The sequence below is a fragment of the Mixophyes fleayi genome, chromosome 4 (assembly GCF_038048845.1).
Source record: "Mixophyes fleayi isolate aMixFle1 chromosome 4, aMixFle1.hap1, whole genome shotgun sequence".
Taxonomy (NCBI): domain Eukaryota; kingdom Metazoa; phylum Chordata; class Amphibia; order Anura; family Limnodynastidae; genus Mixophyes; species Mixophyes fleayi.
In genome coordinates, this window is record NC_134405.1 from 141828368 (window position 1) to 141972546 (window position 144179).

Genomic DNA, 144179 nt, shown 5'->3' on the forward strand with positions numbered 1-144179 from the left:
AAGATGCACTGTCCCACCCTTGTTTTATTCAATGTTGCATGATCAGAGTGCATGACTGATGATACAATGCTGGGTGATGGCCTTTCTAAATGAATCCCTTAAATTACCTATTTGCATAAGGTTGCAGTATATAAATTTAATAATTGTTATTTTTAGCTCAGGTTCATCAAATGGAACTCATACACTATATATTTTAGATTAAAATGCAGCAAAAGTTATATTGTAAAATGCTTAATAAGAAACGTTAATTTGATAGTAAAACAAGGGATTCCCCTGAAATGATTCACATTCAATGTCACATATGCCTGCCTGAAGAAAAATGAAAATGTAATCTACTCTCGGCCCAAAATATATTTCTATTTAAAAAACACACAAATACTCTTAGCATAGAGTTAAATACTTTTGACGTCCACCTGTTATAGTAACTCAATATAGGGGTTGCTACACAGGAGCACCATGATAGCAGCCTATAAACAGTTAGATATCACCTGCAGCTCTTCCTCTCTAATATGATCAGGATGTCCTAGTGTGATAACACACAAAAAGCAGGCGTGTATATTCTATGCAGTACATAGGTTGCAGGGTCAAACGCAGGATTTCTAGAGAGGGGTTTCCAAGCCATGCCACCAGTGGACATGACCAGCATGCATGGGGCATGTTTATAATTTTAGACAGTGCTGGGCTGCTCTCCAACTCTTCCTATCCCCATCATATACACAGGCAATTCCTATCCCCATCATATCCACGGGGAAAGCCAACTCAAGCATACAGAGCCCTAGACTGGGAGGGGAGTTTTCAGGCTCCAGGAACCCCTGCCCCCCCACGGTTCGCTCCTGGGCTGTATACAAAGGAATAACACTGGGTATACAAAAATATAAGATGGCATGTAATCTACATAGAAACAATCTCTGCAGTAGTTAATTTGATGATGTCATTAGATATACAATGTAAATCATAAAGTGTTAGCTAAAGAAGCTAATTATGATGAAGAAAATATTAGCTTAACCATTTTTTGCTTATGAGATATATTGCAAGCAGACATGAAGTTACAGAATGTTATTCTGAAAATACAGTAGTAAACATTGTTGATTATAGCTGGAAACATGTTTTAGATGCAACTGAATGTAAGTTCAGTAAATAACGCATTTTGGACACATATCAAAGGTTGAAAATAAGATTACTAGCACGTAATAGGGTAGATTACCACTGATAATAGTGTTAGCCTTTTAGCCTTCTTAACTCAAATTGCACACAGCTGAATGAGGCATAATAGCCAATAGTATATACAAAGTTAATAAACCATAAAAGAAGTGCAATGTAACACCAGACGATACATGCAATTACATAGTTCTTTAGTCATAATTCCGAGTCATTTTTAAAGCCAGTAATAAAATGTACAGCCACAGACAATATGTTACCCATAACCCTTTATACACCACTTTTGGTTCAAGAAAATATTACTTGGTAATTCACTGGCTATATTCATAATTGCTTATAATTTAGTTTGCCTTCATTGACATAAATATCAACCTTTTTAATGACTGTAGTAGATTTATGTATAATTATTGAATCAATTTAACATTGTCATGTTTTAGAGATGTTCGAGCCAATTGTAAAGGAATACGGAATATGTTAGCGCTATATAAATAAATGATGATGATGATGATGATGATACTGACATTTTACACCCAGTGTCTAGGGTTCGCAGATCACACAGCTAAGGACAATAGGGAAGATACAACAGTATATTTATAAAACAATATAATAAAACAATGTAATATGGAAATTCAACTACACATAAACAACACTTATCAATTGCATGGTATGAGCCCAACCCCTTAGTTTGGACCCTTACCCATACAGTCGATGGTCTGGTTAAGTTCGGGGTGATACATTTACAATACTTCCCAAGAAATACTACTGGTCCACTTCACAGAAGCATCAATTGCACTGGTGATGTTGAGTACTTCTTGCTGATCCTGGTCACTGGCCACATTACCCACTACCTGGTAGGGGCCTTACACCCAGTTTCTCTACTTTTGTAGACTCACTAGTCAATCAAATACACAGGTTCTCCCAATGGAGAGGACAGTTCAGGATATCCACACAGCAAAGTAGTAAATCAATAGCACGATAGCACCATGACATGATCAGAACTTGTTGAAGGGTAGACCTCAACACTAGTTCCCAAAGTTCAGCCACCACAGAGCCTTCCAATTCCTTCTTTTAAAGAGATACAATTTCCCAAGATGTGGCGCTCCACCTGGGGTGGGTACCAGATATCTTGAATACCCCTGATTGGGTAAATGCACAAAGGGGCTGACCGGGTGTTGCTTTTCATTACCTGTGCTTTCCTCTAACCCCTGCTGGGTAGGCATCTGGATGTCTGCTAATGTACTTTATAGAACAATAGGCAGTTCATTATGGTAATAAAGTCTCCCAGATGTAATGATTTTCCAATGGTAATGAAGTGTCAGAGGTACCCAGCTTTCTGTTTGGGAGACAAGGAGAGGGTATGTGGGGGAGGCAAGGTGCTGTAATATTTCAAACATCCAGTGCAGGAGCCTGATAGATTTATTTAGGACCCATCTGGCTACATTTAAGAGCTAAATAATATGATTATCTTATACATTGATAATCAAAACAATAACCAACGTTACAACATCACAGTAGATTAATTTCCTCATGTACAATATCATTGAATGACATCTGCATATCCATTCTGTTCTTGTAATACAAAAATTCCATTGATAATAAAGTTCAAGGGATGGGTTTCTTAGTACGCTTGGCTTGCTCAGCCTGAGTTTTGTACGGAACCCTGAGTACATCTCAATTGTAATTTTAATTACAAGCTTTATTCCATATGCTTCTTCCCAAAGTGCAATAGGTCCAGTATAGGGGGTAATGATCACCAAGATCATGATGAAGAGGTCCAACCATGACCCAATGCTCCCTAATGGTTTATACACATCCAAAAGGGGAAAGAATATTGGAGAATTGCCCATGTCCTGCACGGGGCAACAAATTATAAAAATCAAATGCACCAATGTGCAGTGTATTTAACTGCATGGAGATGTCCAAAACATACTGAATCCAAATTGCAGGGAGATGAATGTTCATGGTTGTCTGTGCTGAAGAGGACATCTCCATCTCATCACATATATCCCTTTAGAAGGGTCTCATGTTTGTATTATAACAGTTGTTTACCACTTACAACGTGGTATGTTTTAATTGCATTAATTCAAAGTATCTGCTTGCTATTTATTTTACTGTGTTACAATATTGCTATTAATTCAGACAAAGGCTATTTTTATCTGTGTTAATAAATTTATAAGCGTAAATAAGCTGTGATGAATCTTTGCAAACTATAATGCAACCAACCACTATCATTGCAGGGTCCATAAAGCTAATCCTCATATGCCACCAAGTAGGTTGAAAGGTTAAACAATTTATTATAAAAAAAATAGTAATTGTGTCAGGTTAGATTGCAGTGGAGTGTTTAATAATCTCTATACTCTGTAGTTGGCTTGCTGGAGCTGTGGTCCTCATATCATATTTATCTTGCTTTTGCAGGGGGGACTCTATGCTTCTTTCTCTATTGAGATTTAACGTCAAATAGATGTCACTAATAGCTAGGCATCTTCAAATATTGTCACCAAGTAATTTGTAACATTAAATATATGACATAGAATGATACTTAATTCAAAACAGATGTCAATTTATATCTCGCTGTAGATATTGGTCACACTAAGTGATAGTTATCACTGAGTGATGGTCCGTCAATTATACTGTAATATACAAGGTTATAAATTGTTCCAACTACATTAATGTATTACATTGTTACAGCTTTGCAGAAATACATTGATAGCCTATATTCATTGCGTTGTGCATTACACACAATTAAATGGGCTCTTTCTTTTTGTACTTAATTTTTTAATTACATAATCCCAAATATACATTTTATTCATCTCTCTTAAAGGAGAATTGTGTAACAGAAATATTTACAGTATAACAGCAATATATATATTTTTGGCAGGCTATAGAGCTCTACTTCAGTTGAAAGACAGGGAGTCAGTATTGATTGTAATGATCTTAAGATACACTCTGGCTTTCAAAGCTGCTTTTTGTTGTTATTGAAAATGTCAACTCCCTGAAACTGCAATATGGCTGGTTCCAGTCATTCTGCTGTCTGAGGCTGGCGTCCAACAGCTCCACTTACACTAACATACCAACATAATAGAAGGGAACATGTATTATTAAAGCAATATTTGAGAGGACAGCGAGCCCCATTTCCAGGAATGTCCTTACTAAGCCCATGACTCTTTATACTTTACCTATAAGCTGCTTGATCACCAGAAGAGACATTTTAATACAACAATTATCTAATTTTCTAAAGTGCACCCCTGCGGTCTTCTAATCAAAATGGGCTGTCCTTTAAAAAAAAAAAAAACATGTCTCATAAAACCATTCAGCAACAGAACAGAAAAGTGCATATTAAATGTAAATGAAATGTAAATGCTTACTGATTACCTACAGCTAGTTTTTTTATGCTTTTAATAAATGTCCATAGTAATCTACAAGAATACATGTGCGACTAATCTCTGCAAGGTCTGCATTTTACTCACAGAACTAAAGGACATAAGATAAAATGCTTGCACCAAGGAATTTTTGGTAGATGTGTTTTTTTTTTAATTCTTGTAACATAGTCGTATATAAATGAGAATCATCACTGACAATCTCTATGTTAAAATCTCACTTTGGTCTAATATCTGAATAGTGCACGATCCTAAGGCCAGCAAGACTCTTTCGGACTTTTTCGACTTAAGGCTGTAGTCTGCACCTTGTTCTGTATTTGTCACAAGTATATGTGGCACCAAAATTACTGCAATGTCAGATAATGATCATATGACAATTAATATAATCAATATCATATATTGCAGAAAATGTGGTCGATATCCACCATCTTCTGATAGCACGTCTTCCGACAGCACTATCAAGCACAAGTGAAGCTGAAAGGCATCTGGCCACCCGACTAAAAAACTGAATGGCCAAAACTCATCACCTGTGTGTTATAATTCTTGGGGCTAGATTTACTAAGCTGCGGGTTTGAAAAAGTGGGGATGTTGCCTATAGCAACCAATCAGATCTCAGCTTTCATTTATTTAGTACTATCTGCAAAATGACAGCTAGAATCTGATTGGTTGCTATAGGCAACATCCCCACTTTTTCAAACCCGCAGCTTAGTAAATCTAGCCCTTAGTGTGAACTCCAGATGAGGCAGAAGAGTTTTAGTATAATATTTATTAAAGCAAATATACAAGGAAGCTAATAGGTGCAGCAACTCTGTCCAAGCAATGATCTGTTTCAGAAATTGCAAGTTAATCCATAGTAGCAACAACTGTTTAAGGATATGCAGAGTTAACCACAGTATAAAGTAGCAAGTCAACCAGGTTTGAGCCATGGATGCAGGGAGTGATTAATGGTACAGCCTATAGCAACACAGATTTAAGGTTGGGTCTAATGTCAGTTGTGGCCTGTGTGGAGATGGTACTGGAGAACACAGAACAAGCAGAGGCCAGATCAAGCTGCAGATCTGGATAGTGGAACACAGTGAGCACAGATAAGTCCAATGGAGCAGACAGCAGACACCACAAACCTGAGGCTGGGAAGTGGAATTGCAGACATAAGGCAAAGGCAAATACCAGGCAAAGGGGCGATCCAGGAAGCGATATGTATAGTCGGAATCACAGGGAAAAGGGTCAACCCAGGCAGCAATCAGGGATGGTCAAGTCACAGGCAGAGGTCAAACCGAAGTAACAAACTGGAGGAGGTTACTCACAAGTATAGCAGACAAACAGCAGCAGACAGGAACAAATAATGAACTGAAATGAACACTGACTGACAGGTATATAAGCATTGGAACAGATGCAGGCACTTATCAGGGAAGGAGATTAACTCCTTCAGACGAGGTGGAATATTCAAGGGCAAACCACCAGAACCAGCCTCGGACTGGCCTGCCGGCCAGCCGGGCTATATACCGGTAGGCCCGGGCGCAATTAAGCCCCGCCCTCTCCGATGTTGGGGCAGAGCTTGCAGGGAGCACCTAATTGATGGTCCCGGACGTCTGCGGCGGCAGTGTAACAAACACACTACCGCATAGGTGCAGAGAGCTGTGTCTGGACTCTCTGCACCTGCGCGGTAGTGTGTTTTACACTTCAGCAGGGGAGGAGGAGTTGTTTGCCTGTCGCGGCCGCCCAGAGGAGCAGCATGCCGGAGTATCTCACAGGTAAGACACTCATTGCCAGACAGCCTGGTTTTTGATTTTTTTAAAACACAAAATGGCAGAGAAGTCCCATATATAATGTGTGTGTGAATTGGGGACACTTGCGTGGCATACCATTGGGGCACTACTGTGTGGCATACCATTGGGGCATTACTGTGTGGCATAATATTGGGGCATTACTGTGTGGCATACCATTGGGGCACTACTGTGTGGCATAATATTGGGGCATTACTGTGAGGCATAATATTGGGGCACTACTGTGTGGCATACCATTGGGGCACTACTGTGTGGCATACCATTCGGGCACTACTGTGTGGCATAATATTGGGGCATTACTGTGTGGCATAATATTGGGGCACTACTGTGTGGCATACCATCGGGGCACTACTGTGTGGCATACCATTGGGGCACTACTGTGTGGCATACCATTGGGGCATTACTGCATGGCATACCATTGGGGCACTACTGTGTGACATACCATTGGGGCATTACTGTGTGGCATAATATTGGGGCATTACTGTGTGGCATACCATTGGGGCACTACTGTGTGGCATAATATTGGGGCATTACTGTGTGGCATAATATTGGGGCACTACTGTGTGGCATACCATTGGGGCACTACTGTGTGGCATACCATTCGGGCACTACTGTGTGGCATAATATTGGAGCATTACTGTGTGGCATAATATTGGGGCACTACTGTGTGGCATACCATTGGGGCACTACTGTGTGGCATACCATTGGAGCACTACTGTGTGGCATAATATTGGGGCACTACTGTGTGGCATAATATTGGGGCACTACTGTGTGGCAGAGTGTGGGGAGGAGGGCTATCTATTAAATGTGAATATTAATTATTTAATGCTATGAATGGTCGTGGGAAATGGATGTTTTAAACTTACATGCTATTAATTTATTGCTGGGGCTGTTTGGAGGGAGGGTAATAGGTTTATTTATCACATGTGAGCACTATTACTTTAATGTTGAGGCTGGAGAGAGGCCTAATTATTATATGTGGGTGCTGTTGATTTAATGGCAGGGATGGTTGGCGTTTCTAAATGTCCCATTTATTTTTTCCAAATAGAGCCCTCAACATTGCAGGATCCAGACAAGCCGCAACTAAAGAAACCAGCAGCCACAGGTGGTAAAAGTGACAACAACAGGTAGGACAGTCTGTCAAATGTTCTGAGTCTAGTGCAGGCTTGGCTAACCTGTGGTACTCCAGATGTTGTGAAACTACAAGTCCCAGCATACCCTTACAGCAATAAGCTGCCATATATTGGCAAAGCATGCTGGGGCTTGTAGTTTCACAACACCTGGAGTGTCACAGGTTAGCCAACCCTGATCTAGTGGGACAATCCTGCTTTTTGGTGACTGTTCTGCCCAAACTAAGGGGCAGGTCAACACTGTGTATTCTTTATACACACTGCATTTTTTATATACTACACTAAGGTGCTAGCTGTCCTTCGTGGATTGACCACTCCCCCTCTAGTGTCTGGTCCCGCCTCTATGATGACTGACCACACCCCCTCTGGTGGGCCCCTAGTGTTGCAGTCCCCCGATGGGCCCTTCATGCCCCAGTCCGACACTGACCAGAACCACTGGTAGTACTGAGGTACTGCAGGCACATACAAGATAAAGCAGTATTCTAACACTGTAAAAAATAAAGGATGATATTGTTGCTCAACTGTCTGGCTGAATTGTCACACTTTTTCACTGAGAATATCACTGACTGGCATTTGCGCTACTAACCTGAGAGGCGCGGAGTCTAACACACCACCGGTGTTCACCAGGGACCCCCGCAAGGAGGTTTGGGCTTTGCTGCGTGTGATGTGCAGGTCGCGGTTCTCCCAGGAAGTCACCAGTGCAGCGAATGGAGGGTAGTCAGACAGGCCGAGTCGAAACCAAGGAAGCGAGGTACCACGAAGAGCAGACAAGAGTAGTCAGGGATGGTCCAAAGGTCAGTACCAGTGCCGACAGCGAAGTACAAGGGAAATCCGGAGGAGAGGTCAAACAAGCCAAGGAGTCAATACACAGGAGATCAGGAACAGTAATATAAACTAAATGCTGGAGCTGGGTAGAACCAATACTCTGGCACCCAAATGGTGCCAGAGTGAAGTTTAAATAGCGGCAGACAGGAAGCCCTGGGAGAGGAGGTTCCGGCGATCAGTCTCAGCTGATCGCCGGGAAGCGTCTGGGTTGCTTAGATCGTTTAACTTATCTTTTGCTTTTGACATGTATTTGCTCATTTTCTTCGCTTTTTTCTCCCCTCTATCTTCCTGTACCAATGTTCCACCCTCCTGCTAACCCCAGACTCCTCTAGCTCTGTCCCTTCTCTTTGTCCTCTATGTCCCTCTGTCTCTTCTCATTTCTCGTCCCTGCTCTTCTGCTACCTCTCTTCTCCCTCTCTGCCCCCTTTCTGTCCTCCCACTCACTCTTGCTTTGCCCCATCACACCCATCCCTCCAAACCTTAACTCCTGCCTTATACACTCCCCCATTAGTCCCCCTCACTTCTTTTCCTTCTGGTACCCTCTTCTCTGACCTGTCTCCTCCTGCCCTTGCTCCCTTCATGTTGCTCCATCCTCTACAGTTCCCTCATCCCCCTCTACTCTCCCCTGACAAGCTCATCACTAATTCCTCCCCCTCTCACACAGTAGTTACCCTCTCTACCCACCCCTCAATATTCTGTCCCTTGAGGACCTCCCTATTCTCTATCTCATCCCATCCCCCCTTTCTCCCTGCTCACCCCTGGAAACCAGCATCTCCAACAGCCTCACCCACATGTCTCCTCTTTTCTCCCTCCCTCTCTCCTATGCTCCCTGGAATTCTATATCAGTGTGCAGCAAACTGGCCTCCAACTATAATCTCTTCACCCCTTCCTCTCCTCCCACTCACTCCTTGACCCACTTCAATCTAGCTTCCTTCCTTTCACTCCATGGAAACAACCCTCACTAATGATCTTCTCACTTCTACATAAAGGGTCATGTCTCTGTTCTTATTCTTGACCCCACTGCTGTCTTGGACCATTTTCACCACTTGCAAGCTCTCAGTTACATTGTCCTCAGTGACACTGTCCTCTTCTGCTTTACCGTCGACCTTACCAACCGCTCCTTTTTTGTCTCCACACCTGACACCTCCCCCTTCTTACCTTCACTGTCAGAGTACCCAAGGATCCATTTTTGGCCCCCTGCTCTCACTCTACACTTTCTTCCATCACCTTGGTGATGTCATCATCTCCTTTGGCCTCCAAAATCACCTGTGTGCTTATGATGGCCAAATTTATCTATTCTCCCTTGACATCTCCCCTTTCCTCTTCTCTCGTGTCTTCTGCTTTCTTTTGGTCATCTCATTTTGGATGGCCCAGCACTTCCTGAAACAATATGTTTGAAATCATTGTCTTCCCCCTCCAGAGTCCCCCCACCTTTCCTCTTTTCACAATCTGTTGAAAGCATCCCACTCTTTTCTGTCTCTCAAGTCCTCAGTTCGGGAATTATCCAAGACCCTTCCCTCTTTTTCACTCTTCATATTAAGTCCCTGTCAAAATCCTGCTGTTTCTACCTCTGGAATATCTTCAGGATCCAGTACTTTCACCATGGAAACAACCAAAATTCTAATTCACTCACCCATAATCTCTCTGCTAGATACTGTAACTTCCTCCACTCTGACCTTCCTGACTCATCTCTCTTCAGTCTATTATTTTCCTCTCTTGTAGCTCTGCTGACTCTCTCTGCCAGTCAGTACACTGGCTCCTCAACTCTTACAGAATCCCATTCAAACTCCTCACCTACAAGGCTGTCAGCCACGCTTCTCCCTTCATTATCTGCTACCTCATTTCTACTATCACTCCCTCCTCTCTGCCAATGATAGTGGCCTTCACACTCACATATGTAGGATTTTGCCTGTGCTGCTACCCACCTCTGAAATACATTCACATGACCTATTAGATTAGCCTCTAGTCTCCAAGGCTTCAAACGTGCCCTTAAAACAAATTTTATAATTTAAGCCTATCAATCCCACCCCAACTTCTCTGCCTTTGCTACCACATCTATCCCTACTCTGTGCCACCCTATAAATTGATTTGAGCAATTTCCAGTTCTTTACATGGACAGTGATGTCACAGTAACTCAAGTGACTGCAGTCATCAACACACTATCCTAAAGATGTAGGAGGCGTATGGCTGGATCATTTATAAATAACTTATTTGTGGCTGGATCATGTAGAAATAATTTATTGTAGAAATGTATTTCAATTAGTGGTGCAGGCACCAGTGTATATAATTGCAAATGCACTTATTGTGTTACATTGGGATGTGTTTTGTATGGAAATGTCTTGCTTGGAGTTTTGTAACTTTGCTAGAGGAAATCTCCAATTAGGTATATGTGGGAAAGGAGTCTGTTTTGCTGATAACAGAAAATGCTAAGTAAGTCTATTCAATGTGAGTGACCAACACTTGAATACACAACAGGAAATCCTTACCTGTGTGCAGGTCTTGTTAGAAAGACAGGAAACCTAGCAATGTACACAGCATGTGATGTAAGATATCACAGATAAGTGTAAATTTTGTTAAGTATAAAATGCATTTTAAATCTATGTTTAAAGAACATCTCACATCCTGATGTTAATCTTTGAATGAAATATTGCAGTCTGTGCAAAGCTATATTATCAGGGGGCTGGCTTACCACCTGCCAAGACTAGTCCCTAAAACTGTATAAAAAGAGAGCCTTTGTACACTAATATGTATTATTATTGTTTCTTCTGACCTCTTGATCACTGGTACCTTCAACCAGTGTGAACTGTCCTTGTCAGGATTACTGGAGCTAAACATCACTTGCTTCAAAGACCTGCTTGACAACTTCTCCCATGCTGAAATTCCTGTGACCTACAGATTAGACCCAACTCTAATACGTTTCTGAGGTTTGGACCCAGCTTTCTGCCCACTACCCAGTAGCTCTGGCCAGTGCTATAGGCCAGGGGGATCTATCCACAGCAACCCTCATCCATAGGAAGAGGTCAGGGGTACCAACCCAGGTACACCAGCAATGGGATACACTAGCAGTTACCCAGAAGGAACGCGGTACTGGATGCCGTTAAGGAGTCCCGTAGCGGCATCATTGTAAGCCCCTCCTACTGCAGTTAGAGGGCACACTTGGAATAAAGAAAGGAAACTGTAGCATAGTAATCCCAGCCGGTTCCCAGCAACAGCAGACAGGGTGGCATAGGCGGTCCATCTTGTCACAAGGCCTTTCAACTGTGACCTTTTAAACTAAATTCAAATGCTTTCTCTCACAGGATTCCCTTGAGCAAGCTACAAACACAAAATTGGCAACAATGCCAGTTTGAGTTTAAATCTGTGTACCCTATAAATATCTATTAAATAAAGCTCTTTAGACAACACTCTTTTCATTAGCCACACTCATAAGGGTGCACTTAAGGTTAGGCACCTAACTGACAGCATTCACTTCACTAACAAGTGCGTTAACTCTAAATACAACCCAGACTGAACAATCTCCTGTACAGAGTGTGTGACAGCCTCTTGCCAATATACATTCAAAAAACAACTGTATCTCACCATAAAGTATTCCCAATCGCTTTAGAGGATTAATTGAGTACCATAGCAGCTTAGTATGACCTTATTCTTTACGCAAGGTAAAAATGAAGCACAAGCTGTTATGTTTGATCGGGCATGAAATAAAGCAATGAAAACCTATGTACTGTAAATATTCAAAAACTTCAAACTATTATAAGCATATGTTAAATCAATCAGTTGCAATTCAGTGATCCATGATATGAAAAAAATGGAAACGTAATGTTTCCTCTAAAAAATAAGGGCGCTGTCTTTCAGTCGCAACCTAATTGGTCCTATTGTTTACTTCAAATTTCTTATATGGCTCTACCGTAATTAACCACAACAGAAGATCACTGCAAAGTGGTTTAGAAGAAACTGCACCAAATCTATCAATCCAGAAAATTACATCTGGAATAGATTATAGATTTAATGTAATTTGTTCACTGGTTGTGTGCACCACAGAGCAAATTTTATTATGAGTATTGATTCTGTTGAAAGTTTTGTCACAAAAATCAGTCAAATAATAACAGGCCAGCAAAATAAATATACGACGAAGGAATGCTCAGTCTTTTGCCCAGAGTGCTAACAATTACCATGCATCTAAAAATCATTCCCTGATTGCAAAGTAAGTGGTAGATCCAGTCCATTAGACTAAAGGCCTGTGTGTTTTAAAGAGTCTGCATTAACCTTCTATTGAAGTCTATTGAGTATGTGATGCCATATGCCTCGGAGGAGAGTGTGAAATGCCGTTTAGGCAGGGGAACTCTTATAATCAGAGGCTGCCTGAGATCTAATTGATTTTTGTTTCCTCGCTGCTTGAGGAACTGATTAAACTGAATTATGGATCATTCTCATCATATGCTGGGTTACAGTGTGACTTGTATATTGTGTGACTTATTGTTATTATACCCCTCTGCTATAAAAGATTTTCTTTGTGGAGTTAGCCAGATGGAATTGGTATGTATTAAGTACACATAATCACTGATTGCACCTCTGTGCTCTGAGATTATTTTAAGGTTTATTATTATGAGATTGATAAAACACTTTATAAATCAGGGTTATACATATACTGATAGCAAGGAACTGGTTGCAAGGATTGTTATTTTACTTTATGGTGCTGCTATTGATTTCTTTTTGAATGTTGAACTGCTGTGAACGCTGCTGAATTCGAATGTTTTAATCACATTCATATAATGAATAATTGCTTTTGCCAATGTCTCTGTAATATCCCCTTGCAGTCACGAGAAATAAAACATGGCTTAAAGAGATTCCTCAGGCAAGAAACTCTGTCTGTTTAAATGCTACAGAAAAGTAAAACAGTGGAATAGATTTTAGTGCATTGATCTAGCATTAGTGGTGAAGTAAATTCAGAAATGCAGTCAATGCTATTTAAAGGAAAACTATTCAACTTTAATTCTATTGCAGCTTTAGCACACAGAGCAGCACGGCTCTGCATAAGGTTGCTTGCGTGTACCTAATTACGAGCTCAGTCACATATTTCAAGCCATGCATTAATTTTTCCTGTAGTAAATGGTAACGTCTTCTTTAGTGTTCATTGAGGGCACGCCGAACAAGATCACCTAGATAAACTGTACCTAATTTTTTCACAATAACAGGGGACCAGAAGGTCCCTATACGCCAGTGAATGCAAGTGCATGCAATTTGAACGCATATGACACAAACTGCCTACGACTTGAAGGGCGGAATGGGGAGGGAAGGGGCGGTGGAACTTAGCCTCTCCAGCTAACATGATGGAAGGAAAAAATAAGTTTATATAAATAAAGTTTTTACATCATATCAGTAGATTTCATTATATACATCAGTCATTTCACATGTGAAATGCATATTTTTTTTGTGTCATATATGTATATGTGGGGTCATGTGGAGAAAATATTACACCAAATGATTTGACAATATGCATAAAGGGCAAACTTCATATCTTTGGCTTGATGGCAATTTTACCTATTTATAACTTTGTATTTTCCAAGGTGATCCCTTGGAGAATAACATAGTACTCTTGAATACATAGCCAGATTATCTAATAGGCTGAGTATGTTGCAGTCTAGGGTGCTAACCCATGTCGGGGTTGTCGTTGAAAAATTTACAGCCTCATTTGTAAAAAGGCAGGTAGAGTTTTAGAAAACAGGCATATTTAGATTGTTGATGGGGGTGTTAAGATTGATTTAGTCACAACATTACAGTGATTTTAATAATTAATGCATGTATTGTGATAAAAACCTGGGGGGATTGTTGTGCAGTTGGGGAGGTATCTCGCCAATATCGATGTGCCCCACACCTTGCACCAATTGGTCATCTATGTAGGCCAATGCTATGATCTAAGGACCACCTCCTGTCCTGAGATGTCTATAGTGGTTTCTCAGTTTGTCCTTAAATCTTCTTTAAAGTCTTGTCACCTGTGTGACTTTGGGATCAACCCCAGCGGAAGAACCCCTCTTCTCAGTGGAAGAGCCTGCTCTTCTTTGCCAGCAAGAGGAAATCTGCATAGCTCCACCCCCTTGAAGAAGATCACTCACCAGAAAAGCTTTTCAAGCCTTTCTGCCACAAGAAGAAGAGCCAGGAAGATGGCTTCAGCTGTTGCAGCTCCTGCCTCCACTCCTGCTCCTTAGGAAGAAGTGAGGAAAGACCCCCTGCACCAAATCCTCTCCCTGAGGGTGGGACCTCTTCCTCCACTGCCCCAGCTGCTTCCAGACAAGGGAAGTCCAGCCAGGATACCTCCCAGAGAACTCCCACCCTGTAACCCTGGATGAGGCAGACAGTCGTCCTGAAGCTGAAGGAAGTTGATGAAAGGGTCCCAAATCTGATGGCTGAGACATTTCGGAAGAAGATGGTCCTTGAACAAAGCTTCTCGAAGGCTGAAACCCTCAACATTCAGATCTACATCAAGGGGATCTTCTACATCACCTTTGCCTCCATAGCGATCTGCAAGAGATACTGGGAGGCGGTGAAGTCAGCAAGACCGGAATCCCCATTTATACGATTTGTGGGGAACTGCCCCATCCAGAGACAGGAAAGAAGAGTGATGGTCTCCAAGAGGAATCCTCACACCACTGGCAAGGATATCGCTACCTTCCTGAGCTGCTTCTGCTCCATGGTCAAGGACCCCTCCAAGATGGATGCCAATGGTTTCTGGACAGGCAAGTGGTCCATCATTATCAGGCTGAGGAAAAATGACACTGCAACGGATGGTCTCCAGCACCTGCCAGCATGTTTTGCCCTGGGCGGCTCTGCCGGCCTTCTCCACTACGCAGATCAGCCAAGGAACTGCAGGAAGTGCGTGGAAGCTGACCACAGAGAAGCTGCAATGTTTCAGCCTGCAGGAACTGCAGAGTGGCAGGGCACGAGACCAAGGATTGTCCAAGGAAGACATCTTGCAATCCCTGCGGGTTGGCCAGCCACATCTACAGGGACCATCCCCAGAGGGCCAGAACCTACGCTGCAGCTGCTGGAAAAGGCCTGCTGGAAAGTGGACCTGCTCCTGCACTGCAGCGCAAGCCAGCACAGAAGAAGCAACAGAAGCCCCTACCGCAGCCACGAGTAGGTAAGAAACATCCCATCTCTTCTCTCCCCACCCCCCTGCCTACCTCCGTCCCCACTCCTTCCTCCACTGCTCCGTTGTGACAGTATCTTCCTCCCTTCCTGCTGTCACAACTCCCCCACCCTCCCCAACCCGCTCCCGTCCTCTTCCCACCTTCACACCTCCACCAGTTGCAACCATCCCCCCTCTCTCCTGTGCAATAGTACTAACCCCCTCCGTTACTGCAGCACTCTCCCTCTCCCTGGAAGATTTTCCCCCTCTTGTGTCCGCTGCAGGAAAGGAGAGCAAATTGAGGAGGAAAAGGAAAGAGCTTGACAGCCCAGCTGCCGACTCCAAAACTTCCAAGAACCGGCGGTTGAGTTTAGAGAGAACCTCCTTCCACAGAGGAGGCCCTGGAAGAGATGGTAGAGTAGCTCGCAGCTCAAGATTCTGAAATGGAGGAGGAGTTGGATGTGGACGAATTCCTCAAGCTGCGCGACATCTCCTTTTTAATCAGCTTGAAGATAGAGGTCTGCTCCCAACCCAACATGGAGTCACGGGCTGGTCGCACCAAGTCCCACTAGACAAGGATGGTAACTGATGTACTGTATGTGCAAACTCCCCCCCTCCAACTAATGTATAATTTTTCTCTTTTTACCATTAATGTGAGGAGTGTTAAGGATAAGATTAGACGTCAGTCTGTGTTTACCTTTCTTGATAGTCGGAAATGTAATGTTTATTTTATCTAGCTCTTATAGACATCTGGGTAGGCAGTGGTCTCATGTGCCCTCCTATTGGTCTGGGGTGAGTGACTGTAAGTCTGCGGGGTAGCAATACTTATCAGGGGAAGCCTCTTCACACTGGATTCCGTTCAGGAGTTTGTCTGTGGCAGATTGCTTATCATAGACGGCTCTTGGGTGGGTGACCCTATCAGGCTAATCTGTGTGTATGCATCCCCTGGTAAGAATGAGCGTTTGGAGCTTTTCCAGACCATGTGGGCCCAGCTCACGTCCACCAGGGCGATAGTGATGGCTGGGGATTTTAACTGTCCTATAGAGGAAGGAGGACGTAGTACTAATAGCACTGCTAAACTTGATGTTTCTTCTAGGTTGCTGCAGGATCTCCGAAGCATCCGAAGCATCTTTGCAGTTAAATTACACTTGGAGCCGCGCTGATGGCTCAGTGCGCTCCCAGATTGACTTTGGGTTTACCTCCAGAGCAGTAAGGCAGAACAGGCATGTCATGGTTCCCTGCTTCTTCTCGGACCATAGGGCCATTCTTTCCGATGGGGTTCTGGGTCTTGGTTTTCCTCCCGGCCCAGGCTCCTGGAAATTGAATTGTGCTCTGCTGAAGAGGGAGAATGTGTTGGAGGAGCTGAGGGATGCCTACATCACTTGGAAAAATTATAAATTGTACTTTGATTGCATGTCTAACGAATATGTCAAGGTCAAGATTTGCAGTTTCTTTCAGGCTAAGGTAAGACAACAGGCGTGTGAGAGGAAGAGAAACTTCAGGAGGCTGCAACATCAGCTGCAGTCCCTGTTGAATCTCCAACTTTGCGGCTGGGACATGAAGGATGATTTGGTGGAGGCCAAGGTTTGCCTGAAAAGGCACTTCGAGGAGGAGTCCAGGCACGTCATCTTCCGTTCCAAGATGGAGAACCTGGAAAATGGCGAGGAATATAACTCTTTCTTTTTCAGAAAATTCCACCCCGGCCACACACCCCTGACTGAGCTGCGGCACGATACTGGCATTCCCAGAAAGGGGAAAGAGGGTGTCAAATGTGTCGTCACAGACTACTACAGCAACCACTACTTCCCCAAGACCATCGACACTGATGCTTTTGAATCGTTTCTGTCAGGTATCACTAACAATTTTGATCCTGCAGGTAAAGAAGCCATGGACACCCCCCTGATGTTGGGGAATCTGCACACTGCCGCTAGATCCTTTAGGCCGGGTAGGACCCTGCGGAGCTCTATGTAGCGCTGTGGGACCTCATTGGCCTGGACCTGCTAGAGCTGTACGAGGAGATGGTGGTTGGGCGCAGAATGCCTCCTAGTCTGAGAGAGGGACTGATCCTGTATAAGTACAAGGCGAGAGATATGACCTAAAAAATTGGTGGCCCTTCTCTCTCCTGAACGTGGACTACAAGATCCTCGCCAAGGTTCTAGCGAACAGGCTAAAGGTTGTCATTGGGCAGATTGTTCATCCGGATCAGACTTGTGTCATTCCCGGTCGCAGGATTGCAGACAGCCTTGCACTGCTGAGGGACATGGTCCATTACATCAAAGATCGCCATGCACACATGGCTCTGGTCAGTCTTGATCAGGAGAAGGCCTTTGATCGTGTTTCTCATGATTATATGCATAGGGTTTTGTGCAGGTTTGGATTGGGTGATATGTTTTGTTCCTATGTTAACCTGATGTACCTTGACATCCACAGCTCGGTGTTGGTGAACGGCTGGAAGACTGACCCCTTTTCCGCAATGTCTGGGGTCAGACAAGGCTGCCCTCTTTCACCTCTCCTTTTTATTTATTGTATAGAGCTCTTCACGATGTGCATCAGGCAAAATCCAGAGATAAGAGGCATCACCGCACTGGGACCAGACCAACTAGAGGCCAAGTGTTCACTCTACATGGACGACGTCACTGTCTTCTGCACTGACCAGCGTTTGGTGACAGTACTCGTCCAGACCTGTGAGAACTTTGGCCAAGATTCAGGGACAAAGGTCAACTGCGGGAAGTCAGAGGCGATGCTCTTTTGGCAGTGGCACCTATCATCCCCTGCTGCATTCCCCTTCACAATCAAGTTGGACTTCATCAAAATTCTTGGAGCTTGGTTTGGTGGAGAGGAGGCGGCCCTGCAGTGTTGGGAAGAGAGACTGGCAACAGTCAGGCAGAAAGTTACCTTGTGGAACCTCAGAGACCTTACCATCTAAGGGAAAGCACTGGTATTGCGCAAGGAGATTCTTCCCGTTCTGCAGTACACAGCCCAAGCTTGGCCACCTTTTGCTGTCATCTGCAAGACCATCATGAAGACAGTCTTCAACTTCATCTGGGGCTCCAAAATGAACAGAGTGAAGCGATCAGTTATGTACAAGGAGCCCCTCAAAGGTGGGAAAGGTATCCCAGATATCCCCACCATGCTGCGAGTCTTCTTCGTTTGCAACTGCATCCGCAGAACTCATATTGAAAAGAACATTTGCTCTGCTGGAAAGTCCATGTCTTGCTTTTTCCTCCTGCCTCTATGGAGAACCCTTGGTTGGGACAAGTAGGACAACTAGACTACACCTTGGTTTTACCTGGATGTTGGACAACTTGTGAGGGAGCACCATCTGGAGGGACTTAAAACAGACTTGTGGAAGCCAAAAACTGTCCACAAGCTCATCAGAGCGAAAGACATTATGGAATCTGTTCCAGGGCTCCCTGTTGCTACAGCCAAACAAGTGTAGGAGAATGTGGCCTCTAAGAGGCTGACTAATAGATACAAAGGTATTGCATGGATGGCTATCCAGGAAGGTCTGCCTCTCAGGACATTCATACACTCCTGAAACCTGTGCAGATATGTTCACTGCCCCTTTTGTATAACCAGAAGGGAAACAGCACAGCATATTTTTGGGGACTGCCCCTCTGCACAGGCTCTGTTGGATGCCTTGGAACATGAACTTAAGGACAATGTACCCAGGACTTGCTTTTCATACCATTCAGTATTTTATGGATTATTTCCTCGGACCCACTCCATTGGAGCAATTCAGGAAGCCTGTCGCCTTATGAACTACTTTAAAGACGCTATGTGGCTTGCCAGGAATTGCCTCATTTTGAAAAGGGAGAAGATGACTATCTAGGACCTCGCAGGCTAATTCACAGCCTGCTAATTATTATTATTATTATTATCTTTCATTTATAACACCCTTGACAGTCCTGAGGAAGAGGAAGATGATTGATTGCTGTCTCCCTCTTGTCTTGCTCCCCCATGTGTGTCTTTTATCATTAAAACCTTTGGCTTGTATTTCCCCTCTCTTATCCCCTCCAACCCATTATCCTATCACTGTTTGTAGTGTTGTTGAATGTCATGCCTTATTTATTCACCTTTCCCATATTTGTTTCTGTCCTCAATAAAGGATCACCACTAAACAGTAGAACTACTGCTGGATGCCACTAGATGTACTCTGACCTTGGACACTGGATGCACTTGACATTTAAACCATGGACAGCTTGTGGGTAGATCCACCCTCCCCTTCCTTTCCATGCCATGCATGCTGGGGGATGTAGCTTGAGCACTCTGGGCTGAGCCAGCTCTGTCACAGAAGTTCAGCTCCTCATATAGCTAGCCAGTGAGCTCCGGGACCAGGGGTTACATATGCTATGCTCTTAGTTGTCTGTTGTCTCATCCAACATCACAGGGCTGGCAACATGTAGCAATTTCTGTCAATAGAGTGAGGTGCCATTTATCTACGGTATATTTTCTCTACAAAATCAGTTGTATGAACAAAACATTTTGGGATAGATAATATCATTCATTTTGTACACCTCTATAAATCTCAATAACTCTTACGCTCATGGAATCTCCTAGACACCCAAGGGATCAGACAATTCTCCCGAAGAAGCCATACCTGCAGCAATGTGGGCAGCAACTATGATGACTATTTGCTTCCTGATGCCTCTGTCACTCAGGAGAATATAGCAGTGCAGATTTATTTCTGCTGTATAAAATAATCATAAAAAGCCATAATAAAAGGATGAATGAATTGACCAAACTATCAGATCTAGTAAATAGGCATTTCATTCTGAAATCATGAGAATAGTGTCAGTCTTTACTTTAAAAATGGAAATTTAGCTGTTTGTTTTTTTTTATAAAAAAATGTCAAAATGTTGATTTTTATAGAGTTTTCCTTTTAATAAATTTGGAGATTTGAAACCCACCATGTAAATCTCCTACAGATAGCTATTTTAACTGTGATTTTAGTCAATCTCCATTTACTAGATTTCCCCTCAGTGTTTACTGAGGTGGATGGGTCATGATGACATGATTCTACGGCCCACTTGATGTGAATGACATCATCATGGCCTGCCCATCTATTCTTTTGCTGTCTCACGTCCATATCTCCTCAAAGGTAGGGAAGGTAGGCATGTATGTTATAAAGTAGCTAATTTGGTACACAAAATTTAGAGTAGTGCCAGAATATACATTTTATAAAGATCAGTTGTTTCAAATAAATGTAATACCACAGAAAATCCAAAAGTAATATATATATAAAAAACATTTCGATGATCCCACGACCAGCAAATCGCAAAATCGTTCATGCCAAGACTTTCGAAGAAGGCACAGCTGACAGACAGCTGGTAGAGGCTGAGAGAATGGAAAGGAGAGACACAAGGAGCGCACTGAGGACACAAGAGGATTGGATGAAGAACAGCTGACAGAATTAAAGAGTTCATACGATAAAGAGGATAGAAGTCACTGTCAGAATAAAGTAGATTAAGTGATTACAATAATAAGAAAGTGTGGGAGAATAGTGAGGAATAGGAAAGAAAAGTAAAATTATTGGAGAATATAAAGGATGACATTAAGGAGGATAAAAGAGCTAGAGTGGCAAAGCAAGTGACGATAGATAAGTGAAACACAAGACTCTATAAAAACAAAGAATATACTGAAGAAATATACTAGTTAAATAGAGGAAGACAAATTATATGTAACATCTGCTCACACGCCCTTTCTGTAGTAGCAAGGAGGTGGTGACGCGTGAATGTATGTGTCTTCTCTTTCTTACGTTTGACCTTCTGGCAGTGTTTCCACCTGAATCCTCACTGGGTTTCGGGAAGATAGGCGGATTCCACCCAAGGATCGATTCAGGAAAATCCCTCCCCGCACCAAACTGACCCTAACACCTTAAAGTAGGCACAATTAATTGGGTGCTGAAACCACTTGGTGCATTTTTTAAAATAAAAACCAAAATTGTCAATCAGTTCCTTTTTATAGCAAAAATAGAAATACAGATATAAAATGTAACATCTTGGCAGCAATGGAACAATATAATGGACACAGGTTTAAATATGCAATAAACACAGTGACAATTGAGTTAGAATAGCAATTCTTGTGAATTTCTAGGCAGAAATATAATGCAAGATAATGTAAGCGGTACCTCTGGAGCATTCACCTTAAACTGCTCCCTTAAAGTATAAACAGTACAGTATGTAAATATGACTCTAGGCTTGAATCAGATTCAAACTTAAATAACATATCAGCAACAATACTCTAAGAAATGATTCATGTATCCCCTGCAGTCACACACCTTGAATGACAACCTCTTTCAGTCGTGTACAGTACATGAAGATATTGAAGTCCAATAAGAATAAAAATACTTGAAACATAGGAATTCTTTAGTGACACAGCACTCCGGTGATTGGAGCAGTAGTACAGTTCAATTTAACATGGACATTCCTACAAGCATCATTTAACTTCCTCCTTGAAATATAGACTAATAAAATATCTAATATAGATATGCTCTATATTTTTCATGGAGTTAAATATAGTTAATTTTTTAATTAGTAGTAAATAGATAAGCTAAGAGATAAGCTAATAAAGTAATCAAAGCTATAGTTTGATATCAGAGTGTTATTTATTGGGTAAAATAACACTTGCTTGTCAGAGCAAGTGAAAGTAGGCCAGGTCAGGATAGGAGAGAAAAGCAGGGAACACTCACGTTAGGGGTATAAGCTGATTAATTTAAAAATATAATAGAATAGTTGTTCTCCAAAGCAAAAAAAAATTAACGAAAAAATTAGTATGGGTTTAATCTTGAGTGTATTAGCCAATCAGGCCTTGGCAGCTGACAACACCTTGGCCCTGAACAGTAGCCAACATTCCCAGGGCATTGGGTATATGCCTAACCCCACCAAAGATATATCTAACAAAACAAAATTATGGGTAGCAGTAATATATATTACATATATATTTATTAAGCAACAACAGCGTTAATACCACGTGAATAGTGAAATAACTAACCAGAGACAATTATAAAATAACATATCGTAGGCTGCTTCTTGAAATTAGGCACCTGAAGCCTAAAATACAAAACAAAAAACAGAAGTACCACACAGTGTACTACACCTTAATATTAATAGTGATATATAAATGTGATGGCTAACTGCATACCAAAAACCAAATTATTAATGGTTTATCTGATGCATGAACAGAAAGACTCTAACTCTTCAATTTTCCATGTTATAAGAATGGATTCAAGACAGGAACTAGAACTCCAGAAAGAGTAATATAGAGAAATATGTTCTCTATAGATATCCAATAAATAGAGACTTATAAGTACATGCATACCATATCAAACTTTCTTCTGGTCCATATAATCAAATCAATAAGACTGACAATAAACATTACAAAAGTTTTAATAATCGTAAAAAAGGTACAAAATCAGAATTCCAAATGTCCATACATTAAGACAATAACAATGAAGCTTATCTGAACTCCTCAAACAGCAATGATATTCTGGTAAAGGAGACACTTCTGGCCAGAAAGAAGATCCCAATCTCAGCTGTGAGGAATAAGAATTCCAATGCACATTTCGTCAGAATTACTTTATCAAAAGGTATTTAATAGCACTCAAAAATAGTTTTTTAAATAGTTCCATGTCTCCAAAGAACGCCAATCAGCACACCATCAATTGTCGAACCTTCCGGTATGTCCACACTTAAGCCTTTACAGTGCTATCATTTTCCTCCACAAACCATAGGGGCGCATCATGTCACTTCCTATTGAAGCATGGAAGGACATAATACATTCATGAGTAAAAAACAATATTCACTAAAGACCTATCTTAACTACAACTACACAGTATCTAACTGAGTCACTCAAAAAAATCATTAGAGTACAATGCGATCACATTTATGCATCTAATGTGGACGCCATTTTTATGGTGGTTTGTGCCCATAACCACGACAAGACGTTCATAAAGAATACCATACAGTCAATTATAACATACAAAAAATAATAACATACAAATAATTAATAATTGTCTAAAATACAAAAATACTGCTCATAAAAAAGTTAGCATAAAATGCACACATTTTTAAACAAAGATGTACATACCCCATTTTTTGGTGGTTTTTAGCCCATATGTATAGACGCCATTTTGTTGGTGGTTTTTAGCCCATATGGGTAACATTAATTTTATACAGCCAATAACTACCAAAAGTATATAAAAATCATTACTTATTTCATCCAAAAATATATATAAAAATACATAGAAAAAGACCAGTGTATTAAAAATGAACTACATGTAATAGAAATTATAAAAAAAGATTAAATTAAATAAATATCTGTATAGGAAAATGGCGAAAACAGACAATATATTAACAACCTTATAATTATGATCAATTAATAAAAGGTGTTATTTTGATTACTTCATTGAATCTCAAAGGTGCCAAAGTGCTCAGTTTATAGATCCAATACAACTCTCTACAAATCTCTACTCTTGTGCCCAAAACCACATGGTCGATAGCTTTAAATCTCAAACTTCTAGGATGCACTTTATAAAATTGTCTTGAAATGGAGTGTAATTCAAATCTATTCTTAATGAACCTTGCATGTTCTTGTATATGCAGTTTAAGGGCCCTCTTAGTTTTTCCATTATATTTTAAATGGCATGGACACACCAATAAATACACTACTGAAGTTTTATAAAAAATCATTAGCTTCTGGATCTTAAATTTATTAGTATTAAAAGAATCTGAGGAGGTCTTATTGGAAGTATCCACTAATATACGAACACTACAAATTGAATATTTGAAGAATCCATTAGTAGGCTTCGCTAGAAAAGTCTCATTCTTGTTATCCCTTATATTATTCAACACACTTGGGGGTAAATGTATGAACCTCCGGATTATTCAACTCCGGCGAGTTCAGCGTCTTCAGTGCTGAAAATTTAAAGCGGCGCTGCCTTGTAAAGGGAAGTCTCCCTTTACAAGGCAGCGCGGCTTTAAATTTAAGCGCTCAAGATGCTGAAGTCGCCGGAGTTGAAGAATCTGGAGGTTCATACATTTACCCCTTGGTGTTAAAAGTGTTCTCAATTCTTTGTTCTCTTGAATATAATATCAGGTTTCTTTGAAACCACAGAGTCTAATATAGGGTACATGCAAATAATGTTCCAATTTTTATGCAGTATATGTTTAATCCTTTTCTGACCTTTGTCATATTCTGTGAGAAATTGAATCAATATATATATATATATATAGCATACCACTACACAAAAGGCCTTGCACCTTCCTACACTGTACGGGGCTGGTGCCCGGCTACTACATGAGCCTGATGCCTTGCTACCACATGGGCCTGGTGCCCAGTTAACTGTGGGCCTTGTGCCCTACAATAACTATGGGTCTTATACCCAACCTAACTGTAGGGCCTTCTGCCCTGCCTAAATGCAAGTGCCTTGTGCCCTGTGAACTAAGGGCCTGGTGCCCTGAGACTAACTAAGGGCCTTATGACCTTATAACTATGGGCCGTGTGCCCTATCATTAACTAAAGGGGCCTGGTGCCCACTTAAAGGGCCTGCAGCTCTACTAGACTACTGGGCCCAGCTAAACCAAAGGGGCCGCATGCTCCAATAAACCTACCGACCCCTAACTGTGCTGGGCCTTGTGCTCACTACATGTCCCACAGGCCTTATGGCCGAATGGCCCACGGGTCTTGTGCACTTCCTAAGAATAGTAATTATACTTACCTGCTCCGTGCAGGATACTCAACTTGCCCTAGTGTCTTTGGGTCTTCTAGACGCTCCAGCTGGCGGCGCCTCTTCGGCGTGTTGGTCACCACTGTCTTCTGGGCGACGGCGCTCTAAGCCCTTGCAAGGGCTCCCGACCATTGTTATCTTCTTAGTTTGATCTCGGTGTCTTCCTTCTTTCTGGCGAAATGCTTCTTCCAACGTCTTCTGGGCCGCTACCTTCTTCTTGAGTCAGGATAGCTCTTAGCCGTTACAAGGCCGATGTCTTCCTCTTGTTTTCTTCTGGACATCCCCTGAAGTCCTCTTTTCAGGGCTCCGTCGCTGAACTGAGTTGGCTTGTATAGCCGCTGGCGAGCAGATGTCTCGTCTTTGCTCGATGGTGTGGCGAGCCTTGATTGGCTCAGAGCGGTGACAAAGATTCAAACAGCTGAAGGGGAGCAATGATTGGCTCCCTTTTCCCGGCCTCTAATTGGCCAACAGAGGAAGCTGAGCCCTGATTGACTCAGCTGCCCACTGTTACCGGCATCTGTAGGAAAAAGGATTGGAACTCACCGCTGCTGGATCCCAGGAACGGTGAATCTTCTTCCTTCTTCATATTTTCTCTTTGGTTCATCTCTCCACTTCTTCTTTCTCCATCACTTTTATCTTCGTCCTTTTCATGGGCACCTCGGCAGGGCACATCCTCACAGTTTGTATAAGGTACCTGTCACATGGGGATTTTAGAACGCTGCGCTTTTTTACCAAGAAAAGAATGCTGTACTGGAACTCGTGCAGTTACACAAAATAGGGAAAGGAAAAGTCAGTTTCCCAGAGACAGCTTTTCAGCTGGCAAATACTGAATTGACAACGGTGATGATCTTAAAAGCCTGTGTGCCACTAGCATTAATCTAGAACTATACACATAAAAATCATGTTTTTCAAAACTGACTGCAGAGACTGTACATATTGCCCACATCATAGACAGTAATAGTTTTATTGCAATGTATATTTTGTCTATGACTCATGCATTTTAGATTCTGATATATAGGCTTCCTTCTGTGAGTCCAGCACACATTGGGGATACAGATGAATGGATTCTATGAGTCATCATCTTTTAAGAGAATTTAACATTTAACATATAATTGTATACTACAAATATGTCACTGTATTGCTATGATTCAAAAACGTGACAACACTACAAATGGGAAGGAAATTCAGTACACAAATAGCCAGCCTTCATTTGCAAAGCAAAGAGTTCATTTTGCATCAGAACTAAATGTTACAACATATCAGAGTTACAGTGACATTGTGAACCCTACAAGTGATCACTAGAGCCTTGATTTATTTTTACTTCACACTTGCATAGGGAAATGACTGCAGTAACTTGTATGCTTTCAAAGCTACCTTTAAGTCACACTTATGGGCACAGGTTTCAGCCTGCGCAGAATATAGCCATTTGCACCCCAGCAGCTGTGTTGAGAGCTGTAGTGTTATCTGTTTACTGTATTGTGCTATTATATCATATACTGTCTTGTTGTTTTCCCTCTGAACTGTACTGCGGACCTCATGTGACACTCTATAAATAAAGACTATTAATAATAATAATAATAATAATAATAATAATCATAACAAGATAGACTGAGTAAAATATCAGTGTTGTTTTTGACAAGCATTGATTAATTGCTTACTGTGTGTAGAACTTTGTAAATATCACAAATATGTCGGCAAAAGTTTGTGCAATTCTGAAAGTGAGACTATTGAATCTGTTCAATAAGTCTTCAAATCTAATTGAGTAACAGAGTACCTATCAGTGAACATCATCTCAGATTAAGTAGTTAGTACAACTTTAATTCAACTAAATGTACTACAACTCTCACTTCACTAATTTGGGTTATTCTTTCACTATTTATCTTTCTGCCCCTGTCACATGCAGCCCTGCCCTTATTAACACCATCACAAGAATGCACATGTCATAGCCTCTAACAAGATCAGCATTCTCGGCTCCTGAAATACTCAGTATTGCTGTAATCTGATTGGCCACACTTTCCTCAGCACAAGGTAGAAACAGGAAGATTCATAACAAAAAGGTGCATTGATCCTAATAAAACACAATTACAATAAAATATTAAAGTGAAATGAAGTTTTAATGATAGCCATCAGCTATAGATGGACTTTGTAATGATGTGTGCTAATTACCAGAGACTAAAGAGCAGAGCAGTGGCTAAGTCTGTGTGACTTGTGCCATCACCCAGGAATCAAGGTTGGGGAGGCCATTGGCACTGGTGTGGGATACATTTTTTTTTTAAGAGAGGTGCTGGCAAAAGTTAATAGAGTCAGCATTTGCTTTAGAGGCTTATTAGTGGCTTATTTGGTCAAGAGGAGCCAGGATTTTGTATTCTATGGTGTTTAATACAGACCCTGACAGGCTCAACTCCCTGGTTTGCAGTCTGCTCCCGTTCCCCACTTGTACTATGACAGAGCTATAGCAGTAAGTGCCATTGACAGATAGGACAATTTCATTTATATTTTAAAAAAAATGTAGACAATTTATTTTGCTGCTTTCTTTATGGGCCAGATTTTGGAGAGGGTATTTCTGTGGGTGAGGTATGTTGTCAGGATATGGTTGTGGGTGAGAAGTATTTTAGTGGGTGAGGTAAGATGCCAGGGAGTGGCGGTCAGTGATGGTTATGCCAGTCAGTGAGGTAGGGTGTCACAGAGTGATAGGTGGTGTGGGATGGTGCCAGGGAGTGGAGATGAGTGAAATGTATTTTAGTTGGTGAGGGATGGTGTCTGTGACTAATAGTGGGTGAGAGGTATTTCGGTGAACGGGTGGTGTATTTGGTGAGAAGTAAGTGTGGTCGGTGTGGTAGTATATTACAGTCTGCTTCATGAGACAGTATTTGTCTGTGATCTTGCTCTTAGTTCCTCCACACATGCTCTATTTATAAGTGAAGACATTCTGGGCATCACAGAACTACAGAATAAATACAGCAAAAGCTGTCACCTTAATGTAATTTGCCTAAACGCGGGTTGTGTCCTAACCCTACAAACATTTCAGCCTTTAACATGATGACATATATATGAAAGCAGGGTGGGCTAGCTTTACATTTTGTAATATATGTCAATTAAATATTACAACCTATTGCATTATATATTAACAGACCCATACATAGGTGTTGTGCCACAACCAAAGGTGCTTAGGTGATTATGGCATGTTTCAGTTATACATAGTTTTCATACCAGCTATATCGTATATAGGGATGCGGGAATGACGAATCCTACGATCAACCAATCCCCATAACAGGTGGTTCTCTTTATAATTAGGGAATGATTGGTCCAACTTGATGCCAATCATTGTTATATTGAATCTAATATGCCTATTGGCAATTGGAATCAAACGTCATGAAAGAGGCGAGTTCCCCGCAGAGTATTAAAAACCTGTCAGATGCACTGACTCTTTGGCCTTGAAAAAGCTTAACGAAACGCGCGTCGGCGTTGCGCTGTGAGCACCCTTTCCAAAGATTATCAGATACTTGGCACTATTCAGAGGCTCCTTAAACCCAAAGCTAGCGGATGTTACAAACTCACCTGTCCCCGTTCCAGCGCCACGATCTCTCTCTTCCGGGTCTCGGCAGTGCTGTCACATGACAACACAGGACGGGGAATTCAAAACTGCAAACTATGAAAACCCTGCTCTGACACCTGGGCAGCGTCAGAGCAACTTCCTCTGTTCCCTGACTTGGTGTTTTCAGTGTGGATTCCTTGTGTACCAGACCTGCTTTGCTGACTTCCAGGCTTCTCTGCTCCAGTGTACCAGACCCAGGCTTGCTGACCACGTATTAATCTCTGCTCCAGTGTACCAGACCCAGGCTTGCTGACCACGTATATATCTCCGCTCCAGTGTACCATACCCAGGCTTGCTGACCACGTTTATATCTCCGCTCCAGTGTACCAGACCCAGGCTTGCAGACCGCGTATATATCTCCGCTCCAGTGTACCAGACCCAGGCTTGTTGTACCACGCATTATCTGTATCCAGTGGACCAGACCTCGGCTATCCTGACCACGGAGTGGTTCATACTTACTTTCTAGTTCCAGTGTGATCGTGAGCTACCTCCTACATCCTTACCTCTAGAGGCATACCAGTGGACCGCAACCTGCGATCCTCCACAGCGATGCCCATCCCGCCTTGCGGCGGTTCTTGGTGAACACCAGGGGGTTCGTTAGACTCCACACCACCGGCCGGCCAGCGTTGATCTAGAGTAAGGCAAGTACTCCATATTTTATTCCCTACATTACTGCATTGTTGCACATGTTACATAACTGTTACAGCGGAGCATAGATAGGTAGTCAGCAAAGCACTCCCCGTAAATCATCTCGTGGTCATTATGCAATCAAGCTCCTTCTTTCCATAGTTAAGCGGAGCATAAATAGGCAGTTAGCAATTTATGTTCTTATTGCTTGAATACTAGATCAGACTGCATTTGTTCATAAACTATCGGTGTCTAATACCTCTTTATATTGAGAGGTGATAAAGTTACATCATTAGAGAGATGTGGGAGTACCTATGCCATCTTATATTATTTTAGATTTGACTATGACATCTCTGTAGGGGAGATACCTACTTGTTATTTTCAAACGTGATGCCTTACAGACTCTAAATTTTATAATCTATGCATATTGTTATATGAAACCCACTACATGGGGATCTTTATTTATTTGATTATAGATTTCTGGAATAGGAGTGCATCCAGCATATTTTATTTTCACCTTACACTTTTGCACTTTGATACCACTACATTTCGCTAATCTACTATATTTTTTTATTTTATTTTATTTTATCTGACTAATAAAAGTTAAGTTTTAGACCTTGAGTAAGTTTGATCCTATAACTCTGGTGAGCTGCAGTGCATCTCTCAAAACTCAACCTTTTTTTTTTTTTCTTTTTTATATACAGTCTCTGTTTCTTGCAGTTATGAGATAGCACCCCCAATATCTTTATTAGGAGAAAATCTTAAGATTATTACTCCAGGGGAAGCTCCCAGTTATCTGTGTGACGGAACCTTTCTAAGTATGTTTCAATTATACAGCAGAGATTCTCTACTTCAATTGAAAACTGCCAATTCAAGACAGCCTAGATACAGCAGTTGCAGCAATTTTACATCAGCTGAATTGTATACAATTCTATCTTGATTTGGTGGGCCTGGTCTTGATTTGCTTGATTTGAGGTAGTGGTACTGACTGTTTTTTTGTGCCCACTGGCTAGTGGCTAAAACACCTATTGATCATTGTGAGAATTGCTACCTCCTTTACATTTCAAAATTTTCACAGTTTTGCAGTAATCTATTGTGCTATATTGAACCGTTATTTGTTGTTCTCTTTTCCAGTACATCCTTTTGTTTGTTCTGTTCATAATAATGTAAATTAAAAATGCTGAAACAAAAATACGGACCCAAAATGTGGCTAAGAGAAGTCATCGACTAACATGTATCAAACTCAAATGGGTGAAGATTATTGTTATTATCCTTTATATGGCACCAGAAGATTTCTGCAGCGTCGTACAAAATGCAAACAGTAGACCATATAGGGTACAACAGTAGAGAACCAAGCGAGTAAAACCATGACTGCAATAGCTCTAAGCATAGCAAGTACAGTGACGTGGAGGAGAAGAATAGTATTGAAACAGAAGGTAAGAGGGCCCTGCTTGTAAGAGCTTACATACTAAAGAGAGGGCAAACATATAGCAGGAAAAAGAGGAGTCAGTGAAGAGGATCAAGTGCAAGAGATGCGTGAACAGGGAAGAAGGAGATGAGGAGAACAAGCATGGAGAAGGTTAGGTGAATGGCTGGTAGGCTTTGAGGAACAGATGGGTTTTGAGTGACGGTCTGAAGGTGCTCAAATTAGGGAACAGATGAATGGAGCGAGGAAGGTGCTTCCAGTTGATGAGGGCAGTCCAGGAAAAATCTTAAATTCTAGTGTGGGATGAGGTGATCAGTGCAGAGGAGAGGTGACGGTCATTGGACAAGAGCAGGAAACAGGCAGGACTGTGAATGGAGAGGAGGTTAGAGATATAAGGGGCTCTGGAGTGGGAGAAGGCCTTGTAGGGAAGTGTGAGGAGTTTGAAGAGGATTCTGTAGGGGAAAGGCAGAGAGGGGAGGCAGAGGAAGAGCAGCGTGAAAGGAATATAAGTCTTGCAACCGCGTTGAGTATAGAGTAAAGATTGACGAGGTGGGAGTGGGGGAGGCCGGTGAGGAGATGTTTTCAGAAGTACATGTAGCCAATGTGAGTAAATAAGGAATCAATAGTAATGCTGAAATTAGCCTCACAAGTTCCATGGAACAAGCTGATTTATATACTGGTGGAATTAATTGATTTAAGAGCAACCTCTCACCACACTTACAAACAGCAGCACCTGAAACTCAAAGCATCATAATGTCCTCATGCAGTATCCCTGTTGACCGTGTGACACAAACTCAGAAACACGAATAACAGCATTTGGTTAAATAAACAAAAAATATATTTATTGGTGGCTCTAATGAACATAAACCATGCAACATCTGAAAGTTTTCAGTTGCTCAATTCTGAAGATCTAGTCCAAGATTCCGATTATGAGATAAGATAATGGTTATGTTGAAAGGGGGGTAGAGCATGAAAGGGCAACAGACTTTACTTAGATTTGGATAAAGACATAAAATGCAGATGTTGTAAATAGGGTGGTGATGATAATAATTGAACTAATCTATTCTTAATTTATTATCACTAAACCTAACATCCTCTCCTGTTCCCCCAACATACTGTGCTTCTTCATTCTCTCCTTAACCAATAATGGTGTGAGGACTATGATATTATTACTGCCTGTATGTTGTTTGCCACAAGTCAAGATGACTAATGATTATAGCCTAATTATAATAATTATAAAAATAATATGTTAATGGTATCATTTTATCTGAAATGATTAACTATATAAAAAGTAGCATAAATTCCTTGGGCCAGAAAGAACCACATGGTTAATACAGTTCATCATATGTTCCTTATGGGAAACATAACAGATTAAAGGATTACATTTCATAATAATGACTGTGAGGACTCCTGTATAAATGTGTAACCTGTGAAAGTAACAAAATATCAAGAATTATTTAGCAAGGTCACATAAGGGGGAGAAGAAGGAAGAAAAAGACTTCAAAAGCAGTGAAATATGATGAAAGCTGTCAGTTTTTGAGATCAGTCTGCAAGTGAGAAATTGTCCAAACCTTTTAGATGGCAGATTGTGAAAGAGTATGTGAGTGTAGTTCTTTTGTTTCTGTGTTTTATTTCTGCTTTAGTTTAAGAAACTGTTTCTGTCTGTCAAATTGTTATGACTATTTTTATTCAATGTTTTGCCTTTGTTTTCTTAAATAATTCCCATGTCAGATATAGTTTACATTTTATAACGCTACATGTATTCAGGGAATTGGTTGGTGCTTGTTTGGCTTATAGTAACGATAACACTAGGTTGTGAATACATTTTGTGATAAGCCAGGGAGTAACTAAAGACTCCCTAAGAGTATCAAAAATCCCTAGCGCACTGTTATAACCAGCAAAAGAGCTGCTATTTATACTTGTACAAAAAAAATGCAGAAATCTCAGTTGCTCACTTTTGCAAATGCATGGAAAGCCACCCGCCCTGTCAAGATGCTTCAACCAGTAGTGTGGTCCTAACGCTAAAAAGTGAGAGTCCCAATTTTTGGACCATAAATATATCATAGTTGCCTACTCTCTCAGAATGTCCGGGAGACTCTCGAATTCCTGGGAGAACAGGCAAACCTCCCGATTACTATCCATGTGTTTAGTTGGGTGGCGGGGGGCTTATGACATGATTTGCGCATCATAGTGACTCTGTCCCCTGTTAAAATAGGCTTAGAAAGGTTGTGTGAAGTTAGGGGGTGGGGACACAATGACGCACCATTCACTGAGCCCCGCCCCCACCCCCCCCCTGATCTCCCCCATAACAACCTGCCAAAGTTGGCAAGTATGACATATATGTGTTTTTAAATTGAGAACTAACTTTTCAAGTGGTACCCCAACTTCCTCCAAATGGCAATACAGCACCAGCACTCCCCTATCAGCTACCAATGCCAAACATGCCTCTCAAACAAACAAAACATAAGTGGAAGTTGCTCAATTTATAGGCTCATAGCAGGTGCTTGAAAGGGTGGGGTTATCCTGGAAGAAACAAACACAGAGAAAAATCCCCCAGCACACTGCTATAGCCAGCAAAGGAGCTGCTATTTCTGTTTGTACATAAAAATGCAGAAATTAATCAGTTATTTACTCCTAGGTGGGTTTTTTTCTGATTAACTCTTTCACACACATGTCACAGAAGCCCAAGTGAATGAAAAGGCAATATCAGTGTTTTCTACGCCTAGTCCTCAGGGAGCCCTAACAGTGCAGGTTTTCCAGGTCACAAGGGAAATAATTATACCACCTGTGGATCTTTTAAATGTGTCAGTCAGTAATGATTACATCTGTGCTCCAGCAAGGACATAAGGAAAACATGCACTGTTATCAGTCCCTGAGGCTGGATTTGGGAAGTCAGAGCTAGACTTTAAATTAGTCATTGCATTTCTGTTTTTCATAAGTCAGAGTCAAGCAATAGTGTCAGTAATGACATCTTGATTGTTAGATATAGAATCAGCTGAGAAAATCATTGTTGATGCAATTGAATGATGTCATAGAAAAAGAAAGCAAAAAATAATGTTTTCCCAAGGTATAGCAACCAATTCCAAATCAATAGCATATATCATCTCACATATCTTATTTTACAGCCCCCTGCTCAATAATTCTGTCATAAATGTGCCAATAGGAGAATGAGGGGGTGGATTTTATTGTGAGAAATGTCTTTTTGTTTCTACAATGTAAGTAAAAAAAATCTTGCAGCCTTTTTCTATTTCTTTACATTAATTCCAACTTGTGACAGGTGAGTTTCTAGGTGTCCCATGGCTGCTATTGCTGTAAGGATTTGTTTTTAAAAGCTGCACGCAGGTAAGCTTCAACCCAAATAAAATGTATGGGCCTGAGTCATTAAGGAGAGCAAAGCATAAAAAAGGAGTAACATTTGCACCTGGGCAAAACCATGTTGCATTGGAGGGGAGGTAAATTTAAAATGTGGGGACAGATTTATAGTTGGGGTAGAGCATGTCCTAGATCCACTTTAAATTTCAGTATAGTAATAAAGCTATTAAGTATTTGTGTGCTAGATGAAAAAACAGCCAGTATTTAACCTGTGTAAAATAATAAACTCATTTGCACCCCTTGTATTGTAACATGGTTTGTCCCAGAGATCATTTACTCCTTTTTTGCCTTAATGACTCAGGCCCTATAACATTTGATCATGTTAGGACTGGTCAGATGGGGAAGACTTTGGCATGAGTTGGTCATAGAAATATGTATACACATTTGCCTAATAACAGATGGCATTGTAAATAATTGCATAAGTGTGAAGCATGCCTTGAACATACGTTTCTGGCAAAGTGAAGTTAAGTTTAAATTTAAGATTTATAAAATGTGAAGCACTTTTTCATTATTATGCTTTATAATCCACACACATAACATCATTCTACTGTACTTTTTGTTAATGTGCCAAACAGGTGTTTTTACAACAAGTACTAGCACAGCACGAGAAGGTGTTGCATTTGCAGATACAGATGCATGAAAAGGGTAAGAACGTGATATCCCGCTAAAGCGGGATATCCCTTTAAGATATTCTGGCATAGCTGGCAGCCATGTTTATATCATTTGGAGTTACAAACTATAGTTCCCATAATGCTTCAGGGCTTTGGAGGGAAAGTGCTGAACTGCAGGAAGAAGGAGTTTTAGCTTTTCTGACTGGAAAAGCAGAGTAAGAGACTGAGAGAACTGGAAAATATAAGATAAAGGGGCCTATTTATCAAAGGTTTTCCCCTGAAAACATCAGTTTTCGGGGATTAAACGCTAAATGGCTAATTATGATTGTAGCATCGCAGCTTTGGATCTCTTATAATTTTTCTGAGCACTCCCCATAACAGTGTCTGGGGAGTGCTCAGTAATGCTATATAACAATGAACAAAATTAACTTTTCAATCATGTTAATTTACGCCAGCTCAAGCTGGCGTACATTAACAAATTTGAAAAGTTTCACTGCCAACAGCTCTGCTCCGAAGAGCAGAGCTGGACAGCGCATGTGTGGAGGGATCATGTGATCCCTCCCAGTCACATGACCCACCATCTTGTAGTCCAGATCTCTGTGCGCATGCCCGAGCTTTTCGGTTGGCGCATGCGCACAGGGATTCAAAGCAAGCCGGAAACCACATCGCAGAGGAACACAAGTAAAGAGCCCATAAAAAGTAAGTGTAAGACTTTACAGGAACAGCTGTTTTTCGGAACAACTGTTCTCATTTTGATTTTTTAATAAATTTGAGATATCTTTCAATCCTCATCTATGCAATGAGGATTGTAAAGTATCTATCATAATATGCGGTGCTACATAAATAGGCCCCATAGTAAGAAGAACCTACAGCTAGGACAGAAGTTAGATTTATGACAGGGTAAGCAGTCTATCTAGAAGCTGTATGCAAACTGGCCCTCAGTATAAAGACTTAAGAGAGTACTCACCTGAACCCCTTCACACTCCATGCTTTAAAATAAACTAAAGACAAATATTCGTAAGCCTTGATTAACCAGTTCAGGACTTGGTTCACTTGTCCACCTAATTGACTTCACAGTAACATTACTATAAAAAGCAATTTTGACAGAAAGCAACTGCATCTTTTTTACAGATCATCCATTATTTGTGCATAATTCTTCAGAGGGGTCCCCAACATTTAAATGTTGGAGAGTGCTATTTGATTGCCTAGTAAAATAAGGCCTTTATTGATAGACAGAGTTTAATGTATACATATATCTGCTGCATTGTTGATGTCATTGTGAATGCCTATTGTACCATTGGTGCTTTGTTTATAATTGCATGTAGTTTAGTACTTTGAATTGTATATTTGAATGTCATTTAAATAAAGAGCTACATTTATTGCCAATCCTATAGCCAGGACAAACTTTAGAGTCTGCAGGCTTTTAAATAAAACTATAGCCGTTAAGCCCAATAGTGATGCTCAGATGTCCCTTTATTTGTCCTTTAGCCTCTTTTTGGAATCTATTTTTTTTAAATTCATCTATACTTCATACAATAATAGTATTGTGATTTGTTTCCACATTTCAATATTGACAGCTGAAGTCATTTGTTTTTTTACTCTTTAAGACCATTATTGGTCAATTTTCAGAACCTTTTCAGCAGGTATTTGTACTTCATTCTTTTTGAAATTTGGTTGTCATTATGATTTTTCACCAACTTGTGGAATGGTGCAGGGCATAAAAGTTTTGGTGCCTGGCCTAGAAGTCCTGCTGCCTATCTTCTGCCATAAAGAAGCAACTTTTCAAACAGCTCATTTCTTATAGAGATGCTCGGGCTCTGTTTCTTGAAAACCAAGCCCACCCGAACATTGGAGATCCGAGTCCCGAGCCGAGCTGGGTCAGTACTTTTGTGGGCACTCAGAACTGAAAACAAGGCAAAACGTCATCATTTCGTCATCGGGTCTCACAAGTTTTGGATTCTATAAGTACATGCCTCCAGCGCCATTTCACAGAGAGGCACAGAAGGGGTAGCAGGGTTGTTGGCAGTCTACTGAGTTATAGCTCACGCAGAAAAAGGAGAGGTGTCAGTGTTTTTCAAAATCTGCAGTCACATTGTACTGTGTTATTATAGCTTATACAGAAACAGGAGAGGTGCCAGTATTGTTGGCAGGTCTACAGTCTACGTGCCATTACAAACTGTCATTGCTGAAATAGAAATAATAGGGCTGTCACTGTACTTCAAAATCTGCAGTCACATTGTACTGTGTTATGCCAATGTACAGTTTACGTGCCATTGCTCCATTGCAAATTGTCATTGCTGAAATAGAAATAATAGGGTTGTCAGTGTTCTAAAAAATCTCCAGTCACATTGTACTATGTTGTTATAGCTCACACAGAAACAGGAGAGGTGCCGGTGTTGTTGCCAGTCTACTGTTTATGTGCCATTGGTCATTGTCAGTGCTGAAATAGAAATAATAGGGCTGTCAGTGTTGTTAAAAATCTGCAGTCACATTCTACTTTGCCATAGCTCACCCAGAAATAGGAGAGGTGGCAGTATTCTTGTCACTCTCCAGTCTTCAGTCACATTGTTCTTGTCACTCTGCAGTCTCAGTCATGATGATACTAATCCCTCTACATAATGTGCTAAAGCCTATGTTCAAGTACATAGTGGTTTTAAGTCAGGGAAACAAAAATGTAATAAAAAAAGATTGCACCTTTTTAAAGAAAAAAAACACCTCTCTTACAAAGGTGAAAGTTTACTGTAGAAAAACATAAAATTGCCAAAATGCCATTTAACCCAAAATATTAACAAGCATACCAGCATCAGCTAGCTCCCTTCTCTCAGCTAGATCCGAGCACCTGCAATATACGCAGCAGGGCCAATCGCAGGATTTGAGGAGGGGGTTTCCACGGTACACCACCAGTGGGCGTGACCAGAATGCATTGGGGTGTGGCTATAATTTTAGACAGTGCTAGGTAGTTCTCCAACTCTTCCAAACCCCCTTTAAATACATGAGTAATGCTGCGTGCACTACTGTTAGGAGCATGCAGCTCCTCGTTCATGAGCAGAGCAGTGTGAAGTGGGATATACCTCCCAACTGTCCCTGTAGTTGGGACAAAGTCCTGAAAGAGTGGGTCAGTCTCCAAACTCAGGACTGCCCCACCAGAATCAGGACAGTTGGCAGACTGTCCTGCTCTCGCCTACCTGTTCTTCCTGCTTTCAATACTTGTTGCTGCTGCTCGTGTCCTAAGCTCAGTTGTGCTTGTCTGGATCCTGGATTGTTGGGCCCTTGTTTGGAAACAGAATAGGTACATGAGATATAGAAATATCAGCAATGAGTGAACACAGTAGGCCTACCTGCCTCTATGCAGTCCGATATTAAATCAAAACAACTCATGATTTATTATTAGTGCCCCTTTCTTGTAACCAGCCCAACTGCAAAATAATGTATTCACCTTTAATAAAAAGACCTATTTCCCCCAAACAAACCCAACATTAATTGTAATCACATTTATTAAATAAACCTATTTCCAACCATACATTAAATAACTTGCATTAAGTTTTAAGAAATAGCAGTGCTTTTTCCAAAAATCAGCCACACATTTAATTAATAGATCCCAAACCACCCCAACATTAAATGAATCATCCCACCCTACATTAATAAGTCTGCACCAACCCCACAATTAAATTAAATTGCCCCACCATCACCACACAAACAAAATAACACCCATTAATTAGACACTACCTACCTCACACATTACATTGCCACAAGCCCCTTGTGCCATCACATACACTACATTGGCACTAGCCCCGTGCCATCACACACACACTACATTGCCACAAGCCCTGTGCCATCACACACACACATTACGTTGTCACAAGCCCCATTCCATCACACACACACTATATTTCCACAAGCCCCCTGTGCCATCACACACATTACACTGCCACAAGCCCCCGTCTTAACACACAGACACACATTGACATCAAAACACACACACACCACAGACATCACCACTTCTCACTTACCTTTAGGTGCACTTCTGCTGCATCCCTCCTCACTGCTCAGACAGGAAGTGAAGTGAGCGCTTCCTGTCTGAGGCCAAGCAGCATCAGGCAGCCTCACGATTGGCTGCCTGTTGCTGCCACTGAACACCAATGATTTGATTGTCACCCACCCCCCCCTCCGCACGCTGGCCCCTTCCCCCTTCCCCCGCCCGAGCCGGGTTGAAAAAAAAGAAAGTGTAAGCCATACCAGGCAGGACACGGGTTACCAGAGACTAGGAACCCCCCCTGTGTGCGCCCCTGCACTGTCATCATCCTCACCCTCATCAGTGTGTACATCATCAATACTAATTCATCCCCGCTGAAATTCCCCATTACAGAAGTCTCTGTACTTAGATGTAATTGCAGGTAATGACCTTTCCCATGGAATTTGTAGTTTATTTTATGAGAGAGTTGTCATGATTTTTGGGCAATTCATTTAGACCAGACCAAATGTCAAAATGTTGTGTTGACTCAGCTCTGTGTCTCTTGGGAAAGTTACGTTTTTTCCTAGCAGAAGTAGTCAAAGAAACTGAGGGAGGAGGAGTCGTTGTGTCATGTACCACTTGATCTGTCAGCTTGCTGACCAGGAGCTCATTGCATCTCTTGAGATCTGGGTTAGCTGGAAAGAAAGAGAGGACATAGCTCTTAAACCTAGGTTCATGCACAGTTGCCAAAATGTAGTGATCCGATTTCAAGATTTGATAACTCTCGGATCCTGGCGAAGCGAAAGAAGTACTTGATCTACAAGTCCTACATAGTTAGTGGAATTGCATAGTCTCCTCCTTCAATTTCTCTAGCTGCTTTTCTAAAAGTCTCATTAGGGGAATCACTTGACCCAACAGCATCTCCTGCATGCTGTCTGTGACTTCTGTAATGGTGAATTCCAGCGCTCGTCGCCATGTATTAGCTGTAGAATTACCACAGTTACTCAAGGAACGTGTGGAGCGATCAAATGTAGCATAATTGATTTCATGATCCAAGGACAATTCCATCTTGCACCACTTTCTTCACTGACACTGCTGTGTGGCAATGTTTCCTAGATGTGCTTGGAACTGCCGTGTGTTTGAGTCATTGCTATGTCGCTTAACATCCAGCCAGGTCGCTGCAGTCTATGTTTGAAAGTGTATGAAAATAATATTGTGACCGGTGAGATGGTTCAAATTGACTGCAAATGACTTGAAATTAGTGTTATTGAGGTTAATAATAATGTAGGGGTAAAAAAGGCAAAATTATGTGATTTTAGCTAAAAAAAAAGGCATTTTGGAAAAAAATATGGATCCAAAACCAAAACCTGCAAGAGTGGTTTTACCAAAACCAAAACACGAAGTTAATCCAGACCCAAAACCAAAACCAGAACACGGGGGTCAGTGAACATCTCTACTCATGATGCACATAATCCGATCACAGTGTTACCTCATTTTGGACTGGAAAACAAAATTAAACATGAGAAAGAAAATTCTCAAAAGAGGAATTATTTCTGCTGGTAAACTATAGAGGATGCTATATTATTCCTGACAACATCAATGCAGATAAAACAATCAAAAAGAAGACAATGTGGAGAGTCAGGTGTAAAATACTAAAAGTAATATCTTTTGAACAATCCATTTACAAGCCATTCGGAAAATTAGTTTGGAAATAGCAGGGGGTATTCAAGTCACACTTCAGTATTAACTGATGATGATTGATTTCTAATCATGCATTTAAATTTTATTAGAAATCATGTAATTTGTTAATGTGTAATGATGACATTAACAAAAATGAACTAATATTACAACATAACATATAGCCAGTGGTGATCATTGTATGGGGTTCTAGTTGTATTTTACAGAACTTTGCATGCAAATTCAAACAATTTTATTCATATGAAAGAAAAATGAAACTGCACATAGTTTACATTTTCTCTTACACAATACACGTACAGTATGCAATGTTAGTTTTCAAACAATAATATATGAGCATTTTATTTTCTGATGTCATATGTGTTTTGTTGCAAAAAGCAGTTGGTACCTGTCCAGGAAGAACAAGGTACAATTCATCTTCGAGCGCAAACGATCTTTACTACAGCCTACGATTTCAGGGATGGAAAGGGGAGAGAAATGACCGTATGTACGTAGACAATTTAGATTAAGGGCATGCCAAGCTCAAGCTCACGTAGCAGCGTCACTTGCACCAGCTACAGTTCTGGTGTAAGTGCCAATTACTAGTGACGGCGGCTGTGCATGTATGCTAGAACATGTGAACATTCAGGAGCAGGGCCGGACTGGGACTAAAAATCAGCCCTGCCATCTAAAGCACACAGGCCCACCTCTGTTGATGATCAGGAAAAAAATGTGTGCTGCAGCGCAGTGGCGGTGCCGCCAAGGGCGTAGCTACATTATGTTGGGGGCGTGGTCAAAATGGTGCATTGCTACATACATTATAATAAAACATTACATTTATCAGACCCTCCCCATCCACATTACGCCACCCTCCAGATACATTATGACACCCCCAGCCCACTGTACTTATCTATGCTTCTGATGCTGCTGACATTCCTGTAGAGTGAGCAGGCAAGCTCTTAGTCTCATGAGATTAATAAATCTCGTGAGACTTAGAGCTCCTCGGCTTGCTCTGCAGGCTGTGTCCTGGGCGGGACTGGGAGCACAGATTCCTCCTGCTTACCAGAACTGGATTAAGGCTCGGGGGGCCCGGGCACTTAAGTCATGGGGGCTCCTATAATGTAATTTGGCTATTAGACAAATTTTTGACAAATACACAGGCAATACTGTGTGCACTACTGTTAGGTGCACGCAGTTCTGCCTTAACAAGCAGTACAGTGTAAAGCAGGACATATCTCCCAACTGTCAGACCAAATCCTGACTAAGTGGGTCAGTCACCCACCAAATTCAAAACAGTTGGCAGACTGTCCTGGTCTCTCCTATCTGTCTTGTCATGGTCACCACTTGTGGCTGCTGGTGTCCTTTAGATCAGTTGCTGCTTGTCTGGATCCTGTAATGTTGGATGCCCTATTTGGAGAAAAAAATGAGTACATGAAATTTAGCCCTGGTGTTAAATCAATATAGCATCCGCGTTTTAAAATTAGGCCTCACTGCAGCCACTCATTAAAATACTAGTATTCACACTTGATAAATACATCTATTTTCCTCCAACTAGCCCTGACATTAAATAGCATTCCCATTTAATAAATAAAACTATTTCCCTCTCTCCAAACAACCCCAGCAAGAAATTAAATAGCATTTAAGTTTAATAAATATATCCATTACCTACAACCACCCCAGGCATTAAATAACTCATAATCACATTTAATAAATAGACCTCATTTTCCACAAACAGCCCCACATTCAATTAATAGCTCCCAAACCACCCCAGCATTAAATTAAAAATCCAATCACCCTATCTTAAATTGATAGGCCCCACCATTAAATTGCCCCTCCATCCCCCCACAAATTGAATAGCACCCAATAATTAGCCCCTACCTGCAATTCATCATTAGATTAACCAGCCTACCTCCCACATTATATTAAGACCCCCCCATCCACACATTATAGTCATACACCGACCCCCCCCACACACATTATAGTCATACACCGCCCCCCACACACACATTATAGTCATATGCCGGCCCCCACACACACATTATAGTCATACGCCGGCCCCCACACACACACATTATGGTCATACGCCGGCCCCCACACACACACATTATGGTCATACGCTGGCCCCCACACACATACAATAGTCATACCCTGTCACACACAAAACATACTATAGTTACACTGTCACACACATACACACTATGCTCATACCCTGCCAAACACATACACACTATAATCATACCCTGTCACACACACACACACACACACACACACACACATACACACTATAATCATACCCTGTCACACACACACACATACTATAATTATACTGTTACACACATACACACTATAATCATACCGTGTCACACACACACATACTATAGATACACTGTCACACACATACTTTAGATACCCTGGCAATCACATACTTTAGATACCCTGGCAACCACATGCTTTAGATACCCTGGCAACCACATACTTTATGTACCCTGGCACCGACATACTTTAGGTACCCTGGCACCCACATACTTTAGGTACCCTGGCACCCACATACTTTAGGAACCCTGGCACCCACATACTTTAGATACCCTGGCAACCACATACTTTAGATACCCTGGCACCCACATACTTTAGGTACCCTGGCACCCACATACTTTAGATACCCTGGCACCCACATACTTTAGGTACCCTGGCACCCACATACTTTAGATACCCTGGCACCCACATACTTTAGGTACCCTGGCACCCACATACTTTAGATACCCTGGCACCTATCACATACTTTAGATACCCTGGCACCTATCACATACTTTAGGTACCCTGGCACCCACATACTTTAGGTACCCTGGCACCCACATACTTTAGGTACCCTGGCACCCACATACTTTAGATACCCTGGCACCCACATACTTTAGGTACCCTGGCACCCACATACTTTAGATACCCTGGCACCTATCACATACTTTAGGTACCCTGGCACCCACATACTTTAGGTACCCTGGCACCCACATACTTTAGATACCCTGGCACCTATCACATACTTTAGATACCCTGGCACCTATCACATACTTTAGGTACCCTGGCACCCACATACTTTAGGTACCCTGGCACCCACATACTTTAGATACCCTGGCACCTATCACATACTTTAGGTACCCTGGCACCCACATACTTTAGATACCCTGGCACCCACATACTTTAGGTACCCTGGCACCCACATACTTTAGATACCCCGGCACTCACATACTTTAGATACCCTGGCAACCACATACTTTAGATACCCTGGCAACCACATACTTTAGATACCCTGGCACTCACATACTTTAGATATTCTGGCACACAAACTGCCCCCCCCCCCCCCCCCCGCCTTACCTTGTTCGCCTTGCGGCGCTGTGTAGTCTCATCTATCACATGGGACGGCACCTATCACATGGTGCGCGTCCCGTACGACATATCGCCAGATCCATTCATAGAAGAGGAGGGGAGAAGAGGACGCGCGGCCACCAGGAAGTAAGTGTAGAGCCGGCCCCATTTCTCAGCGCACAGACTGTCATGCAAGAATTCCGGCATGACAGTCTGTGCGCTGAGCAGTGGGGCCGGCTAGCTGGCAACCGGCGCCTTGGCGTGGCAGGATGGCTTAAACATACATTTGCAAATGTGTGCAACAAAGACTTTTGCATTTTTATCTACAGTAGAAATGGCAGATCTGTTGCTGGCTATAGCAGTGTGCTGGGGAAAAAAATGTTGTGTGTATGTTCCTTGCAGGAGAACCCCACCCTTTCAGCACCTGTTATGGCCTATAAATTGATTTGAGCAGCTTCCACTTTTGTATTTGTCTGAGAGGCATGTTGGTGTCAGTAGCTGAGGGGGAGTGCTGACATTGGATTGCTATTTGGAGGCTTCTGGGGTACCTCTTTGGTAAGTTAGCTCTCAATTTAAAAACACATATGTATGGCCCAAATATAGGGACTCTCATTGTTTAGAGTAGGACCATCCTATATGCAAAAGCGCCTTGGCGTGGCAGGATGGCTTAAACATACATTTGCAAATGTGTGCAACAAAGACTTTTGCATTTTTATCTACAGTAGAAATGGCAGATCTGTTGCTGGCTATAGCAGTGTGCTGGGGAAAAAAATGTTGTGTGTATGTTCCTTGCAGGAGAACCCCACCCTTTCAGCACCTGTTATGGCCTATAAATTGATTTGAGCAGCTTCCACTTTTGTATTTGTCTGAGAGGCATGTTGGTGTCAGTAGCTGAGGGGGAGTGCTGACATTGGATTGCTATTTGGAGGCTTCTGGGGTACCTCTTTGGTAAGTTAGCTCTCAATTTAAAAACACATATGTATGGCCCAAATATAGGGACTCTCATTGTTTAGAGTAGGACCATCCTATATGCAAAAGCGCCTTGGCGTGGCAGGATGGCTTAAACATACATTTGCAAATGTGTGCAACAAAGACTTTTGCATTTTTATCTACAGTAGAAATGGCAGATCTGTTGCTGGCTATAGCAGTGTGCTGGGGAAAAAAATGTGTGTATGTTCCTTGCAGGAGAACCCCACCCTTTCAGCACCTGTTATGGCCTATAAATTGATTTGAGCAGCTTCCACTTTTGTATTTGTCTGAGAGGCATGTTGGTGTCAGTAGCTGAGGGGGAGTGCTGACATTGGATTGCTATTTGGAGGCTTCTGGGGTACCTCTTTGGTAAGTTAGCTCTCAATTTAAAAACACATATGTATGGCCCAAATATAGGGACTCTCATTGTTTAGAGTAGGACCATCCTATATGCAAAAGCGCCTTGGCGTGGCAGGATGGCTTAAACATACATTTGCAAATGTGTGCAACAAAGACTTTTGCATTTTTATCTACAGTAGAAATGGCAGATCTGTTGCTGGCTATAGCAGTGTGCTGGGGAAAAAAATGTTGTGTGTATGTTCCTTGCAGGAGAACCCCACCCTTTCAGCACCTGTTATGGCCTATAAATTGATTTGAACAGCTTCCACTTTTGTATTTGTCTGAGAGGCATGTTGGTGTCAGTAGCTGAGGGGGAGTGCTGACATTGGATTGCTATTTGGAGGCTTCTGGGGTACCTCTTTGGTAAGTTAGCTCTCAATTTAAAAACACATATGTATGGCCCAAATATAGGGACTCTCATTGTTTAGAGTAGGACCATCCTATATGCAAAAGCGCCTTGGCGTGGCAGGATGGCTTAAACATACATTTGCAAATGTGTGCAACAAAGACTTTTGCATTTTTATCTACAGTAGAAATGGCAGATCTGTTGCTGGCTATAGCAGTGTGCTGGGGAAAAAAATGTTGTGTGTATGTTCCTTGCAGGAGAACCCCACCCTTTCAGCACCTGTTATAGCCTATAAATTGATTTGAGCAGCTTCCACTTTTGTATTTGTCTGAGAGGCATGTTGGTGTCAGTAGCTGAGGGGGAGTGCTGACATTGGATTGCTATTTGGAGGCTTCTGGGGTACCTCTTTGGTAAGTTAGCTCTCAATTTAAAAACACATATGTATGGCCCAAATATAGGGACTCTCATTGTTTAGAGTAGGACCATCCTATATGCAAAAGCGCCTTGGCGTGGCAGGATGGCTTAAACATACATTTGCAAATGTGTGCAACAAAGACTTTTGCATTTTTATCTACAGTAGAAATGGCAGATCTGTTGCTGGCTATAGCAGTGTGCTGGGGAAAAAAATGTTGTGTGTATGTTCCTTGCAGGAGAACCCCACCCTTTCAGCACCTGTTATGGCCTATAAATTGATTTGAGCAGCTTCCACTTTTGTATTTGTCTGAGAGGCATGTTGGTGTCAGTAGCTGAGGGGGAGTGCTGACATTGGATTGCTATTTGGAGGCTTCTGGGGTACCTCTTTGGTAAGTTAGCTCTCAATTTAAAAACACATATGTATGGCCCAAATATAGGGACTCTCATTGTTTAGAGTAGGACCATCCTATATGCAAAAGCGCCTTGGCGTGGCAGGATGGCTTAAACATACATTTGCAAATGTGTGCAACAAAGACTTTTGCATTTTTATCTACAGTAGAAATGGCAGATCTGTTGCTGGCTATAGCAGTGTGCTGGGGAAAAAAATGTTGTGTGTATGTTCCTTGCAGGAGAACCCCACCCTTTCAGCACCTGTTATGGCCTATAAATTGATTTGAGCAGCCTCCACTTTTGTATTTGTCTGAGAGGCATGTTGGTGTCAGTAGCTGAGGGGGAGTGCTGACATTGGATTGCTATTTGGAGGCTTCTGGGGTACCTCTTTGGTAAGTTAGCTCTCAATTTAAAAACACATATGTATGGCCCAAATATAGGGACTCTCATTGTTTAGAGTAGGACCATCCTATATGCAAAAGCGGCTTGGCGTGGCAGGATGGCTTAAACATACATTTGCAAATGTGTGCAACAAAGACTTTTGCATTTTTATCTACAGTAGAAATGGCAGATCTGTTGCTGGCTATAGCAGTGTGCTGGGGAAAAAAATGTTGTGTGTATGTTCCTTGCAGGAGAACCCCACCCTTTCAGCACCTGTTATGGCCTATAAATTGATTTGAGCAGCTTCCACTTTTGTATTTGTCTGAGAGGCATGTTGGTGTCAGTAGCTGAGGGGGAGTGCTGACATTGGATTGCTATTTGGAGGCTTCTGGGGTACCTCTTTGGTAAGTTAGCTCTCAATTTAAAAACACATATGTATGGCCCAAATATAGGGACTCTCATTGTTTAGAGTAGGACCATCCTATATGCAAAAGCGCCTTGGCGTGGCAGGATGGCTTAAACATACATTTGCAAATGTGTGCAACAAAGACTTTTGCATTTTTATCTACAGTAGAAATGGCAGATCTGTTGCTGGCTATAGCAGTGTGCTGGGGAAAAAAATGTTGTGTGTATGTTCCTTGCAGGAGAACCCCACCCTTTCAGCACCTGTTATGGCCTATAAATTGATTTGAGCAGCTTCCACTTTTGTAACCGGCCCATCTGGCCATCGGCCCTTCTGGCATTTGCCAGAAGTGCCAGATGGCCAGTCCATTCCTGTTCAGGAGGAACTGTAAAAATTTATTTTATGTACAGTAGACATTCATAACATCCTAATACATGTATTTTACACGGGAAACTGTAAGTAAACAAACTTTTTCATTTTTTTATATTTTGTCATTAATGACTATATTTTTAACAGGTAACATTAATTGTTTTTTTTTTTCTTCTGTGCACTCTTTTGGGACTTTATATTCCACATATGCATTAGATATATCCTGCAGTGTGTTGTCTGCTAGAGTGGACCTAGGGCCTGATTCATTAAGGAAAGTTAAGCAAAAGTAAGTAAGGCAAAACCATGTTGCATTGGAGGGGGTGGTAACTTTAAAATGTGATGGCAGATTTGTATTTGGGGTAGGGCATGTCCTAGATCAACTTTAAATTTCAGTGTACAAATAAGCTATCAAGTATTTGTGTGCTACATGAAAAAACAGTCAGTATTTTCCTTATGTGCAAAATAATAAACTAATTTGCATCCCTTGCATTGCTACCTGGTTTTTTCCAGAAAACTGAGTAAGAAAACGTACTCACTTTTTTGCTTAACTTTCCTTAATGAATCATGCCCCTAGACCCATATTCACCAACAGACGTATCTTCAGATATGCTCCTTGTTGAATGCGGACGTGTGTATGCCCAATATATGAACTTTTTTTAAAAAAAAATAGGATAATGCGTTCGTTCTGCATTCCTTGATGAATCAGGCCCTATATTTTCTAATACACCTACACTTTTAAAACAGTGTTAGAACAAAACATGATATTACATTACATACAGTATATTGTATACTAAATCCTTTGCATCTTCTCATACACACGTATGGAAGACAGTGACATTATATGATTTTTCTGTATAAGTCTTTAATTTTTATAATTTAAGGGGAAACATCTGAACTCTTTTAGGGCAATAGACAGATTAGGAACTTTGTTAGGTAATGATTAGCTGCATGGGCTAGCATCAGGACTAGGATTAAACCTTGATATGGTTCAAATTTTGAGCTTACTAGGGTTAAAGCCTGGCCTAATGTTATGAGCAGGGGTGGAATGTCTGGGCACCATAGCATAATTGTGACATAGCCCTCACAATTATGTCATATACATCAGTACCGTTCAGGTCAGCACCGCTTTCAGAAAACAGAGTCCGAGCATCTCATATATATATATGAGATGCTCGGGCTCGGTCTATATATAGTTATTTGTTCCTCATTATTTTCCAAATAATACAACTGCCTGGATAAATTTGTTATGAAACCTTATTAAGTTTCTACTTTAAGACACATTTTTTCTTCAGGGTTCGGGCTCCCTGTGTTGCTGGCCACAACAGAGTCACATGGATAAAGAGTTATGTTAGCAACAGCTTATAGTTAGAATTTCTTTTTTACTTTTTAGATGTATTTTTTAATTTTACTTTGGTATCATGTATTTAGCATAGATATTACATTTTTTAAACCTATTTACAGATTATCTTTTCTTAATAGACATTTTACTATCGGTTAGAAAGATAAGCAAAGCCGGAATCAACATTTAAGATAAGCAAATACACTCAAAGCAATTTTCACCACATGTTATATCACACAACTGGATTTATATATATATATATATATATATATATATATATATATATATATATATATTTAAAACAAACTGTGAAAGCACAATTTCAGTGGCAGAACCGGAAGGGGAATGGTCAGATGCATGTAGTCATTGTACAGTAAGGGCGTTCCAAGCAACATTGTCCGATTCAAGCTTTGGGCATCTAAAAGGTGATGTTCTAACTTACCACTTGCACCAACTACATGTCCAATTACTAGTGATGATGGCTGGGTATGCATCTGGTGGGTCCCACTGCTTTAAGGCTCAACTCACGCCCAGGGCCGTATTAACCATAGGGCTAACTGGGCTACAGCCCAGGGGCCTATGGCATCCAGGGGGCCTTTGAAAGTGCTCAGCAGCAGTATTGATCAGTCGGGAGCGCCCCCGGCGCGATCAGTGCTGCTGAGCACTTTCACTGCGGTCCTTCTCCGGCGCGCTGTAGTCTCCTTACTGAGGAGATCTCGTGAGTCTCACTCTCACGAGATCTCCTCAGTAAAGAGCATACAGCGCGCCGGAGAAGGAGGTAAGTGCCGGGGGGTGGGAGGGGTTGGGGAAGCGGGGGCGTGGGCAGCTCAGATCATGGGGGGGGCCCCTTACAGGGAAATGGAGGCCCCCTTAGCCCAGGGGCCTCCATTCCCTTAATCCGGCCCTGCTCACGCCACACACACACATACACACACAGATACACATGGAGAGCGGTGCCAAGATAGTAGTACACAATACAAACAAAATCATATAATAAATGATTAGATAAAGAATTATTTAGAAAGTTCTTGACCTGGTGGAACAGGACCCAGGATGAATAGGAGAATTGGGTACAGGTGTTTGGTTTGTTAATATGAAAGTTAAACCAAGAACAATAATTCTAAGTCCTAAAAGAACTCTTTTGCCAATAAACCAAGTGGGTGCCCCGGACACGCCCCTGTTCCTTCCTTGCGCTGGCTGTCGGCTTAAGCATAACGTTCACTATTCCTGCTAGTGAAAGGGAAGGCATTGTAGCTTGGCTCTCAGTCACTAGCAGAGAAGAAGCATTTAATGATAGCCCCCTCCATGGTTGCCGTCAGACATAGAGCAGTGTCAGTTGAGAATCTAAAAGGGGTTTGGTCTGTGGCATTCTAGTATGTAGTGAGCCAGTAGAGCAGGAAGTTTAGGCTATTTGTGAGGGAGTGTTGCCTGAATGTGCCACCAGCAATAAGTACACGGGTGATAATTAGACACTTCTCAGTGACTGTGCTGTGTTTGTGAACTGGGCTTACTGGTGAGTACAGAGGTCTCCTATCACTTGTACAGTGCATTATTAATGTATACAAAAAGGATCGCTGATCACTATAATGTGATGCTTTATTATTATACATAAGTGCATTTCATTATAATGTATTACCAGAACTATGATGTATTCCCTACAGTACATTGCAGCTAACATATAGTGCATTATACTATGTGCACTAGCAGTATTTACTATATATATTTATATAGTGGCCCAAGATGCACAGTAGTCACCATATCCTCTGCAGACTGACCACGCCCATTCAATGGTCCTGGTGGGCCCATTCATGCCTAGTCCGACACTGGTATGCATACTAGAACATGTTTGCTATCAAGAGCAACTGTGAAAATGTATTTTATGTACAGATTCAATGTATAAAAAACACTATCAGCGCTCCAAAAGAAGCAGCCAATCAAATTCTAATTTGGTGATACACACATCCAAAAAATCTAACAAAATAAAAAGAGGTTTTTTTAGAGTTGATTCAGCACTACTTTTACCTCAAAGTGCAGTAAAAGTGATTTTACAAATTGATATGTACTTGTTATAATATATGTTGAAATTTTCATTCATAAACAATATGTACAAGAATCTTCAATCATAAATTCATAATTCCCACAAAAAACAAAATATAGTGCACTTTGAGCACTGAATCGATTCTAAAAAAAACCTTTAGCATTTTATGTACAGTAGACATTAATTGCATCCTAATAAATGTATTTCATGTAAAAAATATAAATACTTTTTTTCATCTTTAATATTTTTGTCCTTAATAAATATGGGCCTGATTTGTTAAGGAAAGTTAAGCAAAATTAAGCAAGTAAGGCAAAACCATGTTGCATTGGAAGGAGAGATAAATTTAAAATGTGATAGCAGATTTATAGTAGGGGTAGGGCATGTCCTACAAATAAGCTATAAGTATTTGTGTGCTACACGAAAAAACATCCAGTATTTTTATTATGTGCAAAATAATAAACTCATTTCCACCCCTTGCATTGCAACATGGTTTTGTCCAGAAAACTTACTCAATTTTTTGTTTAACTTTCCTTAACTGAATCAGGCCCTATATTATTAACAGGTGACATAAATTGAATAGTATTTTTTTTTTGTGTGTTTTTTTTTGGGACTTCATATAGCACATATATTGGACATATCCTGCAGTGTCCCATTAGAGCAGAGCCAATCTAGATCCGTATTCATCACCAGACGTATCTTCACATCTGCTTGTTGAATACGGATTAGTGTTTACCCGCTGCTCCGTGTTAAAAAAAACCACACATTTTGTCCGTTTTGCGTTTGGTAATCTTTTGCTAGATGAGTGACTCTAGACATACTGTTACAAGGTCAATGTGTACCTCTCCATTCTTCTGCCTGAAACAGAAACTAAAAAGGCACCCTTGTTGTCTCTTATATAAATGTATATAGTATCTATGTAATGTATGTAGCATAGACCATAACATACAAATATTGTCCTTTTTAAGTATTATTAGATTTACCAACAGTATTTTTGACTTTCTTCAGCAAGTCAATTTGCATTTTTAATGACTCCCAATATTTTTCTGCCTCTCAAATACTACTACCTAAATGAGGTATATTTGCTTCAATAGAGACACACCCCTATCAGGTGCGGGCTGGGAGAGGCGTGGCCGGGGGGCACACAGGCGGCCGCATCACATGAAAAGGGATGCGGCCGCGTCATTGATGATGCGGCCGCATCCCCTGTCATGTGATGCAGCCGCCTGTGCGCTGCGCGGCCGCATCTGATGTCATCAGATGCGGCCGCGGTAGAAAGTATTGTATTTCGCATCCGGGGGATGGCCGGCCAGCCTACCCCCCGGCCCTAATAGCAACCTGACAGAGCGGCCCGGGGGGGCGCTGCCCCCCTGCCCCCCGGGCCAGCCCGCCCCTGACCCCTATACATCGTGACCTCACTAATACATACCCAGTGCTTTACTCTCCTTATGAAAGATAGCTAGTATTGATTTTAATTTACACATTTGTTACAGTCAATCTCTGGGACCAAGGTGAAAGAAATGTTACTCATCAAATGATTTAAGACAATTCTTAATATTATGTACCTGTCTAGGTAACAATGTGATTTCTAAGAGCAAGATTCACTGCCATTTATTTTGCAAACTGCATATAAACTTATTTAGTTTGTACCAATGTGAAGAGATGATCATATTGGAAATAAGTATAGGAGTCAGCAAGTTCCCAGTAGGGGAGGACAGGGGCCCCGAGAGGGGGGAAGGGGGTACAAATTACCGGGTCCGTCTCCCCAAAGATGATAGTTTAAAAAAAACAAAAAAAATTGTTTTCTTTTTGTCCAGCCGCTGGAGCACACACCCCCGAGAGGGGTGGGGGTGTTAAAGGGGAGGTAGAGAGCGAGCTGATGGCTGTCTACAGCTCCCAATCCCCGGACAGTGTTTGACATCACAAATTGTCCCATCAGACTGCACAGCATGTAGGAGGAGTTCTAGTTCCTCTTAGGTAAGTATGTGTCCAGTGGGAGTGTATGCTGTGTCTGGGGGGGTGTATACTGTGTCTGGGGGGGCGGTGTGATGTGTCTGCGGGTGGTGTGTGAAATGTTATGTATTATTATAATGCATTTGTTATTTACTTCATGATCTGGGTTTACTTTATTTTCCATATTTCATGTATCTATACATTTTCCAATCAGGTCCCAACATTCAAGGATCCATACAAGAATCCAGTACCAGATTGTGAAAGCCCCAAATTCCTCTTGGCGGCCCTGGTGGAGTATTGATAACTTTTGGCATACAAGCAAACACAAGCAAATTAGCAGGCTTTCTATGAGCATGCCTGAAAGAAAAATGGGCCTCTGGTTTTACATGGTCAATGGAAGATATGAAAATTGTTATGTCAAAGAGCTGTAATCAAATATAACACTTACCAACCCCGTATGACTGCTATTCAATGTAGGGACTATTCTAGTGACTGCTATATAATAGAGACAGCATTCTAGTGAACAATATACAATGCACAGTACACTCTAGTAACCTCTATATAATAAAAGAGGGAATTCTAGAAATATCTATACAATGCAGAAAACATTCTATATTAGCCAGGTGACCGCACAGTGCAATGCTTCGCCTGTAAGCCCAGAGGCAGACAGAGGATGCTCACAAGTCATTCTCATTGTATTTAAAACACATTTAGAGTGACCTGGGAGCATAATCTCTCATTCACCGGGCGCCGCACTGTACGGCCACAGAGAGCCCAGATGACCCATTGATCCCAGGCCAGCCTGTCCCTCTCTGCCAGTGACCATGTTTTGAAAGACATTGTTTGGTTACTATTGAAATGAAAAATATTGTTTACTTGTTCTTTAATATTTAAATCATATCCTTTAAAATGCAGCCCTTCAGGCACCAGGATCTGTATATATGGTCATGGGCTATAACCCAAATCTTCTAATGAACATGCTCCAGAGAGCAGAGGTGTAGACTGATAACAAGAAGGTGTATACATATAGATAAACTAAGGTTTAGCTGTTGGAACATTTCACCCAAATACAGCCTTTGACAAAGATGTTCCAATGTGAGACTTTTACTTTTTAATTTTATTGTGAATTATGCAAAGCTTATATCTAAGTACTGTTTGGGTTAATTGTACTGTACATCTGCACTTGTAGATATTGGGGCTCATGTAGAGTTGGGTGTACATTTTTGTGAAACATACGAATTTCAGTACTTTGCATACACCCTAATCCAGATTTTTGCTTATCTTTCCCATGAGGGGGGCCGGTGCAGCAAAATATGACGATGATGCTGACCATTCGCAGCACTAGCTGGCTGCTTCTGCTTGACGGATTGTGGGTTGACGTCTGCAGCTGATAACTGTTAAAACATTGGTGTTACGGATTTATTATCAAGTCAAGTACGTCTATTTCCAATAGTTATTTGTCATTTATGTTAGGAATACATAGCCAAGAAGTATGAGGTTGTGTTGCGATAGAAAATGGTTTATTGAAACTCGACAGCATTAAGGAAAAAACGAGTCACAGTACTGTTCTTGTATTAATGATATGCAGGATAATATGGAGATACACGGAGTAGCAGAAAATCTCTGGCAGTAGACAGTCACTGGTAATGCAGAATTATCTCTAACACTGATTCAGAATAGTAGTGTCTGGTATAAATGATTATCATTTGAAGTAGATATGCAGACAAGGGCCTAGACTTCCTCACTGTGGAAAGAAGAAATGCTGAAGTACTCTTGTATGTAACTGTAGCTACCTGTGAGTTGTGTGCTGCAGATGGAGGAAGTGTTCGTAATCCAAGCCCAGCAGTCTTACTGAGCGATTACTCCTGACTGACTGTCCGTCTATTCAGTAGGCGGACTAGCCAAAGTGTAACTCATTGGATCTGGGACTTGGTGCAGAGTAGTCATGATGCTCTTAATGTGTTTTTTAACAATATTTAATTTGTAAGTGCAACTGTCACGAGCCGCGGCGGTACTCACAGCCGCTGCGGCTCGCTTCCTGCCTGCCCCAGTGTCCCGGCCATCACCATGACGACCGGGATGTCACTTCCCTCCAACTCCCGACCGTTGCCGAGGCAATGGCCGGACGCCCTGTAGTGTAGCGCCGCGTCCCGGCAACAGGGGACAGCCGGCGCGTGTGCAGAGGGACCTAATAGCCTCCTGGCTATTAGGCTGTAATTATTTTATTAGTAAGCACATGGGAGTAAGTTGCAGAGCTAGGCTCTGATTGGCTCACCTGTACATTTAAGGCAGTGAGGTCTGCAGCCTCACTGCCGGTTATATCTTCTGCTCTCCAGTCTGTTGACCTGCTTGTTCCTGTTCCTGTCTACTGAACTTCTGCTGAACTCCCGTGTATGACCCTTGGCTTGAAATTGGACTTCGCTTGTGTATCCTGTGACCCTGACCTCTGGCCTGTTTACCGTTTCTGCTATCTGCTTGTGACCCCTGACCCCGGCTTGTTAAATGGAATTGCTACCTGCTGCCGGCCCTTGACCTCTGCGTGGACCTCACTCCGCTTGCCTGGGTTCTCCCCAGCTGGTACACACTTCACGACCCTCTGTCAGTCTGCAGCCCAGTCTGTCCCCACCACCAGGGGCTCCAGTGAACACCTAATTGGCAGAGTAGATTTCGGGTTGTGTTGTGCCGGCTGGAGGGGTTCCTAACAGCAACATGAAATTACATATTAAGAAATGCAAATACTAGATTGCTGTGATTAAAAATTTTGAGCAAAAGACCTTTTCTTGCAAAATTCCATGATAAACCTGTTTTAATGCAAGTAGAAAACAATTGTGCAAAGTTTTTGATAATGGTCAGATATTGCATGCTGCATACAGATCGTGCTTATTTGTGATTTAAATTGCTTCTGAAGGTGCCCTCGTCCAAATTCTAGATACAAACATTTTACCCCCACTAACTGAATATCTCTCCCTCTCCTTCTCTTTCTCCCTCCTTTGACATATATGACATCATACATTTGTGATAACTATAACATCACAATGTACACAATCAAGAAAAAATATTTTTTTGCCTAGCCATTTGCCATTATGCCCATTATTAGGATTGTCATTCCATGTGCGGCTCTGGCTGAGCAGAGCAGTGAAGCTGCTGGAGCATACCTAAATATTGAAACCTCTGCACTCTGTAGCTCTGACTCACCAGGGCCAGATGCAGCCATCTCTCCAAGATCCTGCTGTGATCTCTCTATCAAGAATGACCACCATGTACTGTAATGTGATGTATTAATCTCCCTTAGTGTGCTATCTTGTTTTTGCTGTAAGTCAAGTATCTGTAGTTGTTGTACCTGCAGTTGCTGCAGGGAAGTTATATCTTCTCAGTTGATTCATGCTTCGCCTCCCTTCAGCCATGTCTTCTAGTATCTCATCCGGCAGCTATTAAGTAGTTGATGGCGTTATTGATGGTGAGAAGATTGCATTTGTGGTTCTGTTTTGTTGATGGCCCTCGAGAGACAGGGTTGGTCCTCATCTATTTAAATCTGAGACAATGATCAACTTTTTGGATTATTGTTTATCTTTATTTTTATTCAAAACAAACATAGCCAACACTATGTATTATATTGAATACTATTATATTATTATTATAATAATATAACATTATTATCTATATTATATTATTTGCTAGACAGCATAGTACATACTACTGAACAGAATATGCAAAGACAATATGCTGATCATTCTAGAGACCTAAATGTCAAATTGTATGCAATTATTCCTAATTCAAAAGATGACATTACACCCCCACACATCTGCTACAAAAAAGAGCTCAGCCAGGATCATCTGTAGCCAGGTTCTCCATCAATAGCAAAGGCCAGGTACATGAACAAGTCTAATAATCTGAAAATGCAATGCAATTTTTTTCTTTCTTTTTTTTTTAGAATTTCATATATATTTTTTTTATATTTAAATAAAAAAACAAACAAGCTTACATACATTTACAGTAAACATACTGTGAAAAGAAGCACTGGGGTAATTATTGATGGGAGGTATATACTGTATGTCACAAGTTTATGCCCTAGGTGTTTTAAAACCCCAGTGAGATTGTTCATGTTTTAGGAAAAAGCTTCACAAATATATTTTCGGCTGCAGGATGAGCCTGTGTAGGGTCCCTGGGTTTATGAATGGAGAGAAAAGGGTGGCCTCCATTCATTAGGCCCAATTTCAGGCCTTACAACTTGCCAGACATTTTGCTGGATAATCAGGAGTTGCACCTGTGAGGTGCAGTTAAAAGGCTGTGAGGCTGTTCCCTCAGTCTTTCACTGCCTGGGGAACAGGTCAGAGACCTGCTGAGAGACACTGTTACATGTAACTTCTGTGCTTTGTGTGAGTAACATTAGGCGTTTCCACCCTAGAGAAGGAGTTGATTATGTTAGTTAGCGCCAGACAGGCTAGGATTTGTGTTTAATAAAACTAGCTATTGCTACTTGTCAGGAAGCACTGTATTGGTCTGCTATTAATTTTATGCTGCATGAGAAGTGCTGTTGTTTACCCTAGCTTGATCTTTGAAGCTTGCAAAATTTTGAGAAAGAGTAGGGTGTATACTTAAGACAAGTAATAGTGATGATTTACAGAACCATTCTTTGCTGCATGATGAAAAATGGGTCAAGTGTCTTATAAATATAAATATGTTAGGCTGGCAAGGTAAATGTCAGGCATAAAACATAGATTATAACACGCAAGACCCATAATGTTAGGAGGAACGGACTGACGAGGTGGTATTGGACAAGAAGACAGGTGTAAATCATTTTGACAATGAATGGCTTCTGGGCTGTGTGCTGATGGTGGCTTATCAGTAGAGATGGTCACTGACCCCCGTGTTTTGGTTTTAGATTCGGTTTTGGATCTGGATTACCGTAGTGTTTTAGTTTTGGTTTTGCAAAACCGCCATTGCGTGTTTTGGTTTTGGTTTTGTTTGGTTTTGTTTTGCTATTTTGTTGGAAAATCAATGTTTTTGGGCCTAAAATAACCCAATTTAGTGCTCTAACTGTTTTAGAGATAAGTAATCTAATTGTAGAGGTAATAAATCATCCAAAAAACAGTTTAATTCTTCGTTGGTAGGCCTTCATTTATTCTACACACAAAACTGATTGTCTACCTCTCCATCTATGCATATTGGCAATGCAGCCATCGTCTTTGGATGTATATTACACCCTACACTAATAGTTAAATATGTAAAGAAATGGAAAAAGGCAGTTTGCTTTCTGTCTCTATAGGCCCCCCTTCACTTGTTTAAAAAACAGTAAAAATTCAGCCGCTATAGACTGTACAATATTAATTGAAATGGACAAAGCCAGTTTGGTTTCTGCCTCTATAGGCCCCCCTCCACTTGTCGAAAATACAAAAAAATTCAGCTGTTATAGACTGTACAATATTAATTGACATGGAGAAAGCCAGTTTGGTTTCTGTCTCTCTAGGCTCCCCTCCACTTGTATAAAATACAAAACAATTCAGCCATTATAGACTGTACAATATTAAGAGAAATGGACAAAGGCAGTTTGGGGTCACTCTGTCTATGACACCCTACCCTTAAGGAGAAATGGCCCAAACAGCAGCCTTTCAAGACGGTACGTGATATGGAAATGCCACAAGTCTCTTTCCTCTTTGGGGGTAGATTGCACCCTACACTTCCATAGAAAGTTTTAAAAAGATGTTATCTTCATCATCTTCAGCTTCATCCTCACCCTCATCAGTGTGTACGTCATCATCACAGACTATCAATTTATCGCCGCTTGAATCCGCCATTAGAGAACAGTCAGTGCTTGGATGTCTTGGATGGTGAAGGCCTTCCTCGTGGAAGATGTAGTTCATTTTTACAAACATCATTTTCTCCACATTTTTGGGAAGTAACCTTCTACGGCGATCACTGACTAAGTTCCCTGCTGTGTTGAACACTCGTTCAGAGTACACACTGGAGGGTGGGCAGCTTAGGTATTGCAAAGAAAGTTTGGACATGGGTTTCCAAATGGCCTGCTTTTCTTCCCAGTAAGGAAAGGGACTGTCTGACATTTCCATATCAACTACCTCTTGATAGTAATCCTCCACCATCCTTTGCATGTTTATACTCGTATTGGATGGAGTTATGGGCAAAGTGACACATTTTTTTGAAAAATCCTTCAAACCAGCCCAGATGTTAAATTGTTCTGGTCTGCCCCCTGCGTCTCCCCTCCTTCTTTTTTGGAGATTTAATTTTTTACGAGCAGCAGCAGCTTGAGAAAGTGAAGGAGGACACGTTGTCAAGCCGAGGCCCAGTTCAGCGGACAACTTGCTGAGCAATAGCTCCTTGCAAAAGTTAACATCTCGCTCATTTACAAGTAAAGACTCAATGTAGGTTTTAAACCTTGGATCAAGCACAGTGGCCAAAACGTACTGATCCGAGTTCAAGATCTTAATAACTCGAGGATCATTGTGAAGCGAATTAAGTACTTGATCGACAAGGCCAACATACTTTGCTGAATTGCTTGCTTTCAGCTCCTTCTTCATTTTCTCAAGCTGCTCTTCCAATAGTCTAATTAAAGGAATGACTTGGCTCAAACTAGCAGAGTCTGCACTCACCTCACACGTCATGAATATGTTGGAAATCACCCAGCTGTAATGCTCGCTCTATATTATTGGCGTTATCAGAAATGACATACCCTGAGCGGAGAGTCCGAGTGGTATAAGCCATGCATCAATCACATCTCTCAGTTTGCGTAACAAATTGTCAGCCGTATGCCTGTTAGTGAAGCCGGTGATACAAAGAGTGGCCTGCCTGTGACAAATGTTACGTAGTGGTGTACATGCTGCTACTGTTCCTGCTGGTGAAGGTGAATGACCAACCCAGTGGGCTGTCACAGTCATATAGTCTTTGGTTTGGCCACTTCCACTTGTCCACATTTCTGTGGTTTAGTGGACAGTGGGCAGAATGGCATTTTTCAGCGCAATCTCTACATTTTTACACACTTTTTGGTATAATTGTGGAATTGCTTTACGGGAGAAATGGTGTCGCGATGGAATTCTGTAACGCGGACACAAAACCTCAATTAACTGTGAAAAACCAGCTGCGTTTATTGTGGAGATTGGACGCAGATCTAACACTAACATTGCAGCCATGGAGTCTGTGATTCGCTTGGCGACTGGGTGACTGCTGTCATATTTGCTTCCCCTCGCAAATGATTGTTTCACAGTTAATTGCTGAAATGTAGGACTGCTCATTTTCTTGACCTGCCTCTGGGATGACGATTCACCCCCAGCAGCAGCAGTGGGACTAACACTTTCTTCAGAGGAATCAATAATAGTGCAGGAGTTATCCAGCCTTAAGTGGGATGCCGGGCTAACTCCGAGCGATACTGAGGATATTGATGAGGATGGTGTGGTGGGTGTATTTTGTAGCCGTTGGGATGTCGGTGAGCGGAGGGTCTTAGCTGATGATGGAGTGCTTGTAATTTTTTGGGAAGAACTTTCAGCTTTTCCCAACACTTTGCCATGAACTCTCGTTAAATGGCGTAACATAGACGAGGTTCCAAGATGGTTAAGGTCCCTCCCTCGACTGACTGTGGCTTGACATACACCACAAATGGCTATACAATTGTTGTCTGGATTTGGGTAGAAATATCTCCACACATAAGAAGTGGAATTTTTTGTTTTATGGCCAGGCATGACAATGGCCTTTTTTTTGTCACGTCCCAGAACTGCTGCCACTGGTGCAGGACTTACACAAACAACCTCATCCTCATCAACATCCTCATTAGTGCCCTCGTCGCCTACACAAATCTCAGCCTCATCCTCAATTTGGGTATCACCGGCTACACTCGGGCTATTAAGGCACACATCAGCAGAATGCTCACGATTAGACATCCCACTGTTGGATTGACTCTCCACAGGGATTGTTGACATTTGTGAATCAGAGCAAACATTCTCCTCTAATGCCTTACTGTTATCTTGCAGCGCGGCTTTGACGCGTAACAGTAGTTGTGCACCAATTGTAGGCTGGGTAACTTTTTGGGATCTGCCACTAATAGGCAAAGGTGAAGGCCTCATTCTCTCTTTGCCACTGCGTGTGTAGAATGGCATGTTTGCAATTTTTTTTTTATCGGCACTTAACTTTTGCTCAGTAACACTTCTTTTTCGCTTCAATACAGTAAATTTTTTTTGGGTTTTTGTTTTTTGCACTGATTTGGAAACAATCTGTTGTTTGACATCGCCTTGGCCAGATGACGTACTGGGAACACTAACATCAGGACTGGTGACAGAACCTGGTTGCTCATTCTGATCATATGTGGACTGCTTTGAATCCATTCTGAGCGCAAAGCACTTGTAGTGCTAAAAATTAGTTGGTAGATACTGCTGACAGATATGACTTTTGACAGCCAGAAATATTTATGCACAATTATGGGGGACACCCCAAAAGCACTGAGGAGTGCTAAAAATTATTTGGTAGATACTGCTGACAGATATGACTTTTGACAGCCAGAAATATTTATGCACATATAGGGGGGACACCCCAAAAGCACTGAGGAGTGCTAACAATTATTTGGTAAGATGCTGCTGACAGATCTGACTTTTGACAGCCAGAAATATTTATGCACAATTATGGGGGACACCCCAAAAGCACTGGGGAGTGCCAAATATTAAAACAAAATTATAAACCTCTATCCTCCTCTCTTCTCTAGCGATTTTTGTTACAGCAATTGCAAGAAGAATATTGTATTCTCTGTCCCTGCTCTAATCAGCCTGTGACTACACCCTGCTCTCTCCCTCTGTCAAATGGTGATGGATTGCTGTGGAGGCGTGTATTTATAATCTTCTGACAGATATGACACTATGTCAGTCTCTACATTGGCTGCCTGTATTTCAACGAATCCAATATAAAATTCTTCTACTAACATACAAGGCCATCAACAAAATTGCACCGACATATATTTCTTCACTTGTCTCGAAATATCTTCCTACTCGACACCTCCGTTCTGCACAAGATCTACGTCTCTCCTCCTTTCTCATCACATCCTCCCATTCTCGGTTACAGGATTTTTTCCGGGCTGCACCTACTTTGTGGAATTACCTCCCACGCACAGTAAGACTTTCCTCTAGTCTTCAAACCTTCAAGCGTTCACTGAAAACCCACCTCTTCAGACAAGGTTATGATATTCCTCAACCATCATCTTAATTTCCCTAGATTACCCTATTACCATCCTCTACACTGCTAACGCAAGACAACAACCTTCTGACCAACATTGCAACACACACAGCCCACTCAGTACTTTTACCTTTGCAGTCTGGCTGGTCCATTGTGCAATATGATGTAGCACATGCCCTTGTGTTTCTAACTCCCATTGTCCTATAGATTGTAAGCTTTCGAGCAGGGTTCTCTTACCTCTCTGTCTGTATGTATTACCCAGTATTGTCTTATTAATGTTTGTTCCCAATTGTAAAGCGCTACGGAATTTGCTGGCGCTATATCAATAAATGTTGATGATGATGATGATGAATCTTCAAGTATTGCGAGAACCGAGCCCCAAGATCTGACGACGTCACAATGACGTTCGGCCTCGATTTAAATTCGGAGCGGGCGGCTGAGTACCGAGCTCCTCAGCTCGGTACTCGGATAGCCAAAGTTCGGGTGGGTTCGGTTTTCGGGGAACCGGACCCACCCATCTCTACTTATCAGTGTCAAGCACACCTAGTCACTCAAGTTGCTGTGGATCAAGGCAGGCAAACGCAGCCAGCTCCAGAGGTGACAAATCTAGTTGAAGACTTGGGCCCTCACTTGTCCACCTGGCATGCCACTGTTGCGCTCTGATCTTATCTTTTAATCGTCTTTTAAAGTCTTGCCATGTCTTTTCTATTCCATCCACAGAGCATGTTATAGGAGCCTCTGTTTTAACCCTATGCATTATCTGTTGCCAAAAGTCTAGATTGGCCCCTGCCAGTAGCTGCCTGCTTGTTTTGACATAATTTTGATGACATTTGTAACTATAATTTCTACTTCATTAGTGCTGAAGTTGGGTTACCTTCTTTGGGGGTGGTTATGTTCTAGTTGGTTAGCCATGTTGTCTAATATCCATAACAAGAATAATGTGGCAAGGAATCCTTTTCCTGCCCTGCATGCTTTATATATTATGGTGCTTTATGTTTTGTTGCTTTTTTTGGGGGGGGGGGGGGGGGAGGGTGACTGTATTTATTAATTGAAATTTGTCTGTTCAACATTCTTCAGATGCAGGATGGCCATGTTTGGTGAGGACATTTTTTTACTTATTTGTACCATGACATTATCAAGTAAACCCCTCATGATACAAGTCAGCTAATCACTGTGTTTGTGGGTTTTTTTTAAAAAAAAAATCCTCATTAAGATGCAAGCATGAAAGAGAGTAACCTTTACCTGTCAGAAGTGCGTAAATGGTTGTACAGAGTAAATTCGACACAATCCTATGCATGGGTCACTCCATCTGCCAACTCCAGAGGTGGTGGAACAATCTGAACAGATGTTAGCTGCGGCTGCTAAGGCGCAATTGCAGGAGAGTAAAGAGAGGAACGTAAGACAGTATTTAAATGTTAATTACATTTTTGCTAAACAATTATTTTAACATTTTCATGTAAAAACGAAGGGCAGTTTAAATTTTGAAAAATTGATTCAAATATAATTTAGCATTTCACATGATTCTCTATATAATAGCTTTTAAAAAAATAGCATCAAAAGGGGACGGTAGATCAGGTAATAACAGGGTTTTTTTCCTATGCACATCTACTATCGCATGTTTAACATATTCAGATGGGTACCTTCAGTAGCAATAATATATTGTAACAATGTGTGCACTATATAATATGAGACAGACATTAACAATCTTCTTATATGGACACACTGAAAATAATGTTTCTGTAAAATAGTATAAATCAATATATTACAGCGTATCATAATCAAATGGCTCTAACTGAAATTGATATTATTCATAGCGTCTTACGTTTGCTTCTGCACTCTTGTCCCACATAGTATACGTAATATCAATCTGTAAATTAAAATACATATGTTATGAGAATATGGAATGCACATATATTACGTTCCACAGAATGGCAAACCAGGGAAAGAGCTGCAGAAGTGGAGCATTTGGAAGATGTGGTGCAGGGCCACAACAACAGGCGGTGGTAAATGTGGAAGCAGATATTGAACTGCAGTACATAGCACAGGTGAAGCATGAGCAACAAGTGGAGAAGGTGGCACAGGTGGAGCAAGAGCTATCCTTGAAGTGGATGGCATAGGTGAAGCTAGAGCCGCAAGTGGTTGAAATAATTATAGTGGATAGTGAGTAGTTGCCAACAGGGGACCACTAACCAGATAAGCATAAGATATTTCATATAACAGTTAAAGCAAATGTCACAAATTGTATAAATGAGCAAATCCAACTAGAACAAGCAACATTTCACCTTTGTAGAATCAAATTGCTCTGCAGGCGGAGGGAGGGGCAAATGTAAAAATGCGTTCAGATTTACATTTTGGCATTCTAGGTCAACTGTGTAAACATAATACTGCCTGATGTTTTGTTTGCCACATGCAAAAGCAAGCAATATTTTCACTGTAAATAAAATTGGATTTTAGACCTTTTGCATAGCAAAAGGATTTGAGCATTTACAAATTTACACCTTTTTAGCTGTGTTTGCTCCCAACTATAAATGAGGCCCTAAATGTGTAATTTGAGAGACTAATGAGCAGGTTTTATGTTCTCTCCAATAATTGCAAAATGATTTATTCATGTATAGATAATCAACCCAGTGTTGTCTTTCCTTAAAAATACTAGTAAACCAAAGAGCGCTTATTAAACCATGTTACAACTATGATATTATGTAAAAATCCATGCTTTTTCCTTATCCAGTTCAGAAAACATTAGTAGGAGACATTTTGAAAATGATTTTGCATAGAAAATTGATTGTAATAGTCCCTTGTGGTCAAGCTTATTTATTTATTACTTGAAACCTTATATAATAAGGAGTAAATATATAAATGAAAGACAGTCTATTTTTAAAATGTGTTGGAATAACTATGTATTTATGCCATATTATAAGAAATAAAGATTATAAAAATAAGAACAAACATTACAACATATATTATGGCAGCAAATACTTTGCTTCTTCTCACAAACAGGTGCTGACATATGGAGGAACTCCAAGAGGAGTGCAGGAGGGAATGTTTCATAACTTACGGTATAGGCATCTACTCATCCCTCATCTACTCTTCTTCTTCTCCCCTCTCTCCCCTGGTCCTTTTTCTCCCTCGCATCTCTGCCTCCCTTTCGTGCCTGTTTTCTCCACCTCCCCTTAGGATGTAAGCTCGCATTAGCAGGGCCCCTCTCCCCTCCTGTCTCCATACCTACTCTTCTGCTCCGCCCTCACGCCATATGTTTGCCCGGAGTTTCTGAAGCATTGGTACTTTGTGTTTATTGTTCTGTAATGTTTCACCCTGTATGGTCTACTGTTTGTACTATGTAAGGCGCTGCGGAAACCTTGTGGGGCCTAACAAATAAATGATAATAATAATAATAATAATAATAGGCATCCACCATCAAGTAGGTGCCATTATATTCGCTCTGTTTTAGATATTTTATGATTTTTTTTCCAATTAATTTGTAAAATGATTTCTTATTCTGATTATAAAGTTCTATTGTTGTTTAAATCTGAGTGGTTTCATTCACACATATTTTAATCATTTACCGTAATAAGGTCAAGTAATAACAGAAGTACGCAATAGAAATTTTATGTAATTTAGTAATGGGTAAAAGTGGGTATGAAAGCGTCCATGGTTCCTGAGGCAGTCACGGTACAAAACTCATACACACGATGTAGCATTTTGTGCAAAATATAATGTAACAAATAGTGTCTTTACTGTGAGTTGTCATTATTGAAAAATGCTGAAAGATAACCACAAAGAGTGCTAAGTAGAACAGGTTTAAACATTTATATAACATTTATACATCTAGCCTACCTGTAGGACAAAATCATAGGATGAGAAATCACAGGAGTCAACAGGAGTGAGTGCTCTGAAATTAGTCTGGATTGAAGAGGTTAAGAGGGGCAGACTATGGGGGATTTATATCTGTGTACTGCTGCTAATATCTATTTATTCTTCTAGTACACAAAACTCAGCAGATGGCTGAGGTCAGCAGGCCCTACTAATACTCTGGTGGGGTCATATGTGCTGATATTAAACACCAAATATAAGAATTTTTCTAAAACTGCTGGGGCCTGAAACTTAGGTGAAGGAGAGGTAAAACAGAGCTGAACTGTGGGTAGAAGCTATAACTGCAGATGTTAGCAGGCGGAAGTTTTTGTCTGTGTAACCCTTCAATCTACATCCAAAAAAGAGCAAAATGTCATAGGACTATATATCTCCCTATACAAGACAGCTGAGGGAAATCCCAACTTGTTTTTGTTAATATGGAGCACTATGTCCCATCTCCCATATTGGTAGTGGTATTCCCTCTGATCTAGTTAAGACAGGGAGTGGGGCAGCCTCCAGCTGTCCACATCGCTCTACTGAGCATGCTCAGACAGAAAGTTCTGCTCTCAGCAGGTTCCTCCAGTGACAGTTGAACTGTAAAGAGTGTTGGGGTATCGTGGGATCACCGATACTTCTATCAATCACCTTAATGTCAGTCAGAACTTCCTTGATTTGCAGTCGACTGGTGAACAGAAATACACCCAACACCTGTATGATGTAATGCTGAGTAATTCTAATTCTGTTTCAACCAGAGCTTACTTCAGAGTCTTTTTTTATACAGTAGAATATTAGAGGTATAGAAGCTTAACAACCTATTATAAAACAGTAGATTATGAAACCAACAAGCTAATTATACATTATGCGTACTCTGCAACTTGTACGTTTAAACAAATCTTTCTTATTTATGCTTTTATCTTCTCAGGCATTCTGCCACCAGTCTTGTTGTTACTTTACATAGAACGTTACGTTCAGCTGTGCGTCCTTGGGTTGTTCATGTTCTCTGATAACATCTTGTTGTAACATTTTTCAAGGCTTCAATCTGTTACTCTTCTCATTCTGAGTACAATATCTGCTAATTTGTTTTTTTTATGTTATAGCATATTATTTTCAAAAGCTTAGCACATGATAGATATTAAATCAATAATCATTCAAATTTACCCTTACACTCCCCTCTTTTGATTAAATATCTATTTCTAATTTCTACCTATCCATCATGGTGATAATCAGCAGAAGACAGTAAGCACTTACCTTTACACTATATGGTATTTTAAGGACCCCACATAGGTAGAATAATAATTATTTCGGCACGTATTCCCTGGTATCCCCTGGTATCTTTATCACCATAACGCTTCTTTCCCTATGTAATGTTTAATCCAGGTGTATAGAGGGGGATACTTTGCTGATATTGATTTAGAATTTTCCTTGTATTACATGTTAGATAACAGTTCCATATAATAATTATAGTTAACGGAAGAAGGATTAGTAACAATGGAGGAATCAAGATATTCATTGCTTTCTTTATGAAATAAGATCCATTAACAAATATGTCCCACTAATGATGTGTCAATCCATTTTTCAATTCCATCTCACAATTGTCTGTCTATTCTGCTCAAAGGTTTTTTTAACCGACCTAGTATCTGACCCGGGGTCCACGCCTGCCCTAGGATTCTCATCAATTCTACCACAAAAAGAATATTCATTTTCATTCTGGTTTCTTGTTGCACACTGTGTAGTTTTTTTGATTGATTACTGACCATTGTTCATAATGTTCACTGTTTGTCTCAGGCATTAAACTTGTAAAAATGTTTGTGATATTTACTGGTTCAGGAAGCTCATTATTTTTCCTGCAGGAACAACAATCAAATGTCAGTAATTTCTTAATCAGCCATATAACAATTTTCAATACCACATATACGATCAACAGGATAGTCAAACCCTTTGCTACTAAAACTAATATTCCCAATATCCAAAATGAATTATTACTGACAACTTTGCCAAAGAGGTTGTGCATCCACACAAAGGCATTTTCAGAGTTTACTCTCCTATGAGTGCAAATTGTTGAGCACTTCTTCCCTTTATGTTTCTCACAGTGTCATAGAAAATTTGTCACTTATCTATCTATTTCACAATGGGTTAGGGAGGCCTTGATCCCTACTTCAGTCACAACTATTCTGGCAAGACATATCAATAACATAAGACAGTACATTTCTATTTATAAGAACAAGACTCCCCTGATTTGAGGACTTTGCAATGTGATGCGTGAATCCAGGTGTCTTTTTCCCTGTATTTTCACTGCCATGGGAGTTGTCAATAGGACTTGATAAGGTCCCTTGTATCTGGGTTCAAGACTTCTCCTGACGTGATTTCTCACGACCACCCAGTCCCCAGGTTGCAGTCTGTCGGTACCTGTATCAAAATTAGGGTCTGGAATGAAAGCGAACACTTGACAATGTATTTCAGTTAGTTGTTTCTGTAATAAAGCAACATAGTTCAAAAAAATCACCATGTACATGCCATAGTTGCTGTGGAAAATAACAGCCTGTTCTGTGTGCTGTGCCAAACAGAATCTCATATGGTGTTATACCTGTGTCTTTCCTAGGAGTGTTTCTTACTGAGTGCAGGGCCATAGGTAAACATGAGATCCATGGCAGGCTTGTTTCAGCCATTATTTTCTGCATTTGCTTTTCTGCATTCCCACGTGTGCACCCAGTGACTGAAAAGGTCCACACACAAAAGTACATTTTCATACCCTGAGCATTTGGGAAGCTGAATAAAATCTGAATCCTTTGAAAATGATAGTGTCTGAGGGGTGTTTTTCTGTGGAGTTGGGACAGACTTACCCAGGTTGTTTTGTGCACAGATTAAGCAACCAGCCACTAATGCCTGCTCTGCTTGGGCAAACACTGGTGCTATCCATTATTTATTTATTAGTGCTACCATAGCATCCTTCCCCAGGTGCACTTTCCCATATACTATATTGGACATAATCAGGTAAAGTGCTTTTGGCAGACATAATTGCTGACCTTTACACCATTCTCCTTGCACTTCTAGTGTACATAGTTTAGCCCAAGCTCTTTTCTCATTTTCTGTTGCTTGCTTTTGAATAGCTTGGAGTATGGTTCGGTCAAACTTGGGGTCTGGGGCTAACACGTAGGCAATTTTCCCTTCTGGCATTGGTGTTACAGCAGCTTCTCGAGCAGCTTGGTCTACCAGTCTATTTCCCTCTGCCTCAGGCGTTGTTTCCTTGGTGTGTACTTTCATCTTAATCACTGACAGTTTGACAGGCATCTGAAAGGCAGTAAACAATTCTCTTATGTGGTTTGCATGTTTTACGGGTCTGCCCGATGACCCCATAATGTTTCTGCTTTTCCATATTGGGCCATAGTCATAAGCTATGCCATATGCATAGCTTGAGTCTGTGTACATGTTGACTTTTTGTCCATCAACATATTCACAGGCCAACGTCAATGCTTTTAACTCAGTTTCCTGTGCTGACATATGGCTTGGGAGTGATTGCTGAATCAATATGTGTCTGTATAGTAACAGCCCAACCTGTATATGGTGTGCTGTTTATGTAGTAGGGTGAGCCATCTAGATATAGATTTAAGTCAGAATCAGGTAGTGGTGTATCATGTATGTTTGTTAGGCCCAAAGCCTCTAATTGCATGAGTTCAATACAATCATGATCAAAAAAAAGTTTTTTGTTTTGTATTTCTTCTTTAGATGCTTCACTCAAATCCTCCTATCCCCTGTCTGATGATTCATCTTCTTTGTGACTCCCCATACTCCCCTCTTTTGAATCATCAATGGGGAGCAGGGTTACTGGATTGAGGACTGTGCATCTGGTAATTGTTACGTGTGAGGCGCTAAGCAAGGCTACCTCATATTTAATTAGTCTATCTGCAGACAAATGTTTTGTCCTTGCTTGACTGAGAATTTCTTTGACTGCATGTGGCACCATTAGGGTTACTGGGTGTCCTAGCACAATATCTATACTCTTTTTCAAGTACTTAGTAGCTGGAGCTACTGCTCCTACACAGCTGGGTGCTGCTCTTTTAACTGGGTTTAACTATGTAGAGTAATAAGCAAATGGCCTGTTTGTGACCATGTACCCCTTGTGTATGTGCACTGACTTCATTACTAAATAATGTGAAAGGCTTGTCATAATCTGGCAAAGCCAGTGCTGGTGCGGAAGTTACTTCAGCTTAAAATAAATTAATCATTTGGTTCTGCTCAGCGGAGAGTGTAAATGGCTTACTATCATCCAGAGGTGCTAATGCAGGAGCACGGACAATAGCTCATATAATTTTAAGTCTTTTTTTATTTATGTACAAGCATTGAATTCCCATCAATGCATTACCATAACCACGATACAAAGAAGTATATGACGATTATAGCACAGTAAATAAGGGCAGTGAATGTCTTTACAACACTGATTGACTCAAAACTATTATGTGGATAAAAATGTTGTTATCTACCATAATTTGACATTACATTGCATTACTTTCTTTCAAACCATCTAATATAAAATGTGGTTAAAAAAAAGCAAAAAGAAACCCAAACACTATTTCATATTCAACTATGTTAGTCCATTTTTCATTTTCTTTTCAAAAACATACCTTCTGACCTTTTACGACATACAGAAAAACCAGCTAGTTCATGCATTTGCTATGTGAATAGCCCATAAAGTCTAATATCTTTTTCAGTAGTCATTACTCAGCAGAGCCTACATTATTTAAATCCTTCATTAGTTTCTACTTATGTTTGTTGTAGCTGTGAACCAAAACATATTGCACACTTCTATTCATTGGAAGTTGGATAAATTCAATCTGGATTGCCTAAAGGGTCTTTCTCTGTAGCTGGAGACCTTCTGTGAAGAGAAAAAACTTTTGCATAGTGATTAACATTTATTCACTAGGAGACTTCTAGGTAGGCATTCCTATTGAAGGACACGGGTTTTACAGGCTCCCACGAAGTGACCCTCCGATCCTCAGCCTCTCCTTAAGCAGGTTTGTTGCCTGTTTCTATGCCTCTCCTTTGCCTCCTTGTGGAGGAAGATGCCAACGGCTAGCGGGAAGAAAAAAACAAGTTATTGTGTTGGGAGTAGAGGATCAAAGAGTAAAAGAGCAATGTACAATAACCTGTGTGAAGCATTTCGGGAGTTGGCGGTTGCCGGATCCTTGGTTAGCGGTGCAACAAGAATAAGATTCGAGTGCTGAATGAAGGAGAAACATACACAAGAGGTGTTGCAGCCTCGGGGATAAGAACAAGCAAGGCAAGTGAAGAGGTCTTGTCAGCTCCCTGTCTTTGTTTGCCTGGAGTCTAGCTCACAGTCAGTGAGTGTTGTTTGTGGAAGTATAATGCACTAAAGAACAGTAAAGTGCATTGAAGCACCGTATGATGTAAAGACTGTTTAGTGCTATACAATACAGGACTAATATTGTGATATATTTGAGAAGGGACAAAGCAAAATAAAAGTTAAAAGTTCATGTTTTTTTGCTCTGCTTGCCTCTATTTTAAAAAAAAAAGGTCTCATAAGGATTTGAGAAGACGTAAGAGAAAGAAGGGAAATGGGAAAAGAGGAAGAGAAAGAAAATCTTAAATAATAATTTGATGATTAAAAATATATACATGAAATCTTGAACTGTTTTTTTAGAGACATTGATTCTATATGCTAACATGGATACTAATTAAACTTAATTTATATCTCAAAATTTTAGATCGGAAAACACAGTTTCAGTCTGCGGCCTGCAGTTCTCTACAGACTACAGAATACAGATTACAGCCCATAAACCGTATCTACAGACTATAAACCATAGACCATTGGAGACCATTGGAGAAGAGAACTGAAGAGAGTGCTTGTATATGTAAAGTATGGTCTTGGTCGGAATGACTATTGGTATCCAATATTAAGGTGCTATTGTCTGGTTTAGATTTATGTCTGTGGAGATCTTGGAAAAATCTTTGATTGTGGCTTCATTGGACTGGATGCAGTACTGGACTTCATTGGGCTACATCGGATTTAGAGGAGCCAAGGGTATTAGTAATATTTGGTAACATGGTGTATTTCAATCCCCTAGAGTTGCTAAAGTAGTTAAAAGTTGCTTGAGAACAGATCCTGATTGATATTGGTGCTATTTGGTATCTCTTTGTTTGTAATGGTTTTTTTTGTGTTATTTGTGATGGGTGTTTTTTTTTCATGTCTCTGGTTAATATAGCTGGATACATGATATTAGGTCAGGTGGAAAAGGGAGAAATTTTATTTTTATACTCCACAGCTTTTATTTAGGATATTGATAGTCTTTGGCTGTAGGCTATCCAGGTGCGGTCATAGATATAAGGAAATTGAAATTAATTCTCATCCTGCTTGCTGGGACAGGGTGGGAGAGATGATAAACAAATTTGTGTTTGTTTCATGTTGCTAGAGGAAGGGAATAGGATAAATGGAACACAGTACTATCAAAATTGACTTTAGTTTATGCTGGAGTCTAATCTTAATATTATCTCTTGGAATGTAGGGGGATTGAATTCAGTACTTAAGCGGAAAAAAGTAATAACCCTTTTAAAGACTTTGTCACCAGACATAGTATTTATGCAAGAGACACATTGGACTTATACTCAGGGGATGTCTTTAAAGTCTACATGGATTCAAGAATGTTTTCTGCTCCTTATGAAACTAAAAAACTAGGAGTTGCGATACTTTTGAATAGAAGGTTGAGTTATATTATTGAGGACAAGGTAATTGATAATGAAGGTAGATACATTCTTTTGCACTTGTTAATTATTGGGAAATGTTCTACATTGCTGAATATTTATGCCCTAAATATGCCTAATTAAGGTTTTTCTACTAAACTGTTGGGACTTCTACTTCAAGGAGACCTTCCAAACTTAATTGTGGGAGGAGACTTTAATACGGTAGATAATTCCCAGTTAGATAAATCATCTATTCCTGCCTCTGGATGGGATATTATCCAACACTTTAAGAGCAATCATGGGCTGGTCGACCCATGGAGGGTTCATAATCCTAATGATAGAACCTATACTTTTCAGTTGGGGGTCTATCATACTTTTTCACCTATTGATTATTTGATGGTTTTAAATTATTTACTTTTTAGAGTAAGCTATTCTCAAATTGGGAATATTTTCATTTCGGATCATGCCCTGATATGGAAAAATTTGAGGGTGAATTCTGATATGTCCACTTGTCGGCCTTGGAGGTTTCCTACATATTTGGCACAATCAGATGATTTCAGAAATATCTTAATCAGAAATGGTTGGAATTTGTAGACGACAACTTGGGTCATTGGGAAGATACAATTCTATTTTGGGAGACCTCCAAGGTTGCATTAAAGGGTCATATCATTGCATATATGGCAAAGCAAAAAATAGAATATCAAAGTAAATATGATCTCTTGAATGGAGCTCTAAAAACTGCATTTGAGGCTTATATAAGATCTCCGTCATCTTCCTCTTTTGAGTTCTATATGAAGGAACGGCAACTTTTGGAAAATCTATTGGCAGTTAATGCAAAGTCCAGACTGGATTATTCTAAGAATAGGTATTATAGGTAGGGGGATAAAGCATGTAGGGTGTTGGCAAACTTGACTAAAGTTCAAAAAGAAAAAACATAATGTGGAGGCAACTAAAGACCCGATTTCTGGTCATAGATATATATCACCCTCTGAAATAGTTCAGCAATTTAAAATATATTATGAAAAACTATATGCAGCGGATATAGAAGATTTATCTCTTCACCACTCCCTTTTAAAGTCATCAAAAATGCCTAAATTAACTGAATTGCAATGTAATGTTTTAAATTCAGAGATAACTGAACGAGAAGTCGATTCAATTGCCAAGACCTAATAAATCACCAGGACCTGATGGTCTAGGAGGGGAATATTATAAAATATTGCATCTTAATATATTAGTTTCTTTCAAGTATGTATTGTAGATTGCATGCTGAGCAACTTCCCTTTCAGCATTTTAATGAAGCATATACAATACTCATTCCTAAGCCAAATTTTTTTTTAGAAAAGGTATCTTCTTATCATCCATTACATTGTTAAATCAAGATTTGAAAATTTTGGTTAAAATAATGGCAAATAGGCTACAAAGTATTCTTCTTGATATGATTACATCTCATCAATTGGGCTTTACTCAAGGTCGGCACTCGGTACGAGGGGTACGCACGGCTATTGCAGCTATTGTTAATTCAACATATTTAACTAAGGTAAATGCCAATGTTTTGTTAAATATAGATGCAGAAAAGGCATTTGATAAAATATCATGGAAATATCTTCAACTTATATTTGAGTTTCGGCACTTTGGAGAGGAATTTATTCGGCTTGTTAAATATATATATAATTATCCAATTACATATTTATCCATAAACAATATTAATAGTGAACCAATAACTATGACGGTACATGACAGGGATGTCCATTATCACCCCTGCTTTTTAACTTGGCCTTGGACTCTCTATTATGAATATTGACAGTAATGTCAGAGTTTCATTGTATTTGTTTAGGGGGGGAAGAAGTAAAGTTAGTAGCCTTTGCTGATGATTTATTGTTATTTATTTCTGACCCACATTTTTCGATACCACCAGTATTGGATAAACTTGTAGAATTTGGGAGAGTATCTGGATTTACGGTTAACAATGAAAAATCAGTGGCAATGGTTTTGGGACCAGCTATTAAACCAATATGGGGGCGAGCCTTTAAGTTTATGTGAGCATCTCAATCGATGAGGTATCTGGGGATTAAACTACCTAAAATATAAATAATCTTTTTTCCTTGAATAAAGATTCGGAGATGGAGTGACCTCCCTTTGTAGTATCTAGACTGAGCAAATTTGATAAAAAATGATTATTTTCCCAAAGATATTGTATCCATCAGAAATTTTACCGGTTTTGATAACTGCCATAGATGAAAAGTTGATAGATGAGGAATTTCGTAGATTTATTTGGCAAACTAAGAGATCTAGAATTGGCCAAATTAAGTTGCAACAGCCTATATCGAGGGGGGGAATTAATTTCCCAAATCTAAAAATATATAATCAAGCTGCGATTCTTAGGTATGTTCGTGAATGGCTTAATGACCGAAATGTTTATGTTAATTTGGAAGTTGACAGTTCCTTTCCACCTACATGTAATTTGATCTCTTTTCTACATTTACCTAGACAAGATCTGTTGGAAGAATGGATAGATAATCCCTTAATATTTACTACATGGAAAGTGTGGTGTTTAACTAGAATAAAACATGAACTTAATTGCACTTGTTCACTCTATTTACCACTTTATAAAAACCCTAATTTTCAAGAGGAAAAAGCTATATATCCTTTCAATAAATTGCAGAGTATGGGAATTACTAATATAAAATCACTAGTAGATCAGCAAGCTGGGAAAATATTTACGGTGGCTCAAATGTTTGCAAAATTTGATCTGCCCTATACTCATGTCTTTGCAATAAATCAGTCTCAACATTATGTTTCCCTGATTATTAAACACTTTTTACCTCAAGATTGGAACAATGAATTAGACAGGGTAATTGATAAGCCAATGCTAGGTCGGGGAGCTATTTCTGTTCATTACAAACTTTTACAAACAATGTTAGATTATAGGAAAATTTGTTCGGGATTGTCTTATTGGGTGGATTTTTTTCCCCCAAGTGACCTTGGATGAGGTCTTCAAAACAATTTTATTCTCTGTTAAGACTTTACCTGCAAATACTTATAGGGAAATGTTTTATAAGATATTTCACAGGGGCTATTTGTCCCCACCCCGAGGTTATATGATGGGGTTATTTGAATCGGACTGCTGTTCAAAATATCATAGTTTAAAAGCTACTTTTTTCATTTGGCACTTATGGGTGATCCGATTCTTCCTCTCAAGTCCGTGTATGGACATATAGGTTTATAATCTGCTAACATAAGATTTTGTGGCCAGTAAGCGATAATGTGAGACCAATTTTTCTCTAATAACTCTTTATTTAAAATGGCAGCCTAATGTGCAGTATACCTCTCTTTTATTACTTCCAAACCACAATGTACATTTGTAGTTGTAACACCCTCTAAACTGGGTCCTTTACACCCTAAATATTTTCTTAAAATAATTCAGCAGGTACAATTCTTACATACACCACTCTTATCTAATACAAATTGTCTACACCCATCATAATCCACTGTATCCATACATTCACAATTTCATTATTCTTTCCTCTGACTGAACATTGGGTTCATGAGATACCCTCTAATCACCTCAACTGACTTTCCTTAGACATAGAGGGGGGTATTCAATTGTTAGCGTTAACGGGAAAAACCAGCGCTCAAAAAATATTACGGTTTATACGGTAATATTGCGCTCGAAAAGCGTTAATACGGTAGTTTACTCGCGGAATTTCAGCTCGCCGCAATTTTGAGAGTAATTACCGTATTAATGCTAAGATTTTTTGAGCGCTCGTTTTTTCCCGTTAACGCTAACAATTGAATACCCCCCATAAAGAAATACTGAACAGAGTAAGATGGGAGAAATTTACACTTTTTCTTACTCACCGTATGGAATTTAGTTCAGCATTTCTCTGAACATCAGTGGATTCTGTCGTCAGGTGTGGAGATATTGAGTGATCCCAGACACGAGCCCCCAGAAATGATGGGGTATCGGGATTCACTGATACTTCTATCAATCACCTTCAATGTCAGTCAGATCTTCATTGATTTGCAGTCGACTGGTGAACGGAAAAACATCCAACACATGTATAATATGATGCTGTGTAATTCTGATTCTGTTCCATCCAGAGCTTACTTCAGGATCTTTATTTATACAGTAGAATATTAGAGGTATAGAAGCTTAACAACCAATTATAAAACAGTAGATTATGAAAACATGAAAACAACAAGCTAATTATACGTTATGCATACTCTGCAACTTATAAGTTTAAACAAATCTTTCTTATTAATGCTTTTACCTTCTCAGGCATTCTGCCACCAGTCTTGTTGTTACTTTACATAGAACGTTACGTTCAGCTGTGCGTCCTTGGGTTGTTCATGTTCTCTGAGAACATCTTATTGTAACATTTTTCAAGGCTTCAATCTGTTTCTCTTTTCATTCTGAGTACAATATTTGCTAACTTATTTTTTATACTTAAAAGGTTTTTATTAAGTTTTTAGTAAAAGAATATGTAACAAACATGGCAGTTACAACAGAGTACAGTGCATAATGTAGATCCAAGAAATCAGTCAGAACTGCCCATAAACAAACAATCAAAAAAGAAACAGCAAACAATAACACAAGAAACATTCAAATACACATAAGACAAAGACTTCAAGGGGAGGGGGAGGGAGACAGACAGGGGGGCAAGAGTCGGAGACTGGCTGTATTAAACCCAATCAACCATAAAAATACATTTTGAAAACAGGACATCTACCCTCCAGAGTGGTATACAGCATGGGAGAGTTAGGTGGCAGACACAGGTCTGTACCCTAAGAAAAATTCGTACCATGTGAACCATTTAACCAGGGGAGAGGAAGCCCTTGAGGTGAAGTTAAACCCTATGGTTTCCATCTCATAGCTATGTTGTACTTTGCTGATGATTTTGGTAAGAGATGGAGCCAAGGGGGATTTCCAGCTTTGAGCTATTGCGGCTCTAGCTGAGATGAGAATGTGCCCAGCCACATAGTGATTATGACGCTGAAGATGAGGGGGATATAGGTGTAAAAGCGCCATACCCGCGGATGGGGATAAATCATCCTTAGTGACCTTAGTATTTAGCTGGAAAATTTCAACCCAAAGTGGTTGTAGCTTTGGGCAGTTCCAAAAAACGTGTATAAGCGTTCCAATTTCCCCACAATTTCTCCAACAGTATTTGGTTTCTGATGGCCAGATTTTATGTAGTTTGTCTGGCGTGAGATACACCCTGTGATCCATTTTAATAAGCATTTCTGAATGGTTAATACACTTTGACATTTTGTATATATTCTTATAGATTTTCGCCCAGACCTCTAGCGATATATCCAAGTCAAGATCTCTCTCCCAGATCCCCTGCACCGAGAGATCTGTGCTATTTTTTATACTTTTTAAGGATATAGCATATATTTTTTTAAAGCTTAGCACATGATAGCTATTAAATCAATAATCATACAAATTTACTTACAAGAGGTTACAGCTGGAGCTGCATCCTTTATGTGTTATACTTATATATAAATATACAAAGTGAGAAGAGCCACAATATATGTATAAGCAGCCTGTTCTCTGACATTGCCCACAATACACGCTAACCATCCGGCATTTAGTAATGTACTATAATGGTGTTAAGTACATTAACTGCATAAGTTTGTCATTCTGCCTGTCTGTTACAGTCAGTGTCAACTGTGAGCAAATATTTATATATGTATATATTGTAACAAAGGGAGGTATTTATCTGACAAGATGCAGAGGAAGCATACAAACAGAATAAAACATTGGCGCAGTTATGCACCTAGATTGAGGTTAAACCAGGTAAAAACTTATGTGTAGTTTAAAGTTTGGTTAACTTACATGATTTTAAAGCTCCTCCCTCTCAGCAAACAGACAGGGTGTGTCTGTTAGTGCAAACAGAGCCAGTGATGGGCGTTTCCTCTTAAAGAGAAGGTGGGTGTGTCATCTGCCCATCAAGCTAAGGCTGGGGGAGGAGTATCATGCATAAAAGCTTGATTGTGTCATTTGTTCAGGGAGACCAACGCTGGGGAAGCTGGCTGGTCTTGAGAGAGCTGGTCTATGTCTAGCTAGCGTTTAGGGTCTCCATAATAGTGTGAAATGCATACAGTGTCAAATGTATTTTAACCATCCTGACAATAAAGCTGCATAAAAAGAAGAAGTTGTTCGCGTGTGCTTCAGCAGTAGCGGGCTCTTGCCACAAGTGGTGTCAGGAGTGGGATACTCCGGGAAGCAAGTTTCCGCTACCCAACCCACGCAGACTTCAACATGGAGGAAGTACTGAGAACCCTTGTGAATGTGGCCGCTGCGCAGCAACAGCAGCAAGCTCAGATGCTACGAGTTGCCGAGGCACAGGTGGAAAACACAAGGCTCTTAAGGGAAGAGTTAAGCCAGGTGAGGCATGACAGAAATTAACCACCTGGTCCGGTTCTGCAGAAAATGTCACCAGCTGATGATGTAGAAGCATATCTGGTGTACTTTGAGAGACTTGCAAAAAGGGCAAAATGGCTTCCTAAAGATTGGGCTGAGAGACTGGCGCTATATCTGACTGGTGAAGCTCAGCGAGCTTATATGGATCTAGATGAGGACAGAGCTTCTGATTATTTGTGTCTAAAGTCTGAGATATTGGCTCGCATTGGGGTTTCTGGGCCAGGCCGAGCCCAGCGCTATCACCAATGGCGCTATGATAAAGAAAAACCGGTCAGAGCGCAAGTGGCAGAGCTTTCTAAAATTTTAAAGCAATAACTGCAGCCTGAGGAGAATTCGCCTTCTCGGATTATTGAAGTTCTGGCGATAGATCACTGCATCCGGGGGCTGAACCGCGATTTGCAAAGGTAAGTGCTGCAATCAAACCCACAAACTTATGAAGAGCTTGCCACAGTGGTAGAAAGGTTTTGTGCGCTACAGCAAATGACTAAAGAACCTGCATTCATGCCAAAGCCGCTGCCACGCCAAAAGCCAGGTTTGACAATCCTTGCTACAGGGCCCAATGGCAAAACTGCTACGGACAGAGGGCCAGGTGCAAAGCTGTCTAATCTGAAGTGTTTCGAATGTGGTAAGCCAGGCCACTTTAAGGCAGAGTGTCTAAACTACAGGAACCCATGGACTGTTCCGTGGCACATATTGGGCCTGCGTTTCCAAGCTGTTTTACCATGAGTCCCACATCAGGAAGTCCTTGTTTGTTCCGGGTGACTGTGCTAATCAACCAAAACCTTGTTCTGGCCTTGGTTGACTCGGGGAGTGATTTGGTTTCCAGCTCTGCCTTACCCGAAACCATAACTTCTCGGTTGCCCAAGGTGAAGGTTCCTTGCGTACATGGAATGACAGAGGAGTATGAAAGAACAATACTACCAGTCACACTCAAAGGCAGTCAGTGAGGAGAGCCAGACAAGACTAGAAGAAAGAAGAGAAGACAGAAAAAAGAAGAGAAGAGAAGAAAAGAAAAGAAAGAAGGTAAGTAAAGAAGCGGAGAGGCAAGGGGAGGGAAACAGAAAGGGACAGTGCTATAAAGAAGAGGGAGTAATAAAAACAGGGGAGAGAGGCAGAGAGTAAAAAAAACAAAAAAAAAGGGGAGAGAAACACTAATAAAAAAAAGGGGAGAGACACACTAAAATAAAAAGGGGAGAGAAATACTAATAAAAAAAGGGGAGAGAAACACAAAAAAAAGGGGGAGAGAAACACAAAAAAAGGGGAGAGAAACACTAAGAAAAAAAAAGGGGAGAGAAACACAAAAAAAGGGGAGAGAAACACAAAAAAAAGGGGAGAGAAACACTAAAAAAAAAGGGAGAGAAACACTAAAAAAAAAAAAAGGGGAGAGAAACACAAAAAAAGGGGAGAGAAACACAAAAAAAAAAGGGAAGAGAAACACTAAAAAAAAGGGGAGAGAAACACTAAAAAAAAAAAGGAGAGAGAAACACTAAAAAAAAAAGGAGAGAGAAACACTAAAAAAAAGGGGGAGAGAAACACTTAAAAAAAGGGGGAGAGAAACACTTAAAAAAAAGGGGAGAGAAACATTAAAAAAAAGGGCAGAGAAATACTAAAAAAAAGGGGAGATAAACACTAAAAAAAAAGGGGAGAGAAGCACTTAAAAAAAGGGGGAGAGAAACACTTAAAAAAAAAGGGGAGAGAAACACAAAAAAAAAAGGGGAGAGAAACACTAAAAAAAAAAGGGGAGAGAAGCACTAATTAATGAGCGCTATTTTGTTTATAGGTTGATGGTGGGGCAATTTAATAGTGGGGACTATTAATTTATGATGGGGTGGTTTGGGGGCTATTGAATATGGGGGTGAGTTTAGGGAGAATGAGGTCTATTTATTAAATGTGACTATGAGTTATTTAATGGCAGTAATAATGATTGCGGGAAATAGGTATTGCTGTTTGCAGGAAGGAAATAGGTTTATTTATTAATATGTGAATACTATTATTTTAATGTTGGGGCTGGAGGAAGGCTTAATTATTAATCGTGGGTGCTATTGATTTAACGCCGGGGCTGGCTGTAATTTTCTAAATGTAGCCATTTTTTTTTCCAAATAGGTCCTTCAACATTCCAGGATCCGGACAAGCCGCAACTAAAGAAAGCAGCAGTCACAGGTGGTGAAAGTGAGAAGAACAGGTAGGAGAGAGCAGCAGAGTGTGTGAAATGTTGTGATTCTAGTAGGGATAATGTCAATTTTTGGTGAGTGTTGTGCCCAATGTAAGGTGCAGGCAAGGACTGAACTCTTTGTGTACACACTGCATTCTTTGTATACTACACTGTGGTGCTAGATGTCTTAAAAGTCAGGAGTGCTAGGACATATGTGACGCTCTGGTGAATTCAGGACCTAGTGATTTTGATGTGCTAGTCACGCCCCAACGGCGCATTGCCACGCCTCCAAATGTATGACCACACCCTTGGAAAATTTTGCACCGCCCCAATGACGCATTGTCACGCCCCTGAATGTCTGACCACACCCCTAAATTTTTTAGCTTTGAGAAAGTCCTAATTGGTGTAGGACGAAACGCGTCAGCAAGTTGTATAATCAACTACTTTCAGAGAATACAGAGCTGTGTAAGAAGAGTGAGTTTCTTAAGCTCGCGGCTTTTCCATTTGTCCTGTCCACATACTGAATTCAAGGGGAACAGTTAATATCGAACATCGTTTCCCGGGACATTGAGACGCATACTTGGAATTAGCCACTACGAAACGAATCTGGCTCACTTCCCGTGAATAGGATCTGGATCAGATGAGCATTACCCTTACAACTCTTGCAAGAAGCTCCGGGATGCGGTTAGACCTGTAAAATGCCTTATTCCACGTTCAGACTTTTGAAGAGTGTTTCAAATATTCAAACATTTATATATCCGAAGGAACAGGCATGGTCTCCAAAAATATATATAGGAGGAAACCGCATAACACAATATATGTCTGATTTTCAGAGTATATGCATATACCTCTCTTGGATACATATATATTTTTTTCCAACCTAGGATTCAGGAACAATACCGATGACCATACGTTTGGACTCTTTTTGTGATATACATTTTATTTTGTTTTTATATTTTTTGAATCATGCATGCATTCAGTTCTTATGACGTTTAGGGAATTTAACAATTTTAAGAGTGTGTCCTTTTCATTGATACTACTTCGGTCTGTGCAAGGTCCGAGTCCCTCTTATTAGGGATACAGTTACCTTGTGATAAACAGTTTATCATTGTACTTGTAGTAGGATATTAGACTATGTCCATGTGATCCTATTATTATTTTTATAAATCAAAGTACTTCATTGTGCATAACTGCGTGATTGCACGGTGTGATCATTTGTTTTAATAAATCTTGTTTGTACACTTATGTGTTGCCATACGATATTCTATTTACAGTGAGCAATTACCTAGTCAAGTTTCCCAGCGCTAAACGTTTTGTGTGTTGATGGTAAATGATGTAATGTTACACAGTGTGATGGTGTTGAGAAGCAGACGGTAGTGGTGTGAGAGACCGTGCTTGTGGGTAAGTGGAAATGAGCAAATGTGCAGAAATAAGCAGTGGGCTCTAAATTGGTAGGGCATTGGGAAGGGTATTTCTCTATGAATGCACATAAAAAAACTGAATTAGAACAAAAATGCAGAGAATTAGTACAAGACTATATCATATCACACTCAGAGATGGTTAGAAAAAATTGCTGACTGCCCTGAAAGAGAGGGCAGACTAACGTTTATTTGACAAGAGTTGAAAATATTAACACGACCGACCCTGAAATACTGGATGGCAAGGATGAAAAGCATATTTAATTGCAAGAAATTAAAAATACTAATATAAGGTGTATGCTCACAGGTCTACTCTATCTTGTGGCTTATTAGGGTTATGTCTGAAAGTGTCCACACAAATCAGACTATATTCATGTCAAGTAATTCTACAAGTACAAATGTTATATGTTCATATTCACATGTACACGTAATACACAAAGCACATGATGCAGTGGTGGTATCTCTGGAGGCTGTCAAAGCCTTTGACTCGGTAGAATGGACTTATCTTTGGAAAGTAATGAACAGATTTAGTGTGGATCCCACTTACATATGATGCATCAAACTGTTGTACTCCAATACAGTAGCCAGAGCATGAGTGAATGGGTATGCCCACTATCTAATACTTTATTTGCCTTAGCCATTGAACCACTGACCTCTATAATTAGAAGTATTCCAAGTATACACTATCTAACAGTTATAGAATGGGTTTATACAATTATGCAGACGACATGTAGGTTTTTTTTTTATCAGATACACAAGACTCGATGAGTAGTCTGTTGCAGGTGGTGGATGGATTTTGATTTTTCTTTGGTCTTTTTATTTGGGATAAGTACAATATATTTCCACCAAGAACGGACTGCCCATTAGTTGACTTACATCAGTTTCCTCTGCAGTGAACATCTAGGTTCAAATATTTGGATATATGAATGTCTAATAATATGATTGTACGCTCCCTTGAGCAGGGCCATCTCTCCTCCTGTTTCCTACACTTCTAACTCTGCTCTCCAGCTACCTTTCCCCCACCCCCCTGGGGGTCTCCCCGTCATCCGCGCCCTTCCTCTTGGGCTCCAGCGCTTGCTGGTCTTCCCTCCCTCTCTCTCTAGCTGTGCTTTGAGCTTACTGAGTTACTGTGCTTACTGTTTACTGTACTGTGCCGTCCCACCTTGTATTGTACTTGTTTGTCCCTGTACGGCGCTACGGACACCTAGTGGCGCCCTATAAATAAAAATTAATAATAATAATAATGTCGGAATACAATGAAATATTTAGTCCAAAATAGAATATTTGAAAAATAGAATCCATACATTACCATTATCAATGACAGACAGAATAATTGAAATTATAAAAATGATTGTCCAGCCTAAGTTCCTATATGTACTTCAACAGGCTCCGACGGTCATACTCACCAATATATTCTGGAACATAGACCAATAGCGCTCTTCTCAGGAAGCTTGACACTCTCCAACTTTAAGCTTTGTTATTAGGTATTGCAGCTGGCGTGTTTGAGTGTGACAGGTTCCAGAGGTCAGGGACTATATTCTCATTTGGTTGAACAGGCAGGTTCAGGCCACACTCCACTAAAGGTGCTATCAATATCTGGAGAGCCACAGGTTGGCCAGGCCTGTGCTAAATGGAGCAAATCTGAAAATTTCTGCAATGGTTTAAGGAATAGATTTGACCAAAGCATTTTTGCAGCACATTGTCTCCCTCTCAGAAAAGAAAACCATTAACAACATAAAAGTGCTTGAACTTTTAAAAATATACTTGGTGTGAGTAAACAAGGGATATACTTATTAATATAAACCTACCAATATACAGTCAACTAATCAGTCCACATACCCACAATTCAGTTTGTAAACCTAAACTAGGTTGTCCATTTGCATCGTCCACAAAAAAAATAATTTGGTAGAACCACACCACAATTGTATCTGAAAATCTGTTCTGACTGATTTGCTATTTATAGGTCTGTTTCCCAACCCTTTTCTTGTGTAGCCACATTGGCACTTTTTTCGCTGTCTCCAGAGATGTTGCACAACATACCTGCTGTACCTCTTGGTTCGGATGGTATGACCAAATATGTTCTCAGCCTGCAATAAACAGAACCTACCCATGCAAGGCTCGCTGTTAGACCTGTCTATAGGTCCTTATTATAATGACCCTCACTAATGTTTATTCCTTTTCTGACAGAGGCTAATCCCTAGCATTCTACTAACTTCACAACCTGGGGCAATGTATATCAAAGGGCATAGCTAAGCAGCTGACCCTACCACAGCTACAGAGGGAACTACCCACTATCTCTAAAACTCTAAGCCTATACTAGCTTTGGCTCCTTACCAGGTATTTTGGCACATTGTGTGAGAGAGACACTGGTACCCCCATCTTGGTGGAAGTAATAGTATATTTTGCCTCCAACCATTGCTACACCACACGAAGAGGCCCTGTGGGGGCATGTCTAGCCCTTTACAATTGCTAGACTGCACTCTAACTCCCTCCACCCTCAGGCCATGTCCATTGTTGTGGCTTTTTATTGTGCCAGCATTTAATAAATAGACCTATGACCTTGAAGTCTGGACATCAGTCCAGGCATCAAATTAATAGCATTCCCATTTTAAAATTATATTGAGGAGGTCTGCAGTTTGATGACCTGGATTCATATCTATTATCTACATGCGAGCATTCTTCTAAACTTCGGTACGAGTATTTAGAATTCCCCTGTTCTTTATATGTCTTTGTTTTAAAGAACTGAATAAATAATGTTTTGTTTTAAAACCTATTGCACCAGATTCACTCCTTTTATATTTTTTATGTTGTCATGTGGAGATTTATTCTCTCCTATGGATGGATTAAGGAAGGCTTATAATTGTTTAAGCATTTACTATGGACTGTTTTCAAGATTTGTTGATGTAAGTGCTTTTCTTATGGGAAAAGAGACACAACCTAATGATTATTCAAAGCACCTGAGTCTATGTTTGAATACAAGCCCCTTTTAAGAAGGGAAATCAGCGGTGATCTTATCTACGGAATAAACGTTGTGATAACTACCGGTAACTTTCACACTAAGGAACTATTGTGATATACTATAAGGTTATATTGATCTAATAGATCTGCACTATCATTTGTTTCTTTGTTATCTTTTTTTGCATAAATTGGACGAACTGTGAAGAAATTCCATCATATAAAGTGGAAGTTAAATACTTTATATTTTTTCTGCCTATATTTGAGTAACCAATAGCGCTGGATTTATTTCTTATTTTTTCTGTTATTGTAAAATTATGTCTATGGTCGATGGTTGTGTGTGTGGAGGGGGAGGGGGGAAATCACAGGTGGCTGCTGGGTGCCCAGGGCCACCGTTATGATCTGATTGAGGAGTAATTCAGCCACTCATCTCTCACAGCTTTGCACCCTGGGCTGTGGCACATACTGCACCACCCTAATTAAGGCTCTGCTCTTTACTGTAGCCCCATTATAAAAACATGTTTTGTTGAAGAGCATAATCACTCTTATGCCGGGAAACCTCAACTTTCCCTATCTCAGAACATCAATAATGAAGGATAGCATTGCTTCTCCTCTTATGACAGCATTTTTAAACAGTCTGCCTGGTCCTAACTACTGCTTGATACACCCATATATCTTCCTTGTGTATTCCTGCTTTATTGCTTTATACAGGTTTAATTTAACTACTATTTGATAATTATGATCTTGCTCAAATAATCTGCAAGACTAGATGTTGTGGAAAGATGGGATGAGGATCTAGGAATAGATACAACTTCGCTGGGACTTATAAATTAGACGAGATGGCAGGTGGGAAAGGACCTATATAAAAGTTTGCAGAGTAGGAAAAATGCTGTGGCATTGACAATAGGGCAATGGTTTTTAATTCTGCATAGAACAGCCGTGCTGAACAAATGAAAGCACTCATATAAGGTATATAAAGTTATTGAAATTCTAGCAATGACAATTTTCCTGAAGGGGAACAGAGCTACACTGAAAGAGCCATCGTAAGTTGATTAAAATGACTCTAGTTACGCAGTAACAGCAAGGGATTTCAAGACTTATCTTCATATGGCGGCAAAGAAAAATTTCACTGTGTGCAGTGATCAAAAGATTGATTGATATATAAAATAGTTCTATGAAGGGATTACTTATATAAGCAAATATATGATTCTATTTACACAGTATATTATTGCAGAAGCCCTGAAGAAAATTATCTTTCTTTAATGGAACTTATTTAAAGCTCAACAGCTTCAATATTGATTTTCCTTAAATAATGAGAAAGTAGAATTTTGAACGGCCAATTAACAGAGTGGTTTGCCTACATATTTATTTATTTGAGTTCTTTGGTTTAAGGGAGTTAATATGGAACATTAAAAGTTTTACATTCTGATTGAAAGAAAACAAAAGTTATATGTATTACAATGGCCCCAGCACTGTGAGGCAGCAATGCTAACCACTGTGCCAACATGTTGCCCTAGGCTGTATGAGAAAGGAAGCTGTAAGTACTCATATCAAATGGAAACAGCATGAACATTTGTAAATGCACTTGTAATGGCTGCGGGGAATGGACAGACAGACACAACACTGGTCCACCTCCCTTTCGTATTGACTCCTAAACACAGCTCCATACCGCTTCAGTCTAGGAAGAAGCCACAACAAATTACTTCCTTCCACTTTGCATGGATACAAAGTTGAAGGAAGGGGGTGTATGAGATGACGGCCAGAAGTAGAGAACTACACTCTACCCCTCTACGCCTCGATTTTATCTGAGCCTGGATGTGGAACTACAGCTATTTTGGACAGGGAAGTATCCTGTCCGAATATCCTACTCAGGGGCGGAGTGGCCATTACCTTTATCGGGAAGCTCGCCGGTGGCCTAACGAGGCCGCCTTCTATTTTTTCTTTTTTTGTGTCACCTGGCGCGGTCGGAAGGAGGGCAACAATCCAAAAATTGGTGGTCAGTGGTAAGCACCAGGCAGCCTCACGCATCGCGAGGCTGCCTGGTGCTGCAGCACTGTGGGCCATACAGCACTGTGCACCGATCAGACAGGAAGCAGGAAGTATTCACTTCCTGTCTGTCTGATCAGGTCTGCGGAGCAACGCTGCAGAGCGCGCCGGCCCTGATACTTAAGGTAAGTGAGAGGGGGCTACATATGTGAAAACTATATGTGAGGGGGCTACATATGTGAAAACTATATGTGAGGGGGCTACATATGTGAAAACTATATGTGAGGGGGCTACATATGTGAAAACTATATGTGAGGGGGCTACATATGTGAAAACTATATGTGAGGGGGCTACATATGTGAAAACTATATGTGAGGGGGCTACATATGTGAAAACTATATGTGAGGGGGCTACATATGTGAAAACTATATGTGAGGGGGCTACATATGTGAAAACTACATGTGAGGGGGCTACATATGTGAAAACTATATGTGAGGGGGCTACATATGTGAAAACTATATGTGAGGGGGCTACATATGTGAAAACTATATGTGAGGGGGCTACATATGTGAAAACTATATGTGAGGGGGCTACATATGTGAAAACTATATGTGAGGGGGCTACATATGTGAAAACTATATGTGAGGGGGCTACATATGTGAAAACTATATGTGAGGGGGCTACATATGTGAAAACTACATGTGAGGAGGCTACATATGTGAAAACTATATGTGAGGAGGCTACATATGTGAAAACTATATGTGAGGGGGCTACATATGTGAAAACTATATGTGAGGGGGCTACATATGTGAAAACTATATGTGAGGGGGCTACATATGTGAAAACTATATGTGAGGGGGCTACATATGTGAAAACTATATGTGAGGGGGCTACATATGTGAAAACTATATGTAAAAGGGACTATATCTGTGAAAACTATATTTGAGGAGGCTATATCTGTGAAAACTATATTTGAGGAGGCTATATCTGTGAAAACTATATTTGAGGAGGCTATATCTGTGAAAACTATATGTGAGGAGGCTATATTGTGAAAACTATATGTAAAAGGGGCTATATCAGTGAAAACTATATGTGAGGGGACTATATCTGTGAAAACTATATGCGTGGGGACTATATCTGTGAAAACTATATGTGAAGGGGCTATATCTGGGAAAACTATATACAAGGGAGCTATATCTGTGAAAACTATATGTGAGGGGGCTACATATGTGAAAACTATATGTGAGGGGGCTACATATGTGAAAACTATATGTGAGGGGGCTACATATGTGAAAACTACATGTGAGGGGGCTACATATGTGAAAACTATATGTGAGGAGGCTACATATGTGAAAACTATATGTGAGGGGGCTACATATGTGAAAACTATATGTGAGGGGGCTACATATGTGAAAACTATATGTGAGGGGGCTACATATGTGAAAACTATATGTGAGGGGGCTACATATGTGAAAACTATGTGAGGGGGCTATATCTGTGAAAACTATATGTAAAAGGGACTATATCTGTGAAAACTATATGTGAGGAGGCTATATCTGTGAAAACTATATTTGAGGAGGCTATATCTGTGAAAACTATATGTGAGGAGGCTATATTGTGAAAACTATATGTAAAAGGGGCTATATCAGTGAAAACTATATGTGAGGGGACTATATCTGTGAAAACTATATGCGTGGGGACTATATCTGTGAAAACTATATGTGAGGGGGCTATATCTGGGAAAACTATATACAAGGGAGCTATATCTGTGAAAACTATATGTGAGGGGGTTATATCTGGGAAAACTATGTGAAGGGGCTACATCTAGAAAAACTATATGTGAGGGGGCTACAGCTTTTTTCCTGCATTGCTTTAGAAATGACCCACTGTGTATTAAGTCATCATATATAGGTTTTCCTAAATGTTTCCCCAACCAAATTCCAAGTTCTAAATCCCGACTACTTTTGTGTTGGCCCCACCTATATTTAAGTTGGCCCCGGCTACATGAGGCCACTTCAATATTTTTTTCAAGGGCTACTTTAAGTTCCCAATCCGCCCCTGATCCTACTCACCAATGTACTGGTGAGGGCCCCCACCAAAAGTGTGAGAGAGAGATGAAACAGAAAGATGATACTCACTGGGTAATCGCTGCCTTCTCTTGATGGTTGTCTGTACTCCTATGATCAGCGTCTTGAAAAAGGGGAGACACAAGACAGCCCACCTACAATGCTGTCTACCAGGTTAATATGTACTTCCCACATTAGAGCTAGCTACAATAACACAAAACAGCACCCTGTTCTTGTGCAAATATAAACTCCTAGCACTAGGTGTCGTGTACTACCCTAAATCAAGCGACAGGGAAATACGGATAGCAAAAGCCTACTTTTAATCAGTGGCGGATTCAGGGGGGGGGGGGGGCGATCGGGGCAATCGCCCCCCCTAGCAGGGGCTTGCTGCCGGCGGCTGCACAGTATGTGCAGGTCCGCTCAGCATGACAATGTGCTGCCCGGCTGCTCTGATTGTGTTTTAAACACAATCAGAGCAGCCAGGCAGCACATTGTCACTGCCGAGCGGACCTGCACATACTGTGCAGCCGCCGGCAGCCTTAAAAGGCAGAAAGGGGGCGGGCCTAAATCGCCCCCCCTAAATCGTACGGGGTAGAAAATCTTTCTAGATCCGCCCCTGCTTTTAATGGGGGCCTGACTTCTGGATCCTGGAAGGGAAAATACTTAAAAGAAATACACACAATACAATACAGTATAATGCAATAAAGTATAGTGAAAGGGACCACAACACAATGGCCACCTAAGTACAATACTGTGGGCGTAGACTGGGCATGGTCTCAAATGGCAGAGTACCTCCTAACTGTGCTCACAGGCTATGCCTGAATTTAACTTAATGTGCCCACAGAGAAATCTACAAAAAAACAACATACATCTCCTCACTTGTTTCAAAATATTACAGGATATTTTTCGTGCTGCACCCACTTTGTAGAATTCCCTCCCTCACACAATAAGACTTTCCTCTAGTCTTCAAACCTTCAAGGGTTCTCTAAGAACCCACCCCTTCAGACAAGCTTATGATATTCCTCAACCACGATCTTAATCTCCCTAGGTTACCCTATTACCACCCTCTACACAACTGAGACAAGGTAACAAGCCTCTGACCAACATTGCTGTGTGACTGATCATACAGCCCACTCAATACTTTATACTTTTGCATTCTAGCTGGAAACACATGCAATATGATGTAACACTTACCCTTCTGCATCAATCTCCCATTGTCCAATTGGTTGTAAGCTTGCGACAGAGCCCTCTTACCTCTCTGTCTAAATGTATTACCCAGTTTTGTTTTATTGCTGTGTGTTCTCAATTGTAAAGTGCTTAGGAATTTGCTGGCGCTATATATATAAATGATGATGATGATGGTGTTGACCTACACACTTCTAATCAAGGCAGAAGGTCTCCAGTGGGAGTCTACCAGAGTACATTTTAGGTTCCTAAACTGAAGATATTGTTAAAGAAGAAATTAGTAAAACCTATGCGATGGTATATCAAAGTAGTCAAGGAATTAGTCCAATCTCCTAAACTTGGTGCTATGCAGGAATGACTCTTACACCAAAGCTTAATTTGATATGTTTCAAAACATGGTATCAGGACATGGGTTGTGGTTACTACCGGTATTCAGAGCCCACAAGAAGGAGGAATGGATTTGGCTGCATGTAGTAATTAGTCCATGAAACTGGTCCTTAGAGTGGTGGATGAAGCACTATAAGTAGTAGTCAGGGCCGGACTGGGACTAAATATCAGCCCTGGCATTTAAAGCACATAGACCCAGCTCTGTTCCAGATTAATAATAATTACAGTACAGTTTGCAAAGCTCATTGTTATATGGTGTCCCGTGAGATATTAATGTATTACATTCAGCTTGACTCTCTATTTGCAGCATAGGGTGCACCAGTATCAGATAATGGTATGCACAGGACTGGCAAGAGAAATTTGGGGCTGGGGTACGGTGAAATTTTGCCCTCCCATCCCCACAGGTGCACAGGAAGAGAAATGTATAACGATGCGCAGCGGCGTCGGTGAAGGGGTGTGGTCGCATAATGTTGGGGGCGTGGTCAATATGTGGCGTGGCATAACAAATTGGGGGAGACTCAATTGCTGGTGATGTGATACATGGGTATCACGCAGCCCACATTGCTGGCAATTTCCTTGAGAGGGAAAATGAACAGTGATTTCTGTCAAATTTCAGCCGCAAAGTGTCTCGCGGATGTTCACTTTGCAGCTAATTGAATTTCCCCATTATGTATTATAATGGTGTTACTCTCCCCTACCGGTTATTGCAGCTTTCACAACCTGGTACTGGATTCTTGCATAGATCCTGGAATGTTGGGACCTGTTGGAAAATGTATATATGGAAAGCCGAGTAATAAGTGAACATCGTACATGACACAGATCACACAGTATAAAATACATACATTATAATAAAATATTACATTTATCACCAGCTACATAACGCCACCCCTTAGACACATCACACCACATCCTGCATCACGCTACCCCCTGCCACATCACCCTTCACACCACAATACCCCCCCAGACAATTCACACCATGCCACCCCGCAGAGAAATCAGGCTACCACCCAGTCACATTATCATGCCACCCCCAAGGCACATTATCATGCCACACAAGACATATTATAACCCCCCGAGACACATTATGACACCCCCCAGCCTGCTGTACTTACCTATGCAGCTGACATCAGAGTAAAAAAGAACGTCTTGCAGAGTGAGCAGGTAAGCTCTTAGTCTCGTGAGATTTGGAGCTCCAGGCCTGCTCTGCAGGCTGCTGGAAAGTATATGATGACATACGCTGTCACCACACACTGTCCGTGGACAGCTCCCCCCAGAGTTGGATTAAGGCTTTGGGGGGCACTTAAGACAGGGGGCACTATGGTCTAAAATTAAGAGCATAGTATCATAATTCACAAAAGAGAGAGTTACTAACTAATACACGATGTAGAAATAATTTTACCATTCAGTCGCTTATCAAAAATTATTAAAATCAGAATTTTGAGGTTCAGGTTCAGTTAGGTGGCATCAATATTATTATTTATTATCGTAGATTTCTAAGGCACCACAGTGCTCCACAGAGCCATACAGTAGGGAAAATAGTACATTCATAAAACAGGGACATACTAGGTAGACTAAATAAATGAAGACTTGAAAACAAAGGGTATGGAGGAACCTGCTCCTTAGAGAGGAACAAGAGGAGCGAGTGTTGTTCAGATTGGAGATTATGACAGTTGTGAGGGTGCGTTAGTGTGAATAGTGTTTTCGAGGATAAGGTCACCTCTAAAAAAAAGATAGGTTTTCAGAGAGTGTTTAAAGATTTGAAGACTGTGGGAAAGCTGGATTGAGCGTAGTAAGGAATTCCATAAGTGGGGAGCAGCACAAGAGAAGCCTTGTAGGCAGGAGTGAGAGGTGGCATTGGACATGGTTGCACAGGGGAAAAATAGATACTGGGACATGGTAGAAAAAGGTGAGGAGATACATGTGATAATAGGGGCAAAGAGAGACAGACACATAAAGGGGGCGAAGGAAAGGACAGACACCCACAATGCGAAGACAAAGAGACACAAACACAAAGGGTATAGAGGTGGGGTTAGAGGGTGCACATCGTATGTATACAATAAGGCCGTGCACTGTCTATATATGTCATTGTGCAATCCTTTGGGCAGAGGAATGGAGGTGGTCCTGCTGGTGCCTCCTATGCGGTCACCCTGACTGACTGTGCCTTGAGCAGCTAGTGTGTTTTACAGAACTGGCAGAGCCCCAGAAACGAAAATATACATATAGCAACCCTGGGTGGTAGTGCATCTCTAAAACCAACATTTTAAGAATATCACTAACCTCAGCAGCATATAGGTCCACCCTGCCATGTACTTGGCACTGGAATGCTGGCTCCTTCACTTTTTAAAATGGGTGCCCAGTTCCTGGACCGTGCCCCCTGTTACTCTCCCCCTCCCACTCGCGGGTGCATGCGCGATCGTGAGTGCGCCACCTGCTGGAGAAAAAAAAGTACTTTTTAAAAAAAAAACAAAAAAAAAAACACTGTTTGCCCCGGCCCATTTAGACATCGGCCCTTCTGGCATTTGCCTGAAGTGCCAGATGGCCAGTCCGGCCCTGGTAGTAGCTCAGAAGGCTGAATGGTCTGACTAGCCAAGGTCAGCAGGATGCAGTTAAGACAAACAGAATCAACAGGTAGGGGAATAGTCAGGGGAAGCCAAAGGTCAAAACCTATCCATCAACACAGTACAAAGTCAGGATCTAAGTCTCATGAAAACAGGAACAAGCAGGGTCAATAATCATGAGTCAAGTAGTAATCAATATAAAATGCTCTGAAGCTCAGCAAAGTTGATACTCTGGCAGGGAAAGACAGGCAAACAATACTGTTTTGAAATTCAACTCCTCCTATCTGTGATTTCAGAGATCACCTGATTGCATCTCAGTGAACATGCATCAGCTGTGCTTACCACGCTGTGAAATGAAAGATGGATACTGTGACTGGATCACTGATAAATAACTTCTGGTATAAATTTATTTAAAGGAAATACTGCAGTGCGCTTATTTATATAATTGCCAATGCACTTATTTTTGATTGTGTACATTTTGAGATAGGAAATCGTTATTTCTGAGACTAGGCTAGAAAATTTGTTTTCTGTTTTAACCTTTCTAGAGGAAATGCCTTTTTTCTGATGTATATATCTGATACAATAAGCCTTTGTTTGAAAGCCTTTTGCATATCTTGGAGTAAGGAAATGCTTTGTTTGGGGTTGTACCTTTCTTTGGGAATGTGTATTCTGCGACTGTCTGAAGAAAGGATTCATGTTGATTGGATCTTTTGATGTGTGAGGGTTCACTTGAAGACAGGAAGGCCTAATTAAAGACCTGCTGCTAGATTTCCTGCGTCTAAAAACAAGATGCAGGACATCACAGAGTTTCTAGAATTTCACAGATAAGTGTAAATATTGTTAGCTTTGCAATGCATGTAAATCTAAGTTTTGGTAAACAGGTTACGTCTTGACCTCATCACCTGGTACATTAAACCAGTGTGAGAGCAAATAAACATCATTTGCTTCAAAGACCTGCTTGAAAACATCTTTAATATTGCTGTATTCCTGTGACCTGCAGATTAGACCCTAAATCTAATCCGTTCTCTGGCTGTTTCTGAGGTTGGACCCAGCTCTCCAGTACCACCCCTCTGCCTGCTACCCTGCAACCCTGGTCGGTGTGATAGGTCAGGGGGGATTCATACACAGCAACCCTGATCTATAGGAAGAGGTCAGGAGTACCAGCCCAAGTGTACCTGCACAGAAGTACACTAGCAGTGACAGTTACCCAAAAGGAACGTGGTTCTGAGCGCCATAAAGGAGCTCAGTGGTGGCAGCAGGCTCCTCCTACTGCGGCAGGAGGGGCATATTTGGAATACCGAAAGGGGACTGTGGCAAAGTAATACCAGCCAGCTCCCAGCAACAACAGACGGGGTGGCATAGGCGGTCCATCCTGCCACAGATACTGAGTCATGCATCTAAATGCAGAATTTTTTAGAAATCCAACTAGCTGTGGTTTCCTGCCTAAATTAACCCATTATATTATTTTTATAAGTATTTGAACTAGCCATCACTTCTGGTGGAGTGTGCTGGCCACCTGAATGCATAATCCTAGTATTACCTGAATGAAGAGCTGGTCTTTAGTGCACCTTGGCAAAATGGCTGTACTCCAGTCTGGCTTTTCAGGAGACATTAACCAGGGAGGATTAGACTCTTTTATAAAGGGGCAGTGACTGAACCTGGTGGTTGTCGTGTAAGCAGCACATACAAACCCGACACACACCACAGTGGCAGAAAAATTACCATCAGTACAAGAGCGATAATATAATGATAGCGACTAACCATGTAAGTGACGAGTAGTATTTCCGGCAGCTAAAATCCCCTGCAAATGTAAAAAGCGACATTGCAACACCTATACACTTACAAATCACATCACTTGTAATGGACATAATGAAAACTGCGGTTTTAAAGTTGCAATGGGTGGACCCACAGCCTGTATAATGTAATCCAGGCTGTGGGTCCACATATTGCCGATAAAGCTAAAAAAGCTTTATATTTATTATTTTTTTCTATGTTCTTTTCCTTTACATAGATACTTGTATAGGTTAGTTAATACATTCTAGAAAATTAGAACACCATTACCATAACCTTTTCCCATATTATTGAATACACTTATCCACCCATTATCAGGTAAATACACCATAACTTGGTCTTCACCGAATCCTTTATAAATTGGCCATTATAGGAAAAAAATAAATCCCTTTGTCATAGTTTTTAACAGAGAACTTGGTATTTTAAAATACAGCATATCCTTATAACTGTGGTAGATTTGTGTCACTTATAATTAGGGATGTTCACTGACCCACGTGTTTTGGTTTTAGTTTTGGATCTGTATTTTTTTTTTTAAATGCTAAAAAAAATGCTAAAATCATATCACATAATTTGACTCTTTTTTGTTTCTACATTATTATTAACCTCAATAACATTAATTTCCAGTCATTTCCAGTCAAGTTTTGTCAAGTGACAAGAACACTGCTACCCCTGTTTCCGTGTGGTAGCAATGGCACTGAGCAATGTCACTGGAGACTGGAGAGTGACAAGAACACTGCTACCCCTGTTTCTGTGTGAGCAATGAAATTGAGCAATGTCACTGGAGACTGGAGAGTGACAATAACACTGCTACCCTTGTTTCTGTGTGAGCAATGGCACTGAGCAATATCACTGGAGACTGGAGAGTGACAAGAACACTGCTACCCCTGTTTCTGTGTGAGCAATGGTGCTTGATCTGCTGGGGAGGGAGGTACTTATGGAATCCAAAACCCGCGAGATCCGATGACACAACAATGACGTTTTGCCTCAAATTCAGATCCAAGGCAGCAGGAAAGTACCAAGTCAGCTTGGCTCGGTACTCGGATTGGCGATGTTCGGTTTTTGGAAAACTGAGCCTGAGCATCTCTACTTTTAATTATGTTTTGATTTGTTGTCATTTTCTTTTCATACCAGAACAGAAATGAAATCATTCCCACTAAGTAAAGAGTGCGCTGAGTTGATTAGCTCTATGAAATTGACTAATGTAAGGATATTGTGCTCATGAAGGATTATTATTATTATTATTGTAGATTTGTAAGGTGCCGCAGTGTTCCATAGCGCCGTACAGTAGGAAAAAAGGACATACATAAAACAGGGACATAGATAAAACAAGAACATAAAAGACAGACAAACTAAATACAGTCATGAAAACAAAGGTTATGGAGGACCCTGCTTATCAGAGAGCTTACATTCTAAGTGGAAGAGGGCAGAGCTGAAACAAGAGGAGCGAGTGTGGATTAGAGTGGAGATTGGGACAGCTGTAAGGGTGTACTAGTGTGAATAGTATCATCAGGGAAAAGGTAAGCTTTAAAAAAGAGATGGGTTTAGAGAACGTCTAAAGATTTGAAGGCTGTGGGAAAGCCCTGATTGGGCGTGGTAGGGAGCGCTCCGTAAGTGGGGAGCAGCACGGGAGAAGCATTGTAGTAACGAGTGAGAGGTGGTTACCAGAGACTAGACAAGGCGCAGGTCAGAGGTAAGGGGGCAGGAGGAAGCATATTTTGATATGAGATTTGAGACGTATGAAGGGGTGGTGTTCTTGAGGGCATTGTATGTAAGGGTGAGTAATTTAAATGGAATTCTGGAGGACACAGGAAGCCAGTGTAGGGATTTTGTAAAATGGTGAAGCAGATGTGGAGCAGTAAGAGAGGAAGATCAGTCTTGCAGCAGCATTTAGGATGGATTTAAGTGTGGATATATGGGTGTCGGGAATGCCAGATAGCAGGAGGTTGCAATAGTCAAGACGGGCAATGATGAGAGAATGGATACGAGTTTTGGTAGCATGTTGAGTAAGAAACAAGCAAATTTTGGCAAAGGTTTTATGGAGGAATCGACAGGAATGGGAGAGAGTCTGGGTGTGAGGGAAAAAACAGAGGTCAGAGTCAAGTGTGACACCAAGGCAGCGGGCTTGGAAGACTGTGGAAATTGTGGTGTTATAGACAGTGAGGGAGTTTTGAGGGGAAGTGGTGATTCTGGCAGATGGAAAGATAATAAGCTCTGTTTTGGACTTGTTGAGCTTTAGGCAGCATTGGGACATTATTTAGAGATTACATTAGAGGATATTACTCTCCATAGTTTTATGGAAGGTGTAAGGACATTTTTTTAACTGAATATGGTATAACATGAAACTGGACATCTATCTCTCTATTTTCATCAATAGAAGCCAACAATTAGAGTGATAAGTCAGTGAAAAACCCTTTAAATGCGCAGAACAGTAACACGTCTGAAGATGCACCATGTCCACCCTACCTAATAAGTAATAATACTTTGAGTACTGGTTTCTTGTGGTACTATGAAAAAGACAGTATGTTATCCCTATATGTTAGGACATTCACAGGGATCGTTTGGAATAATTACAGAATCGTTAGTAGCCATCACATTTTAATTGAATTTCCTTTGGCTAGCAATGTGTGGTCCAAGTATCTACCATGTGTCCAATAACCCCATCATTATTGTAGCATGAAACATTTAGATTTAATGCTTCATATAGCAAAGTATGGTAATGAATGTATATGCCATATTCTTCTGTTTCACATCACTCTAAATAATATGTTTGTTTCATGATTGACTCAATGTACAGCACTGCATAATATGTTACCACTTTATACATTGAATAATAATATTCATAGTTACTTTAATTATCTCCAAATTAAATAGTACTAAGCAATGTATCACTTTTTATATGCCTTTCGATTTTTATGACTGTTTCTATGTTTTTGCCTTCCAATGTATTGCATTCTTTTTAACATTTGGTATTGTATGTGTGTTTTCAATGGGCCTGTCCCTTTTATTTGTGCATTCCAGGTTACCATAGAAACAAATCCCTTGCATACTCCCTCAGTGTGACTACCCTGCTGTGATCGGTGTCATTTTGAATGGTTTGTGGTTATTAACTTTCACTTATTCACTTGTATATACATTTTCTTAATGAAGGTGCTTTGGTAGTTTGAAGCATTAGAATAAATGTCACTTGGTTTAAGTAACAATCCCGGAGAGCGTGAGTCGTTTCTGTTAATATTGGACATAGACATACAATTAATCTATAGCACCTGACAAAGGTTACATTTTCGTGTGCATTTATTATTTGTAAATGGAAAATTAATTGCAATGCATAACCAGAATGGACGTGAGGGAGTTGTACTTTGATTTTTGAAAAAAAATATAGAAACATTATGGGATCTACAGAAGAGAATGCAAGTTTTAAAATTGACCTTTAATATCCATCCAGTACACACCATGTTAAGTAAATCAGATACACTTTTTTCTGAGATCCAAGACAAAAGATAATGGAATTTGTTGCAAATTTTGCATCAGAAAGAACAGGCCATTTTACACAGGTACAATATGATTTTCGAGTTCTGATTTTCTTTCACTATTTGAGAGTTCCAGATGGAACAAAAATGATTAGGGAATTCTTGTTAACACAACACACCAAACATCTGAAATTCACTGCCCTAAGCCTGAGTGAGGCAAAAATTCTCCGGAACAGGCTTTCCCCATCTCTACCCAACACCTTTTTATTAAAGTGTTTCTACAATATTATTGACTATTCACAATAGCACAATACAATTTGAACGGTCACAACAATCTGATAAATTTTAGAGAGGTGAGATTTCTGTGTGATTCTGCTTCATTACTTAATGCATTGTCACAGGTATACTGTGAGTGTCATATACTCTTTGCACAGAAATCTGCATTTTTTTTAAATGGTGTTCAATCCTGCTCCATTTATGTCAAAGCATTTCGGTGGAAAAAATAAAATATTCAATTGAATCCAAAATAGCTCTCTTTATGATACTTAAGTAGCAACTTAAATGGTTTTACATATGCATCCTTCTTCCCATGAGAGCACAGAAAGACTCCTGATGATCAATCTTGTAGTTGGGAAGAATGTCTGTCTATCCCTGGGAGACATTGAAAATTACTTAAAAGGGCTGAACCACCTGCATGCATTAAACCCAATCACTGTATTTGCCCGCAATAGAGCTATGAGATATTTGTAAGGGACATTTACTAAAGTGTGATTTGTATGAGCATTGATGTGAGGTTTGTAACCATGCAATTTACTGAAGGCCAAACCACAAATCAAATGCATGAATCAAAGCCATCTGATCTGAAACAACAATCCCGAGTTTTACCAGTGGTAGTCACTACTGCGACTACGAAAATGCAGACAAGAATGACAGCAACATTAAAATGCACAATTTAGTAATCTTGATTTATAAAAAAAAGTAGACTTACTGAAATAGTTACACAGAACATTTTTCTTGCTTACTGACACATGTAGAATGTTAATTGCGAACATACCAGAGGTGTGCATTACAAGTGTTGCCCACATAAGAAATAAAAAAGATATGATTTAGTTCCTTAAAAAATATATCATGCCTCCTTATGATTGTTCACCCCCCCCCCCCCCCCCCGTGGCCATTTGCAAACCACATACTGAACTGCTGCTTAGTAAGTCTGCCTACATAGTGAGTGCAAGCTAGGGGTGGTTAGTTCATCATCATCGTCAGTTATTTATATAGCGCCACTAATTCCGCAGCGCTGTACAGAGAACCCACTCACATCAGTCCCTGCCCCATTGAAACTTACAGTCTAAACTCCCTAACAAACACACACACACACACACACACACACACAGAAAGAGAGACAAGGGTCATTTTTTTTTATAGCAGCCAATTAACCCACTAGTATGTTTTTGGAGTGTTAGAGGAAACCGGAGCACCCGGAGGAAATCCACGCAAATACAGAGAGAACATGCAAACTCCACACAGATAAGGCCATGCTGCAGCTTAATGTATGTCCAATCACGATACCGTCTTTGGCCCGATATGTCTAGTTCTTTTTAATTCTCTCCAAGGATTTTTATTTGTTTCCTCAGAACATCTAAGAATCTCTTTGATAGCTTTTCCTTTTTTATAATTCTTTGCAAAAATCTTTAAAAATATATGCCCTATGTTTCTTTGAGAACAGCCACGGTCCCACTGACATCAGAGATTACTGTGAGTAACAGACAATTTTAATGAGTAGCTAGAGGTTGTTTTTCTCATAACTGTTGGTGGAGCTCTACTGCAAGTACAAGACCAGTAAGAGTTATGACAATCTTGCATAGTGTAAGACTGTGTTCTTTAAAATAAAATCAGAACCCAACATTGAAAAATTTCCAAAAATAAGTATAACGTAATAAATATTTAATTACTAGCGTTCGGTTATACTGTAAAAAACTAAAATATTCACCCAGTGCTACTCCCTACAGTTACTATGAGGGTCACAGTTAAACAATTTAATGCTAAAAGTAATGCTAGGAGCAGTGCTGGAAAAGACAGGGGTAATTTTTAATGTAATTTATAGAAGATATAGAATAAAGTTCAAGGTCCAACCTTTCCAGATAATAGATCATATACAGTATATAGTGAAATAGAAAATATATCCTTTATCAAATCTGTGTTTTACATATCAGGACATAATTAACCATCATTTAGTCCTCAGCAAGTCCTACAATTTTTTAAAATTAACATTAGCATGTGACGAATAACACATGACATATATTACTTTGCCATTATATGTTTAACATAAAAAAGCGAAATTATTAACTTCATTGTATGTGCATTTTCATCTAAGGGAAACCCCTAAATTACATTACTTAGGGATTTTAAATATAAGTCAAACTATTCAATTCATGTTAATAAGTTCTCTTTAATTTTCCAAACCACTGAACACAATATACATTCAACGGAAATATTCTGAGCTGACTGTGCACAATAGTGAGTCCATCATAAGTATGTAAGCATACTGTACCTGGAATTAACATATGACAAGAAAGCAAAATATTTCAGTGTTATTGCGCAATCTGTCATTGATACTGTCCATAGAAATTTTAATGTTAACAGATCAGCAAATTCAGATATTACAGGGTAAAAGCACCAACTTTGAAGAAAATAGAATATTATTAAGTAAATTGCTATTTATTGCAGGATTAGAAATTTTAGAATACAAACATAATTTGCAGCATTTTAGAATACATACCAGGAGCGATTTGCTACTGAGCTGATACATCTAAGTACATCATGCATCACACTTGGAACTTAGAGTACTACAGTCCCCATAAGGTCACTGTTGCTGGACTTGATAGGAGCATATTTTTTTGTTGTTTTGAAATAGTAATAGTCTTCAGTAAAAGTAATTAACTTATAAAGTGCAAGAATAGATGGTAGTAAATGCATCTAACATTCGAGAAAAGAGGAAATGTATCATGTATTTTGCCAATACTGAAAAATAGGGACATATCTGGGGCACATAAAACTCCAGGGACAAATCTTTAAAATCTTGAATTGTTCATGTAAATTAGTGACCACTGGGTAACTATGGGCATAGGCTGCCATCTATAACCAGTGGAATTTGTGAAAAGTCTGTAATGAGTCAACATTTGGGCGATGCTCTTGTGAAACAACAGAGATTTTTTTAAGACTGACTTGAAATTGTGTGTTGTGAAAAAAAAGACATTAAGCTATTTCTATCCAGTAACATTCAATAATTATACTGATGGTTCTAAATAGAGAAACAACAAAAATAAATACTGTATATGTGTTTTAGATATTGATTGGCATAGTGACTCTGTCCCTCAAAGGCTGTTTGTGATATTTCCCATCTGCTCAAGGTTTGCAACCATGGTGCATGCTTTTTATTTTGCAAGGGGGTTACCTTATGGATAACAGAGGTTCATGGTGTTTCTCATATATTGTGGGCTAGTCACAGTTGTGCCCTGCAGTAAGCAATAAACTTTTAAAATAAGATGTTGATTTATAAGTGAGATTTAATTAATATGGACAAATTTGATAGTGCATGTTTTTAGAAAGGGGCTTAAAGAACTTTTCAAACAGCATTTCGGATGTGGTTTTATGAGCTACTATCTATAATTTTCAATGGAACGTGTAGGCAAGTACGTAATATAACACTGTCACAGAAAAATGTGATCAAATTGGAGATGCTCAGGCTCGGAAACCGAACACACCCGAACTTAAGTGATCCGAGTACCGAGCCGAGTCGACTCGGTACTTTCGCTCTTTTTCGGATTCCAAAACGAGGCAAAACATCATTGTGACATTGTCGGATCTCGGATCTCGCGAGTTTTGGAATCTATAAATACCGCCTTCCACGGCAATCTAGCGCCATTTGAGAGAGGGTTACAGAAGGGGAAGGATAGAGTGTAGAGCAGTTGGGCAGACAAAGTTAGAGAATTGAAAGAAGACGGTGGTAGCAGTGTTAAAGAAAGCTCCATTGCTAATTTTCATTGCTGAAATACAAATATACTAGTCCTTGCAGGCTTTTCTTTTGAAATTGCACCAAAAAGTGTAGGGTGTTTAATACACCCAAAGACAAGAACTCCATTACTAATTGTCATTGCTGAAATACAAATATACTAGTCCTTGCAGGCTTTACTTCTAAATTTGCACCAAAAAGTGTAGGGTGTTATATACACCCAAAGACAAGAGCTCCATTGCTAATTGTCATTGCTGAAATACAAATATACTAGTCCTTGCAGGTTTTTCTTCTGAATTTGCACCAAAAAGTACACAGTGTTATATACACCGAAAGACAAGAGCTCCATTGCTAATTCTCATTGCTGAAATACAAATACTAGTCCTTGCAGGCTTTTCTTCTAAATTTGCCCAAAAAAGTGTACAGTGTTATCAAAATGGATTGACAGCAGTACACAGAAGAGCAGGAACACCAAGCAACTGCTGCCACCAGTCATGATGATAGTAATTCCTGTACGTCATCTGGTAAAGCCTATGTAAAAGTACATAGTGTATTTAAGTCAGGCAAACAAAAATGTAAATAAACACCTTTTACCTTGGTCAAAAAAAAAGAGCTGTAATCCAGGGAAAGTTATCTGCAGAGAAAACTAAAATTGCCAACAAGCCATTCTACACACGCAGTGGCAAAGAAAGAATGAGGCCTTTTGCCTTTCTCTATCATGTTTGTAATCTGCACTTTACATGAAAGGTACATAGCTAGATTATACTTTTGTGGGAATTGGGGCTGATTCGAAACTCACTGATGAACTGGCTTTTTGCTGGGAATTACAATGACTCCTTTTAGTGCATTGTCTGGTGTCACGGATTAACGTAGAGGCCACTTACTAGTATTGGCACAGCTAACCTGGAGGCACAGAGTCTAAACGCATTCCTGGTCTTCACCAGGGACCCCCGCAAGGAAGTTTGGAATTAGCTGCAGGAGTACGCAGGTCGCGGCCCTCAGGGTCAGCCACCAGTGAAGTGGTGCAGTTAAACGGTGCTGTACTGACCAGAGGTAGGGCGGTATAGGGATCAGGCAGGAACGTAGTGAGGCGATCCAAGGTCAAACCGGGCTGGCTGCGCAGTACAGAGGAGGCACACAAAAGTGAGGTCAGATGGTCCGTAGTCAAAGACAAAGAGGAGGATAATGCCCAAGGGAGATCCGTAGGGAATGTCAAACAAACCGGGTCAGGAACCAGAAAGTCAGTCCGAGAGCAGTTGAACACTAAGTGACGCTGGAGCAGGGGAACCATTCCACAATACTCTGGCACCCTAATGGTGCCAGAGACTTCCTGATATAGGAAGCACCATTTGCCTATTGGAGAGCGGGGGTCAGGTGAGAGGAATAGCATCCCGTTGCTAGGCAACGTGACGTGGACCCCCGCGTATGTGCCCGGCCGCCTGGCGGAAGTACGTCATTCGTCCTGTTGACTAGCAATGGGACGTGGGGACTCGGAGACAAGCGCCCGTCCCCGACACCGAGTGAAGGTGCGGGGACCACGCCTGACATCTGGCACCCTGGATTGGTGCGTGTCTGATAAAAGCGCGCATTCCGGGGGGTGTCAGCGCTCGTTGCCATGTATTATCTGTAGAATTACTTCACTTATCCAAGAAACAGGTGGAGCGCTCAAATGAAACATAACTGGTTTCATGATCCAAGGACTATTCCATCTTGCCCCACTTTTCTTTTCTGGCACTGATGTGTGCCAATGTGTCCTAGATGTGGTAGGAACTGCCGTGTGTTTGAGTCATTGCTTTGTCGCTTACCATCCAGCCAGACCTGTGAGGTGGTCAAAATTGACTGAAATTGAACTGAAATTAGTGTTATTGAGTTTAATAATAATGTAGGATCAAAAAAAGAACAAAATTATGTGATTTTAGCATATTTTAGCAATTTTTCTAAAAAAATAAAGATCCAAAACCAAAACCAAAACACATGAGGGTGGTTTTGCCAAAGCCAAAACCAAAACACAAAGCTAATCCAGATCCAAAACCAAAACCAAATCCATTTCACGAGGGTCAGTGAGCATCTCTAGATCAAATACTGAATATATAATAAAAATATTACACATAAATTAGGTTCAGTCCAGATGTCCCCTTTCTTTCCTGAGTTCCATGGATTGTTTGACCGCTTTCACCTTTTGCCAGAAATATAATAGAGCTGCTTCTTTTAGATCCAACTTGACATGGATCTGCTAGTGCTAGTAAGCAAGAGAAACCTGATATACTGTAGATCTTTACTGTGCTGCTCTGGGACTGCCCTTTGCTTGGGTCTTTTGACTTCACTGCAGTGAGATCACATGATTTATCCAGGCAAAATCTAAACAAAATAAACCAAACTCATTTGCACAGACTATGCCCCAAATGTACATAAACTACTTCCTGGCATACCCAACAACACTCTTTTTTTCTGTCCATTCACACCAACTACCTGATGAAGCTCGACTCAACATTAGAACAATTTTGAGGACCGTACATAATGTTTCTTTTTAGGGCTATGTACTGCAATGAAGGTGTCAGTTAATGAAACAGTTCCTGGAACCACCTCTAGATCACTTGGGTTCATTGACAGTTGTAATTAGCTGTATTTTCTGAAGAATTAAGGGGTCCCCATCCCTGTTTTAAGATAGCTATTGTCTGACTCTCACTCATAAAGCCTTGGATTTCAGCCGGTGCTTTTCAAAGAATTGAGGAGTGCAGGGACAAACAGCTGCATGTAGCAGCCATGGGAGTCCCACTAAGTGGAGGAGAATGTTAGTAAAATTTTACAGTAGATGGTAACGCAGCTTTAAGCAAGGGTTTTAAGCAAACATTAGGAAACACTAAATAAAAGAAGGAACAGCCTGCAACTTTGCTGTCCTAAGCCCAGACCAGTGTACCCTTTCCAAAAAGCCAACATTTGTTACTTAAAGAAAGTATATAAAAGCTGACTTGTGAAAAGTGTCAAATAATAGTCCTGCACAAGTAATACATGACATGTGCGTTGCTTTCCTAATTCATGATGTATTATTTCTGTTGTTACTTTGAAAACTGTTTAAATGTAATTAGCATTAATATGAACAAATTGTGCATCTGCTATTTCAGAGACAGATCTCATTTCCCAAAGGCTGACAAAGTCCCAGATACTTAGTCTACATACACACAAGATTTTACAGCGCATTTTTAAAAGACAGAAAAATGCCTATAAACCTCATTATGTTTACAATTATTATGTTTATGTATGCATTTAATATACATTTTATATGTATTTTCAAGTAGGTTCAATCTATGTTTTTTTAACAGAAAATTGCTATCATGTTGAGGCCTAATGCAAAGTGAAAACACATGTAAACGTTCCGCATCTCAATGTTTTTACAATGTACTCCCATTCAGATGATGCATCAGTTGCACAGAAATGGAGCAAAAAGCAGTAAAATACGCATTGCAGTGCAATTCAAGTCAAACACATGTAGAAATGCAAATTTGTACTGTATTATTTGGAACATTGATTTTTATTTTAATATCCATTTTCATGCACTTAACTAGTGTTAGAAACACATATTATATGCAAAATTTTAATGCCCATGTGCCTTAAAGAGCTGCCAAGTACTATATATTTTAACGAGACAGAAACTACTACAAGCAGTACATGTTAATATTCTCTGCTTCCCAGTGTCACTAGTGACAAACTGAATGAAATGTGGCATCTTGAATCCAAAGCATTGCAAATAAAAATGGAAGAAAAACCTTTCTGGTTATTCTGGGCTGTAATATATGCACAGTCTTTATGTAATACAGTTACATTTATGTGCTTGGCAATTTGAGTGATTCAATGACCCTTGAGGGCAGATACTATGATAAATGTTTTTCTTTTCAAATTTTGAAGGTCAAAGTTCCCCTTTGCACATGTACAATCAAAGTCTAAATGCTATTATATTCAATTTTGGCACCAAACAAACACTTTTTTGTGACAGTCAATGAGTTTTTCCATAAATGTCTGTATATTATAGCCAAGACGGGGACAATTTGGAAGAAAGGATATACAAAGGAAGTTTTCCAATAGATACACAGGACTTGATTTATTAAGGAAAGCAGAACTGAAAAAAAGAGTAAATTTGCTCCTGGACAAACCATGTTGCAATGCAAGGGGTGCAAATTAGTTTATTACTTTACACGTAAGGAAAATACAGGCTTTTTTTTCATGTAGCACACAAACTCTTGATAGTTTTACTTTTACACTGAAATTTGAAGTTGATCTACGACATGTCCTAACCCGATTATAAGTCTGTCCCCACATTTTAAATTTACCTCCCCTCCAATGCAACATGGTTTTGCCATGGTGCAAAGTTACTCCTGGTTTTTACTTTGCTTTCCTTAATGAATCAGGCCCACAGTTGGGAGTTATACTTTGCTGATCTATTTCCAGCTATTGAGGTAGAGATGTGGTAGAGATTATTGTAGTGAACCATGGCTTACAATTAAGAGGATATTGGGTTATATCTAGGATCAATTAGAGCGATTATACACTTTCCGTAGTACAATCTGTCCATAGATCTTCAATAGAGCTCTATAGATGAAATTCCATAGTGCCATACTGGAGAACTATGAAAGGATTGAGTCCTCAGGTGCTGTGAGCTGTACAGCAAAGCCAACTCTTAGAAACATGTTTTATTGAACAGGGTAGACCAGAGATGGATAGCCCCTTTAAACTGTTATTATGATGGCTGTGAATAGGATGTTTGAGCTAATTGCAATAAGCATTTCATTCCATTGTGAGCCATTTGCTGCAGTAAATTATTCTACAACTGAAATGCTGATCTTTAATTTTTAACCTCCTCAAGACCACCAACAGCACATTTACAGAACATGTCTAACTCAAAGTATATAAGTGGCAGCAGGTATTATCATGTTCTCAAGGTTGCGCTTAGTATGTGTGATCATATTACACTAGACAGCTATGATCACATGGCATGTGCCAGGAACCATTTGTTATGTTTCATGGTCATATGATCATTTTGACAGCGATCACTTGCCACAAGCTGCGGCGATGTCTCAAGCCACCGCAACTCGTTATTCTTTCCCCAGCCGCATCCCGGCTTTCAGACAGCTCCGCGTCCTGGAATGATAGGCAACCGGGCACATGCGCAATATATATAATTCATTAATAGCCTCCTGTGGCTAATTGGCACTAGGGCTTCTCTGCCCTCATTGGTCTATATCAGTATTTAAAGCAGGGATAAGCAGTTATAAAATTACATGAATCCTTTTGCATTATCTGCAACTGGTTTATGCCTCTGTGCTCAAAGTGGTTTAGTTGCCTACTTACACATTCTTCCTATATTCCCTTCAAAGAAACATATCTTTCTTTGTTTAATAAATTTAACCATTATGAAACATGTTAGCAAAATCTTATCTGATCAGTCTGCCAGAGCAGTATATGAGCACCTCATGCACTGTTGCATCTTTCACTGATGTCATGAGATGCAAACTATCAGTCAAATCTCTCTATATATATAATATATAAATGTGTACTGTGTGTTGCAAAAAAATGCATTAAAAATAATCCTTATAAATATTGGCTATCCAATGTGATCACCACAAAGGTGAAATGCTTCAAGCATCTGCAGGAAAGCACTTCTTTTGTAACAATTGTGTATTATCCCTAAATGTGCCCAGTGATTGGGGGATTGGTTTGACTTCATAACAGTGCAGGGAGGGTTGGCAGACAATGGCATAAGTGAAGGGGAGAGGTATTCCAAGGGTTTGCTGGTGATATAGTAAGTGCAAAGGAAGCAGTATTAATGATATTGTCAGTGTAATTGGGGCTGGGTATATATTCAACAAAGTGATCTGGGAATGGGACAAGTGCACTGTAGAAGGCAGGCAATGGAATCAATGCAAGAACCAATGAAGTATCACCAGAGCTGGAAAAAGGCTCTGAGAGGCCCGGGACACTTAAGACAGAGGGGAGGGTTATCATTTTGGATACATTTTAGGCAAATACACAGGCAAAACTATGTGCACTACTATTAGATACACGCAGCTCTGTCATCACGAGCAGTACACAGCTAAGCGGGACTTACCTCTCAACTGTCCTTGTAGTCAGACCAAATCTTGACTAAGCAAGAGAGTCACCCAAAGTTGGGACTACCCCACCAGATTCAGGACAGCTGGCAGACTGTTCTGCTCTCTCCAACCTGTTCTTGTCACTTTCACTCCCTGTGGCTGCTGGTGTCTTTAGCTCAGTTGCTGCTTGTCTGAATCCTGGAATGCTGGAGGACCTATATGGAAAATATAATGAGCACATAAAATTTAGAAAATGCCAATCAGCCCCAGCATTAAGTCAAAAGCATCCATATTTACTAATTAGGCCTCCCTCCAGCCACAACATTAAAATAATAGTACTCACATTTGATAAATATAGCTATTTCCCTCCAACCTGCCCCGGCATTAAATCAATAGCATACACATTTAATAAATAGACCCATTTCCCTCCAACTAACCCCAGCAAAAATTAATATCATTTACGTTTAACATTACCATTTCCCACAACCATCTCCGGCAATAAATAATTATTATTCCCATTTAATAAAGAGCCCTACTCCTCAAATTCAGCCCCACATTCAATTAATACCACCCCAGCATTAAATCATAGGTCCCGTCACCCCATCCTAATTTAAAGGCCCCACTATTAAATTAAATAGCCCATCAATAAATTAAATTGCCCAACCATCATCCCACAAATAAAATAGCACCCACTAGCCCCCACCTAAACTCCCCCATTAAATTAATAGCCTACCCCCCACCATTGCACTATTAAGAGAGCACCCTTCCCTTCCCTTATATCATACATTATATTAAGAACCCCCCCCCACATTCCCTCACACAGCATAGCAGGCCCCCTACTTTCAATCACAGACTCAGTATTGCAGGGCCCTCCCTTCTCTCTCACACACACACACACACACACACACACACAGTATAGCAGGGCCCCCCTTCTCTCTCACACACACACACACACACACACACACACACACACACACACACACACACACACAGTATAGCAGCCCCCCCCTTCTGTAACACACACACACACACAGTATAGCAGGGCCCCCTTCTCTCACATACACACAGTATAGCAGGGCCCTCCTTCTCTCACACACACACACAGTATAGCAGGGGGCCCCCTTCTCTCACACGCACAGTATAGCAGAGCCCCCCTTCTATCTGACACACACACACAGTATAGCACGGCCCCCACTTTCAATCACACACACAGTATAACTTGTCCCCCTTTCTCTCTCTCTCACACACATACAGTATAGCAGCCCTCCTTATCTCACACACAGTATAGCAGCCCCCCTTTCTCTCACACACAGTATAGCAGAGACACACACACACGCATTACCTGTTTACAGGAGCTGCTGAGCTGTTAGAGATTCCCCTGTCTGCCCACATGGGACGGCATCTGTCACATGATGCATCTCCAATGTGACATCTAGCACTATTGAGATTGGAGGAGGGAGGTAGGGACGGATCTATAGATCCGCGGCCACGGTACAGAAGGTGACTGTCTCGGAGGAGGGGCCAGACACCCAGCACCCCACTGCCCCCCCCCCCACACCTGCCGGCATCCACCTCCGCCCCCCATTTGGGGTAGGATTTTTTTTTTTAACCCCCCCGGCCTACCTGGAAAAGTCCCATTAGGCTCTATGGCCAATCCACCCCTGCCCTGTGGATATTCTGATACTACCAGAGAGTTAATTCCTGGTGGCATCAGAGTACCTCTGAACGCATTTACATAACTGTAAAAATCTATTTGGAAATAAATTCTGTAGCCAGACCCATCTCCCATCTGTCAGAGCTGTTCTGTCTATGAGAAAGACAGCTCTGTATGTCTGCTCCTTGTTATGATGTAATAGGTAGTCTTATGTGTTAACAAAAACAAAAAAATAAGTTAGTGTTGGTATTCTTATTATTTAATATTTAGAGGAATAATAAGGAAGCATTGTTTGGTAACTAGACAGGAGTTAGGGATCATTATCATAATCATTGTTTATTTGTAAGGATGCACAAAACTCTGCAACATTGGACAGACAGTAAAACAAATCATTCAAAAATATAAATTATACATAAAAAGATAACAAGTACATACAAGGTTGCAAGGGAGTTGGTTGACTGGGTAGATATTATGTACTTAAAATAGGTTTTGTTTTTTGAAAGAGAGTAGTGTGGTAAGAAAACATGATGTGTATTTGCAGTGGAAGAAATCAGCGTTAGAGCAAAATTTTCTTTTGGCTATTGGTTGGGCAAGAGTACTTTTGCAGGTGGTGGGTCTGTAAGGAGTGTGAGCTTTGGGGTTTGGATTGCTGGAGACAATAGGCCATGACAGTTTTTGTGAGTGTGGTGATATAGAAAGAGACTGAGCATCAATGCAGGATGGGGTAAAAATTAGAGACTGGAGTTGTTTTGGTTTTTTTGAAAAAAAATATTATTGAAGATTTTCCAAAACAGGATATACAGAAAAAAAAATCCCAGAATGTCAGCATAAGACACACGTTACATTACAGACAGGTTCAAAATAACATGTCAATATTAATTAGAGATGGGCGGGCTCGATTCCCTGAAAACCGAACCCACCCGAACTTTGCCTATCCGAGTACCGAGCCGAGCAGGCTCAGTACTCTCCCGCCCGTTCGGATTCCAAATCGAGGCCGAACGTCATCGTGACGTCGTCGGAGCTCGGTTCTCGCGATATTTGAAATACATAAATACCCGCCTCCACAGCAATCCATCGCCATTTGACAGAGGGACAGAGCAGGGTGTAGTCACAGGCTGATTAGAGCATGGACAGAGAATATACCTTATTCTTCATCCAATTCTGATAACAATTCTGTTTACAATTCTGATAACAATTGATAGAGAAGAGAGAAGGATAGAGGTGTCTCTTTTTTCAATATTTGGCCCTACAAGTGCTTTTGGGGTGTCCCCCATTCTTTTGCATTAATATTTCTGGCTGTTAAAAGTCCTATTTGTCAGTAGTCTAAACAAATTATATTTAGCACTCCCAAGTGCTTTTGGGGTGTCCCCCATTCTTTTGCATTAATATTTCTGGCTGTCAAAAGTCCTGTTTGTCAGCAGTCTAAAAAAATAATTTTTAGCACTCCCAAGTGCTTTTGGGGTGTCCCCCATTCTTTTGCATTAATATTTCTGGCTGTTAAAAGTCCTATTTGTCAGCAGTCTAAACAAATTATATTTAGCACTCCCAAGTGCTTTTGGGGTGTCCCCATTCTTTTGCATTAATAGTTCTGGCTGTCAAAAGTCCTGTTTGTCAGCAGTCTAAAAAAATAATTTTTAGCACTCTCTTAAGTGCTTTTGGGGTATCCCCCATTCTTTTGCATTAATGTTTCTGGCTGTCAAAAGTCATATTTGTCAGCAGAGTAAAAAAAATTATATTTAGCACTCCCAAGTGTCCCCCATTCTTTTGCATTAATATTTCTGGCTGTCAAAAGTCATATTTGTCAGCAGTATCTAAAAAAATTTGTAGCACTACAAGTGCTTTGGTCTCATAATGGATTCAAAGCAGTCCACATACGAGCAGAATCAGCAACCAAGTTCTGTCACCAGTCCTGATGGTAGTGTTCCCAGTACTTCATCTGGAAAAGGCGATATCAAACTACACAGTCTTTTGAAATCAGTAAAAAAAACACACACCAAAAAAACATTTACTGTGTTGAAGCGAAAAAGAAGTGTAACTGAGGAAAAGTTAAGTGCCGATAAAAAAAAAATTGCCAACATGCCATTCTACACATACAGTGGCAAAGAGAGAATGAGGCCTTCACATTTCTCTATTAGTGGCAGATCCAAAAATGTTACCGTGCCTACAAGTGGTGCACAACTACTCTTATGCGTCAAAGCCGAGCTGCAAGATAACAGTAAGGCATTAGAGGATAATGTTTGCTCAGAATCAGAAATGACACCAATCCCTGTGGAGAGTCCATCCAACAGTGGGATGTCTAATCGTGAGCATTCTGTGTACCCAAAAGAGGGGCCCTTTCAGCAGGTCTGCTGATGTGTGCCTGAACAGCCCAAGTGTGGCCGGTGATACACCAAGTGATGATGACACTTTGTCTTTAGAAGGGGATGTGTGGGAGATTTCTACAGGCTTGTCTGTAGAATTTGCAGGCCAGTTGGGCTGCGTTATATAGGTAACACCCAAAGAGAAGAGCTCCATTGCTCCATTGCTAATTGTAATTGCTGAAATAGAAATAATAGGGCTGACAGTCTTGGTCTAAATCTGCAGTTACATTTTATTGTACCATAGCTCACTCCGAAACAGGAGAGGTGGCAGGGTTTAGTGATAATCTTCCTCAAACAATACTAATTCATCCCACCATCATAGAAGTCTGTGTAGTATGATGTAATTGCCGATAATGGCCTTCCAAATGGAATTACTAGTTGATTTTAAGGCAGAGCTGTCACGATTTTTGGGCAATTCTTTTACAGCAGAGCAAATATCAAAATGTTATGCGGACTCATCTGCATCACCAGTGGGTGTCTTGGGAAAGCAATTTTTTTTACAACAAGCAGTTGGCAGAGAAACTGAAGGAGAAGACGTCCAAACAAGATGTTGATAAGTCTTGGATCCTTGCGAAGAAAATTAAGTATTTAATCTACAATTAAAATATAGTTAGCACATTTACTTTGTTTTATTTCACACTATAATTTTCTGTAGCACCTTTTCAAAATGTATTATTAAGGCAATCACTTGACTCAAGCTAGCCGTGTCTGCACTTTCTTCACAGGTAACTACTTCGCTGGACTAAAGTATATTCCCCTCAAATGCTAGTCTTCTTGCAGCTGCTGCATTCTCCTAAATGCTGTTGCAGAAACCAGAAATTGACCCTAAGTTTTTCTGGACACAAACAGCATCTCCTGCATGTCATTTTTTAAAAAGTTCTGTAACACCAAGTTGATAGTGTGTGCAATACAGGAAATGTGATGGAATTCAACCCCGCTGTAATGCTTGACCAATATTGGGGTCGTAATCAGAAATGACATATCCTCATTGACAGGTTTCATTCTTGCTTCCTCTTGCAAAGGATTGTTTAACTGGCAATTGTTGGTTCAGGGGATATTGATTATGAAGGTGTTGGGGGGAAGATTGCAGGTGCTGGGATGTACATGAGAGAAGGGAGGTAGATTATGCTGGACTGCTTGTTGTTTCTGATTTTCCCAACAGTTTTCCAAGAACTCGCTGAAAAATGACGAAACATGGATGAGGATCCCAGATGGTTAAGGTCCCTACCTCTACTGAGTGTGGCTTTAAAAATGCTACAAATGGATAGACAACTCTTGCCAGGATTTGTGTAAAAATAATTCCACACTTAAGAGGTGGATTTTTGGTCTTATGCCCAGGCATGACAATGGTCTTTTTGTTATCACTGGCAAGAACTGCAGCAATTTTTCTTTTCAAGTGTATGAAAATCATATTGTGACATAGGAGGTGGTCAAAATTGAATAAAAAATGACTGGAAATTAGTGTTAGTGAGGTTAATAATAATGTAGCTACAAAATAATACCTAAATTATGTTATTTTAGCCCAAATAAATGTAATTTTTTTTAACAAATTGCAAAATAAAACCAAACAAAACCAAAACCAAAACACGCAAGGGCGGTTTTGCAAAACCAAAACCAAAACATGAGGGTAATCCAGATCCAAAACCAAAACACGGGGGTCAGTGAGCATCTCTAATATTAATACACATGTCAATTGGGAGAGCAGCCATGGGATTAGATCAAGTTTGAGCAAACTTCATTGTGTGGCACACACCATGCCATGTGGGGAGGGGGAAATCTCAGGCAAGGGGAAATAGTGGAAAGAAGAAAGAAGGAGACTGGAGATTTTTAAGTGATGCTGAGAAGAGGAGCTGGTCAAGGTACAGGTGACAGAAAGAATACTTTTCCACTATCTTGTATGCCACCTAATCAAGGATTGTGGGTGAAGAGACAGGTTATCCAGGAGGCATGAGGCACTGAATGATCCACGGGAGGATTAGGCAAATGCAGGGTCAGGCAAGCCAAGGTCATAAGCTGAGAGAGCCACAAAATACCAGGGAGTAACAAGATGAAGTGCAAAACATGGGAACAATGCAGGGTTCAAATACCAGAGAGAAGCTCAGGATCCAAACAGGAGTTTCACAGAAAGATCAGCAGCAGAGACAAAGACAAACGAACTGACACTGGGCGGTTGAAAAATGCAGTCGTAAGAAGGACAGAAACAGGTGATCATGATCCTGATCTGATGATGAGGGCTTAACCCCTTGCAGTCAGGGAGAAACTTGCCAGGTATAAGAGCAGCACCTCTGGTAGCACAGAGGTACTGCAGACTAAGATCAGACATAAAGACAGAGTACTAACACTGTTGAACTCTTATATAAATCTAATTATTCTATAATTCATAGCAGACACTTGCTAAAGACACACACTTAGAGGAAAGTTAAACTAGATCTGAATCCTACATAAACATAATTTGTAAGAGTTACAGATAAGTGTGATAAATAGCGTAGATTCTGGAATTTGAATTTAGATATACCTCAACAGGTTGTTAACACCTTTAAGTTCTCCGTAACACAAAGAGATTTATGTTCTAAGATTAAAAAAAAAGCCCCCTCCCCTATCTCCCCTCCAGCTTCTGTGTTACCTAAAACTTAAGAGATCGTAAGGCTAAGAGTCTGCAAATGATATACAAATATATAAGTGCTAACACATTAGTAGTTATTCTCTAAACTTATTTATGTAAGGTCAAAAAGGTCAAACATCTAGGCAATGCCTAAACCTGTTATTATAACTCACAAGAGGTACTCAAGTAATGCATACAGTTAAATAAGGTCACCTTATTGCCTCAGGTTAACATATATATCCAATACATAAATATATATATATATATATATATATATATATAAATGTGTGTGTGTATATACAGAGAGAGAGAGAGAGAGAGAGAGAGATGGAAGACTACATTACCATACATTACCAGGAATTTGAAAGGTGGGGTCGGATTTGAGATGGAATCCATCCTCATGCAGTTTGCACTCTGCCCTTCTGAGTATGCTCAGGAGCTAGCTCATGCGCAGTGAAGCCCTATTTGGGCCTCACTATGCAGGCTCTTAGAAGTCTGTGGGTGCAGGTAGCTGCGGAACACTGCTGTTGATGAGTGTGCCATCAAACTTCTCTCTATACCTCTAGACTAATACTTTTGGAGTCTATTATTGTATATTCAGAACATCTGTAAAGGCAATAAGGAGCTAGAAAATCTGCTATGGAATATCTACTCCGAGAAATATGCTTTATTGTTTTCGGGCCTTGCCATTTGTCCAACATGGCATCAACACACACAGGAGTAATTGAATGTATGTTGGAGTGTTTTTTAACTATTACTAATGATATGTATGACTGCATTGCTGGAATGAATTTTAGCAGGAGCACTAGCTGTTTAATTTGTTAAAATATTTGGTAAAGTCAATGTTTCCTATTTTCATCATTACTTTTAAAAATAACAATATCAAATTATATGGGGTAAACCGAAAAATAAATAAGCTATTGCCAGTACAACTATCGCCCAGCAAAAAAAAAAAATAGCCTAGATACGAAGAAGAGTAAACCTACCATTTATGAAGGACTTAACATGATATAACTTTTGTTCATAGACCATATTTTGACATTTGACCTCTCCACAATTACACATATCCCGCTCAAGTTGTTACATGTTGTCTCTATGAATATTTGTTAGCCATTGACAAAAGAAATGAGTAGCAGTGTTCTGATTGAAATGCTTTCAAGGAAACAGTTCTCCCCTTGCTCAATATTTTATTACATTTAAGTTTCAAGAAAAAGTAGCAATGTTTAGAATTTCTAATAAAATGATTGACTCATTTTAAAAACACAAATCGGTTGCACTCAGCAGCTAATAAGTGTTGAAATAACCAATACAGGCTTTATCATCAATCATAAATTACACAGAAAAAGTATCTGAACCCATATATTGCAATTTTGGATGACAATCAATGAACAGAAATTGTCAGCAATAGGTTATTAGCAGTGCATTTGCTTTTATGTTCACATTCGTAGCTGTAAATTATTATTTTTATGAGTATTTAAGTACATGTTTAACAAATAACATTCCCTGTATCTGTTTGCACCACATCTATCATATGTATTGCACATATTTTATGTATTAAAGGTTTTCATCATAAAATGTAACACTAATAGTACCTTTTTCTAACACAAAAAAGATATTGAGAGTCTAGGAAGCAATTATCCAAATCTGTGATAGCCACTTGATTACATATTCATTGCAATGATGTATATTATGAGTCACATTCAATTCTATGCATATTAGCACTTATTGACTCATTATAAGTATGTATGGTGTTAGAAGCGTGACAAGACTATTGTACAGTATTTTTCATTGGTTGTGGGGTGGTTATAAACCTTTGTGGCTATATTGGGATTTAACTTTAAATAAATGCAGTTAGTGGATATGTAATGACAAATCTATGGCAAGCAATAAAACATATCTTCAAATATATGTCCTCTTAGTGTTATTTAATACAATAAAAATGTCATGGATGCATTTGTAGATGCAAATATGGATCACGACATGGTACTAATCACTAAATATCTGCCTGTCTGTAATTGCCCAATAAGCAAGCAGAGTCTGAGAAAAATTACTGAGCACTGGAACTGTAATATAATTTGGTAAAATACACATTAATGGGTTTTCCTACTATACATCAAAAGCAGTTACATATTAGAATAGTCATACCAAATTGAAAATTGTTTTTATTTCAAAAAATCTCTAGGAAAGGCAAGCCAATGTATTACAATCATGAATTATAATTGGGGAATTTCGGGCAGTAGTCTGGGCCAAGAACTCTAATGAGGCCCAGAGTCTCCCCAGTCAAATACAGTGGTGAAATTGTGGCCTTGATAAGAAGTAAACTAGATGTGGGGGGTTTTAATGCGTATTCTGTATATTAAATTCAGGGAGATGCTAATTGCTTCTTGAAATACAATGCTTGCTGTTAATAGAGCAAGATGCTTGTTGTGTTAATAATCAAATTAAAATGTAAACTCAAGGGGCCTGAGTCATTAAGGAATGTATCTGCTGGTTTTGTGCGTATCGTTGGCATAAATCACGCTGCACATGCTCAGAACTGGCTAATACGCAAAATAATGCAGTCACCTCAGCTTCGAGCACTAACAACACTTACTACAGCCTATGATTTAGGGGGGTGATCAGGGTGGGGAATAGGCAGATTCACGTAGACATTTTCCAGTAAGGCCGTTCCCGTGCAGCCTCGTCCAAGTCAAACTCAGGCACACACAGAAGTACACTGATTTTCTGCCATATCTCTTGCTCCAACTGAGGGGCTAGTTTACGTTCCGAGTACTAGTGCTGAGTATGTATGCAAAAATATGTGTTTGCAATCAGGAGCAACTGTAAAAATGTATTTTACGTACAGTAGACATTAAGGACAGCCTAATAATTGTTTTCCAAAGGGAAAAATAAAAACATAAAAAAACATTTTTTTTTTAAATTTTCATGTATAATCATACATAACTTTATTATTGACAGGTAATATTAATTGCTTATTTTTTTGTTGTTGACATTTTATATTCCACATAGGCATCGTGTGTATCCTGCAGTGTCTGGTCTAGTAGTAAACCTACACCTGTAGTAAACAACACACGTATCTTTAGATTGGTTCCTTGTTAACTTTGGAGTATGCAGAGTCGATTTCTGTTCAGTTTAAAACAAATGCACAGTGCGCTCAGTATGTGTGCCTTAATGGCGCGGGCCCAAGGAGTGAATATTTTTCATGCTTGTCACCTATCTGATGTTTCAATGGGTGACCAAGCACATGGGATCTGGGAACTCTTGCTTGATCACTGCCTAGGCAAATGTCAGTTTTCATTTGACATTGATGTGTTATTATCAGACATTTTCATACGAGATTTACATTGAAGTAGAACTATACTGTGTATAAAATAAAAAAATTAAATAAAAGCAAAACAAAAGGAATAAAAGGGATTTCTAGATGAGACAGATGTCCCAATGTATTGAACCTGTTTTGCCTTTATTGTTGCTATTTACAGTTACAATTATATGTCAAAGTTTTTATTTTTGTTATAAACCTGAGCTTCCAATGATACCCCATGACTAGATACCTTTTTTCAAAGCATTTCAGATTGCATGCATACTTTATATGATACACTCACAAATGTATTGCTATTTTATTTTGTCTGGGCTACTTTATGCTCTATTTGCTATTAACTGTAAAACTGAAGATAGAGATAATTTTAAGGAATTAGACAACAAGAAATTAGACAGAGCGAAGAGTGCACCACTGGTGATAAACAAATGGACATAAGTGTATGTCAGGAATAGCCACTTCTAGCCAGTCCCTGATTTAATATTGTATCATATATCCACACAATCAAACAATATATCATCTCTGTTTTGTCAGGATACTTCTCCTAACTACCTTTCCGCACTCTGCACACTCGGAACTTGGAAGTTTACTGTAAGGGAACACACAGGATTCCAACCTAAACCTCACACTTACCTCTCTCTCAGACTACAGATTTATCTGGTCCCTTTCCCAACACAGGCACACGCTTCCACACTTCTCTGCAACTGCCACTAGCTACGTATAAGGCCTGTAGCAAACCTATGACTTAATTACTCAATTGCGCACACTCTGTGCTCTGGTAGCTAAACAGTTAACACTTCACACACTGGTATCTATAGAGTTAACCCAGCCAAGCAATCTCTCTCTTCTAAACAGGCAGTTAATTTGTTTATAGAAATAAGGACATCACTAATTACATTTTTCATTTAATATACAAAAATTACAATGCTTACAGGTTATATGAACAAAACAATTAAGAAACAATTGACATGACATATATAAGCAAAAGCGTTTTAAAATAAAGGGATTCAATTCAGAGTATAACTTATAGGCAAGTGGCATATTCTGCGCCACAGGAAATTGGCTTGAAGATGGACAGTTTATCAATGATGATTGATTTACCAAAAGACTGACAATTTCTTGTAACTGGTCTCCACTTTTTGAAGACACTTCCACACCTGTTCCCACCTTCGGGGGTTGTGGTCTGTGACATTGTTTACAATCACCATTTGCATGTTGCCTGATTTACTACCCAATTCTATTATGTGACCTAACTTTTCCGTGGAGTGTCACACAGACCCAATTTTATTATTAATAGGTCCACTATTAATTTACCAATTTATTGATACCAAACAGGCCTAGATCCAGCGTATTAGTTGAGCTTATACTCATTTCCTCAACTTCTCTGTGTGACAGAATGTTTTATTTGACATTTGGGCTGCCCTTCATCATGCTATTAAGGAATATGTGGTTGATCACTACTTTTATTCATTTTAAGTTGTATTTTGGACTGAATTTATATTTGTCTATATAAGATCCAGCAAGCCATCATCCTTGTGTAAGACAACAAGCTGTGAACAGCTCCTTAGAGTCTCTCTCTGTGTCAAAAACTCTCCTATGTCAGGATGTAGGTCATCCCAGGGGCCTTTGTCGCTGCTCAGCTTTCCTTGAAAGTGGTGCTGTTATCTTTTAACATAGAGGTTTGCAGGGTCAACAAGTAAACACACACCAGACTCTCTGACTTCACATTTTACACCTTAGTAGCTCAGTTTATCAATGGATTGATTTGATATACCATATTTACACTGCATTTATGATTAGGCCTTATTCCCCAAAATTATGTTATGGGTTAATCCTTATAACTGTAATTCCTGTGTGTTCACTACAGTGTAGTATTCAGAATAATTGGGGCTTTGAAATTCTAGAAATAGGGCATTTCTGTTATTTGGATCACTATGTCTAAAATATAAAAGATTAAAGATAATACTGGAATTCGCTTCTCATTAAATTGTTAAGCAGTGCTCCTCGCAGTGACTGTAAGACAAAATTGTATAGTTACTATTAGCTTGTGGGTTTCTGAATTTCTAGATTTTGGATTTCTGCTAAAATAACCCAAATATATAGTTTAAATGTATGGCTGAAGTAGACAAGAGCACACAGAAAGAGCAGAGGACGTTATGGTGACTTTCTCATATGACATTTCATTGATGAATTGTACAAATAGGATCATGTGGAAAGTTCCTCATATACACTCCGCTTACTGTAAAACCATTCTTATTTTCATGTGTTTTGTGTTCATATTTTCTAGGGTTTGCTACAAATGTTTATGGAGGCTTGAGAACCTAATCCCTTCTGTAGGACCCACCACCAACAACAAAATGGACCAATCAAAATAATACTATGGAAGTCATGTCCGATTATGGCCCTGTCAACAGGGTGAGATTTTGACTGGAGATGATAAAAAAAAATGTTTGCAATATGCCTATGCAGAGTTGCGTGTATCCACACTTATGCCTGCTTACAACTGAAGAGATGTGAAGGGGTAGGAAAGGGCCGTTCTAATGTAGGCAGCATAGAGTGAGGAAGTTTTCTTGTAATTGCGAGCTAATGCAGACCTGGACACAGACACAGATAAGTTTTTTACAGCTGTATTTGCACCAGCCTATGATGATGATGATGACCGCTATCACTAGCTAACCACTTCTCATTGGTTGATTTTCCCTCTGAAGGTACTGGTGCTTTCTTCATTGATCATGCATGTAGTATAGGATTTTGTGTGTTTATTTAAAGTGTTCTGTTACTCTCTTGCATAGGCAAGAAGGAAGGTTTGAAAAAACAAAAAAATCCTTACTCCACAGCAGTTGCTACCGCTGCTACTTCTGCCGTCACGTCCTTGGGGAGTGCTGTGTTTGGCTGTTCATTGCCCGAAAATATAATACATGAATTATTCCACTAATCAATACCCCAGACTTCACAAATATCAAAATCAGTTTTTGTAAAACTAAATTTACCTATATGTTTCTTGTGTTAATTGTTCTGGGAGTCTGATGCTCACAGCTACACTGTGTACTGAATCAACTCTGAACAAACCATACTCTCACAGGGTTACTTATAGCAATAACTTTCTGCAAATTACACAATTTGAATATTTATTGGTCAGAATTACCTCTGTGTCCACTTTCTGGTCTATCTTGTTGCTTAGACACTGCTGAAGTATAGTAATATATATATATATATATATATATATATACAAGTTAACCCGTGCATGATACTCATGCATTCTAGTCAAATCAAGCTACTTAAGGTCTTAAAAAGGTTCTTGTCATGCATTTGGACCTAGCCCAGGCCTCCTCAGTGGAAGAGCGTTACTTCCCGACGCAAGCGGCCTTTTTAATGTGTGTTTATGAGGTAAAATTACCTCACGAAAATGAGTTTGACCCCTCAACTCGTAAATTTAGCCTTTACTACCCCTCCCACGGGAGGAAGGGGGAATGATGGAAGTTAACTGACTTGACTATTCTAATTTTTTTGTCAAATAATGTCAGTATACCAAATTTCAGGTCAATTGGATGAGCCCTTTCTGAGAAAATAGTTTTTTCCACACACACACACACACACACACACACACACACTAACGCACGCCTCTACACATGTGTGTTCATGAGGTAAAATTACCTCACGAAAATGAGTTTGAGCCTTACCAAATTTCAGCCCTTTTTGAATTTTTTTTCCCACACACACTAAGAATTTAGTAGGTCAGTGTATAACTCTGCCCAGCAGGTGGCGCTGCAACTTGTTTTTTTTTCACACACAGACAGACGCCACTAAGCATTTATATATAAGATATATGTGATAGGTGCAACAGACGGATGGCGCACTGGTGATGTTCGCAGATTATGCTAAACAAAGTGGGAACAGATGAATGGGCATGAGGATAAAGTGCAAGTCTCTGGGTTAATATTCAACCGTGTATGCAATAAATCCAGTTCTTAAATCCAAATGCTAGACACACAATGAACAACCGTATCAGACTCTGGTGTACAGAGAATTAACTCCAATGTCACAATAAAAATGCATATGCAGTTGCTGCTCAAACGGAGCTGGCTGGACCAGTGTCCCAGCCCACAAGCTCTCCAATTATATACCAGCAAAGGAACAGGGATAAATAGAGGGTGTATGATGAAGTACAGTTAACCAGGTAACAATGTAATAGGTGGAAGCGTACCGAAAGGTAATATAAAAACAGCTTATCTGTATCAGGGTCTCCAGGAGGGAATCACAGCTCCATCTAGTGTGTCAGGAACAGGTAATCCAGCAGGTGCAGTATGCAGTAGTTCTTGGTCTCGGGCAGCCGTCCCCATGCAAACACCGATTGTACAAAGTAATAATAAGCTTATCTGTATTAGGCAGTAGGTCAGCTTATACCAGTATGGATCCCTGGAAGGTTCTACAGGTGTTGCCAGTGATCTCCGCACAGGACTATCAGGGTATACACATTAAGTGTCCAGGATGGTAGAGTGGCCTAAAGCAGTGTATTAATAAATGTTAATATATATTTTACTCATTATCGTGGATTCAGTTATCAATTGGGTTTATTGACATGGGCTCCTCACTCTGCACAATATGCAGGGAGTCCATGATGACATGAGGTGGAAGCCGATAGCCATAGACCATCTCAGCATTTTTCATCTCAAAGAGGCTGACACGTGGCCTGAAGATATGATCCCTGGCCCAGCGGTGGTGGAACAGTTGCTGGTTTGGAAGAGTTTGGCACCTGTTACCCTACTCTTCTGGCATGTGCACCATGTCTATGACTGCCAGTATGTGAGAAAGATGGATTAAGGGGGGCAAATAAATAAATTACCTCATTGCAATATGTAGTCTGCTTGTACATTAAAGATTGCAAACATACTTACAACTACAAGTGGCTCTGCTAGGCTCATTATATATTTGCAAAAAACATAAAAAGTATAAAATGTAAAACAAATATTCAAGATAAAAATTACTTTTATGACAATCATTCTAAAAATTAAAAATTAAATTGTATGTTACTACATAGTTATATATAGTAGAATACATAGTGTAACATGGGCATCCCTTTGGTGATGCATACATGAACAACTTCTTGCTGAGTAAACAATGCTTTCATTGTTACATCACAACAAAACAGCATACACTTTCGTCAAGATGACACCAGACAACCTATCACTGACTAGACATTGTCCTCCTGTCTAGACAACGGCCAATGTGTGGCATCAGTCACATCACACAAGTGAACAATACAGGTTTAAATACTTTAGACCCCCTCCTTCCAGCTTAATTAACAGGTGACACTCCCACCTGGTCCATAGAGAAGGAGGACTCCCAGGTGCTCTAATTGATCCGTCTCGCTGTACACACACCCAGTGAACCGTTAAAGAAAACATATCTAAAGCATCACCACCTTGCAAGTTAAATCACAGTTTATACTTTTAAATTGTCACATATGTCTTGCACATGTATACATTTAAGCTGACACACTCTGTGTAGCTCTCAACTGCAGCTCACCCCTCCTCTGTTCTGATGATTTCACCCTTGGTGTCAGGCGCCGTCCCTGTGCTGTGTCCGTCGCACAGGGACAGACGCCTGCTACTACCTCTGAGCGCTCGGTTGCTAGGCAACCGAGTACACTTCCGGGTCGGCGGCCACGTTCCGTTGCTAGGCAACGGAACGCTCTCTAGTAAATCCGGCGGTGGTGTTCAGCGTCACCACCGCCACTAATTGAGGCGCTATTTAAGGATCACTCTGGCACTAGGAGAGTGCCAGAGTAATAGGTCCCACCTAGCTCCAGCGTTCCTGTGTCCTCCTTGCTCTCTGTGTATTACCCGGCTTGCTGACCATTCTACTGCTGATATTCCTGTGTACCGAACCCGGCTTGCTGACCATTCTACTGCTGATATTCCTGTATACCGAACCCGGCTTGCTGACCATTCTACTGTTGATATTCCTGTGTACCGAACCCGGCTTGCTGACCATTCTACTGCTGATATTCCTGTGTACCGGACCCGGCTACTTCTGACTTTGGCTTGGATCTTCCCTGGGGCATATCCGGATTCTCTCGTTTCTGACCCGGCCTGCCTGACACCGTTTTCATCTCACCGCTTCACTGGTTGCTCCATCTGAGGACCGCCACCTGCGTGTCTCCCACAGCTAAGACCATACTCCCTTGCGGGGGTTCCTGGTGAATACCTGGATCACGTTAGACTCCGCGCCTCTTTGGTGAGTAGTGTCAAAACCAGTAAGCACATACTCAAGTTGTGACAGTTTACTCTGGCCATGACGTCAGATGGAACAGGTGAACCCTCCGTTTGGGATCTGCTCATCCACCTGGGCTGCCGAGTGGAACAACAAGAAGCCGATCAGGGTCGGTTACTTCAGTGTGTCCAAGGAATACTGTCTCGTCTAGACTCCTTACAGGCGGTCAAAGCACCTCCGGTGGAACCTCCCGCTGCTGCCGCAGTTGCTCCGGTGGCTCCGTACCCTTCCCCGGCTCATTCTACTGGGCTTAGAATTCCCTCTCCAGAGAAGTACGACGGAGATCCTAACAGATGCAGGGGGTTCCTCAACCAGTGCGCAATCCATTTTGAGTGCAACTCTACTGCCTTCTCATCTGAGCGCACCAAGGTAACCTTCATGATTTCCCTGCTCAGCGGACAAGCTTTGGCCTGGGCTTCACCGTTATGGGAGCGCAACGATCCTTTACTAGAGAACTCAGCAGCATTCATCGACATGTTTCGCAAGGTCTTCGACGAACCAGGTCGGGTCTCCTCAGCTGCTTCTGGTCTATTAAATCTTCGACAAGGTTTGATGTCAGTCGGTCAGTATGCGGTACAGTTCTGTACTCTTGCATCAGAGCTGCGATGAAACAACGAGGCTCTCATTGCTACCTTTTGGCAGGGCCTTACGGACCGAATTAAGGATGAGATGGTCACTAGGGAACTTCCCTCTGACCTGGATACCCTCATTTCCCTGTGTATCCGGATTGACCTACGTTTTAGGGAAAGAACATCGGAGAGATCTTTCTCAAGACGCCCCATCCGCATGGCACCTACCTTTCAAAATCCGATTCCGGCTACAGAGGAACCAATGCAGCTGGGTCGCTTAAAATTGACGCCTGAGAAGCGTGAGAGACGATTCAAACAGAGACTGTGTCTATATTGCAGAGAGTCCGGACATGTACTAAGCCTCTGTCCTAAAAGACCGGGAAGCGCTCCTTCCTAAACGGTAAGAGGGAGGCCGCCTTAGGAGTAGCTGTTTCCACTCCCTACTCAACTTCTAACCCTGAGTTCTTTATGCCTGTTCTACTGCTCAGTTCTAAGGGACCCCAGCAGATCCTTGCCTTCGTGGATTTGGGTGAGGCCGGGAATTTCATCTCGGCTTCTCTTGCCTCACAGCTTCAGTTATCCATTTTGGCTCTTCCACAGACGTTAACACTAACAGCTGTAGACGGTAATCGTGTCAGCAACGGCACCATTTCCAGCATCACTAGTGCGGTTCAATTGCGGATTGGAGTCTTGCATCAAGAATGGATTCAATTCCTAGTGTTACCTCAATCCATCAATCCTTTAATATTGGGTCTCCCCTGGCTGCGGAACCACTCTTCACAGTTTGACTTGGCTTGTGCCGAAGTTATCTCCTGGGGTCGGCAGTGCCATAATCGGTGTATTTTTTCTCCTCGCTCCAACGTTTGCCTCACTCAAACCAATTCGGAGACATCCACATTACCTTCGGTCTATCTGACTTTTAAGGACGTCTTTTCCAAGCAAAGATCAGAGATTCTACCACCTCATCGCCCATGGGACTGTCCGATCGATTTAATTCCGGGAAAACAGATTCCTCGTGGTAAGACTTATCTCCTGTCTCTGCCAGAAACCCAAGCTATGTCCCAATATATCTCTGAAAACCTAGCCCGAGGGTTTATCAGAAAATCCTTCTCCCGGCCGGAGCAGGGTTCTTTTTTGTCAAGAAAAAAGACGGATCCCTACGCCCCTGCATTAATTATCGGCAACTAAATAAAATTACCATTAAAAATCGTTATCCTCTGCCCCTTATAATGGATCTTTTTGACAGAATCAGCGGAGCCCGAGTCTTCACTAAATTGAATCTCTGAGGGGCATATAACTTAGTAATAATTCGCCAAGGGGACGAGTGTAAGATAGCGTTCAACACGCGGGACGGACATTTCGAATATCTAGTTATGCCCTTCGGGTTTGGTAACGCTCCTGCTGTCTTTAAGTCCTTTGTAAATGAGATTTTTCAAGACTTATTATATCATTCCGTAGTTGTCTATCTGGACGACATCTTGATTTTCTCCTGGGATATCTCCTCCCATCGTCTTCATGTCAAAGAAGTTCTATCTCGACTACAAGCTAATCAACTCTTCTGCAAATTAGAGAAGTGTATCTTCGAAGTTGAGCAACTCCCTTTTCAAGGGTACATTGTTTCAGGATCAGGATTACGCATGGATCCAAAGAAGGTATCCGCTATTAAAAGTTGGCCTCTTCCTCAAGGCACCAAGGCCATTCAAAGATTTGTTGGGTTCGCCAACTATTACAGGCAGTTTGTTAAGGGGTTCTCCTCGATTATAGCCCCAATAACCGCTCTGACCCGGAAACCATCCAATCCCAGAGAATGGTCTACCGATGCCTTAAAGGCTTTTGATTCCCTAAAACAAGCCTTCTCGTCTGCACCAGTTCTTTCTCAACCTAATCAATTGGAACCCTTTTTTCTGGAAGTTGATGCGTCTGCAATAGGTACTGGAGCAGTACTCTTCCAAAGATCTGAACATGGTACTCATCTTCACTGCGGATTTTTACTCTAAAAAATTCTTGCCGCATGAAAAGAATTATAGTATTGGCGACAAAGAGTTGCTTGCAATCAAGGCCGCCTTGGAGGAGTGGCGACATCTCTTAGAAGGTTCCCGTCATCCAGTAACAGTTTTAACTGATCATAAGAACCTGCTGTATATCAGTGAAGCCCGGTGCCTCAACCCACGCAAAGCTCGATGGGCTTCATTCTTTGCACGTTTTGATATTATTTTAACTTATCATCCTGGGTCTAAGAACATACGAGCAGATGCCTTGTCTCGATCTTTTGATAACACGGATCTTTTCACATCTCTGAAGCCACTGCCAATCTTAACACCTACCAAGGTTATAGCCCTTACCAGAACCTCTCCCAAAACACCACCTAGGGGTTGTTCTTTCTTGGAACCCAAGCTACGAGCCAAAGCTCAACGGTGGGCACATTCCTCCAAACTGACGGGACACGCCGGGGTGAAGAAAGCCTACGAATTTCTTTGTCAAAAATATTGGTGGCCGGCCTTGCATTCTAACGTACAGAAATTTGTGGCCTCATGTTCCACGTGTGCTCGTTGTAAAAACCCCAGATTGGCTCCACCAGGTCTTCTACAACCACTTCCTACTCCAGATTTTCCTTGGCAAAGTATATCCATGGATTTCATCACTGACCTTTCCCCCAGTAATGGGTTTACTGTCATTTGGGTCGTCGTTGACAGATTTTCGAAAATGGCCCACTTTGTACCCTTACCTGCTCTACCGTCTGCCTCTCAGTTGGCCCTTATCTTTATTAAGGAGATATTCAGAATCCATGGTTGTCCTCATGAAATCATTTCGGATCGTGGAGTGCAGTTCGTTTCTCAATTCTGGAGAGCCCTTTGTAAGATTCTTGGTTCTGACCTCAAGTACTCGTACGGCTATCACCCACAAACCAATGGCCAGTAGGAACGGGTCAACCAGGACCTCAAAGTATTTCTACGATGTTTTTCTGCAGACAATCAAACAGAATGGGCCAATCTCCTACCTTGGACAGAATTTTCTCACAACTTTCATCATCACGAGTCTTCTGGTGCCTCTCCATTTTTTGTTGTTTATGGAACCCAACCCACCCTCCCAGATTTCTCCGGTCAGATTTCCTCACCAGTTCCAGCTATGGAAAATTTAACACGGAACTTCTCTCAGATTTGGTCAACTACTAAAACCAAACTCCAGGAGACTTCTTTACGCTATAAAAAAAGCGGCTGACCGTCATCGGAGACTTATTCCTCTATTACATGTTCACGACAAAGTATGGTTGTCTACACGCAATCTTAAGTTGAGAGTTCCTTCTCAAAAATTGGCTCCTCGTTATATTGGACCTTTCCCTATAACACATGTTATCAACCCGGTGACCTACAGACTTCAGTTACCTCCCTCCCTAAAAATTCATAATGTGTTTCACGTTTCTCTTCTGAAGCCACTTATACTCAATAAGTTTCATCGCTTGCCTCATCGCCCAGCTCCTGTATGGACTACCAATGGCGAGGAATTTGAAGTAAGCAGCATCCTGGACTCCCGTATTCTCCACGGACGACATCAATTCTTAGTCCATTGGAAGGGCTACGGTCCAGAAGAGAGATCATGGGTGGCTAAAGAGGATCTTCATGCCCCACGACTATTGAAACAATTCTTGGACCAAGGATCTATCCAACAAAGTAGAGAAGGGGGTACTGTCAGGCGCCGTCCCTGTGCAGTGTCCGTCGCACATGGACGGACGCCTGCTACTATCTCTGAGCGCTCGGTTGCTAGGCAACCGAGTACACTTCCGGGTCAGCGGCCACGTTCCATTGCTAGGCAACGGAATGCTCTCAATTAAATCCGGCGGTGGTGTTCAGCGTCACTACCACCGCTAATTGAGGCGCTATTTAAGGATCACTCTGGCACTAGGAGAGTGCCAGAGTAATAGGTCCCACCTAGCTCCAGCGTTCCTGTGTCCTCCTTGCTCTCTGTGTATTACCCGGCTTGCTGACCATTCTACTGCTGATATTCCTGTGTACCGAACCCGGCTTGCTGACCATTCTACTGCTGATATTCCTGTATACCGAACCCGGCTTGCTGACCATTCTACTGTTGATATTCTTGTATACCGAACCCGGCTTGCTGACCATTCTACTGCTGATATTCCTGTGTACCGGACCCGGCTACTTCTGACTTTGGCTTGGATCTTCCCTGTGGCATATCCTGATTCTCTCGTTTCTGACCCGGCCTGCCTGACACCGTTTTCATCTCACCGCTTCACTGGTTGCTCCATCTGAGGACCGCGATCTGCGTGTCTCCCGCAGCTAAGACCATACTCCCTTGCGGGGGTTCCTGGTGAATACCTGGAACACGTTAGACTCCGCGCCTCTTTGGTGAGTAGTGTCAAAACCAGTAAGCACATACTCAAGTTGTGACACTTGGACTCTGACACATTTCTCTGTGTACTCTCAACTCCTCGAACTCTGACACATTAGCTATACTGCCCCCTGCAGCTACCCTCTCTCCAGGGTCTCTTCCATTCAAATTGTTCTCTTTAGTGATATTGGATTCTCCCCCTCTCTGGGATAGGGACTCCTCCCCTCTGTATAAGAAAGCCATACTGCCTTATGCAGCGACCCCGCCTTTTTCTTTTGGGATCCTCCCACTTATGGGGCTCCCCACAGTCTTGCTTAAGGGACAGTAGTGTTTGTCTGTAGACGTCAGCCATCAATCACCCACTCATGGGACACCCACCTCCCCTGTCCAAGGTCTCCAGCTTTCACATCATCTCTCCTCTGTCTCTTTCTCTATCTGTCTGTTTTTTTCTTACAACACTTAACATCTCTTCACACTTTTGTTCAAAAAATGGCATCATAGTAATCTCCCTCTATGGATCTTTTATAGTGGTGTATATACAAGATGCCTGTATGCAGGAGAATAGTTCAAACTTGGATTAGATGACGGGAGAAAGAAGCTGTGCTTGTTCATGGCTGTCAGCAGTGACTTAGACCAGCCCCCTAGCTGGGGCAGGCTTTCCATCTGAAATAAATTAAGTACTCCTGTGTGTCAGAGTCAAAATAACACGTATGTGCAGGGGAACGCCTTTACTGTGCATGGCCTATGTGCATCTGGCCCATCCCTACCTCGTTCTCTCCCTGTCTTAGGTGTCATTTGTGCACAAAAAAGGGGTGGATGTTGCTGCATACACAGTCATATGTCCCAGATCTGGGCAGTCGCAGAGTGATTTTGCGTATGATACGCTCACATTCGGCAGATACGTGCCTTGAGGAATCAGGACCTTTGTGTTAATAAATTGCTCTTATTGTCAATTTACAGCCCTTTTATTTTGGTATTTGTATAGCTTTTTGGACTTTCACCAAGATCCTGCTATTTCACTAAGGAATCAAAACATAGTGATAGCACTATATCTAGAGAACTAATTTAAACAAACAGCTTATATGATAAACTTGCAAATAATTCTGGGGGAGCTCCAATGTACTAAATAATTTTAAGTGGATATTATAAACGGAGTTAAATAATCATTTCTTTTTTCATTAATTGTATTTTGATCCTCAGATTCTCATACCTCCAGTCCAAAAAACAACACAAAAATGAATGTGCAACAAGTAGGTACAAGCCCTGTCTCCTCCTTAAAATAGTGGCATTATTAAGCCTTGTGGTAGCAGCCATACATATTATCTTTTGAGACATTTGTTAATTAATCCTTCTCCCATGTGATATTTTCATCAATTGGGATAAGCATCTGGGAGGATCTGATCTGGTTGTGTCAAGATTCAAATTTTGTGGACCGTCCTATTTACAGTATAATGATAAATACAATACATACTATTAAGTGTGGTTTCCCACTATGTCAGGTCTTCTCAAAAGGTATGCTATTTGGTATGATCTTCAAGAGTTTCAAGATCTGTTGAAGTAGTCAAGATCATCGCCGAAAGAATAATGTACCCTATATCAGAAGGTAAGGTGTAAAAAGACCACAATTAAATGAAGGTAAGTGTATGACATAGTACCATTTGAAGTGTTCTTTAAACTTTACCTATACATCCGAATTATTTATTTGCAACTGATGTTCCTATTCCAACCCTTCCCATCAGTTTCAGAAGTTGATTGTATGAACTTTATTCAATAAAGAGAATCATATCACTATTCTGTTTTGCTCTAGTTCTGTAAATATGCATATTGGTTATTCTAGTCCCTCCTACTTCATATAGTGCATGTACTGTATGTGTAATCATTTTTTTTAAAGAATTTATCCAGTAGGTGCGATGATTGTATCCAAAAGCACTAGAAACTACAGTCAGTCAGTAGTTGTAGATGTACACTCCAAAATGCCTGTTTGATTTTTTTACACTAGCCTGGATAGTCTGCCCAGCACACATTAAGGTACAGGCCTACTCCCAGCTCTTGGAAAATGCTTCCCCAAACTAGTAGTACCTCTAAGCGTGGAGAGAGGAAAGGAAATCGGAAGAGGTGCACTGTGAAAAATCTAAATGTCCCATCAAAAGTCCACACTCCTAACACTCTAGAACCAACATTGTTATTAAATAAACGTTTAACTTATTCATGAGAGTTAGGAGATATCAGGACACTTATTATTACATTTCGCTTTTGGTGCATGAAGCTTTTAATTACTTTGCCTGGGGTGTGTCTAGAAGTAAACTTCTCTTCCAAAGTGCAGTATGGAGACATTACAAGTGGTGCCTAAGACCCAAAGATTGGCAGTGCAAAATATAAGTCCTTTAAATATCACCACCCGACCCGCCTCACAGCAACAAATACTCCTAAAAATGTGTTCCCTCCATCCCTTTATGTGCATTCAATAATCTCACCTTGCAAAATTAAATGTATTTTTGCACTGCTCCACAATAAAGTATGTACCCATGTGCAACTACTCCATACCTTGTAAACAACCCACAAGGGCTAAGATCTTGCTAAGTAAACCTATGTGGTTTGCCAGAAATCTATGCACACTTGTGCAAATCAAGGTGCACAGTGGGATCATAGATGATCTTACGCTGTGTGTCTGCAATTTTATGCTTCATAAATCTCCTCTTCTAAATGTATTAATTACGGCCACGCCGTGTGACACACATAAACTGTTTCATTTTAACTATCCAATGGTCTGGTTGTACAGTGGTACTTACAACTTACTAATTACTGCATTACCTAGGCTTAGTGGCTACTAATATTAAACAGTTTATGTTAAGTTTTCTGGCCAGGCCTTTATCACAGTCAGATGAACAGCGAGGAGTTTAATACACTGAGTGACTTAATGAAGACAATATCAGGAGACTAAGCTATGCAACATAAAGTGTATTTTTTATTATTATTAGCTATCACTTGGAGACTTTATGATTTACCTTCGGACAGTCAGTGTCACCATGTGTCTTCTGCTCTGGCATGTGTCTTGGCATTTCCAGTCAGGGACTCAAGCTCATTTTCTCCTTCAGTAAGCAGCCAGGGAACAGGGAGGCACTTAGAGAATTATCTATTCATCATGATATCCAGAGTATGCAGATGCTGTCGCCTTTAACAGGTGATTGATTGGACCTGGCAGAGCAGGGGTAATAGCTGTGCATAGAGTTGAGCCAGACCTGGTTACTCATGAGAGCCAAACATAGATCTGGGATCTGAACGCATAAAATGCGTCCAAAAAAAGCTGCAACTATTGGGGTATGAGCTGCGCATATCTGACGTATGCTGGAGGGAGGAAGGTACGTTTAAAGCATATGATATTATTTATAATGTGGTTGAGAGACCCTAGCCATCATCCTTAACTTCATGATAATGACTGAGGTTTTTTTTCATAAATAAATAATGACTAAAAAACAAAATGTTTAACTCTCCACTCAAAAGTGCTAACAGCACTAGCAGTCACAGCCTAGGCTGGTAACGGTAGTTTCAGGGATTTTTCAGGGAGATTAACAGCTATGACAGATTGAGCAGGTGACACTATAACAGGGAAACCCTTAACATGATATTCCAGTGTCATTATGTCAACCATCCGTATAGCCTGTTCAACATTGAGGCTAAGTTCACTAGGGGAAAATAATGTGCCTCCCTCCCTACGGAAAACAGCTCAGTGTTGAAAGCACTGTGGAGTAATTTATATACATGTATTTTTGCTGTTGTGCTATTGGTCTCAGCAAGTTCTGTCAGCCCTAAACTGCATGGTTATGCTTTTGCTTGTAGAACTACAAGTAGCAGTATACCCTGCCTGTCAGAGCATGATAGTACTTGTAGAGCAACAAGCAACATTATGGTATGTTTAAATTCAAATTGTTCAAAAATTCTTAATTTTATATTCATATACACCATTTTTAAGTATTTATATCATACATCTAAGGATTTTACATTTTATTCATCATTTCATTGTCATGTTTTTAAGTACTCTGGCACTTTTAATTGATTATGTGTCCATGTATTTGGTATATTTATTGCTCATTGGTTATATAACTTTTCAATGATGCCATCCTTTTTATCGATTGGCAATTAATGGTTAATTTCATGTATACTTTTGCACTTTGCCATCTAGGTCATACATCTTTGCAATGGCTTTCTATTTTTTTCGATTATTTGTATGGATATACAGTATCAATAAATGGTTGGCCTTACGCTCATCTCTTATATCTTATTACCAAAATATTTGTATATGTTTTAATATGTTATTAGTAAATGGTTATGTAATTTACTCAAAATAGTCATTGCACATTTGATGATACATTTTTGAATTCATGTAATTCATTTTAATTGCTTAACTGGGATGACAAACTATTTTATGATTGCATTTGTATTTGACTATACCTAATTTAAGAGCCAAAGCACTGCAACAAGTTGCCTTTTGTTTAACCACTACGGGCCTGATTCATTAAGGATCTTAAATTAAGAGGTTTCTTATTTAAGTCTCCTGGACAAAACCATGTTGCAATGCAAGGGGTGCAAATTAGTATTCTGTTTTGCACATAAGTTAAATACTGACTGTTTTTTCATGTGCTTTACAATTGGGACAAACACTGTAACACAACAAGAATAACAGATAAACAACATGGTAAGAGGGCCCTGCTCGTAAGCTTACAATCTATAAGAAAATAGAAGTTTGATATATGAGGTTAAGTGCCACATATTGCACATTGGTCCAGCCAGGATGCAATGGGAATAAATTAAGCTATTTAATCAAGACAGGGGACAGAGAGTTTTTGAGAATAAAAGGAGAATAAATGCAAGCTTGTGTTAAATGTGCAGTGTAGTGTTAACCAGATGGAAGAGACTAGGGAGCTTAGGAAGGTGGTTTAGGATATTTGGTAAGCTTGCATATAGATATCTTGTGTGCTAGGGAGGGTATTCCACAGAGTTGATGAAACTCAAAAGAGTCCTGTAGTTGTGTATTGTAGCAGATAATGAGTGTGGATGAGAAGCAGATATCGTGAACAGAGCAGAGGGGTCAAGCTGTGAAATATTTTGAGAAAAGTCTATGGGGAGACGTATGTGGGGTAGACGTGTGTGATTTCTTTACGAAGTGGGATTTTCTCACAAAGTGGACGAAAATGCACAGTTAGACAACAAAGTTGGACAAACATTGGACTACATTTGACTTGATTTTACTTCCAGCAATAAGCAACATCTGCCACAGCCTATTCCTGCATTACTTGTCCATCTATATGGAACACTGCAAAGAGGTAATTCTTTAAAATCCCCTAACTTTTTAGCTTTAACTCCTTTTATCACAATGTGGAACAAATTGCTTTTCTTGGTCTCTTTTCATGGCATGATCTATAGAAGTGTGTCATCTTTCACCCCTCCACCAATACAAACATTTGTTCATATTGCACCTGCATTACTCCACTCACCTCTAGTCAACACCCATGAACTGCTGTCCTATTTATTATCTCTAACAAGTACAACCTCCACCTGTCGCCAGAAAATAAAAAGTCACACATCTTACAATCCCCTTGCCTATCTTTCTCTCACTCTGCTTCTATTAGCTGGTGATATATCACCTAATCCAGGTCCCCCACACTCAGGCCCGGCGCTCCCATTAGGCAAGGTTAGGCACTTGCCTAGGGCGCCGGGCTCTGGAGGGCGCCTGGAGGGTGCCACAGAATGAAAATTACTTTAAAACTGTGCGGCGACCGCTGACCTTCCACGGCCGCCGCACAGCATTCAGATACATCCACGGAGAGGGGGGAAGAGGCTATTGCTCACCACCGCCGCCTCTCTGCTCTGTCTCCTCCCCTCCACTCACTGACTGTCGGGCCGTGATGATGATGTCACGGCCCGACAGTGTCAGTGAGCGGAGGGGAGCAGACGGAGCAGAGAGGCGGCAGTGTTGAGGCAAGGTAAGTAAAGACGTGGGGAGGGGGGAGGAGGGAGGCGATTTTCAAAGTGTTCCTGCGGCGCGGGGTGGGGGGCGCCAATTTTGACAAAGTGCCTAGGGCGCCATGGACCCTAGCACCGGCCCTGCCCACACTCCTCACACACACATACATCAGAACACTACCGCTCTATAGCAAACCTCAAACACATCACCTGTCTCCCCTCTCTTCCAAAGTCCTGTAAATGTGCCCTTTGGAATGCACGCTCTGTTTGTAACAAACTTACCTCCATTCATGATCTCTTCCTCTCAAAAAACCTCAACCTTCTGGCAATAACTGAAACATGGCTCATGCAATCAGACACTGCCTCACCTGCATCACTTTCACATGGTGGCCTCCATCTCACCCACACCTCCAGACCTAAAGGCAGACAAGGAGGTGGGGTTGGACTACTTCTCTCCCCACAGTGCACGTTTACACTTCTACCAAATGTTCCATCACTCACGTTCACAGCTTTTGAAGTACATGCTATTCGCATTTTTTAATCCACTCTCTCTACGTGTTGCGGTGATTTGTCGTCCCCCTGGAGCACACCAACAATTTATTGAGGATTTCTCTGCATGGCTCCCTCACTTCTTATCTTCAGACATCCCCACCATCATCATGGGTGATTTCAACATCCCCATTGATAACCCACCTTCCAAAGCTGCTTCCAAACTACTCTCTCTCTAACCTCCTCACTTGACCTCTCCCAGTGGATTGAATCATCTACTCATAAGGATGGCCACTGCCTTGATCTTGTTTTCTCTAGACTATGCTCAGTTTCTAATTTTCTTAACACACCCTTCCCCCTCTCGGATCATCACCTTATCAGCTACTCACTCACCCCCACTGCTCTAACCTCTCTACTGTCTAACTCTACCAAGCCTCCTCATACCCGCAGAAATCTGAGTTCTATTAATCTTCAACAATTTTCCACCTCTCTCCAACACCTTCTCTCCCCTATCTCTACATTCTCATCCCCTGAGATGGCAGTACCCCATTTTCACCAAACCTTAGCAATGGCCCTTGATCAAGTGGCTCCAGCGACACTACATACTACACGTCGACTTCGATGTCAACCGTGGCACACTAAAGCAACATGAAATCTCCAAAAACTGTCCCGTAAAGCAGAACGTCACTGGCGTAAATCTCGCACCTTTAATGACTTCTTCACATATACTTCTGTCTACCACTCCTATCGAAATGCTCTGGACACTGCAAAACAAACATACTTCCAATCTCTTATCTATGCTCAGGCTTCGAACCCCAAATGTCTTTTCAATACATTTAAATATCTTCTCAATCCTCCCACCCCGAACCCTCTATCTACTATCAGTGCTCAGGATCTTGCTTCCTACATCAAGGACAAGATTGACAAGATCAGACTAGAAATGGTATCCACTTCCTCAACAAGCAATCAGCTCAATTCCTTCCCACTACCCTCTGACACCCTCTCTTCATTTGACCCCACAAATGAAGAGGAAATTTCTACGCTTTTCTTATCTTCCTACTCTACCTCCTGTCCTCTTGATCCTATTCCCTCGCAAATTGGTAGATCCCTGTCTTCTGTGCTCATTTCACCTCTAACTCAAATCTGTAATCTCTTGCTCTCTACTGGCATCTTTCCATCACTATACAAGCATGCAGTGATTACTCCTATTCTAAAAAACAGGATTCCGACCCAAACTCTCTATCAAATTACCGTCCCATCTCTCAGCTGCCGTGCCCCTCCAAGCTTCTAGAGAGACTTGCCTACACTCACCTCACACGCTTCCTTTCCACTAACAACCTGTTGGATCCTCTTCAGTCTGGCTTTCGTTCTCAACACTCCACAGAGACTGCATTGACCAAGGTTGTCAATGATCTGATCACTGCTAAAACTGAACGCCATTACCGTCTCCTAATTCTCCTGGATCTCTCGGCTGCATTTTACACCGTTGACCACTCTCTTCTCATACAAACACTGCAATCCCTAGGTCTTCAAGACACTGTTCTATCCTGGTTCTCATCCTTCCTTTATAATCGCTCTTTCACTGTTAATTTCTCTGGAGCCACCTCTGCTCCACTTCCCCTATCAGTTGGAGTACCACAAGGCTCAGTGCTAGGTCCTCTGCTGTTCTCTATCTATACCGCTTCTCTTGGAAATCTAATAAGTTCCTTTGGCTTTCAGTATCATCTCTATGCGGATGATACCCAAATCTATCTATCCTCTCCTGATATCTCGACATCTGTGTTGTCCCGTGTAACTTACTGTCTTTCTGCCATTTCATCTTGGATGTCCTCTCGCCAACTCAAACTTAATCTTTTCAAAACAGAGTTAATAATATTCCCACCCACCAACAAGAGCATACCTGACATTTCTATCTCTGTTAATAACATGACTATAAATCCCACCCCAAAAGCTCACTGCCTAGGTGTAATCCTTGACTCACACTTATCCTTTGTTCCCCACATTGACTCTATATCTAAATCCTGCTACATACATCTAAAGAACATTTCCAGAATTCGCATATATCTCACGCAAGACTCTGCGAAAACCTTAATTCATGAACTCATCATCTCACGCATTGACTATTGCAATTCCCTCCTTACTGGTCTTCCCAAAAACAGACTCAAATCTTTACAATCTATTTTGCACGCTGCGGCAAGACTGATTTTCCTTGCAAATCGTTCTTCCTTTGTTGAATCACTCTGTATGTCTCTACACTGGCTGCCTGTTTTGTACCAAATCCAATATAAAATACTTTTACTAACCTACAAGGCCATCAACAAAGCTGCACCAACATACATCTCCTCTCTTGTCTCAAAATATCTCCCAGCTCGGCAACTCCGTTCTACACAAGATCTGCGTCTCTCATCCACCCTCATTACATCCTCCCATTCCCGGTTACAGGACTTTTTCCGGACTGCACCTACTCTATGGAATTCTCTTCCTCGCACAGTAAGACTCTCCTCTGGTCTACAAACTTTCAAGCGTTCTCTGAAAACCTACCTCTTCAGACAGGCTTATAATATTCCTCAGCCACCCTCTTAACCTCGCTACCTTTAGCCTGTTACACAATTTCACACAAGACAACTACCCCCTGACCAACATTGTTGTGTGATGGGTTCATCTAGCTTATGAGTCATTTTTACCTTTGCAGTCTGGCTGGGCCAAAATGCTAAATGTAGACTTAACCTCATGTGTCATTTTCCCATTGTTCCAGAGATTGTAAGCTTGCGAGCAGGGCCTTCTCACCTCTTTGTCTGTTTTACCCAGTTTGTTTATTAGTTTATTATGTTTGTCCCCAATTGTAAAGCGCTACGGAATATGTTTGCGCTATATAAATAAATGATGATGATGATGATGATGACAAGTGAAGATTATGTTATGTTTTGCAGTGTCTTGTGTGAGATATGTGCGTATTCTGGAAAAGGTTCTTAGACCCTTTAATATGGTTTAAAATGTTTGACTCATATCAGATGTAAAACTTAATATGATTAATTCTCTTTATGATTAAGATAGTGATATCTACACCAAATAAAGACTTTAGCCAGCTATAGGTGAACTATCAATTGATTGATAGATTGCTAAACTCTCAATCTACAGTTCTGCTCATATTTTAATCATGCAGATGTTTTCCATAGATCTGTAAGCTTTTTATCAGTGACATTTTTGGATTAATGTTGCTACTGCTAGGTATCTCTCTTAACCTTCTCCAAAACCACAACAAAGTCAGTTGCCGAACAAATTGAAATGGAGGGCTATTATTTCCAGAACTAAAAATAATGTAATGTCCTTTAGCTAGGCACAGTAGAAGAATATGCACATTAGGGTCTTACAAGTTATATCATCAACAGCAGCAGCACCAACATTTGTTTATACAGTGCAATCAAATTTCGTAGCGCTTTACAATTTGAGACAAATGCAGTAATTAATAATATTGGGTAAAATAGAGAAAGAGGTTGCAAGCTTGCAATCTATAGGTCAATGAGAGTCAGATACATGAGGATAAATCCACATACTGCATGTTGGTCCAGCCAGATTGCAAAGGTAAAAGTGATTTCTATGCCATGTGATTCAGTCACAAAGCAATGTTGGTCTGGTGTCAGAGAGGTTGTTGTCTTGTGTGAATTGTAGGGTGGTAATACGGTAGCCTAGTGAGGTTTAAGAGAGTGGTTGAGGAATATTATAATATTTTCTGAAGAGGTGGATTTTTAGAGCACGCTTGACAGTTTGTAGAAAGTCCTATTGTGCGAGGGAGGGAATGCCACAGAGTGGGTGCAACGTGAATAAAGTCCTTTAAATGGGAATGGGAGGATGTGATAAGAGTGGATGAGAGACACAGATCTTGTGCAGAACAGCATTGTCGAGTTTGGAGATATTTTGATACAAGTGAGATGTATGTTGATGGCCTTTTATGTTGGTAAAATAACTTTATATTGGATTCTGTAAAAAAGAGGCAACCAATATAGAGACAGACAGAGTGGCTCAGCAGAGGAAGAACGATTTTCAGGGAAAATCAGTCTGGCAGCTACGTGCAAAATAGATTGTGGGGAGTCGGTTTCGGGGAAAACCAGTAAGGAGGGAATTGGAATAGTCAATGCGGGAGATGATGAGTGCACAAATTAAAGTTTTTGCAGTGTCTTGTGTAAGATATGTGCGTATTCTGGAAATTTTATTTTAGATGTACAGTATGTAACATGATTTAAATTTAGAGTCGATGTGGTGAACAAAGGATAGTTGCGAGTCAAGGATTACACCTAGGTTAGCAAGCTTGCAGGGTGGGATTTATGGTCATGTAGTCAACATAAATAGAAGTGTCAGGTAGGTAACTTCTGTTGGTGGGTGGGAATATTATTAACTCTGTTTTTGAAAGATTGAGCTTGAGTTGGCGAGAGAACATCCAGGATGAAATGGCAGAAACATAGTCAGTAACACGGCACAACACAGGTCACAAGAGATCAGGAGAGGACAGATACATTTGGGTACCATCCGCATAGATATGATACTGAAATCCAAAGGAACTTATTAGTTTTCCAAGAGAAGTGGTATAGATAGAGAACAGCAGAGCACCTAGTACTGAGCCTTGTGGGATTCCTATTGATAAAGGAAGCAGAGCAGAGGTGGATCCATAGAAAGTAACACTGAAAGAGCGATTAGATAGGTAGCATGAGAACCAGAAGAATGTCTTGAAGACCTAGGGATTTTAGTGTTTGTATGAGGTGAGAGTGGTCAACAGTGTTGAATGCAGGAGAGAGATCCAGGAGAATTAGAAGAGAGTATTGGCCTTTGTTTTTAGCAGTGATCAAATCATTGACAACCTTAGTCAATGTAGACTCTGTGGAGTGGCGAGAGTGAAAGCCTGACTAAAAAGGATCCAATAAATTGTTTGCGGAAAGGAAGCATGTGAGGTGAGTGTAGGCAAGTCTCGCTAGAGCTTGGAGAGGAATGGGAGCTGAGAGTTGGGATGATAATTTGAGAGAGAGTAGGAAGTGGGAGAGAGATACGGTGGGTCAGTGAGCAAACTTTAAGGAAGTAGAATGGAGCTAAGTGATAGTATTGCGCTTTGGAAACCATGAATCTGAAGATGCTCAAGAATCTCAAGGAGAAAATATATTTGCGAGAGAGATCCCATTGGAGACACTGAGTTGCAGTCATATTTATATGCTGGCGCACAGTGTTAAACCCAGAATATAGCTCAAAAGCAATGGATGTTAATACTCTTCATAAGAGACTACTTAGAGTCTCAACTGGTTGCATCCTGTAAGAAAAGTATATCAAAATATCTTTATAATAACTGTGTAATTTCCCTGGATTATCCAGTTAACAATTGATGATGGTAATATAACAAGTGTCTATAGTAGTTTTGTATGAGTTACAAATAACTGATTCATATTATAATGTATAGTGTATGTATCCTTATGTTGTAGTACACTTTGGCCCATCTGGAGGATCATTCCTGCTCCTCACAACTTGCACAGACTCTCATACTTAGAACACAGGCTCATTTGCCATGTGATCCTGGCTCCATATGCATTCACTGAGATCTGGTGTCTCCCTCTTGGACAACAAAGTTGCTTGCCTCTAGTTCAAGGTAGTGCAGTATAATGTATTATAGCCGCCTGTGACTTAACTGTCTCTTCTCAAGCAAAGCAGACTCTCTGTACATGCATCATTCTATGTTACTGGTCCAGTCAGAATAGAGTGTTATGGCAACTCTGCAAGTATATTTATGCCACTCGCTCTCAGATTACACTGTTGCTTGAGACTGCTGAGAGGTGTGTTTTTCAGTGGTTACTCAGGAGCCCTTGAGATGGCTGAGTTGTCCAGGACTGTTAAGTGAGCCTATTTTTGAGAAACAATGCAAAAATTAGATTTCATTTTGCAGGACCAGATTACTGAGCTGTAGTAGACTCAGCCTTGCTGTGTGGAAGTGTCCATGGATAGTTCCATTCCACAAAAGGACTTCAGGGGGTAAATGTATCAAGCTGAGAGTTTTCTGGCAGGTTTGAAAAACCAATCAGATTCTAGCTATCATTTATTTAGTACATTCTACAAAATGATAGCTAGAATCTGATTGGTTGCTATAAGTAACATCTCCACTTTTCAAACCCGCCGAAAAACTCTCAACTTGATACATTTACTCAAGATCTCATTCTGTGGCACACCTGGCTGCGCCACTAGTGAACTAAAGGAACTGTGTCTAGAACAGGAATTAATTATAGATTGATGTAGATGAATAAGGACACCATCACAATTTTAGTAGATTTTTGTATTTATTAAAATGTATGTTGACATTTAATGCCCCTTTGTGCAAGTATGATAGACAAGGCATTGGATAAAAAATTCATTAATGAGTAAGATAACAACATTTAAAAAAATGTTTCCACCAAGTACAAAGACAGCAAAGAGAGTGTTCTGCAAGACAAATGGCATATCGGAAAATGTTAGTGAAGTGCCTCTGTGTATGATGTGTGAGTCTGAGTGAGAACTTGTGCAACAATTCTACTTTTCATGCATTCCGGTATTTTATTAGCTCTTGCAGCAATTGTCAGGCACTGAGTTTTGATCTTATTGTCTACTAGTTGGTTTTCTATATTTGATTTCTCTAGCCATAACCCTTTTAGTATGTAATTATCATAATTGTTACCACAATTTACAGTAGATGAATTAACTTCTATTTAGCTACATTGAACCTAATCTGCCATTTCTTTGTCCACTGCGTTTATTGTTTTCATTATTAAAAGTCAAAGGCAGATCTGTCAAATCTACCTGCATTTGCACATTTTATATGTTTGGTTTAGGTATTCTATAATTTCTGATTTTAGGAACAAAAGCTGAAGAAACATAACTCACCCTTATTTGTCTCAGGCGTCCAAGAAACACATATACTGGCACTAAAATTGGGGCATTGTAAGTCTTTAAAGTTTTCTTCATTACCATCCTTTACTTTAACCAGTTTCCCCATACAAATACCTGAGGAGCGGTAAATTAATTGAACCTTACAACACCCATAAGAAAAGGCAAATTCTACATGGCTATTTTCCTTGAAACACTGAAGCATCCAGTTAAGACATACAGCACACAAAGAAAAGTTCTCTCGCACAAACTAAAAACTTGTTGAATCACTGACAATCTTTTATCCTAGTGATTAGGCTAATTTGGGCCTTTTACACCATGGGGAGTAAGGTGATTGCCTTACTCGTCATGCCTTTGAACAGACCATTTCATATCTCCATCTCATATTGATTTCTCATGCAGGCTGACATCTCATTCATACTCAAAATGACAATCATTCATTTTTTAAGTACTTTAAAAATAGCCCCCTCTCTTCCATGGAAGGAGTAAACAAGCAAAACTGAACATAAGCTTCAAAATTGCAGGATATTTAAGCAGAATCCATATGGCAAGTTTGGGGTGAATTCAAAAAAGTATTGATGTTTTGGTATGATATACCTATTCTGTATTCTGACGACAAGTTGTAAACTAGGTGATGCTAGTTTGCAAATTGTGTGCAACTCTTGAGTTTGGGATCTTCCCCAATAGTATTGAAAAGGTGCTTGATTACACTTGTCTGTAGCTAAGTAGAGTGCTCAGAGAGTCTGCAGCTTATGTGTCCTACAGAAGGCAGGATACTAAAGAAAGA

At 40.6% G+C, this 144179-nt stretch overlaps 1 long non-coding RNA gene across 1 annotated transcript; it reads left to right on the forward strand.

Annotated features, from left to right (window-relative positions):
* Positions 1-6219: 6219 nt before the first annotated feature.
* LOC142149979 (uncharacterized) lies at positions 6220-114255 on the forward strand. The gene is made up of 3 exons (XR_012690951.1): positions 6220-6286; positions 7368-7446; positions 114107-114255. It is a non-coding gene; the product is annotated as an uncharacterized LOC142149979 (long non-coding RNA).
* Positions 114256-144179: the final 29924 nt, after the last annotated feature.